Source organism: Ovis aries, chromosome 2, assembly GCF_016772045.2.
Source record: "Ovis aries strain OAR_USU_Benz2616 breed Rambouillet chromosome 2, ARS-UI_Ramb_v3.0, whole genome shotgun sequence".
Lineage (NCBI taxonomy): Eukaryota > Metazoa > Chordata > Mammalia > Artiodactyla > Bovidae > Ovis > Ovis aries.
Genome location: NC_056055.1, coordinates 196854145 through 196998323, shown reverse-complemented (window position 1 = coordinate 196998323; position 144179 = coordinate 196854145).

The following is a 144179-nucleotide window of genomic DNA, read 5'->3' as shown; positions in this document are numbered from 1 at the left end:
CCTTCCTTAATCTTTTACTGTTGCTCACATCTATTACAGTCCAGTGCATGAAATTAGCACCTCTATTCATTTATCTGAGTATTTAAAAGTATTTAAAAGAAAGTATAACTATAATAGTTAATTATATTATTCAATGTACATTGTTTCTACCATATGATGTCAATTAAGTCATACTAACTCAGATTTCAAAGTATGGTAAAAAGTACTATTAGTGGATATTTTGATCTACAAATACATAAAATGAAGGCTCATATAGAAGCTGTAACATCTGTACAGTTTAAGTAGCATTAGGAAGAGTTCATATATGAACTCCAACTGTCTTTTCTACTCTCCTTCCCACTTTTTTATCTTCTTATATACTTCCTCTTTTTTCTTTCCTTCTTTTATTTTGTGAAGAGGATTTTTAAAAGTTACTCTCTTTAGCAACTTCAAAAATGCAATACATTATTAACTATAGTCACCATACTGTATATTATATTCCCACAACTTATTTATTTTATAACTAGATATTTGTACCTTCTGATCCCCTTCACTCATTTCACTTATCCCCTACCTCCCACTTCTAGATACTGCCTATCTCTTCTTTGTATCAATAAGTCTTTTTTTGTTTGTTTTTGTTTCTAAATAACACATATGAGAGAGATCCTATGGTGTTCATCTAGCTCTACTTGACTTATTTCACTTAGCATAATGCTCTCAAGTCCCATCCATGTCACAAATGGCAAGATATCTTTTTTCATGTGTGTGGCTAAATAGTATTTGATTATGTGTGTGTGTGTATCTTTTTTATACATTCATCCATCAAAAGATACTTATCTCCTTCTTTCTAATAATCCCCAAAGACAGGGCCAACAGTATTTAAAAGTAAAAGAAAGCATATAGTAAATACTGTTGGGCCTGTCTTTGGGGATTATTAGAAAGAAGGAGATGAGTATCTTTTAAGTCATAAGTATCAATTAAGTCATACTAAGATTTCAAAGTATGGTAAAAAGTACCATTCAAAGTGAAAGTGAAGTTGCTCAGCCATGTCTGACTCTTTGCGACCCCATGGACTGTAGCCTACCAGGCTTCTCCATCCATAGGATTCTCCAGGCAAGAATACTGTAGTGGGTTAACATTCATCCTTCTCCACAGGATCTTCCTGACCCAGGGATCGAATCCTGGTCTCCTGCATTGGAGGCAGATGCCTTAACTTCTGAGCCACCAAAGTACTATTAGTGAATAGTTTTTGTGAGAGAGGGAGATTAAAACTTGTAGATTTCCTTCCTTGAAATGATAAGACGATATAAAAAGGCAAAACAAAAAACTCCCAAAACAACCTATGATAGGTTCCTGGAAACAGCCTGGAGGCAAGAACAGCCTGGGAACATGAAGGAGGGGCTGGTAGTCTGCATATACCAATTGTTTCAGTTCAGTTCAGTCGCTCAGTCATGTCCGACTCTTTGCGACCCCATGAATCACAGCACGCCAGGCCTCCCTGTCCATCACCAACACCCAGAGTTCACTCAGACTCATGTCCATCGAGTCAGTGATGCCATCCAGCCATCTCATCCTCTGTCGTCCCCTTCTCCTCCTGCCCTCAATCCCTCCCAGCATCAGAGTCTTTTCCAATGAGTCAACTCTTCGTATGAGATGGCCAAAGTACTGGAGTTTCAGCTTTAGCATCATTCCTTCCAAAGAAATCCCAGGGCTGATCTCCTTCAGAATGGACTGGTTGGGTCTCCTTGCAGTCCAAGGCACTCTCAAGAGTCTTCTCCAACACCAGAGTTCAAAAGCATCAATTCTTTGGCACTCTGCCTTCTTCACAGTCCAACTCTCACATCCATACATGACCATAGGAAAAACCATAGCCTTGACTAGATGGACCTTTCTTGGCAAAGTAATGTCTCTGCTTTTGAACATTCTATCTAGGTTGGTCATAACTTTTCTTCCAAGGAGTAAGCGTCTTTTAATTTCATGACTGCAGTCACCATCTGCAGTGATTCTGGAGCCCAAAAAAATAAAGTTTGACACTATTTCCACTGTTTCCCCATCTATTTCCCATGAAGTGATGGGACCAGATGCTATGGTCTTCCTTTTCTGAATGTTGAGCTTTAGGCCAACTTTTTCACTCTCCACTTTCACTTTCATCAAGAGGCTTTTTAGCTCCTCTTCACTTTCTGCCATAAGGGTGGTGTCATCTGCATATCTGAGGTTACTATTTATCTCAGCAATCTTGATTCCAGCTTGTGTTTCTTCCAGTCCAGCGTTTCTCATAATGTACGCTGCATATAAGTTAAATAAGCAGGGTGACAATATACAGCCTTGACGTACTCCTTTTCCTATTTGGAACCAGTCTGTTGTTCCATGTCCAGTTCTAACTGTTGCTTCCTGACCTGCATACAGATTTCTCAAGAGGCAGGTCAGGTGTTCCTGGTATTTCCATCTCTTTCAGAATTTTCCACAGTTTATTTTTTAACACAATATAAAGCAACTATTATCTGATCATCAGTTAATTGGTTTGCTTCAGGGAGGGATAAATGCATATTTCAGCTTCATTATCCCATTTCACAGTGAAATTAAATGGACAAGTCAATGTGATATATGTTATAATATATATTATTATATTACATTCTATAATATTCTATATATTATATTTGCTTGAATTTCTCTTTGCATTTTAGTTTCTGGACCTTTTTTTTCCTTTGTTTCCAGTCATTTTTATTTTAAACCTATGGATCACTGAGAGAGTTAACATTGTTCTGGAAATGATTTTGATGCATATAATAAAGCTATAAAAAGAACATCAGGAAAGTGGATACATTTGTGAGGTTTCAAGATAGCCAGTAGGATTATAAGATCATATCATAGCCAACTTTCAAAATTTTCTTACCCTAATACCTTGACATTAATTTTAGGGAGGGATACACAAAATCAGAATGCAATATAGAGAGACAAGTGAGAGGGAGGACTTTTTAAAAAATTAAATATGCTTTAGTTCTTACAGCACTTTTAGGTTTAGAGAAAAATTGAGTGGGAAGTACATAGCATTTCTGTTTATTTCCTCTCCTCACCCTGCCACTGTTACATTCACCAACCCCACTCCAGTTTCCTCTGTTACTAGCGTCTTGCTTTGGTGTGGTACATTTGTCACAGTTGATAAACCATTATTGACATGTTATAACTAAAGCCCATAGTTTACATTTCTTTGTGTTGTACATATCTAAGGGTTTTGCAAAATGTATAATGTTATGTACACACCATTATGATACTGTACAGAATAGTTTACTGTACTAAAAATAAATATTCCACTTATTCATCCCTTCCCCCCACCTCTCAGCTCCTGACAACCACTGATCTTTTTATTGTCTCAATCCTTTTACCTTGGGAGATAAAGGATTTTAATTCAAATGCCTCTTTATGTTAAATGGGTTATTTTTTCTTGAATGATGTTTCAATTTTGAAAAGAAATGACACAAAGTTTAAAAATTATATGAGGAGTACCAGCTGTGTTAAGTATTTGCTTAAGACTTAAATGTGGGAATTTGTGTGGCTAATTTATTAAAAAAATAGAAAATATGAGCTAATGATGATAATATAGACTTAATGGTAGATTTAATTGTAGCAATTAAAAAACCCATGCCTCTGGGAAATGCTTTCATTTTGTTGGTTGGTTTTGACTGATGCTTTAGTAATCTAGATACTACTTACAGTAGCAAAGTCACTTTCTAACTGAAATGTAATGATTGCTGCATTTAGTTTATGGTTGGGTCCATTTGGAAAATCAATAGTGATCAGAGCAGAGGAGATTGGGGCCAAAGATGTAAGTGGCAGATGGTCACAAAATAGTTCCTTTACAATATAAAATGCCCTAGCAAATAAAGAACAGCCAGGGGGAGCAGAAAGAGTTTTTAGATGGGAACAAGCAATGCAGTGCAGTTTCAAACTCACAACTGATTGCTTCTTCTATAAAGTAACTTCCAATAATTCTCTGAAGAATTTTAAAGCCTCTTAAATATTGTACCAGGGGAGGAAACTATTTTTGCATTGGCAGTGCTTCCAAGAGTGAAATTTTGGCAAACTCAGCTCTATTCCCTTGCTATACAGTACATGGTAATATTCATTATGACTGTATTGAAAATGATCCATTTGGTATAGCACTAAATATGCTGTAATTCAAAAATGAATTCGAACTCCACAAAACTCAACAATAAAGCTGAACACATTTTTCTTCTTTTATTGATACTGCTTTTGTCATACTTAAATTGCTTTTTTATTTTTATACTTAATTTTAAAGGTTTTATTCTAAAGATAAAAGCATTTATTATGTTAGAAAATCAATTATGTATTTTATAAAAAACTAAGAAATAGTCATGACAATCATTTCAAGACCCTAGAATTTACTTAATTTTCAGTCTGAGAAAGGGAGCAAAATTATTATATATTTGCAATATCAAGGACTGCAACTCTAAAAGGTTTTGCACATTAACTGTTTTAAGGTTTTCTGCTTAATACTACAGATGATGCATATTCATTCATTATAACATCATTAGTCTCCAATTTTGTTAAAAAATAGCACTCAATCCCTCATGATTAAAAAATCTATTTATTGAGTAGAAAATAGTAAATAAAGATCCAAAAAAGTATTTAAAACACCCAGTGAAAATTAAGATTTTTAAGTACATTTTAAAAAGATGTAAATTTCAAAAACAATGTGCGTATATCCTATTCAATTAAATGTTAGCATTTGAAAAAGTTAAACATGCCATGTTTTTCAAGGATAACTACAGTGTGAGTTCCACAATATACAACTGACTCTTGTATAATAGGAGTTCAAACTGCACAGATCCATTTATAGGAAGGCTTTTGTTTTTGTTTTTCCCCAATAGAGAATAGCCTTCCCTCTGTTTGGAAATTTCTCATGCACAGATTTAACCAATCTGTAATGTAAATGGTTGATTCTACAACTGTGCATTGTGAGGATGAGGAGGATGGACTGTACCAAGCCATTTTATATGAGGTACTTGAGTATACATGGATTTGGTTATTCCTGAGGGCTCTTGGAACCAAACCCTCAAGGATACAAATGGACAACTGTAGTATAACAGAAGAGGCACATTAAAAAGTGAATTGTAATTGGGACTGAACAGAATGGAGATCCAAAGCTAGAGTTTGAACCTCATTTGCTAAAGCCCACATTGTAAATTTCTTCCCCAAAATGCATGCTCCTTAAGACACTCAATGAAACATAAATTTGTGTCTGTATCTAGATATTTAAAAAATATGAGAAAAATATGCAGTGATTCTCCCTTGCCAATTAATATCCAATATTAGGATATTAATCACCTTAAGAATAGCATAGCTGAATGAATACTGACTAATGTCAATAGTATATGAGTTGAAAGAGCAGATGCAGACATTTGAATAAATCAAACAAGATTTATTCATCCAAGCAATGATAAGGTATGCTATTATAGCCGAGATGTAAAGAAAGAATGAACACTTTTTAAGAGTAGCAAAAGATTTCCAGCCCCCAAACCCCAGTTGTGGGAAACACAGTTCCAAATAGTAAGTTCTGAGTGAGTATCATATCAGACACTGTATAGGGTAACTATAACAGCTGTTACCTAAGTCTTGGATGCTCTTGCATGTATTAAATAGTATTGCCTGTATGTATGTCATAGGATACATTGTGTGAGTCACATCAATCTCAGAATTATTAAACTATGAAGCACAGTATTGCTAAGGTAGGGTAGATGGTATATTCAAGTATAAGCTTTTTTTTTTTTTTGCATCATGCTCAGTCTCTCCATGATCATACAAATGGATTCAAATATGTTTCTAAAATGCTTTCATGGTCATTCACTCAATTATTCACTGATTCCAACTGTTCCATTAGTCCTGGACAAATTGTTCCATTGTCTGTCTGGTGGATTTATGGCCATATAGATAGTATAAATTTAGCCATTCTGCCAAACAGTGACATGAACTTAACTCTCAATTTTTCATTTTTGCTTGATGCATGAGGGTATTATATATCACTTGTGTGTGTAATTCTGTATCTCAAGTCACTTTTTATATATCACTATATAGGCTATCTTTTTAACTACTTTGTATTGGGTTGGCCAGTACCATTAGTTTGGGATCATCCTAAAAGCCTGAGAACCTAGCCCTTATTTAGGAATTTCTAGAACTACCTCTGTGTGAAATGAGTGTTGAGCAGAACTAGCTCAGCTTTGCCAGCAAAAAAAGTGATCCAACATTTTCTGCAGCACCCTGGCAATAGCTTCAAGTGCTTTGCTTATGTTGCAAGTTGGAGCAGCACTGCTTTGGGAATGAGGCTAACAGGAAATCTTAATTTTATTTTAGGGCTTGCTGTTCACTGTGTGCAAACAACAGAAACAAATGTTTTAAAAAACCTAGTTTCGTGCTTTGTCCTAGCTCATAGGGAGCTCTTTATCTATAGGTATTTCCGCACATGTAAAATGAAGTATTAATGCATGACCCCAGAGAGGTTAAGAAAATGACTCATGAAATAGGCATGTCTACTTGCATTCCTAACATGAATCTGCTCTTGTGGTCTTTGAAAATCTACCTGAGGAGTATGATGATTGATGATGCTGACATCATTATAACTTTTTAGAACAGCTTTTTGCACATGCCGGTTGCTCCCAGTCATTGTGCTTGAATGTTAAATAGCCACCAATGATAAAATGTAATTCCAGAAAAGAAACTTTGTGAACCTTTGACACCTTAGCTAGATATAAGCAAGCTAAAGCCATTATGACATTTGATAGTTATACTAACATTGACAGGTAGGAGCTATTATTGTCTATTCCAAAATAAGAGAGTGCGACTTTGGTGAGTTAAAGGATATTTAAATTTGTATGCCAGTAAGTGTTAGCATTGATACTTGAACTTATATTGTCTGATTCTAAAATTCCTTGCTCACATCCAAGAAGCACTGCACTAGAGCCATAAGCCAAAAATTAATGGTATTTTAGGGAAAGAGGAACAATATTGGAGTTGTTTAAGAAAAATATAATTTTCAAAGTTAAAATATCAAGTTAATGTTTGCTGAGAGAAAAATTAGCATAGGATTTCAAAACATAACTTTAAGAATGCCAAATGAAAAGGATTCTTGCTTCTATTTCATTTAAAATATTATGTAATATTTGAATAGTCTTTCTCCATTTCTTATAATGTTTCATTCTTTTTTATATCATAGAGTTTAAATGTCCCCTTTTAAAACTTATGTCAATGGTTAAGACATCCTTTGTGGCCTGTAAATCTCTGGCTTTAGTGACTTTAGTCTTTTTCCATACCAGGGGTTTGAACAGCCTGCATTTCATCATTTAATAAAAATGCCCCTATATACCTGTCATCTCTATCTATCTATCATCTATGTAACTATCTATACATCATTTCATCTTTCTATCACATATTAATTATAGCAGTTATTCATTAGAAAGACTATTTGGTCTTTGGGGTCTGGCAGCCATGGTTTCAATTCTGCCAATTGTGTGAACTCTATCAGATGTATTAAATCTATTGCAACTTTAATTATCACAAACTTGATGGTTTGAAAGAGTACATGTTTATTATTGTACAGTTTTCACTGGTCATGAATTAAGGCATAAGACTACCTTGGTCCCCTGTTCAGGATCTCAAAGGGACTGCAGGATTGGGGGTTCATTCCAGGCTCAGGGTCTTCTAAACTCTCATGGTTGTTGACAAAATTCTTTTCTCACTGCTGTAGAATTCATGGGTGCCTGCTTCTTCAAGGCCAACAGGAGAATCTCTCATCTCAAGGAATGCCTCTAATGGCTTGACTCTTAAATCTGTATTTTCTGATCTGTATATAGATATAATGACATATACCTTTTAGGGTTTTTGTGAATTTCAAATGAGACAATATAGCAGTGTCTGGTACACTACAAATATTTAAAATATTACTCATTTTAAAATGAATTCAACATTTTCTTTCATCATCAAAATAATCTGTGTACCTTCCATTCTAGATTATAGTTCATTTATAATTTACTTACACTTTTCAATTTCTAGGCAAATCTTACATAATATTTGGTTTTAGAAATTTTATAAATAAAAAGGTTAAAAAATGTGGCCACATATAGAGGTAAGTATACAGATTTTATGTAGAAGAATAAGCATTTTCAATGTCATTGTTTGTATTTTCTCAGGTTAGTGATGAAGATTCTGGTGAGGTAAGATATATGAAAATACTTTTTTAACCATTGTACATAAATTTTGATACAGGCTGATGTGGACTCAATCTAGAGTAAAGATAGGAAAAATACAGGAGAGATGGATAGGAGGGAATATTGTGAAGAAAAACCAGATTTGGAATAATTCAGGACCTGTGTCATTGCATATACATTAGTTGACTATTAAATAATATTTATGAAGCAGGACATTGAGGTAATAAGCAGGACCTCAAGAGATTGACACTTAAACATTTTCTATAATTTTTCTATTAGAGGGACACAGCAAGTTATCCAGAGGACTGAACCCTTTTATTTAAAAAAGACCAAGTTTGAACGTTCCTCTTTGTTATCTAAATCTAAGCACAATTAATTCCATTATTCTAGGAATAGATCTTTTATGATTTGTGATGGTCTTTTGAATTATTTTTGTAGTGATGCAAAGAAACTTCCTTAGAAGGAAAGGAAATAGAACTTACCTGTTTATCTTTTGAGGCTCAGTGTTTTTATGATCTCTCTGATAAGCAGAGATGATCTTAATTTAGCTGGCTGTAAATATGTCCAAGTCTCCAGTAAAAAAAAATGAGAATCTGGCTGGTGCTGTCAATTTAGTATCAAGATCTGACCAGCATAACAGGAGGGCTGGTTTTGACCCAGCCTGTGACTGACACCAGAGTCTTCCTCTTGGCGAGTTCCGACATCCCCAGTGCAAGGCTATATTTAGGAGCAATGGGTGGGCATGAATACATAAACCAGAGAGCTCTCACTTTGGATGCCAATCAAGCAAAACTCCTAGCCAAATAAGGGAGTGGCATCACATTCCTCACTAACTATTTTACTCTGTGAGGAAATGGGCTGAGCAAGGGCTTTATTGAGGAATAGGTACACATCAAAAAGAGTAGCATTAGTTTTAAATGTGACATCTATGCCAGTGAAAAATGCAAGGACAGATTAAAATTAATGTTCATGTTTAGATTATTCAGGTCCTCTAAGCAAGTCTTTTCCTAGTATTTGGAAACAGAGTTAGATTGGGGCTGATTAAAATTCCAGTATTATTTAATTTTAGGCCCCCCCAAATGAGAAACTGGATGTTCTGCTAATTTGGGCAGGTTGTGGCTCAAGTTATTAATTTGAATTAAAAAGCTGATGGAGAATGAAAAAACAGATGTGCCTATAAAAGTATTTCAAAGTCTTATTTAAATCAGTAGCACCGTTTAGCCATTTAACAATTATTTAACAAACATTTTTTTATAAATCTGATATGCCTGTAACTTATTATTATGCATCAGAAGGTCAAAAAACTTTGCAACACCACCAGACCATATGACAGAATAGCAGACCTGTATTTATTTCAGAGTCACCTTGCAACTAATAATGAACAGAAAGTAGAATTTTATTCTCAGTGTATTTTCAAGGTAAATCAAGCAGTCACCCATGATTATTTTTCACATCCAACCTTTTAGGGAGTATCAACTTGCTTTGTTCCAGTTTGTGCTTTTTCAAAGCAAAAGTTCTGCATTAAAAATAAGACTGAGAGAACTGTGCATCGAAAAGAAAAAAAGGAGAAATGTCAGGTCTAGAACCTGGGGACGAGAAAGAGTATCATGGGGACTGTGAATTACAGTGTACCTTCAAAAACTGAGTGATGCTTTTAGAATTGCTTCTGGGTTCTTAATTATCTGGGCAGTTTCTAAACTAATGATAATTTTCCATCCTCTATAAAGTTGACTCATTGGAAAAGACCTTGATCCTGGAAAAGATGGAATGCAAAAGGAGAAGTGGGCAGCAGAGAATGAGGTGGATAGATAACATCACTGACTCAATAGACATCAATTTGAGCAAACTATGGGAGATAGTGGAGGACAGAGGAGCCTGGCATGCTGCAGTTCATGGGGTCACAAAGAGTCAGACATGACTTAGAGACTCAAAACCAATAAAAACAAGTAAAATTTAAAAATAATCAGTGTAAATAAGATATTTTATTCTCATGCTAACCAAAAATTTATTCTAAACATTGATTTTAAAATTTCTATGTAGAAACATTCATCATTTAACTTTTCCCACCTTCAGTTTCCTCACGTGTAATATTGAGACAATATGTCAATGTATGGTAAAAACCACTACAATATTATAAAGTAATTAGACTCCAGTTAAAATAAATTAATTAATTAAATAAAAAAGAAAAAAATATGTTTTCTAGTAACATGTCAAATAAACATATTTCTAAAAAGTATTAGAAGCATTGTAATCTAATACTTAAAGATTGGAAGATAAGGCCAGGCGCAATGGTAGAAACTAGGTTATTTAGTTGACAATAAACCTATTGGGAGAGAATCAGCAATTTTTTTTGCCTTACATTTGCTATTGCAGGAAAACCATAAAGCCTAATTTATTTTTACTCAATTTGATAAAAAGCTACTGAGAATCAACATACTGTAAAGTTCTACTTGGGATTTTACTCTCCCATTTTTAATAAATATTTTGCTTTCATTACTACAAGAGAAGTGAATCATTAGTCACTGTCTTCTTGTCTTTGAATAAAATGACTACCAGGAAATATTTTTAAGGAAACACCTTTTAAGACCTACTAAAATACAATGAATCTCATTATCAGTTGGTTCTATATTTGCAAATTGGCTTGCTCTTTGACATTCATTTGTAACCCTAAAATCAATACTCATGACTCCTTTGAGGTCATTTACAGACATGGGCAGATGTGTAGAGCAGCAAATAGGTTGAGTTGCCTAATGTACAAGCTCCCAGCTGAGGCAGATCAAGCCACAAGGCAACACTGAGTTTTTGTTTCAGCCCTCATATTATAAAGACATGTCCTTTATGCATTGGTCTTTTTTAGTGTGACCATTAATGTCTGGGGCATTTTGTGCTTTTTTGTTGATAATTCACTGTTTAAGATGGCCCCTGAGCATAGTACGGGGGTGTAAACTAGTAATGCTAAGTGTGAGAAAGCTGTGATGTCTTTTTAGAGAAAATTCATGTGTTAGGTAGGCTTCACTCATGTTTTTTAGTGTTAGGTAGGCTTCACTCATGTTTTTTAGTGTTTCTGATGGTGAGTTCAGTGTTTGTGAATCAGCAATTATATGTTAGGTCAGGTGCTGTAAACAGAAATACATATGAAATCAAGTTGTGTGTTGTTTGATTGAAAAAATATTGTAACTAGTAGCTTGCAAAACCCAACTGTGTATTTCTCCGAGGAGCAATGGTTCAAATAAGCTAATTTAGTGGTTATAGCAATTTTATAGAATATAACTATTGTGAATAATGAAAATCCACTGTAGCAGAAAAAATGAAAGTTTAATGTCTAGATTTACTGGGGTGACGAATGAATGTTTATGTTTTTGTGAAGGGACATTGGGAGAGATAATTTTTCTTTATTATAACATCTCCAGTAGCCTCTCTTAGGAACTCACAGTAACAAAACTCAGACTCACAAAGTTGTATGATTTCATTTTGCACACACATTAGAGTGGATACAGTCTGTGAAATCCTTGTGCTAATTTACATGTATTCAGACAAATCTGGTTCTCATGACATAGAGCAGTTTCTGTATTCTTACCCATAATGCATAGTGGTAGCAGTGATGCAACAACTAAATCTAAAATGCCTGAAAAGTGTTTATTCATTCACTTCTTAAACAGTTATTCTGCACTTACTATATGACACCTATTGTTCTACTCATAGTTAAAGCTGTGTTTTATCCAGTAGTCATGTATGGATGTGAGAGTTGGACCATAAATAAGGCTGAGTGCCAAGAATTGATGCTTTCAAACTGTGGTTTTGGAGAAGAATCTTGAGAGTCACTCGAACTGTAAGGAGACCAAACCAGTCAATCCTAAAGGAAATCAGCCCTGAATATTAATTGGAAGGACTGATACTGAAGCTGAGGTTCCAATACTTAGGCCAACTTATGCAAAGAGCCAACTCAAGGGAAAAGTCCTTGATTCTGGGAAAGATAGATGACAGGAGGAGAAGGGGATGACAGAGGATGAGGGGGTTAGATGGTATCACCGACTCTATGGACATGAGTATAAGCAACTCCAAGAGATGGTGAAGGACAGGGAAGCCTGGTGTGCTGCACTCCATAGGGTTACAAAGAGTCAGACGCAACTGAACAACAACAACAAAATTGCTCTACTTACACAGATAAACATCTCAGTCTGTAGAAAAGGAAATAGGAAATTAAATTCGAGTTCCTGAACTTGAGAGTCATTTGGCAGTATGAGAAAGAAAGCAATGAGGGCTGTTTATTTTTTCTTTCTTAATTGAGACATAATTGACCTTTAATTGGGGGCTTCCCAGGTGGCCTATTTGTAAAGAATCTCCTTGACAATCCAGGAGACATAAAAAACATGGATTCAATCCCTGGTTTGGGAAGATACCCTGGAGGTGGACATGGTGACCCACTGCAGTATTTTTGCCTGGAGAATCCCACAGACAGATGAGCCTAGGGGGCTACAGTCCATGGGGTCACAAAGAATCAGACACTATTGAAACTATTTAGCATCCATACAGGGCTTCCCTGGTCGGGCAGCTGGTAAAGAATCTGCCTGCAATACAGGAGATGCTTGCTTGATTCCTGGGTCAGGAAGATCTGCTGTAGGAGGGATAGGCTACCCACTTCAGCATTCTTGGCTTGCCTGGTGGCTCAGTTGGTAAAAAATCTGCCTGCAATGTGAGAGAACTGTATTCGATCCTAGGGTTGGGCAGATCCATTGGAGGAGGGAAAGGCTACCCACTCCAGTATTCTTGATGGATAATCCCCATGGGCAGAGGAACCTGGCAAACTGCAGTTCACAGTGTTGCAAAGAGTTGGACACGACTAAGTGATTAAGCACAGCACAGCACATGTGAAATTGACCTATAACATTATATTATTTTCAGATACATAACAAACTGAGTCAATATTGTACAGAGAGTGAAGCTTCTGAATAATTAGGAAGTCTCTTTCAATAATGTTTACTCTAGACAGTTAGTGTACCCCCTAAAATCAGCAAAACTTCAGTAGGCATTGGGTACAAGATATTTTTAGAGTGATATTCATAGTCTCTTTCAAGTAGAAAACTAGAAGGAGAGTCACACCTCCAGAATTTACAGTATTTCATAAATTTGTGAATTTTCACTTTGGAATAGAAATAGCTAAACCAATAAAAGTATCATTTGAGAAAGCTTCTGTAGTAAAGGGAAAATCTTGCTTTGAGATTGAATTTAGAGCATTTGAAGACATGTAGAATCATATTTTTCTTCAATCAATATATCAACTCCAGTAAAAAGTAGTTACCATCTGACATGGGCAAACTTGGAGAGGTACAGGGCAAAGAAGCACATTAGATATTTCAATTTGGGAAAAGTATTAGTGAAACTGACAAGAAGAAGGGAAATAGTTTGTAGCAAGCTTCTTACTCATAACTTACTCTTACCAGAGACACAGTAATGAAATACTGGTATTTAAAACCATATCTGCCTTTTATTTGTGAATAAATATGTTGACAATCTGTTGGTAATTTTGCTTAGATTGACCATATACAAATCTGTTTTGAATTCAGCAGGTAGAATATTTGAGTCTCCTTCAATAATAACTTTTTCCTTTATAAACTTATACTTGGTTTCAATCTTGCATCATGTCTTAATAGCATGGCCTCTTCCAGGCACTCTATCAATGACACTGATACCATTTCCTCACTTAACACTTGATATGTTGGTCCTGGCCAGATCTTTGACTTTTCTGAATTGTAAACATGTGTATCCAAAAGTTTGCCTGACATTTCCACTTGGATATTTCAAAGGTCTCTCAAAAACAAATGTGTCCAAAAAAGTTTTCTTCTAAATATGATCATTTTCCTGTGTTCACTATCTCAGTAGATGGCACACACTTCTCTCTAATTGCAGAAGGAAGAAATTCTGCTTTACCTCCCATCACATCTAAACAAACATCTGTTGATTTTAAGCCATGTGTTCTTCTCTCTCCTTTGTTAATACTATAGTTCATGCTACCTCCATAATTTACAATTTGGTGTCATATCCACTTCACTCCCTGTCCAAGTGCTCCTCTCAGCCAGTATGAGTCTCAACAACTGATGGAACAGTTTTCAAAACTCATTCCCATTTCTCTGTCCCTAATATTTTTGTTTTCCTCCTTAATACGTCATATTCTCAATTGTATACCTCTTCTTGCTATCTCAGAGTCTTTGTACTTTCTCTTACTTTTATTTATTATTTTTTAAAATTTATTTATTTGGTTGTGTCAGGTCTGGGTCTTATTTGAGGTGCACCAGCTTAGGTGCTCCCTTGTGTATGGAATCTTAGTTTCCTAACTAGGGGCTGAACCCACATCCCCAGTATTGGAAGGTGGATTCTTACCACTGGACAACCAGGGAAGTCCCTCTGTTGCCTTTAGGTGCTCTTAATCCACTCCCCATTTCTTTCTTTATCTACTTATCTTTTGCTCATCTGTCAGATTACAGCTGAAATATCAATTTATGGTAGACTAAGTTCCCAGGCAATACCTTTTTCTGACTGGATCTTCTACACTAAACTCATCATTTTTTGTTTTTCTTCACTGAATTTAGCATTGTTTGTAGCTATAAGCTTGGTCATTGATATTCTGTTTTTCTCACTATTTTGGGGAAATACTAGAATTAAGTGGTTAAAGAAAATTTTGGTATATTTTAAAAAGAATGATAAACAACATTATTTTTTTGGCAAGCATTACCAGAAATCTGGAAACAGCATGGGATCACTTGTCCACCTAGCATAGCTTTTTATAAGACAGGATGTTGACTAGACCCTCTTGAATGCCTGTTTCTGAGATAATGTGTTCTATTCTAAAGATGTGGACCTAACCTAGACAGTTCCACTTCTCTGTCATTTCATTTAAACCCAAAATATAAATATAAATTACCCATTGTGCTCTTATTAATTGTTACCCTGACCAAAAACTGAACAAAACAATATAAGAACAAGCCTGTAGCCAATAGGGCTAGCAGATCATATATATACATACATACATGAATATGTATATATGCATTTATATGTCATTTGGTCCTAGGAAACTATGTCTTTTATTAGCAGATATTTTCAGTCATCACTTCCTCCAAGAAACAAAAAACAATGAGATATATTACACCTGAAAAATAGAAATGTACATATTGTTTAAAAATGAAACAAGCCACCACAATTAGGGAAAAAATATCACAAATAGCTTCCCTGAATTCAGTTTCAAGAACCTATCTGGAGAATATTATTTTTCCCCTTTCTGTTAATTCTGAATTGTTATTTTTGCTACTCCGTGCTGCTGGCTCATAGAGTATTGCTTACTGTTCGTATGGACTTGTTAGGTAGTCTTCAAATGAAGTGCACATCATAATTACCTGAGAAGCATTTTTAGAACCAAATATCCATCTTCTGAATGGGAATTTCTAGTTGTGAGCTCACACATATACAATAAATACAAAAGCAAAATCTTTAACCATCATTTGGATACAGAGTTATGCAGATGTTGCACATATTGGAAAATTTCAGATATTAAATGTTTCAAACCTAAGACATTTTTGTAATTTCAAATATACTTAATAAATCATTTTTAGGCTGAATTACTTTCTTTTCTTCCTAGAATATATAAATTTATGTAGTCATTAACAAATAGGATTTATTTTAGATCTTTTGTTATATTAGGTCTATAATAACTAATGTATGTGGGATTAAAGAGTAGCCATCCACATTAAGATTAAAAGAAAAATTATGCAATGTTATAGCATGTAAGTAAAGAGAAACATCTGAATTTAAAGATGATTCTGCATTGTTATGAGATACTCAAGAAAATGCTAGCTTTAGAGCATTTATTTCTATTTGGAAATGCATTAAAATGTCTTTAAATGTGGACAATTCCTTAGTATTTTAATATTCTGTTAGGCAAATTCTAGTAGAGGTACTGTTATGAAACACAAAGAAAATTCAGAGGTATTTAGTTCAAACTGTCAACATTCCATGTTAGCAAGTGTATGAATTACTAGACAGAATTTCCAGGGCATACATCCACTAAAATTAAGAATGAATGCACAACAAACGGGTGCTTGTATAAATCAGAGTGTTGTCGGCTGCATGAAACTAAAACAGATGAAATATGCTTTAAATGTAAAGGAAAAGGTATTAGCTAACAAAATCATAAATAACAGGTTTTTCCCCAACTTTATGCTCTGTTATGCTCAGCACGTTTGCTTTGGTTACCTAGAATAAAAAGATGTATTTAATAGCTTCAAGAATTACCCAGTCATACAATAATTAGCAAAATAAGTTAAAAAGGAAGCAGCCTAAAAATCTTCTGTGTGTGTGTCACTGACCACAGCTATCCTGTATATGTGAACTTGAGGGAAGAGTTCCAACTATGTTTAGGTTGTGTGTGTGTGTGTGTGTGTGTGTGTGTGTGTGTATGTGAGAGCTCAGTTTCTCAGTCATGCCCAACTCTTTGCAACCTCATGGACTGTAGCCTGCCATGCTCCTCTGTCTGTGGAGTTTTCCAGGCAAGAATATTGGAGTCGGTTGCCATTTCCTTCTCCAGGGGATCTTTCCCAACCCAGGGATGGAGCCTACAACTCCTACATCTCCTGCATTGACAGGCAGATCCTTTACCACTGAGCCACCAGGGAAGCCCCATGTTTAGCTTAAACTACTCATATTTTATTCTCTAGGAATATTTTATTCATCCCTGAGGTGCATGGCAATATAGAGGAGAATGAACAATCAAGGGGTCTATTAGCAAAGATGAGGAATGATGACTATTAGGTAGATGAAAGAGGATTATCTGACATCTGATGGAGAATGGATCATCTTAGGTAACAAGACATTTGGGCAAAACATTTCATTCAAGAAAGCTGACGGTGTTCAAGTGAAGAGACACCGATAGTTTTGATTTGAGTAAAGCTCTGAAGCCATTGGGCTTCCCTGATAGCCCAGTTTGTAAAGAATCTGCCCGCAGTGAGGGAGACCTGGGTTCAATCCCTGGTTTGGGAAGATCCCCTGGAGAAGGGAAAGGCTACCCACTCCAGTATTCTGGCCTGGAGAATTCCATGGATAATCCATGGGGTTGCAAAAAGTAGGACACAACTAAGTGACTTTCACTTCATTTCACTTCACTTCTGATGCCATGGGATTTTTAATACAGTCCAACAAAAAAGTATTTTTCTCATGCTGAGAACAGCCTCAAACATAGGCCAGGCTCAGAAACTGAATGTAAAGAGTAAGGTGATGAGGTATAGTGACTTTTTCTGGTCCTGCTTAAATCCTTATTAGGATTATAATATTGCACACACTGTGGATGATGAATAAATTATCTCAACTAATTGAGTTCCACATATATTTGTCCTTACCACAAAGAGTAAGAGCATACATATTTTTTTCTTACAACAATAGCAAATAAACTCATTATAGGTATCACAAATAAAATTCATTATATTGTTTTCTTATATGAAAGAGAAAAAATGTATTTAATTATTTAGTCTTTCCTGTGGACATTATATTTAAAAATTAACAGCTCAAATTTTATATATTGAGAAAAGCAATTTAACCAAGAATTAGCCTTGTAAAGGAAGTTAGGGAACTCAACAGGGGATGAAACATGACTTAAGGACCTCAGTTTATTATTGAATATATTAAAGACATTGCCTTTAGAAGAGCTTTCTGCCATAATATTAAACCTTAACATTTATGCACTCTATTAATTGTATATCAAAATTGCAAAATAACTGATATCCAAAAAGCACAGAAACATTGTTGAGTTTACAGAGGAACTCAAAAATTTTCACACACACACAAATACAAAGAAAGTAAAAGGAGAATGTGGAATTAAAGTCCAATAAGCTCAGGTTTGTTTAATGAAATGTTAACAATTCTTCTCATACTGAAAAGGTATATTGAGAGGAAGCTATGATCCTTTTACAGTGGAAGTTGGGATTATGGCAAAGCACAGGAGGATAAGAAAGGTGAGCCAGTTTAAATGACCTTTATTCAAGCTCTACTGAAACAAATGAATAAGAGGATTTATCTAACAGACTATGAAACAGAATTAGAAAAAAGATCCAAATACACAAATGAATATACTTTCATCACAAGAAATTTATAAATGTGTAATTATATAGTAAAGCATTTACTCTGGATTTTTAAAGTTAAAAAAAACATATTTGTTGACACACTTATGTTTCTGATATGCACAAATTAAAACACTAGCGCTCTCTCTCTATATATATATAATATATATATATATATCTTGTTTAAACAATTGTTACACAATTTAGAACATGCCTAATTGCTCAAATATAGTCATATGTTTTTGTTTCAGAAAATTTTTTAAAAAATTCTAAACCATTAGATCAAGTGTCAAAGAATTGGGTTTCCCTGGTGGCTCAGACAGTAATGAAACTGCCTATGATACAGGAAACCCAACTTCTATCCCTGGGTCAGAAAGATCCCCTGGAGAAGGGAATGGCCACCCACTCCAGTATTCTTTCCTGGATAATTCAATGTACAGAGCTCTGAGCCTGGTGGGCTACAGTCCATGGGGTGGCAGAGTCGTACACAACTCTTACCGTTAAGTTATTCTATGTGATCTTCTCTGGTATCTCAAAAAGATTATACAGTCTCAAGTGTTCAGATGTAATAATACTAGCAAGAGAACAATCACTTTCTTCTGTTAGCATTTATGATATAATTCAGAGCTTCTTCCTTGTAATAATTTTGTTACTACACTAGTGTGTACAACCTGAGGATTGTTTTCCTCAAAATAATTTTCTTTAATGACCATAAAATGAAACAAATCTAATGGAGAAATTCTGTGCAGAAATTAACAAAGAACTCTGAGGGTCAACTGGGGATAGTGTGTACAAACATGTTGTTAGTCTCTAGGTTATGTCTCACTCTTTTGCAACCCCATGCATTATAGCCTGCCACGCTCCTCTGTCCATGCAATTTCCCGGACAAGAATACTGGAGTGGGTTACCATTCCCTTCTCCAGGGGATCTTATCAACTCAAGGATTGAATTTGCATGTCTTGCTTGGTAGGTAGATTCTTTACCACTGAGCTGCCAGGGAAGTCCATGGTCCAACATGGTAAATAAGTAATGAGCACCATTATTGAGGAAGAATCAAGTATAGGAGAATATCTCTTTCCGAAGAAGTAAAAATATTGCAGAGTTGTTCACATTTTGGGCTGGATTTTTAAGTATAAGTAACAATCTGTTCAGTAGAGAAAATGGGAGAAGTTATTTTAAACAAAGGGAACAAAGTATGAGGAAAAGCACTGAATCACAAATACTTAATACATTTGTACAGGGGCTTCCTTTGTGGCTCAGCTGGTAAAAAATCTGCCTGCAATGCGGGAGACCTGGGTTCAATCCCTGGAGTGCGAAGATCCCCTAGAGAATGGAAAGGCTACCCACTCCAGTATTCTGGCCTGGAGAATTCCATGGACTGTGTAGTCCATGGGGTCACAAAAAGTTGGACATGACTGAGTCACTTTCACTTCATTTCACTTCATGCATTTGTAAAACAATGAGAAAGATAATGTAACTGGATCATGAAGAATGGAGAATAGAATAGAGAAAGGGTCAGAGAAACTAGTTTCTATTAGCATAATTTTGTTTCATAGTGTCTAGATACCCTGATGAACAAGTGAAATTGACTTTCCATACTAACAAGTTAGAGTATACCAATGGGCCCACACATTGTGAGATAGCCTGAATCAGATTGCTTTTCACCTGTTTATATTAAAACTGCCATACAATGCTAATTGTTATGAATAAAACTGTCATTTCATTTCCAAGCTAGCCCAGAATTATAACCATATGGTATTCTCCTTTTTTTCCAGAATAGTCCACTAAAAGAATACCTGTGAATTTCTGGCTAGGTATACATTTTTAGGTGCATGATTAATCTTTCCTTAATGTTTTTTCATGTCATTGTTGTGAATGTGAAATCTGTATGATTTTATATATTTTGGGGCATTCTTGCTAACGTTATCACTGGGAGAAAGGCTTAATAAACTGTTCATTATTTCATGACATGTGAGATGGAGTGAAAACATAGGGGAAATAATGGGTCACATTTGCTGTTATCTCCAAAGCAATACTCTAAAGAGTATGTTCCTGTGGAAAAAAAATGCAAGGTGTTTGCAGCTATCTTGTTTTTCTATAAATAGTACTGCAGTTTGCTGGAAAGATCATATAAACCAAACAAAAACTAGATTAGTTCACTGTCAAGGAATTTTAAATAAAATGACAGATAAATATCTGGGAAGAAAATGTGAATTTCATTCAAGAAGAATGAAGTAAGACAGACAAAAGAATCCTACAAAGGATAATTTTAATAATAACAACATTGCAAAGTCAGTGAAAGGAAATAAACAGAATCAGGTGGAAAAGATTTAGGAATTTAAGTGATTTGTTCCCACAAAGAATGCTCTGCAAATGAGAAAAGGGAAAGGAATTTTCATAAACAGAAATATATGAAAATAACCTGGGTTATCTAATATGTTTACTTTTTCTAAATAAAAGAATCTTAAAAAAAATTAATCTTACCAAGGAAGAATACAATTGAATAATTTGACACATATCTTACACAAACACAATAAATCTGGAAATATTTCTGAGTGTATTCCTGTTGTTGAAGAGTTCTCAGAGAGGAGACATCTAATTAGGGTTTGCATAAATTTTACAAGTTGCATTGATTTTTTTGCACTAAATCTTTCTTTAGTAGTTATTTGCTATTGGAAATCTGGGGAATTGTTCTTCTGTCAGGAATATAAAGCAGCCTTTTTGGTTTTCTCATTTGGAATTCTTTTTAGTTTAACATATATCAAATGAATGACAGAAATGCTGATTTACGATAAGAAAATGATTTATAGATGTTTGGTCCATTGCATGGGTATAAATATGTTTTCCCAAGAAAACATCAAAGGGGCAATTTACAATTTGAATCTTTGTTTAATAGAGGGTAAATGATTAGTATGACAGTTAATGATCCATAATGTCTTATCAAGCATATACTAAGCACTTAGCATTGTTCAAATAGTCATGAGGAATATAGATGAGGTACAGTGAGTTTAAATTTTATTTGAGAACAAGACTAACATGTTATTGCAGGGAAAAAATTTCAAATTGCCCTCTGTAGAACATAGCACCTTTGGAATTCAGGAGAGTCTCTTGGAACAATTAAAACATAATCTGAGCCTTAAAAGATGGTTTGGATTACATAAAAGGAAACAAAAAGCAAATTTGCAGAAAGGACCCTAACCTAAAGCAAGGCAAATGATATAATTCATGCTTCAAAAAAAAAATAAATAAAGAAAAGAAAAAAATAAAGAAAGAAAAGAAAACTGGTTTTTACCTTTTACTCCTTTTTAGGAGAGTATGTTAAAAGCAGACCAGAGGGATATACTTAATAAATTTGCACAAAAGAGGCATACTTACCAAATTTGTGGAAAAGAGATGTAGCTACTAAATTTTAACCAACTTTAGTATCAAGCCATCAGACTTGATTTTAAAAAGGCATCACATAGAAAAAATTTGCCATATTGTGTTTTGCTTTCAGTCATCATTTAACATGATTAAATGATTGTTCTTAAAGCATGTGCCTGAGCAGAGGCAGATTAACTATTCAGTTAAGAATTTTTTTTTTCCCTTTTAAATCCAGTTAAGTGACATTTTGGAGCTAGATTAAGAGTAAGATGAGAAATCATATAAAATGAAAAAATAGGGAATTGAATGAAAAGACTCAATGAGTAAGATGAATGAGCTTGTTTGTTCTCGGGCCCAGGAATGATATGGTCACCCAGAGGATGTTTCCTGGGAGCCACAAGTTAATAAATGTGATCTTGAACTCAGGTAGCTAGAGGATTTCAGAGTAACCATTTTCTCTCCATTCTCACTTGATTGACACTGTGATTTAGTTAAATAAGAATAGAGTAGACAAAGTTTATTTGAAGGATGAATTTTGAGTTGCCGTATTTTAGATTTTTTAGAGTCACTTATAAAATTGTACTTGTACAAATCAGATACGGAAGGATGTAATTAAACTCCCCTTCAAAGCAGCACTAACCTGTCCTGTGTCCTCAGCAGAGGTAACATCTAATCAGTCGGAGGGTTTCCTTATAGAACTATGCATATTTTTGCATATACTTATTCATTTGTATATATTTCTATATAGTTCTGAATGGAAATATATACATACATTATCTAAATGTATTCATGCGTTTCTCAACCTTGTTTCTTTCTCTTCACTAGCCTTGGGATCTTTCTGTGACAGCATATTTAAATACACTTTATACTTTTAAAAACTTTATTGTAGTCTTTGCTGAACTGAATTATTATTCTTAACTCTCCTCTAGTAGTATTTTAGGTCCACACAACTTGCTCTAGCCTCCTGGTGAATGAGATGTGCTTTCTTGTCACATGACCATGTGATTTGCTGTGGCCATTGGGATTTTCATGCATAAGAGCAGAGTCTTGACAAGTTATTTGTGGTAGGGCTTACTCCAGTAAATTATCGCCAAAGTGATGACAAGAGCAAAGTCTAGGGAGCCACCGTCACTCTGCCTCATGCCAGTGTGACACAGATCCACAGCTGAAGTGAATCTTAACAACCCACAGATCCTCAGACTAAAACAGATCTCCTCATTCAGGCAAATTCTTACCTGTGAAGGAGACAGAAATGCCTGTTTCTGCATCTCACATAGACTTTATGTTTGCTCTAATGTATTAACAGATAGCTAATGTATATTCTTTAATATATTTGTACTGTATTTATTTAATCTGGCATCTCATGCATTAGCAGGCAGATTCTTTACCACTAGCGCAGTTGCCTGTAAATCATGAAACCCTTTACCATTTCTGATGTTTCTATTTTTATTCTACATATGTTAGCTTTTAAGCACCAGTATTTGGCCTATTCTACTCCTAAAACCTATTACCCCTTTGAAAGAAATGAAAGGCTCCACAGAAAGTTATTCTACCTGGTCTATGGAGGAAAGTCCTATTGAATAGATTTTCAAAACTTCTGACTCCTTACTAGTGGATATGATATCATTTTAGTAATAAAAGATGTCTTCTGGGCCATCTGGAAACATTGTGACCCAATTGATTCCCTGGTCTTATATAATTAATTCCCTGTAGTATTTCTACTTCTCAAGCTCCCCGACCTCATTCTTAGTACTCTGCCAAAGCAGTTCCAATTCTCATTCTTTACAGTATGCCATTATCTGTAAACTTAAAGAAAGCATTGCACCATCATAATAAAACCAGCTTCAGGTATCCTGCCAAGATGTTAAATTCAAACTCAAAGAGTGATTCCTTATTAATAAACTCTCTGCTCACCAGTCTTGAATTTTACCTTCCTTGCTTCAAGCCTGTGTATGTTCTCTTGGTTCCTGCAGGTAGGTATATGCCAGGCTCAGCAGCTCTTTTCAGTTAAGGATCCATTTCTCTTTGAACCAGGATCCCTACTTAGGCTGTGCTAAACACTGACAGTAGTTGTTGCTCTGGAAGCAACGAAAGGAAGAAAGGACACTTGATGCAGCTAAGCATTATCTTTGGAGGCCTTCATATCAAATGAGGCATTTTCTTTATCTCCAGCCAGTGGTGGCGGCAGCAGGCAGTCTCCATCGACAATGGGAGGGATGCTGTTGCCTGCCAGTCTGGAGGTTTAAATAAACGTGAGAAGTTTAAGCTGCTCAAGTGAATCTATCCTAGTCCTCAGGACAGCAGTTGTTCACTTCCTCACTATTGAGACCCTCAATTTAACATAAGCAATCATTAGATTGTGTATACTACTATGTAATTTCATCACTTTTACAACTAACCTTTCAGTTTTATTGCCAGTACAATCTGTGCTCTAGCTGCAAGAAACAAGATATGTTTAAATGCCATGGAGGTTTCCTAGCTTCATAGTGTGTCTTGAGTTAATTGCTTGCTGAAGCTGAACATTGAACAGTATTTTTTTTAGGCAGTTAAAAAAGAGAACAGAATCTACAATCATTTTAATTACCCTGTCTTTCAAGTGGTGGAGCTAGTATATGCCAGTGCTTTTCCTTTCTCTTGTATCTTGTCACAAAGCACCACTCATGAGAGCGTTAGGATGAGAGATAATGATAAGTACAAGGAATGTATTCTGGAGATTATGTCAAGGAGGTGAATAGGTGAATTGGAAATGGAGAGTTGAGTCAAGGAAGGGAGGAAAGATGATGGGGGTTTGAATCCCAGATCAGGATGTGCAACTCGAAGAGTCTGTGTGTAGAAAACACCTGAAAATTGTTCTACTGAGGGGCAAAGAAGCTGAGATACTGACTCATCAACTCGTCTTTATTTTCTGAGAGTTATTCCTGAGGACATAAACTCCCTATTTTGGCCTGTTCTGAGCTCCACTTGAGGTAGCTTCTATGGCCAGAGAAACATAGGTATATGATAGAAAATTGTAAGTTTATGATTTCTCACGCTGCAGGTGCCATCTAAGAAAGAATAAAGAGATATAGTTGTCACCAAAATATAAAACCATGATGTCACCATAAACAAACCTATGATGCAAATTAAGCTTAATTCAGTGTTATTTGAGGGACCAAGATCATGTTAAAATCTATAGCTTTTATGAGTCAATTCACTTTTAATTTTTGTTTTATGTTTTATGTGTGAATATCAGAGAATGTTGACATACACGGCTAAAGCAGTTTTTTGTTTACTATCCATCCAACAGTTTTCTCAAATATATATATTTTATAAGTCTTAGGATTTTAGTGAAAATTTCAAATACTTGGCAACCTTAATTAAAGTTAGAACATAAACACAGTTAACCAAGACCACCTAAAATTCACAAACATTTACATTTTTGCTTTTATTAAATAAATTGTTTGAATAATTTATTTTCTTTGATGTTGCCTGTGTATTTACAACAGCAATATAATTCTGAACCCTAGAGTCTCTTATTTGAAGAGATTTGTTATTATTCTTCAAATTATAAGTAAATTGTTTAGATTGATACCCTGAAATAACTTGTGTGTTCCAAAATTGCTTTGTTTTCCATTATTTTTATACAGTCTGCTTAAACTTTAATTTTTGGTGAATATTTTGTTTGGTTTTTCAGGAGCACACAAATTATTACAAAATATCATGAAGATTCTAGAAGATTGTTTTCCTTATTTGTTATTAAGCATTAAAATTGATGTTAAACTGAAGATAGAAAAGAAATATATTATGCAAAAGGACAATTTGATCAGAGGATTTGAAATAAATAAGAAAAAACAGCTCATTTTGAATATAACAAGTGGGGAAAAGTTCATATATATATTTCCATATGAATTCTATTATTTAGATAACAAATCATTCTGAGAGCATACAATAATTCCAAAATTATTTGAATATCCAAAAGTGATGTGCTTACAGATTGAGAAATATGATCACAAGAAGTAAAATATGTGACTTGTTTCAACCTTAGAAAATGAATGCTATATTAATATAATGATTTCATGCTGTCTAGCAAATTGATGGATCTTGCTCATAAACTTGTGATTGGTACATTATTACATATATGGGCTATTTTAAGGATGGGATTGAATTATATCCACATTTCTCTAATTGTGTTTCAAAATGAAGGTCTACTGGGCAAATGAGTATGAAATTCACCACCTGCAATAGATTGTAAATTGCTATTAAGCAAGTAAGAAAGTTACTCTTTAGAAATCTGATCCTAAATCCACTTTAGAAATCTGGAGCCAGATATTTTCTGAGCATTCCCTGTTCTTTATACTCTTTGAACTTTTATTTGTATGTTAATTTTATTTGTAGTTGTATAAAAAGTAACATTCCTTTGCCCAAAAAGAACAGGCTCTTTAAAGAGGTTCCGTGAAGATGACAGTGTGTCCATATTACTTCATTTCACAACTCCCATTCAACCACCAAATATCTTTCTGGGGTAAAAATTTGCTGTGTCTGGCAGATCAGTGGGACCTGGGGAGTTAGTCAGTCCATGGTCTAGAGATCTGGATAGAGTTCTGGGCCACAATATTTTCCTCTTCAGTCAGAAGACAGCCTGCCTAAGGTACCTTAGGTCAAAATTTAACATGCTGGATTCTCCAGAAAGCTTGAATGAAGAAACTCATGGATTTTGTACAGGTGTGAGTTTGTTTTTTTTAGATTAATTAATTTTTTAATTGAAGGATGTTTTCTGTCAAACCTCAACATGAATCAGCCACAGTTACACATATATTCCCTCACTTTTGAACTTCCCTCCCATCTCCCTCCCCATTCCACACTTCTAAGTTGATACAGATCCCCTGTTTGAGTTTCCTTAACCATACAACAAATTCCTATTGGCTATTTTACATATGGTAATTTAATCATGATGGTATGATCACTCACCTAGAACCAGATATCCTGGAATGTGAAGTCAAGTGGGCCTTAGAAAGCATCACTACAAACAAAGCTAGTGGGGATGATGGAATTCCAGTTGAGCTATTTCAAATCCTGAAAGTTAACGCTGTGAAAGTGCTGCACTCAATATGCCAGCAAATTTGGAACACTCAGCAGTGGCCACAGAACAGGAAAAGGTCAGTTTTCATTTCAATCCCAAAGAAAGGCAATGCCAAAGAATGCTCAAATTACCACACATTACAAGCATCTCACACACTAGTAAAGTAATGCTCAAAATTCTCCAGGCCAGGCTTTAGCAATACGTGAACCATGAACTTCCAGATGTTCAAACTTGTTTTAGAAAAGGCAGAGGAACCAGAGATCAAATTGCCAACATCCGCTGGATCATGGAAAAAGCAAGAGAGTTCCAAAAAAATAGCTATTTCTGCTTTATTGACTATGCCAAAGCCTTTTACTATGTGGATCATAATAAACTGTGGAAAATTCTGAAAGAGATGGAAATACCAGAACACCTGACCTGCCTGTTGAAAAATCTGTATGCAGACCAGGAAGCAACAGTTAGAACTGGACATGGAACAACAGACTGGTTTCAAATAGGAAAAGGAGTACGCCAAGGCTGTATATTGTCACCCTGCTTATTTAACTTACATGCAGAGTACATCATGAGAAACGCTGGACTGGAAGAAGCACAAGCTGGAATCAAGATTGCTGGGAGAAATATCAATAACCTCAGATATGCAGATGACACCACCCTTATGCAGAAAGTGAAGAGGAACTCAAAAGCCTCTTGATGAAAGTGGAGAGTGGGTTAAACTTTAGATTAAAGCTCAACTTTCAGAAAACTAAGATCATGGCATCTGGTCCCATCACTTCATGGGAAATGAATGGAGAAACAGTGGAAACAGTGTCAGACTTTATTTTTGGGGCTCCAAAATCACTGCAGATGGTGATTGCAGCCATGAAATTAAAAGACGCTTACTCCTTGAAAGGAAAGTTATGACCAACCTATATAGCATATTGAAAAGCAGAGACATTACTTTGCCAACAAAGGTCCATCTAGTCAAGGCTATGGGTTTTTCCTGTGGTCATGTATGGATGTGAGAGTTGGACTGTGAAGAAAGCTGAGCATTGAAGAATTGATGGTTTTGAACTATGGTGTTTGAGAAGACTCTTGAGAGTTCCTTTGACTACAAGGAGATCCAGCCAGTCCATCCTAAAGGAGATCAGTCCTGGGTGTTCTGGAAGGACTGATCCTAAAGCTGAAACTCCAGTACTTTGGCCAACTCATGCAAAGAGTTGACTCATTGGAAAAGACTCTGATGCTGGGAGGGATTGGGGGCAGGAGGAGAAGGGAACGACAGAGGATGAGATTGTTGGATGGTATCACCAACTCAATGGACATGGGTTTGAGTAAACTCCAGGAGTTGGTGATGGACAGGGAGGCCTGGTGTGCTGCGATTCATGGGGTTGCAAAGTGTCGGACACGACTGAGCGACTGAACTGACTGAACTGAATGTAAGTTTCCATGTTACTCTTTCCATACATCTCACCCTCTCCTCCCCTCTCCTCATGTCCACAAGTCTATTCCCTATGTCTGTTTCTCTGCTGCTGCCCTGTAATTAAATTCTTCAGTATCATTTTTCTAGATTTTTTATATATGCATTAGAATATGATATTTATCTTTCTGACTTACTTACTCTGTGTAATAGGTCCTAGGTTCATCCACCTCACTAAAACCAACTCAAAGATATTTCTTTCCATGGCTGAGTAATATTTCATTGTGTATATGTAGCTTTGGAGGGAATGATGCTGAAGCTGAAACTCCAGTACTTTGGCCAACTCATGCAAAGAGTTGACTCATTGGAAAACACTCTGATGCTGGGAGGGATTGGGGGCAGGAAGAGAAGGGGATGACAGAGGATGAGATGGCTGAATGGCATGACTGACTCGATGGACGTGAGTCTGAGTGAACCCTGGAAGTTGGTGATGGACAGGGAGGCCTGGCATGCTGCAATTCATGGGGTCACAAAGAGTCGGACACGACTGAGCGACTGAACTGAACTGAACTGAACCACAACTTATTTATCCATTCATCTGTCGATGGACATCTAGGTTGTTTCCTTGTCCTCCTATTGCAAATAGTTCTGCAATGAACAATGAGATAAATGTGTTTTTTTCAATTTTGGTTTCCTCAGGGTACATTCCTAGGAGTGGGATTGCTGGGTCATATGCTGGTTTTATTCCTAGTTTTTTAAGGAATCTCCATACTGTCTTCCATAGTGGCTGTATCAATTTTCATTCCCACCAATGGTGCAAGAGTGTTCCGTTTTCTCCACACCCTCTCCAGCATTTATTGTTTGTAGACGTTTTGATGATGGCCATTCTGACCAGTTTGAGGTGATAGCTCATGGTAGTTTTGGTTTGTATTTTTCTAATAATGAGCGATGTTGAGCATCTTTTCATGTGTTTATTAGCCATCTGTATGTCTTCTTTTGAGAAATGTCTGTTTAAGTGTTTTCCCACTTTTTGATTGGGTTGTTTGTTTTTCTGGTATTGAGTTGTGGGAGCTGCTTGTATGTCTTGGAAATTAATCCTTTGTCAGTTGTTTCACTTGCTATTATATTCTCCCATTCTGAGGGTTGTCTTTTCACCTTGCTTCTAGTTTCCTTTTCTGTGCAAAAGCTTTTAAGTTTAATCAGGCCCCACTTGTTTACTTTTGTTTTTATTTCTATTACTCTAGGAGGGTGGGTCATAGAAGATCTTGCTTTGATTTATGTCATCAAATGTTCTGCCTGTTTTTTCTCTGAGAGTTTTATTGTTTGTGGTCTTACATTTAGGTTTTTAATTCATTTTGAGTTTATCTTTGTGTATGGTATTAAGAAGTGTTCTAATTTCATTCTTTTACTTGTAGCTGTCCAGTTTTCCCAGCACCATTTATTGAAGAGACTGTCTTTTCCTCATCGTATGTTCTTGCCTCCTTTGTAAAAAATAAGGCACTCATAAGTGCATGGGATTATTTCTTGGCTTTCTATCTTATTCCATTGGTCTAGCTCTTTGTTTTTGTGCCAGTGCCATGCTGTCTTGATGACTGTAGCTTTGTAGTATAATCTGAAGTCAGTAAAGTTGATTCCTCCAGCTCCATTCTTCTTTCTCAAGATGCTTTGGCTATTTGGGGTCTTTTGTGTCTTATTGTGAATAGTGAAATTCTCTGTTCTAGTTCTGTGAGAAAATGTCATTGGTAATTTGATAGGGATCACATTGAATCTGTAGATTTCATTTGGTAGTATAGTCATTTTCATAATATTGATTATTCGTACCCTAAAACATGGAATATCTTTCCATCTCCTTATGTCATCTTTGATTTCTTTCATTAGTGCCTTATAATTTTCTGTGTACAGTTCTTTTGTCTCCTTAGGTAGGTTTATTCCTAGATATTTAATTCTTTTTGCTCTTTTGGTGAATGGGATGATTCCTTCATCTTTCTTTCTGATTTTTCATTATCAGTATATAGAAATGCATGTGATTTATGTGTATTGATTTTCTATCCTGTAACTTTGCCAAATTCACTGATTCAGTTCAGTTCAGTTCAGTCGCTCAGTTGTGTCCCACTCTTTGTGACCACATGAATTGCACCACGCCAGGCCTTCCTGTCCATAACCAACTCCCAGAGTTCACTCAGACTCACGTCCATTGAGTCAGTGATGCCATCCAGCCATCTCATCCTCCTTCGTCCCCTTCCGTCCTGCCCCCAGTCCCTCCCAGCATCAAAGTCTTCTCCAATGAGTCATCTCTTCACATGAGGTGGCCAAAGTACTGGAGTTTCAGCTTTAGCATCATTCCTTCCAAAGAAATCCCAGGGTTGATCTCCTTCAGAATGGACTGGTGGGATCTCCTTGCAGTTCAAGGGACTCTCAAGAGTCTTCTCCAATACCACAGTTCAAAAACATCAATTCTTCGGCTCTCACCTTTCTTCACAGTCCAACTCTCACATCCATACATGACCACTGGAAAAACCATAGCCTTGACTAGATGGACGTTAGTCGGCAAAGTAATGTCTCTGCTTTTGAATATGCTATTGAGATTGGTCATAACTTTTCTTCCAAGGAGTAAGCGTCTTTTAATTTCATGGCTGCAGTCACCATCTGCAGTGATTTTGGAGCCCCAAAAAATAAAGTCTGACACTGTTTCCACTGTTTCCCAATCTATTTTCCATGAAGTGATGGGACCAGATGCCATGATCTTCGGTTTCTGAATGTTGAGCTTTAAGCCAACTTTTTCACTCTCCTCTTTTACTTTCATCAAGAGGCTTTTGAGTTCCTCTTCACTTTCTGCCATAAGGGTGGTGTCATCTGCATATGTGAGGTTATTGATAATTCTCCCGGCAATCTTGATTTCAGCTTGTTCACTATGACTATCCTAGATAGCATATTCAAAAGCAGAGACATTACTTTTCCAACAAAGGTCCGTCTAGTCAAGGCTATGGTTTTTCCAGTGGTCATGTATGGATGTGAGAGTTGGACTGTGAAGAAAGCTGAGCACTGAAGAATTGATACTTTTGAACTGTGGTGTTGGAGAAGACTCTTGAGAGTCTCTTGGACTGCAAGGAGATCCAACCAGTTCATCCTAAAGGAGATCAGTCCTGAGTGTTCTTTGGAAAGACTGATGCTAAAGCTGAAACTCCAATACTTTGGCCAACTCATGCAGAGTTGACTCATTGGAAAAGACTCTGATGCTGGGAGGGATTGGGGGCAGGAGGAGAAGGGGACGACTGAGGATGAGGTGGCTGGATGGCATCACTGACTCGATGGACGAGAGTCTGACTGAACTCTGGAAGTTGGTGGTGGACAGGGAGGCCTGGTGTGCTGCAATTCATGTGGTCACAAGGAGTCGGACACGACTGAGCGACTGAACAGAACTGAACTGAATTATCTCTTTCATTTCTTTTTCAATTATTTTTTCTCCAATCTTTATGACTTATTTCCTTCTACTAATTTTAGGGTTTTTTGTTCTTCTTTTCCAGTTGTTTTAGGTGTAAAGTTAGGTTGTCTATTCGAGGTAGGATTGTAGTGCTGTAAACTTCCCCCTTAGAATTGCTTTTGCTGCGTCCAATTATTTTTGAGTTGTCATGTTTTCATTGTCATTTGTTTCTAGAAATTTTTTTATTTCTTCAGTAACCTGTTTGTTATTTAGAAATGTGTTGTTTAATCTCCATGTGTTTGTGTTTCTTATATTTTTTCTTATAATTGATATCTAGGCACATAGCATTGTGGTCAGAAAAATGCTTGATATGATTTCAATTTTGTTAAATTTACTGAAGTTTGACTTGTGACCCAAGATGTAATCTAGCCTGGAGAATGTTCCATGTGCACTTGAGAAGAAGGTGTATTCTTCCGCATTTGGATGGAATGTTCTGAAGATATCAATGAGATCCATTTCATCTAATGTATTATTTAACACGTGTTTTCTTATTAATTTTCTGTTTTGATGATCTGTCCATTGTGAATGGGGTGTTAAAGTCTCCTACTATTATTGTGTTATTGTCAATTTCTCCTTTTATATTTGTTAGTGTTTGTCTTATGTATTGAGGTGCACCTATGTTGGGTGCATAGATATTTATAATTGATATCTTTTCCTCTTGGATTGATCCCTCAATCACTATGTAGTGTCCTTCCTTATCTCTTGTAATCTTTACTTTAACGTCTATTTTGTCTGATATATGAATGCTGCTTCACCTTTCTTTTGCTTCCCATTTGCATGGAATATATTTTTCCATCCTCTCACTTTCAGTCTATATGTGTCTTGAGATCTGTAGTGGGTTTCTTGTAGACAGCATATATGTGTCTTGTTTTTGTATCCATTCAGCCAGTCTGTGTCTTTTGGTTGGAGCATTGAATCCATTTAATTTAAAGTAATTATATATATATATATATATGTTCCTATCGCCATTTTCTTAATTGTTTGGGGTTGATTTTCTAGATCTTTTTTATATTTTCTAGATCTTCTCTTGTATTTCTTGACTATATAAGTCCCTTTAACATTTGATGTAAAGCTGGTTTGGCAGTACTGACGTCTCTTTAACTTTTGCTTGTCTGAAAGCTTTTTATTTCTCCATCAGTTTTGAATGAGTTCCTTGGCAGATACAATAATCTGGTTGTAGAATTTTCCCTTTCAGTACTTTAAATATATCCTTTCATTCCCTTCTGGCCTGCAGAGTTTTTGGTGAAAGATCAGCTGTTAAATGTATGGAGTTTCTCTTGTATGTTACTTGTTGCTTTTCCCTGGCTGCTTTTACTATTGTATTTAGTCTTTGTCAGTTTGATTAGTATGTATCTCCATGGGTCTATCCTGTATGGGACTCTTTGTGCCTCTTGGACTTGACTGACTATTTCCTTTACCATGTTGGGGAAATTTTCAACTATAACCTCTTCAAAAATTTTCTCAAACCTTTCTTTATCTCTTTTTCTTCTGGGACTCCTATACTTCGAATGTTAGTGCATTTGATATTGATGCAGAGGTCTCTCAGACTGTCCTCAGTTCTTTTCATTCTTTTTACATTATTCTGCTCTTCAGAAGTTATTTCCACCATTTTATCATCCAGCTCACTGATTCATTCTTCTACTTCTGATATTCTGCTATTGATTCCTTCAGTTCAGTTCAGTCGCTCAGTCATATCTGATTCTTTGCGACCTCATGAACCAAAGCACACCAGGCCTACGTGTCCATCACCAACTCCCAGAGCCCACCCAAATTCATGTCCATCGAGTCAGTGATGCCATCCAACCATCTCATCCTCTATCATCCCCTTCTCCTCCTGCCCTCAATCTTTCGCAGCATCAGGGTATTTTCAAATGAGTCAGCTCTTTGCATCAGGTGGCGAAAGTATTGGAATTTCAGCTTCAACATCTGTCCTTCCAGTGAACACCCAGGGCTGATCTCCTTTAGGATGGACTGGTTGGATCTCCTTTCAGTCCAAGAGACTCTCAAGAGTCTTCTCCAACACCACAGTTCAAAAGCATCAATTCTTTGGCGCTCAGCTTTCTTTATAGTCCAACTCTCATATCCGTACATGACTACTGGAGAAACCATAGCCTTGACTAGAGGGACCTTTGTTGGCAAAGTAATGTCTCTGCTTTTCAATATGCTATCTAGGATGCTCATAACTTTCCTTCCAAGGAGAAAGTGTCTTTTAATTTCATGGCTGCATTCACCATCTGCAATGATTTTGGAGACCAAAAACATAAAGTCTGACACTGTTTCCACTGTTTCCCCATCTATTTCCCATGAAATGATGGGATCAGATGCCATGATCTTAGACTTCTGAATGTTGAGCTTTAAACCAACTTTTTCACTCTCCTCTTTCACTTTCTTCAAGAGGCTCTTTAGTTCTTCTTCACTTTCTGCCATATGGGTGGTGTCATCTGCATGTCTGAGGTTATTGATATTTCTCTTGGCAGTTTTGATTCCAGCTTATGCTTCTTCCAGCCCAGCGTTTCTCACGATGTACTCTGCATAAAGTTAAATAAGCAGGGTGACAATATACAGCCTTGATGTACTCCTTTTCCTATTTGGGACTAGTCTTTAGTTCCATGTCCAGTTCTAACTGTTTCTTCCTGACCTGCATGTAGGTTTCTCAAGAGGCAGGTCAGGTGGTCTGGTATTCACATCTCTTTCAGAATTTTCCACAGTTCATTGTGATCCACACAGTCAAAGGCTTTGGCATAGTCAATAAAGCAGAAATAGATATTTTCCTGGAACTCTCTTGCTTTTTCCATGATCCAGCGGATGTTGGAAACTTGACCTCTGATTCTTCTGCCTTTTCTAAAACCAGCTTGAACATCTGGAAGTTCATAGTTCACGTATTGCTGAAGCCTGGCTTGGAGAATTTTGAGCATTACTTTACTAGTGTGTGAGATGAGTGCAATTGTGTGGTAGCTTGAGCATTCTTTGGTATTGCCTTTCTTTGGGATTGGAATGAAAACTGAGTTTTCCCAGTCCTGTGGCCACTGCTGAGTGTTCCAAATTTGCTGGCATATTGAGTGCAGCACTTTCACAGCGTTAACTTTCAGGATTTGAAATAGCTCAACTGGAATTCCATCTCCTCCAGTAGCTTTGTTTGTAGTGATGCTTTCTAAGGCCCACTTGACTTCACATTCCAGGATATCTGGCTCTAGGTGAGTGATCACACCATCATGATTATCTGGGTCGTGAAAATCTTTTTTGTACAGCTCTTCTGTGTATTCTCACCACCTCTTCTTAATATCTTCTGCTTCTGCTAGGTCCCTACCATTTTTATCCTTTATTGAGCCCATCTTTGCATGAAATGTTCCCTTGGTATCTCTAATTTTCTTGAAGAGATCTCTAGTCTTTCTCATTCTATTTTTTCCCTCTATTTCTTTGCATTGATCCCTGAGGAAGGCTTTCTTATCTCTCCTTGATATTCTTCAAAACTCTGCATTCAAATGGGTATATCTTTCCTTTTCTCCCTTGCTTTTGGCTTCCCTTCTTTTCACAGCTATTTGTATGGCTCTTTCAACAAGCCATTTTGCTTTTTTGCATTTCTTTTTTTTTTTTTTCCACATAATGCTCTTTATTTTTTTATTTTTTATTTTATTTTTTAGTTTTTTATTTTTTAAATTTTAAAATCTTTAATTCTTACATGCATTCCCAAACATGAACCCCCCTCCCACCTCCCTCCCCATAACATCTCTCTGGGTCATCCCCATGCACCAGCCCCAAGCATGCTGTATCCTGCGTCAGACATAGACTGGCATTTCTTTTTCTTGGGGATGGTCTTGATTCCTGTCTCCTGTACAATGGCAGGAACCTTCATCCATATCAGGCACTCTGTCTATCAGCTCTAATCCCTTCAATCTTTTCTCACTTCTACTGTATAGTTATAAGGGATTTGATTTAGATCATACCTGAGTGGTCTACTGGCTTTCTCCACTTTCTTCAATTTCAGTCTGTATTTGGCAATAAGGAGTTCATGATCTGAGCCACAGTCAGCTCCCAGTCTTGTTTTTGCTGACTGTATAGAGCTTCTTCATCTTTGGCTGCAAAGAATATAATCAATCTGATTTCAGTGTCAACCATCTGGTGATGTCCATGTGTAGAGTCTTCTTTTGTATTGTTGGAAGAGGGTGTTTGCTATGACCAGTGCATTCTCTTGGCAGAACTCTATTAACCTTTGTCCTGCTTCATTCTGTACTCCAAGGCCAAATTTGCCTGTTACTCCAGGTGTTTCTTGACTTCCTACTTTTGCATTCCAGTCCCCTATGAAAAGGACATCTTTTTGGGGTGTTAGTTCTAGATGGTCTTTTAGGTCTTCATAAAACTGTTCAACTTCAGCTTTTCAGTGTTACTGATTCCTTCTATAGTATTTTTAATTTCAGTAATTGTGTTGTTTTTCTCTGTCTTTTATTCTTTAATTCTTGTAGGTCTGTTAATTTTTTCTTGCGTTTTCTCCATTTTGTTTTCCAGGTTTTTCATCATCTTTACTATCATTATTCTGAATTCTTTTTCAGGTAGTTTGCCTATTTCCTCTTCATTAATTTGGACTTTGTTTCTAGTTTGTTCATTTGTGTAGTGTTTCTCTGCTTTTTCATTTTTTAAAACTTATTGTGTTAGAGTTCCCCTTTTTCCAGTCTTCAAGGTTGAATTCTTTCTTCCTTTTGGTTTCTGCCCTCCTTCGGTTGGTCCAGTGGTTTGTGTAAGCTTCCTATAGGGTGAGATTTGTGCTGAGTTTTGTTTGTTTGTCTGTTTTTCCTCTGATGAGCAAGTGTGAGTGAGGTGGTAGTCCTGTCTGCTGATGATTGGGTTTGTATTTTTGTTTTGTTTGTTGTTTAGATGATGAGTCCTTAATAGGGTGTTACTGATGGTTGGGTGATGCTGAGACTTGTGTTCAAGTGGTTTCCTTTGTGTGTTATCATTATTTGATACTCCCTAGGGTTAGTTCTCTGGTAGTCTAGGATCTTGGAGTCAGTGCTCACACTCCAAAAGCTCAGGGCTTGATCTCTCCCTAGAATGCCCTCCAACATTGTGCTGATCTCTGAACCTGTTGTGGGGGCAGCTCAGATTCTAATCTGGTCCTGCTCCTGTGTGTTCTCCAATATCCACAGCTATCAGAACTAATGCATTTTCTTTTGTGGGCACTCTCAACGTCCTTTTATATGTTCATCAACACAGAGTCTGTCCAGTTGATCTTGTGGATTTAATCTGAAGCTTGTACAGCTGGTGAAAGGTTTTGGGTCTTCTTCCTTAGCCACACTGCCCCTGCCTTTCAATTATGGTCTTATTCCCACCTCTCCATGCGGGTTGTCCACTGGGGTTTGCTCCTTAGGCTGCCCTGGAGTACTTGGTTTTGCCCCTATGAGGGCCAGGTGTGGCAGTGGTGCAACTGTTTGGGTCGCAAGGGTTCTGGCAGCACCGGGTACTCAGGGGAGTTGGCGTCTAGTGCAGCAGGAAATATAGTGCTCTAGAAGGGTACGACAACCAGTATTGGCCAGTACGCTCCAGAATTCTAGACTGGAGAATTCCCCTGACAGAGATGCCTGGCAGGCCACAGTCTACAGGGTCACAAAGAGGTGGACATGACCAAAGTGAATATGCACGCATACATGCAAGATTTTGGGGGGCCTGTGGCAGCTCTGCCCTAGTGAGAGTTGAGTGTGAAAGTAGCACAGCTGCTTGGCTTGTAGGGGCCCTGGTGGCACAAAGTGTACAGGGACATGGACTGCCACTACCCCAGGAGTTATGGCCCTAGCAGGGTCTTTTTTGAGCTTCTTGTAGCTGGTGATCAGAAGACTTCTTTGGCCAGTCTTTCTCCATAGCTCTGACCGTTCAGGCACTTACAGGATTCCCTTGCCTGTGGTCTTTCTCTGTTGTTTGGCACATTAGGCACATAGACGGCCCCCCTTGACTGGGGTCTTACTCTGTAGATTGGTGCATCAGGCACTTAAACGGGCACCCTGGGTGGGGTCCTACTCTGCAGTTCAGCATGTCAGGTGTTTGATGGGCCAGCCTCTCTATTGTTCAGCTGCTGATGCTGGCATGCAGGGGGAGAGAGAGGCTATGGTTATGGCTCCACCCCCTATGTGTGACTCAGCAATATCACCTTGCTTCCATGGTTGCCTGGCTTTCCTCTACAGGCATTTCCCACCACAATCTCTTCTCTCACATCCCCTTGATCCATCTCTCCATAGTCAACAGCAGCCTTTGCTCTGGGATTGCTCCACAGTCCCTAAACTCCAACTCCCTCCTGCTGTGCTTACCAGGGGACCTGCATCCCTGTCTGGGATATGTATGGTACGCAGAAAGGACTGTCTGATTCTCATTCCATTTAGGCTGCCACAGATCAGCTGTTTCACTCTCAGTCTTAAATGTTTCTCCTCTGACCCAGACAGTTGCCCCAATGTGGGGAGTGGACCCCTGCTTCAGTTCCCCCACTCCACCAAGGGCAGGTCCAGTCCTACTAATACTTCTGTTTTTTCCCCTAGTTTCTTCATCCTACAGAGTTTTGTGTGGTTCTATATATTCTTTTCCACTTGTCAGGTATTCCTGTCAGCTCTCAGCTGGTGTATTGCATGCACTTCTGTGTCTGAAAGTGTATTCCTGATGTATCTGTGGAGAGAGATGTACTCCATGCCCACCTACTCCTCCGTCATCTTGTTCTCTCTGAGTTGTTTTTAGATTACTATTGCTATCATGCTTCTTACCATTCATCACATTCAGGTCTGCTGTACTGGTCTTGCATCTCATATATAAATAGATTTATGACTGCAAAATGGATGATAACAACTCCCTAGAAATTGTGAACTTCCAGAATGAAGTTGTGAGGAGTGCAAGGGACTTAGTGGACTGTCTCATCAGTGAAACAAACCATTTAAATGGTGAAAATTATTTTTGAAAAAGTTAAAGTCTGAAAACTGCCTTAAGGGCATATGGTAAATGGATAAAATTTATTCAAAAAATTCAACTTTCATTAAGAACAGGGTACATCTCTGGCATTTGAACAATAACTCCCCCATTCCTCCCTTCTCTACTCCAGCTAAATGTGATGGAATCTCTGTTTTGGGTTAATGTGGTCAAAAAAAAAAACAAGAATTCCACTTCCTCCAGCTCCCAGGTATGATTATGATTTCATCCCCAGAGGGATCAGCCTTAGATATTTGTCATATCTTCCAGCTTTCTGTTGCAGTAGCTCTATTCCATGCAGGCATGGATAAAAAAGAGGAAATGAGCTCTCTTCTGCCATCTAACTCTCATTCATGGAGCACAATGTCTCCTTTAGTTGTAACTAGTTGAAAATACTTGGCTCCAACTGTTTCCACCCTAGCTTGTTCATACAGATTTTACACAAGAAAGGCAAAGCTGACAAAAACAGTGATACCATCCCCATCCTGTAGATTGTTCATAGAGAAATAATGGGAAATTGTTCACAGAATGAAGCAGGCTTTTGTCCCTCTTTTAGTTCCAGTGCAGTGGCTCAGAAGCTCTGCTTAGAGGGAAAAGCAGACCGTAAAAGCTGAGAATTTCATAGCTTGCTCAAAAGCGGGGGATGACTTTATTTTAGAAAAGAGCACAAAGTTTATTCTTAAGGGTTATGTTGAAAACAAGGAACATTTTGTTGTTGGGTAATTAAGAAGGGATTGTAGCTCCATGATACTATTAATATTAACAATAAGAATAGTGGTAAATCAGCTAGAAGTTTAATTGAGAGAACCAGGGAAAGAGGTAAGATAAATCCTCCTTTGGTCACTGCAAACTTCAGAGACTAGAAGCAAGCTGCCCTGCAAAAAGGGTTGAATTTTAATTGGATTAGACTCTGGAGCAATTGATAAATACCCCAAGTGTGGCTAGGGGTAAAGAACCCACCTGCAAATGCAGGAGACCTAAGAGACACAGGTTTGATCTCTGGGTCAGGAAGATCCCCTGGAGGAGGGCATGGAAACCCACTCCAGTATTCTAGCCTGGAGAATTCCATGGACAGAGGAACCTGACAGGCTATAGTTCATAGGATCACAAAGAGTTGGACACGACTGAAACGACTTTGCATGCATGCACCAGGACATTTTCAAACTCAATAAAATAATCATATACTGACTAGCAGAAGCTATCAGATTGGCTTGATAAATAGAAGACCAGTCAGAAGTTTAGTGGATAAAATAAAGAGTTTTTCTACAGTCTAAGAGAGCCTGGCTAAAGTGACAGCCAACTGTGGTGGTCTAAGGCATCGTTCACATACCCAAGACTGTTCTTTCCAAGAACACCATCAGAAGTTGCACAATGTGGAGGCAATAATATTTTCTTAACTCTTGCAGTGAAGTCACTAAATAAATATGCAAGCAAATAATATAAACAATAAGCCCTAGAGTGGCAGGATTTATATCCAGAGATACTACAATATATTATCTAAAATATCTGTGTGTGTGTGTGTGTGTGTGTGTGTGTGTGTGTGTGTGTGTGTGCTCAGTCATGTCTAACTCTTTCACAACCCATAGACTGTAGTCCCCAGTTTCCTCTGTCCATGGAATCTTCCAGGCAAGAGTACTGGAGTGGATTGCCATTTCCTACTCCACATGATCTTCCTGACCTAGGAATCAAATCCACATCTGCACTGTCAGGTGAATTCTTTACTACTGTGCCACCTAATCAAGAAAACAGATTATCAGACATATAAAGAAACATGAAAGTATGATGTGCATACAGTAAGTAAATAAAGAAGAGGAAAAAAGAAACAGCAGAAAATAGAAAGTTTGCTTGAGGGAGTTTGTGCATTGAACTGACAAGAAAAGGACTTTAAATAGTTATTTAACTAAGTACTTCAGATGGTACCAGGACAGTTTGGTTTTGAGGATTACTCATTCAGCAAAAGAGTGCTCCAGTTCCAACATTCTAAAAGTTGCGAGGTGAATTAACATTTAGCAGAGATCTGCAAGTTGGCATGGTTAATCTCACAAAATTACAGAAAAATACATAAAACAGTAGGATAGAGTCAGAGTCAGACCCCAAACAGACATCTACGGTTGTTAAAAGACTGAAAATCTGTAGCAGCAGATGTATTTGTATATTTGTCCTGTATTTTATTTTACCACTGAACATGTTTGTTCCATATTACCACTGAACATGATTATTGTAGTTCTGCTCATCTTGTTAGAGTTAAGGCAATAATGCCATTTATAAACATTTTTTTTCACCTAGGTGTTCCATTTATATTAAACTTTATACAATTTCCTATGACTTTAACTTGTCATAATATTAGGCCGTTGAAAGCATAAAATATCACAGTAGAAGATTTTCATTTTATTTCTTCTGATAGATTCAGCTTCAGAGTTTATGAAATTATGTGTATCTCCATTTTCCATCAGTTTCATTGAAAAGTTTTTAGGGCAGGTAGAATCTTACGTACAGACACACAGGTGGCTACATCCCCTAGAAATGTTGATATCTCCAAGCTCTGATTTCAGATTTTTTTCTCCCTCACCTCCCACCCCACCCCCCACCCCCCACCCCTTGCCCTTGGACTCCATCTGTAGCTTTCAGAGAAAAAGATACTTTGAAAACATAAGACTAACAGTTGCCAACCAGTGGATCTGGCTTCAGGAAGCAATAGTTTTCACATTCAGAGGCTGTACAACCTTCTTTCCACTTGAGCAGAATAGGTAGTAAGGGGTTGAAAAAGCAATGTATTGATTGTTTATTTTTTTACATTTTTATTGATTTTTATTCCTGTATGATGAAAAGGATAGGACTCAAAAAGGCTTTGGATTCTGGAAGTATTCTATCTTACTTGATAGATTTTAGCTGAGAAACTTCTTTAGAGAGGCTATTTATTTTAGCCATATCCCTTTGGTCTGTTATAACTCAAAACATCACTGTATTCATTTGTAATGTATTAGAGTCATTGAAGACATCAACCTTGGATATGAACTTTCTGTGTGCCTCGTCTTCCATCAGTAAATTAATAGATTTGTGCAGAACTGGAACAGATAAAACAATATTTTTAGCTTTTTTCTACATCCTCATAGTTAAGTAAAACTACCCAAAACTTTGTAAATTTTGTCTTATGTGAATCATGCTAGGCATTTTAACGAAGTGATTTCATCTTGTTGAAGATAAGAGATTGAGTCTTATCCTCTCATTCTCTAAACTCGTGTGAATTGCTGATATCTCAGTAAATAGTTCACATCTTCATTCTTTATACTGTTTCTTCTCTCTTACCCTGTCCATTATCTTTGTGATTGAAAAGCCCATGCTAATAAAATCCACTTGAAATCAAACAATTCTTTCACATTTCTTTACACAGATATATATTTTAACTACCTTCAATGATGTTTAGTCACTAAGTCATATTTGATTCTTTTGTGAACCCATGAACCATAGCCTGCCAGGCCCTTATGTCCATGGGATTTCCCAGTGAAGAATACTAGATTGGGTTGCCATTTCCTTTTCCAGGGGCTACCTTCAATAAGTAGCTATAATTAGAGTTATAAGGTATCTTAGCTATTATTCTGCTTCATACACTGTTTCACAAATGGGGAATGAGTTGCAATACCATTATATAAAATATATCCATGTAAGCTGAAAATAAATATTTTCATTACAATGTAAACATATATCTCCAGCACCTGAAGATTTTAGATAAATAAATGTGAATTATAAGCAGATGCCACTGTAACTATTTAGTGTTTCACAGAAGTCATATCTGATTCAGATTATCTTTAAGAATTATAGTTTTTATATGTGATTATATTTTTGTTTGGGGCTTCCCTGCTGGCTTAGCAGTGAAAAATCTGCCTGCAATTAAGGTATATCCCTGGGTTGGGAAGATCCCTTGGAGGAGGGCATGGCAACCCACTAGTATTCTTGCCTTGAGAATCCCATGGACAGAGGAACCTGATGGGCTACAGTCCATAGAATCACAAAGAATCGGACACGACTAAAGCAACTTAGCACACACACAAGCATACTTATGTTAGATGAGCCAGTTATAATATTAAGTTCACCAGAATTAATAATGGAAGATAGCTGGCTATAATTTCTACAGTTTATTTAAATGTTTCTATCAAAAATGTATTTAGTATTGTGTCCTTATTTTTAAAACTGAACATACTGCATTGTGTTGAACACTTAATTATGGCATGAAAATGTCATTATTTACTATTTTATGTTGATAAATCCTCAAAACAAGAAGTAAAACAATAAAATTGCATACTATTAATTATTTAAGTAAAAACTTGATATTTAGAAACAGAAATAATGATCGTGGACTATCCTGATACAATTGTTTTATAAGTTAAACATATAAATTTTATAAATAAAAAGAAGCAAATATTAAGAAACATACTATAGAAAGTCTGTAAAATATTTAAAATTTATTTCTTAAGAAATTACAATAAAATAAACAGTTTTATGAGAAATGCAAGGAAGGGGAAAAATGAGAGAGTAAAAGAAAGAGGAACAGATTTAAAAAAATTAGAAATAAGCGGAAAATACCGTGGCCATGAATATAGAGAATTTTTGTAATTCTAAGAAAATATTTTGTATGAACTATTAATGCTATTTCTAGTTATAACTAGTGCATTAAATACCTTTTGAACAGATGTTATGATAGTGACCACCCTTCCCTTGCTTTTTACCTTAAGGGAATTGGTTTAATACCTTATGATTAAGGAGAAATTTAATGGACAATCTTCATCACAGTTACCAACGTTCTCTGAATTCCTCATCAGCCAGGATTGTTGGGTATAGTTTGTGTTCAGGTTGTTACAGATTTACCTCTGCATGACTCTCATTTTCCTTGAGCCAATGCATGTAAGCCATGACAGAAGTGTGGGAGAGATCAGCAGAAACATATGACTTCTCCCAGACATAGAATTGAAATGGGCACTTCTGCTCATATCCCATTGGCTAGAGTAAGTGACATGGTCAAACCCAGAATTAACAAGGACAGGGAAAACATTCTGCCTGTAGTTGGAGGAACTGTATACAGTAATGACAGAGCAGAAGGTTGGGCTACAGAGAAGGGTAAGGGATAGGGATAGTAAAATCTGCTATACTATTCTTACTGAATATTGTTAGATTTTAAAACCTATTAGAACTTAAAACTTGTTTTTGTTTGAGAAAAAAAAAAGTGTTTAGTGCAATGCTATGAATACTTACTTTAAATGTAAACTCCAATAGTTATGAACTAAGTAGCATTTATCTTTCTAAAAAACAGGATAAGACAATCTGACAACTTTGAAATGTCAAAAGCACTTTTAGTCTCTGTTTGTAAATGACAAATAGTGAAGTTTAAAAAGTTAATTTCACATTTAAAATCATTTATTTTAAAAAACATATACTTAGTCAATCATGTATTAGTGTAAACTTTTTAGAATTTCAACAGCAAGGGAGGTTTTACCTAAAATTAAATGATACATTTTAAATATAAAAGTATATAATTCTCTGAGTAGAAATTATCTTTTTAAAAATTTCTGAAGAGTAAATGAATACTTTAAAGTGTACTGATAAGATGACAGTATATACTTATGTCCAAGGTCCTAATGAACAGAAAGATACGATTAGAGAAAATTAATTGTAGTAATATTCTCACTTTATATGCAATCATGACATTTCTCTATTTTTACTTTTTCTTTACTTCATCAATGTCTCTCCCTTTTTATACCTCCATTAATCGACCCTCCTCTCAGTTGGTCCCCATATTTTATTTATCTTCCCAGCACCTGTGCATTTCTGTACCTTTCTTCTCCCAACACTTCTTCCTTCATCAGTCTCAATTCTTCCTTCACTTTCTCTCTCCTTGTTATCTTTCCTTGATCACTAGTGAGCACCTTCAGTTCAATTCAATTCAGTCACTCAGTAGTGTCCGACTCTTTGCGACCCCATGAATTGCAGCATGCCAGGCCTCCCTGTCCAACACCAACTCTCGGAATTCACTCAGACTCATGTCCATCAAGTTGGTGATGCCATCCAGCCATCTCATCCTCTGTCACCCCCTTCTCCGCCTGCCCCCAAACCCTTCCAGCATCAAAGATTTTTCCAATGAGTCAACTCTTCACATGAGGTGGCCAAAGTACTGGAATTTCAGCCTTAGCATCATTCCTTCCAAAAGAAATCCCAGGGCTGATATCTTTTAGAATGGACTGGTTGGATCTCCTTGCAGTCCAAGGGACTCTCAAGAGCCTTCTCCAAAACCACAGTTCAAAAGCATCAATTCTTTGGCGCTCAGCCTTCTTCACAGTCCAACTCTCACATCCATACACGACCACAGGAAAAACCATAGCCTTGACTAGATGGACCTTTGTTGGCAAAGTAATGTCTCTGCTTTTCAATATGCTATCTAGGATGGTCATAACTTTCCTACCAAGGAGTAAGCGTCTTTTAATTTCATGGCTGCAATCACCATCTGCAGTGATTTTGGAGCCCCCCCAAATAAAGTCTGACACTGTTTGCACTGTTTCCCCATCTATTTGCCATGAAGTGATGGGATCAGATGCCATGATCTTCGTTTTCAGAATGTTGAGCTCTAATCCAACTTTTTCACTCTCCTCTTTTCACTTTCATCAAGAGGCTTTTGAGTTCCTCTTCACTTTCTGCCATAAGGGTGATGTCATCTGCATATCTGTGGTTACTGATACTTCTCCCAGCAATCTTGATTCCAGCTTGTGCTTCTTCCAGGCCAGAGTTTCTCATGATGTACTCTGCATATAAGTTAAATAAGCAGGGTGACAATATACAGCCTTAGATCTGTGTTATTTTTTTCCTTTGAGGATGTATTCCTCTAATGGAATCAACTCAATTGACTGGTAACAGGTATTGCATATTGGGACAAAGCCCAGGGCCTGACAGATGCTGTCACTGTAGGGAGAGAGCCCAGAGCACTATAACCCTGCTTAATCACCCTTCTTTGTTACCCTGTAAGCAACAATTCTGCCCTTTAGGGACTTTCTGTTTCACTTCCTTCTACATACTCTCTTTGAGATCTTTCCTCCCTTGTTTTTTATTTGCCTTACATTCAAGGTATGAAGGAACAAAGAGAGAATGGGGTGGGATGGTTACACTGGACCTGTTGTAATCCAGTTTATTCCAGTACTGGCTCTAGTGAATTACTGAAATTAAACATCAATCACAACATGCTGGGATGGCTTTGCTGTCACACTGTCATGCAAAGGCAATTGAAGAGACAATGATCCAGTCTGGACAAACAGGAAGAGAGCAAAGATCTCCAGTCCTCTGTCTGACTATGGTGTCAGGCATTCCTCATGCACAAGATGTTGTTTCCTCCTCATTCCTAGTAGCTTGTAGCCATTCTCTGTCCTTAAGCAGTCTGTTTTTCACCTTGACACAAATAACATGGTGTAAACTATGGACACTAATTTGTTTATACATACATATTTAAATATAGATAACTTCATTTCTAATTAGATGAGGAAAATCAGAAAAGAAAGCAAAATAAATAATCATGCCTAAGGAGTCCATTGCCACAGGAGTCTTCCAAAAATCCCTTTGACAAAATAGCAGCATATATAGTATTACTAAAAATAGAGAAGAAGAGAAGATTAGGAATAAAGTATGTGTGTAAGAATCATTTGCAGAGTAAGTTTCTATAAAATGTAAAGTATTGATTTTGTTTGTTATAGTATCTCTATAAGTATGATTTGGCCCTAGAAATAGGGTCCATCCATGTGTTATGAACAGCTTACCTCCTACTGTTTTCCAACTAATAAGCATAGTAGTGATATCAGAGGGCCACAGTTTGCTGGAGGAAAAGCCCATTAAAATATTAGCCAATAACATAAATGTATATGATATTAATAATATCTTATCAATAATATGTTATAGTAATGATAGATATTTACTGATTTTGCTATAAAATTGCATATTTCTAGTGGCTAATTGTTCAAGCTAGTTTTAGAAAAGGCAGAGGAACCAGAGATCAAATTGTCAACATCTGCTGCATCATCAAAAAAGCAAGAGAGTTCCAGAAAAACATCTATTTCTGCTTTGTTGACTATGCCAAGGCCTTTGACTGTGTGGATCACAATAAACTGGAAAATTCTGAAAGTGATGGGAATACCAGAGCACCTGACCTGCCTCTGAGAAATCTGTATGCAGGTCAGGAAGCAACAGTTAGAACTGGACATGGAACAACAGACTGGTTTCAAATAGGAAAAGGAGTACGTCAAGGCTGTATATTGTCACCCTGCTTATTTAACTTATATGCAGAGTACATCATGAGAAACGCTGGGCTGGAAGAAGCACAAGCTGGAATCAAGATTGCCGGGAGGATTATCAATAACCCCAGATATGCAGATGACACCACCCCTCTGGCAGAAAGCGAAGAAGAATAAAAGAGCCTATTGATGAACGTGAAAGAGGAAAGTGAAAAAGTTGGCTTAAAGCTCAACATTCAGAAAACGAAGATCATGGCATCTTGATCCCATCACTTCATGGCAAATAGATGGGAAAACAGTGGAAACAGTGTCAGACTTTATTTTGGGGGGCTCCGAAATCACTGCAGGTGGTGATTGCAGCCATGAAATTAAAAGATGCTTTCTCCTTGGAAGGAAAGTTATGACCATCCTAGATAGCATATTCAAAAGCAGAGACATTACTTTTCCAACAAAGGTCCGTCTAGTCAAGGGTATGGTTTTTCCAGTGGTCATGTATAGATATAAGAGTTGGACTGTGAAGAAAGCTGAGTGCTGAAGAATTGTTGCTTTTGAACTGTGGTGTTGGAGAAGACTCTTTAGAGTCCCTTGGACTGCAAGGAGATCCAACCACTCCATTCTGAAGGAGATCAGCCCTGGGATTTCTTTGGAAGGAATGATGCTAAGGCTGAAACTCCAGTACTTTGGCCACCTCATGCAGAGTTGACTCATTGGAAAAGACTCTGATGCTGGGAGGAACTGGGGGCAGGAGGAGAAGGGGGTGACAGAGGATGAGATGGCTGGATGGCATCACTGACTCGATGGATATGAGTCTGAGTGAACTCCCGGAGTTGGATTGGACAGGGAGGCCTGGTGTGCTGTTATTCATGGGGTGGCAAAGAGTCGGACACGACTGAGTGAATGAACTGAACTCAATGGTTAATTAAACTATTAATGTATTTATATATTGCAAACCCTAAACATACAGACTAAGACAATAAAAAACAATTAAGTTTTTTGTATTGGCACAAAAATAAGTGAAACTCCTTTAAGTTCCAACTATTTCAACTGTTTTGGTGTCATTTGCTTGAAAATGGAATGACATTAAATATTGCCCATAATATGTAAGGATTGTGCAGTTTAGTTATACAAATTGAGTTGTTTCTCATTCCTGCCTATGTATTACCCTTACATCAGCAATAGCCTTTTCTTAAGCACATGCACTTTAAATCTAATTCTTTATTTTATGTAGATACTTGTCAAATCAAATTTTCCAAAGTTTTATTGTTTACATATCACTTAGGACTTTGAGGAGAACTTAAAATTTTACGGGCACCTTAAATTTTATTTTTTTATTTTGGTAATGAAGATAAGAAGCATTACTTACTCCAAAGAGGGTGAGGTGGAATCAACATACACTATGTTAAAAGATTTAAATTTGAGCAACTCGTTAACATGGAGTTGCAAAGAGTTGGACAAGACTGAGCAAGTGAACTGAACTGAACTGATTAACAAATAGTTGAAAAAAAAAAAAAGGAATTTGCTGGTCTAATTATTCCTAGAAGTTTTGTTGTTATTGTTGTGTGTGTGTTTTAGTAGCTAATGTCAAAATTTTTGATAAGCATTTCAATATCTTTGGAAATATGGCAACTGGGTAATATGTGACAGTTTCTTTCTTTCTTTTTTTTTTAATTTTAGTTTTTTATTTTTTAAATTTTAAAATCTTTAATTCTTACATGCATTCCCAAACATGAACCCCCTCCCACCTCCCTCCCCATAACATCTTTCTGGGTCATCCCCATGCACTAATAAATCTTAAATCTGCACTCATAACAGTATATTGATATGGGTATTTTCCAAATCATTGGTTGAAGTATTCTACACAATGCATGCTTCATAAATCATATATATATGTTTTTTATCCCTTTGTACTTTTTCTTCATTGGGAATGAGGTATACTTCAAATGCTATTCACATTGAAATCATTGAGAATATATCATTTGCTACCAAGCCTATTTGTACAGTTTGATGCTAATATACTTTGTGGCAGCAATCACAGATAAGCAAAATAGAAGGAATCTTCTTTAACTAAGTTAGAAATTTAATTTATAATTTAAATGGTAAACCAAATTGGCAATGAAAAATAATTTGTGGAAAATGAAAAGCATTTTAAAGTAAGAAATATATGATGTTATGTAACACTGTTCTCTTAAAGTAAATATATGGGATAAATTATTTGAAAAAAATAAAATTATTATAAGAGTTATGGTGACCTCAAGCTAATCGTACTTCTATAGACTCTGACTTTTTTTTGCAATATAAAGGAAACGATTTTATGGGTAGTAATTTTTTCTATGTTAAAATTCTGTAACTTTTAAAAGTCAATAGAAGCATTTTTAATATGTTTCCTCAAATTCCACTTAAACACACTTTATTATTAACCTATTACAATAAAATAGCATCTGATTTTAATTTTAATTCTACTCATGGATAAGATGGAGAAGGCAATGGCACCCCACTCCAGTACTCTTGCCTGGAAAATCCCATGGACGGGGCAGCCTTGTAGGCTGCAGTTCATGGGGTTGCGAACAGTTGGACACGACTGAGCGACTTCACTTTCACTTTTCACTTTCATGCATTGAGAAGGAAATGACAACCCACTCCAGTGTTCTTGCCTGGAGAATCCCCGGGACGGGGGAGCCTGGAGGGCTGCCATCTATGGGGTCACACAGAGTTGGACATGACTGAAATGACTTAGCAGCAGCAGCAGTAGCATGGATCAGAATTAAATTACTAATATGTTTTTTCTCTAATGATTTTGAAGTTGTATATTATTTTCTTCTCCGTTTTGTTGTTATGTAAGTAAGTCTTGTCCAACACTTTGCAAATCCATGGACTGTAGCACGCCAGGCTCTTCTGTCCTGGAATTTGTTCAGACTCATGTCCATTGAGTCAGTGATGCTATCTAATCATCTCATCCTCTGCCATCCCCCTTCTCCTTTTGCTTTCAATCTTTCCTAGCATCAGGATCTTTTCCAGTGAGTTGGCTGTGTGCATCAGGTGGCAAAAATATTGGAGCTTCAGCTTCAGCATCAGTCCTTCCAATGAATATTTAGAATTGATTTCCTTAAGATTGACTGGTTTGATATCCCTTGCTGTCCAAGGGACTCTCAAGGGTCTACTCTAGCACCACAGCTCAAAACCATCAATTCTTCAGTGCTTTTCATGTTCTTCATGTTCCCACTCTCACATTCATACATGACTACTGGAAAAAACCATAGCTTTGACTAGACGGACCTTTGTCTGCAAAGTGGTATCTCCACTTTTGAATGTGCTGTCTAGGTTTGTCTTAGCTTTCTTTCCAAGGAGCAAGATTTTGGAGCCCAAGAAAATAAAATCTGTCAGATTCCACTTTCTCTCCTTTGATTTGCCATGAAATGATGGGACAAGATATCGTGATCTTAGGTTTTTGAATGTTGAGTTTTAATCCAGCTTTTTCACTCTTCTCTTTCACTCTCATCAAGAGGCTCTTTAGTTCTGCTTCACTTTTGCCATTAGAGAGTATAATCTGAATATCTGAGGTTGTTATTTCTCCCAGCAATCTAACTCCAGTTTGTCATTCATCCAGCTCAGCATTTTGTATGATGTACTTTGCATATGTTAAATAACCAGGGTAACAAAATGCAACCTTGTCATACTTCTTTCTCAATTTTGAACTTGACAGTTGTTCCATGTTCGATTCTGTTTCTTCTTGACCCACATACAGGTTTCTCAGGAGACAGGTAAGGTGGTCTAGTATTCCCATCTCTTGAAGAATTTTTCCAGTTTGTTGTTATTCACACAGTCAAAACTTTAGTGTAGTCAGTTAAGCAGAAGTCAATGATTTTCTGGAATTCCCTTGATTTCTCCATGATCCAGCCATTGTTATCAATTTGATCTCTGATTCCTCTTCCTTTTCTTAACCCAGCTTGTACATCTGAAAGTTTTCAGCTCACATACTGCTAAAGCCTAGCTTGAAAGATTTTGAGCATAACCTTGTTTAGCATGTAAAATGAATACAAGTGTACAGTAGTTTGAACATTTTTTGGCATGGCCCTTCTTTGGGTTTGGAATGAAAACTGACATTTTCCTGTTCTGTGGCCATTACTGAGTTTTCCAAATTTGCTAACATATTGAGTGCAGCACTTTAATAGCTTCATCTTTTAGGATTTTGAATAGCTCAGCTGGAATTGTTACTTCCACTAGCTTTGTTCATAGTAATGCTTCCTAAAGCCCACTTGACTTCACACTCCAGGTTGTTTGGCTCTAGGTGAATGACCACACCATGGTGGTTAAGACCTTTTTTTCTTTATATACATATAATTTTTCTGTGTATTTTTGCCACCTCTTCTTAAACTCTTCTTTTTCTGTTGGGTCCTTATTCTTTCTATCCTTTATCATGCTCATCTTTGTATGAAATATTCCCTTGATATCTTTAATTTTCTTGCAGAGAACTCTAATCTTTCCCATTCCTCCCCCCTCCCTCTGTTTTTTTGCATTGTTTATTTAAGAAAGCCTTCTTATATCTCCTTGCTATTCTCTGGAGTTCTGCATTCCGTTGAGTATAATTTCCCTTTCTCCCTTGCCTTTCAGTTTTCTTCTTTACTCCACTATTTTTTGTTATACTTACATAAATCAGCATATCCTTTTACTCCTGAAAAAATATGGGAATCTTTACATGTTAGTGCTCTGTTATCTCCTTTTAATCATTCATAATCTAATCATTTGCATATATCATGGATCATTATATACCATTTTTAATATTGTGTTATTTTTTGTACTTCAGCTGCCCAAATTATTCAATGTTTATTTAGTTATATCAATGTGTTTATAGTATCTTTACTCTCCTCATTGCAAACAGACACTAAGGTGGTCCACTGATCCTTCTCTTCAGGTATTCAAATATTCTCTGCAGGAGTGTCATACATCTATCTCTTGGGAAATGTGAAAGATGATGAGATGTATGTGACTCTAATTGGTTATGTTATATAAAACTATAATGCCCATATTTTAATGTGATACACATCATTGCTGGTTTAGAAGAAGCAAGCAACCTTTTAGAAAGCTCCTACAGCCACTGATGGAGGGTCGTTTTGGAGCAACACCAGCAAGAATGTAAGGCCCTCAATTTGACAACATCCACATGAGTTTGGAAAAGAATGTCATATTAGGTGAGCTTACGGATGAGGAACCAGTCCTGGTCAGCACCTTGATTACCTTTTTGAGACTGTGAAACAGAGGACTCAGTTAATCTATGCACAGACTCTTGACTCACAGAAGCTGTGAGATAAAATTATATTGTTTTGGGCTTCTAAATTTGTGATAACTTCATCATGCAGCAATAGATAATGCACTCTTATCCGTGTATTTTTTATCAGAAATTATGTCATATCAATTTGTAATATTTCTCTTTATTTAAATTTACTTCACAGTTCTACTCAGTATGATATTAATATCATTTCTTCCTTTCTGTATCACTTTCTGTGTTTTGCTTATGCATCTCTTGCAAAAGACTCCTTTCTCTTCTTTTTAATTTTCTTCTCACTGAGACACATTCCTTATTAGTTATTTGATTGCGATTTTGTTTGTAATCTTTTATATTTATCTAGTGGGGTTTCTTGCATGGCTCAGCAGTAAAGAATATGCCTACCACGCAGGAGGCACAGGAGATGTGGTTTTGATCTCTAGGTCCGGAAGATACCCTGGAGAAGGAAACAGCAACCCACGCCAATATTCTTGCCTGAAAATCCCATAGAGGAGCCTGGCGAACAGTAGTACAGAGGCTTGCAAAGAGTAAGACATGACTCAGTAACTGAACATGAATATTTATCTAATAGTGTTCACGTTTTATCCCTATTCTTAAATAATAGCTTAAGTGGTTATTAAAATGATACATTCATAGGTATTTCCCGTCAGTACTTGAAGATATTATTTTATTGCTTCTAGCCTATCATTACTTATAATAAGATTTCTGTAAATTATTGTTTTTTATAGATAGAATAAATCTTCTATATGCTTTCTTTTTTAAAGACAAGTATTGAGATTGAGTGATAATTTTCATACAGTAAATTATTATAATTAAATTTTAGGGCATAAATCAATGATCTTTGAAACATATATAGTTATGGAAACACCATCACAATCAACATGGAGAATATGTCTATTAATCCAAAAATGTTTTCATGTCCATTGAAGTCGTTTCCCTTTCCTTCACCCAGCTCAAGGATTATTTGACTTTTTGTTCCTTTGTTTTGGCTTTTCTCGTATGACATATAAACAGAATCACTATACAGCTTATTTGTGTGCTTCTTTCACTTAGCAGAAAATTTTTGAAATTCATTTACACTGGTGCAAGTATCAATAGATCATTTATTTTTACTTACCAGTAGTATTTCAGTTGCATGGAAAAATCACTGTATGTTTATTTATCCCCTGGATAATGGACATTTGAATTGTTTTAGCCTCTGACAAACATAAATAAACTTGCTGTAAACATTATTTACCTAAGAGTCTTTGTGTAGATATATTTTTATATTTCATGGGTAAAATATATTTATATCTATTTAATATATATTTTAGTGGGTCTTTTGATAACTGTGTGTTTGACTAGATAACTATCAATGCTTCAAAATATTTTTCAAGGGGCTTTATCATTTTGCATCCTCTCTAATATACAATAACTCTTCTCTGAATTCTTTCTAGCACTTGATTAACAGATTATGAGTGTGTGTGTGTGTGTGTTTGTGTGTATGTATTATTGCCCTTCAGTAGGGATAGAGTGCAAACCTATTGTGGTTTCAGTTTGCATTTCCTTAAGAATTAATGATTTTGAGCACATTTCATGAACTTATTTGCCAACAGTGTAGTTTCTGTTATAACGTGTCCTTTTAGATCTTTCATCCTTTATTTAATTGTGCTGTTTGTCTTTTATTGTTGAGTTGTAAAAGTGCTTTATATATTTTAAATACAACCTTTTTATCACATAAGTGTTTTGCAAATATTGCTTCCAGTCTATGGTTTATCTTTTCATTTTCTTAGAAGTGTTTTATAAAGAGAATATTTTAGTTTTAATGAAGTTCAATTTATCATTTTTTTCTTTTATGGTTTGTGCATTTGTGTTCTATCTAGGAAACCTTTGCTTAATAGGCCACAAAATTTTATCCTATACTTTCTTCTAGTTAGTTTTATAGTTGCAACTCATGAATTTAGGTTTATGTTCCATTTCAAGTTAATTTCTGTTTGTGATGTGAAGTAAAGGATAAAGTGTTTTTGTTTTTTCACTGTATAAATGCCCATTTGTTTAAACACCACTTAGACTATCTTCTTCACTGAATTACTTTGGCATTTTCATAAAAAATAAATTTGGATATATATAAATGTATGCATATGTGTGCTAATTTCTAGATTTATTCTATTGATTTATTATACATCTATCCTTATTTTACTTGTAAGCTATGTTGCTTGTTGTGAATTTATAGTCATATTTGTAATTAGGTAGTACAAATTTTCTAGCTTTGTTCTTCTTTGTCAAAATTAATTGTCTACTTTGGAAATCTGCAAAAGAATCGAATTTGAATTCTAATCACAAGCTTCCCAAATCCCTAACTGACTGTCTGTGTATGCTTGTTTTCCTTGAATCACAAATTCGAAGATTTTATTAAAATATATAAAGAATTTGTGTAGTGAGCAAAGCTAGAAGTAGAATTGTGTACCTCTCCATTCTCTGCTTCCATCAAGTAAAGAGTACCTCAGCCAACTTTGATGAAATAAATGAGTATCAACACAAAACCATTTAACTATCCTCATGGGAAGTTTTATAGAAAAACTAAATATAATCTTAGAATTCAAAGTGGCCTGAACTCATCTACTCCAGTTTTTACTCAATGTAAAAGTTCCCTCTTTGATATTTTAATAGATGATTTGGGAGTTTCCTTAGAACATTTAATCTTTTGTAACATTTGTTGTTCTATCACTAAGTCCTGTCCAACTTTCTGTGACCCATGGACTGCAGCACACCAAGCTTCCCTGTCCTTCAGTATCTCCTGGAGTTTGCTCAAACTCGCATCCATTGAGTCAGTGATGCCATCTCACTATCTCATCCTTTGTAGCCCACTTCTCCTCCTGCCCTCAATCTTTCCCAGCATCAAAGACTTTTCCAATGAGCAGCTTTTTGCATCAGGTGGCCAAAGTATTTTGTAACAATGATTCCTCCATTTAAGTCAGCTCTAATTGTAGTAAAGCTCTACCTCTCATTTCCCTGGTGGCTCAGAGGGTGAAGTGTCTGCTTGCAATGTGGGAGACCTGGGTTCAGTCCTTGGGTTGGGAAGATCCCCTGGAGAAGGAAATGGCAACCCACTCCAGTACTCTTGCCTGGAAAATCCCATGGACAGAGAAGCCTGGTGGGCTACAGTCCATGAGGTTGCAGAGTCACACACAACTGAGCAACTTCACTTTAATCCTTTTATTTTAGTCAGAAAACTGCTTTCTGAAATTTTCAACTTGTATCACTGCATGGAACAACTGTAATAATCCTTTTCCTGAATGACAGCTCTTAAAATATTTGAAAGCAGCTATTACATCTCCAGTAAGCTCCTTTTCAACCTCCTACAACTTTATTATATTTCTTTGTTTGCTAACTTTTCCTATCCCTACTCCATCTTTTCTGCATGTGCTCCAATTTGCTCAAATGAAACACTCAGAAGTGAACTCCAGCTGGAGTCAGATCAATGCAAAGTGCTTCTAACAGTGGTGAAAAAACCTCATTTCTTCATTGGAATTGGATAGATTATTCAGAAAATGAGACTAACAAAATAAAAGCACCCTTAAGAGAAAGCATTTCTCAGAGCAACTCTGCAACTTCTCTGTGTTGTAAACTTGGACTACTGTTTGCAACATTTTGAGGTATTTGGATTTGATCAGTTTATTAATCATATTATTTTACTGATTCTCTGTAGCAATATATCTTATAAAGTACATACACTCCAGTGCTCATGGCAGCATTGTTTACAATAGCCAAGCTATGAAAGCAACCTAAGTGTCTATCAATAGACACATAAATAAAGAAGATGTGGTGTGTATATATATATGTGTGCTCTCACTCAGCTGTGTCTGACTGTAGCCCACCAGGCTCCTCTGTCCATGGAATTTTCCAGGCAAGAATACTGGAGTAGGTTGCCATTTCCTCCTCCAGGGGATTTTCCCTATCCAGGGATTGAGCTTATGTCTCTTGCATTGGCAGGTGAATTCTTTACCACTGTGCCACCTGGGAAGCCTCATTTATGTGTGTATATATATATAAATTAAATATAAATATACAAATATATAATAAAATATATAAAATAAATTATAAATGCATAAATAATGAATATATAGATATATATAAAATCATATGCACAATGGAATATTAGTCACCCATATTCCATAAAAATCCATATTCCATACAAAGGATACATTACCATTTGGGACAACTTGGATGGACCTTGAGGGCATTATGCTAAGTAAAATAACCCATATGGGAAAAGAAAAATACCATATGATTTCACTCATATGTAGGTTATAAAAAAAACAGAAAAAATAAGTGAGCAAACCAAACAAAAGGAAGCATGTAAATCCAGAGTACAAAGTAGCAGTTACCAGAAAGGAAGAGGTGGGTATGGAAGGAAGAATGGGTAAAGCAGAACTGTATGGTGAAAGATGGAAACTAACTTTTTGCTGGTGAGCATATTGTATACAAAAGTAGAAATTAATGTTGTACACATGAAACATATAATGTTATAAACCAAAATACCTCAATAAAAAAATAACTTAAAAAACAAGCAAATACTGGAACACAAATTCTCAGGATGGAGAATACACTAATGGGCAGGAGGATCTGAGAAGAGAGGGAACATAGGATCTCTGGGGCTCTGGAAGGTCGAAAACTCCCAGAATGTTGAAGAAAGTAGTATAGTAATAGGTGGCTGCACGGAGGTCCTAAGGAGATGGTCCTGAGATCAATTCAAAGCATCTCCTTTGATCTGTCTGATTGAACCCAGGTTGCAAACGTGAAAGATGCCTCAGATCTTAGTATATGTCATACAGCCAAAGATTAGTATATGTCATACAGCCAAAGATGAGTCACCTCTCCCTCATGCTTATAAGAGCCTGAAATGTATATATACTCATGGAGCAGGAATGAAATACATATTGCAGTCTTCATTAATACATTTTAAATTTGAATCTAAGTGAATAGCTTGGATTTGGTTAAGTTTTAACTATCTGGCAATATTGGGGTTCATGAAATAAATGTATCCTGTTAGAGGAAAATGAAGTTAGAAAACTTGAGTTAATACCTTCTGAAATTTGTCACAGCAAATAATAAGCTAGATTTTAAAAGAATTACAGCATGAACATACTGTCCTTGACAAGACTTTGCTAAATCCTTTTCACTACTCGGAAATGGGAAGTCTCTCTATGTTCTTAGAAAAACACTTAGGAAAACATCAAATAAATAGCCCTTCACAAGAAGATATGCTCTTTCTTTATTAAACCCACAGTCATAAGCAGAAACTGAGAAATTCATTTAAAAATATTCTGAACTGCTTAAAATACAATCCTGTATTTCTTCATATTGACATTTCAAATTGTTAAGCTTAGACTTTTCCAGAGTTAAAGTAATCAGCTGCTTGTTTCTTTTGTTTATAACCATGTACACACTTGCACTAACTAATAACCTTTGTGTTGGAATGAAAGATTAAACACTCATTTAGTTTAACTTAGGTTCCATTTGTTTTCAATTAAGAAGAGAAAATCCTTTCAAGAACAATAGGTTATTTATATTTATGGTGCTTCATTTATAAAACCAAATAAGGTTTTGGTGTTTATAGTCATGAATGTTATTGAAATTAAATTGTATTAAATGAATGAGTTCAGTAAAAAATGAAAATAATTTAAGAGGTAAAAAATTAATTTAGATAATGTTATGGCAATCCACTCAAGTATTCTTGCCTGGAAAATCCCATGGATAGGGGAGGCTGGCAGGCTACATTCCATGGGGTCGCAAGAGTCAGACACGACCTAGAGACTAAACCACCACCACCATTATCCTATAGTTATAATCTAAAGTTGGAAGCAGTAAGAGTAAGAGTTTAAAAATATTGTAGGGAATTAGCTTCCTTTATTTAATTCATATTAGGCAAGTATCTTTGTTAAATTCTATGTCATCCTCTATAGCACACACACACACATACACACACACACACACACACACACACACACACTCACTCACTCACACAATTAATAGCTGTAAATCTACCAAAACTTTATTTTTCTGCCAGAGATTGCCACTGGCAAATAATATTTCAAACTATGCATCTCACAAACACACACACACACACACATACACACACACACACACACACACACACACACACACACATAACTCCCAACCCTGACCCTCCCCATCAGGATGTGGATATTCCAATCCCTGAAACCAGAAATTGACTGCATTACTTTAAATGATAAAAGAGACTTTGCACATGCAATAAAGGTTAAGCACCTTGAGATAAAAAGATTATCCTGGAGTATCTGGGTGGACTCACTCTAATTATGAGTCCTTTAAAGCAAGGAACTTTCTTGGGTGTAGTCAGAAAAAGATGGGACCAAAGAAAGAAAAGTTAGAGATTCAACTTTATCAGCCTTAAAGATGGAGGAAGGGAGCTACAAGCCAAGAAATGCATGCTGCTGCTGCTGCTGCTGCTGCTGCTGCTGCTGCTATGTCGCTTCAGTCGTGTCCAACTCTGTGCAACCCCATAGAAGGCTGCCCACCAGGCTCCCTGATCCCTGGGATTCTCCAGGGAAGACCACTGGAATGGGTTGCCATTTCTTTCTCCAATGCATGAAAGTGAAAAGAGTCGTGTCCAACTCTTAGCGACCATGGACTGCCGTCTACCAGGCTCCTCTGTCCACAGGACCAGGCAAGAGTACTGCAGTGGGTTTCCATTGCCTTCTCCACAAGAAATGCATACAGCCTCTAGAAACTGAAAAAGACAAGGAAATGGATTCTTCCCCAGAGCCTAGTAACACTTCAGTTTTAGTCCAGTGAGACCTTTATCAGACTTATGACATATAGAACTGTAACATATAATTGTGTTGTTTTAAGGCACTAAATTCATGGTTATTTGTTATAGCAGCAATAGAAAACTAATACAAGATACCATATTTCCAGTAGAAATCTCATTTTTAAAATTGGGACAAACTTTATAGGATCTTTAATCATTTGCATGCTCCTTGGAAGAAAAGCTATGACCAACCCAGACAGAATATTAAAAGGCAGAGACATTAATTTTCCAAAAAAAGTCTGTCTAGTCAAAGCTATGGTTTTTCCAGGAGTCATGTATGGATGTGAGAGTTGGACTATAAAGAAAGCTGAATGCCAAAGAAATGATGCTTTTGCACTGTGATGTTGGAAAAGACTCTTGAGACTCCCTTGGGATGCCTGGAGATCCAACCAGTCCATCCTAAAGGAAATCAGTCCTGAATATCCATTGGAAGGACTGATGCTGAAGCTGAAGCTCCAATACTTTGGCCACCTGATATGAAGAACTGACTCATTGGAAAACACCCTGATGCTGGGAAAGATTGAAGGTGGGAGGAGAAGGGGATGACAGAGGATGAGATGGTTGGATGACATCACTAACATTATAGACATGAGTTTGAGTAAACTCTAGGAGTTGGTGATGGACAGGGAAGCATGACATGCTGCAGTGCATGGGGTTCCAAAGAGTCAGACACCACTGAGTGACTGAACTGAACTGAATCATTTGTACTATTCTGATGGAACTTTTTTAAGTGAGAGAAGAAAGCTATACTAGTTTTCACAAACTAGTACGTTTTTCTTGTTGTATTTTAGAAAATCAAATATTTATGTATTCAGCACAAATATTCATTAACATTGATAATCAAAACTCCTCAAATTACCGTATTTAGCATGCCATGGACACTATTATATTTCCCTGTGAGAAGATTCCACATATACAGTCCTAATCTAAACCAAAAGCCCCTAGGAGACTGATCTCTTTTAAACAGAAAATTTCTCAGAAGATTGAAAAATGCATATTTTAATTATACACTCTTAATTTTCACTCAAAATATGGCTATTTCAGGCTCATGGATTCCAACTTTGGCAATTAACAAATGCATAGAAAAGGGAAAAGGGGTTACTAATGTTCTTTCTTTTGTATAAAAAGACTTCAATAGCATCTAAAATATCACTTTTGTTTAAGTCTTTACTCTCTTTACATTTTGAATTTGGGATTGTGAATAAACTCATATTCCTGAAAAATCAGTGCAAAAATGATGTTATTTAAAGGAGTCTTTCATAAACTTCACTCAAATTTTAGTTGCATAAGTTAAGTCAATGAATAAAACACTGTCAAGGCAGAGATGAATTGAAGATTACAATTGGGTCTGCTATTTTAAAATCAGTAACTTAAATGCATATGGATAAAAATCTTATACATGATCCAAAAGTAACTGCCACTGATGCAATTAATCTGATATAGGCATGTGGAAAGTACAATATTTGTAAAAATACAAATTGTTTAACATCACTAAGGACAGTTTTTCACAACATTGAAGTACCAAAATTTTTTTAAAAACCTACTTTAGTATTAGGCAAACATTATAAAAATTACACTTGAAGTCATTTTCATGAAGTGTTCAAACCATGGAAATTTATGATTCAAAGTCATGTAACTAACTGAGATTTAAAGAAAATGTGAAAAACATATGTCTGTCAATGTATATCTATATTCATACATTGATAGATATAAGTACGTAAATAAACAGTTTCAGATATGTTGATATAGCTTATAATCACAAAATGCTGGAATTGATACATGTGCTGTCTTTCTTAAATAACATCCATCTTCTTTAATTTTGTTTTCCATTTTTATATAGAAAACAATTTTATTACATGCTCTTTAATTAATATTAAGATATTTGTGAATAACTTGTTAAAAATACTCTCCTACATTTTTCATCAATTGATAATTTTGATGAGAGTGCATAATAAGTACTTGTATCTCTAAAATATATAAAATGACTTTTTAAATAACATATTTATCTTTTTAAAATCAGGCTCTCCCCCATTTTGCTCTGTTTCTGTGCATTTTACCCATGACATATATAATTATAAAGGAGAGTGTTCAGTCACTAAGTCATGTCCAACTCTTTGTGATCCCATGGACTGTAGCATGCCAGGCTCCTCTGTCCTCCACTATCTCCTGGAGTTTGCTCAAATTCGTATCGATTGAGTTGGTGATGCCATCCAACCATCTCACCCTCTGTTGCCCCCTTCTCCTCCTTCCCTCAATCTTTCCCAGCATCAGGGCCTTTTCCATTGAGTTGGCTCTTCACATCAGGTGGCCAAAGTATTGGAGCTTCATCTTCAGCATGAGCCCTCCCAAAGAATATTCAGGATTGATTTCCTTTAAGATGGACTGGTTTGATCCCCTTGGTGTTTAAGGAACTCTCAAGAGTCTTCAACAGTCTACAATTTGAAAGCATCAGTTCTTTATCACTCAGCCTTCTTTATGGTCCAGTCTCTCATCTGTACATGACTAATGAAAAAACCATAGCTTTGACTATATGGGCCTTTGTCGGAAAACTGATGTCTCTGCTTTTAATATGCTGTCTAGGTTTGTCATAGCTTTCCTTGCAAGGAACAAGCTTCTTTTAATTTCATGGCTATAGTCACCATGCACAGTGATTTTGGAGTCCAAGAAAATAAAATCTGTCATGCCATAATCTTAGTTTTTTTTAATGTTGTGTTTTTAGCCAGCTTTTTCACTCTCCTCTTTCACCCTCACCAAAGAGTCTTTAATTTTCTTCATTTTCTGCCCTTAGAGTGGAATCATCTGCATATTTGAGGTTGCTGACATTTCTTCTGGCAATCTTGAACCTAGGTTGTGATAAGCAAGTAACAATATACAGCCTTGTTGTACTTCATGCTCTTTTCACAGTTTTGTCCAGTCAGGTGTTCTGGGTTTGGTTCTGACTGCTGCTTCTTGACCTGTATACAGGTTTCTCAGGAGACAGGTAAGGTAATCTGGTACTTCAATCTCTAAGAATTTTCTGTGGTTTGTTGTGATCCATACAAAGCTTTTAGTGTAGTCAGTGAAGCAGAAGTGGATGTTTTTCTGGAACTCTCTTGCTTTCTCCATGAGCTAACAAATGTTGGCTGTTTGATCTCTGGTTCCTTTGCCTGTTCTAAACTCAGCTTGTACATCTGGAAGTTCTTGGTTTACATGCTGCTGAAGCATAGCTTGAAGGATGTTGAGCATAACCTTGCTGGTATGTGAAATGAGTACAATTGTATGGTAGTTTGAAAATTCTGTGTCACTGCTTTTCTTTGGGACTGAAATGAAAACTGATCTTTTCCAATGTGGCCACTGTCTGTTTTTTCAAATTCGCTGACTTATTTAATGCAGTACATTAACAGCATCATCTTTTAGGATTTTAAATAGCTCATCTGGAATTCTGTCACTTCCACCATCTTTGTTTGCAGTAATGTTTCCTAAAACCCACTTAACTTCACACTCCAGGATATCCGGCTCTAGGAGAGTGACCACACCATCATGATTATCTTGGTCATTAAGACTTTTTTGTATAGTTCAGACTTCCCTTGTGGCTCAGACGGTAAAGCGTCTGTCTACAATGCGAGAGACTTGGGTTTAATCCCTGAGTCGGGAAGATCCCCTGGAGAAAGAAATGACAATCCACTCCAGTACTCTTGCCTGGAAAATCCCATGGACAGAGGAGCCTGATAGGCTACAGTCCATGGGATCATAAAGAGTCGGACACAACTGAGCGACTTCACTTTCACTTTCTGTGTATTCTTGCCATCTCTTCTTAATCTCTTCTTCTGTTAGGTCCTTACTGTTTTCTGTCCTTTATTGTTCCCATCTTTGCATGAAATATTCTCTTGATAGCTCCAGTTTTCTTGTAGAAATCTCTAGTCTTTCTCATTCTATTGTTTTTCTTTTCTTTTTTTTTTTTGACTTATTTATTGTTCATTTAAGAAGGCCTTCTTTTCTCTTCTTTATATTCTCTGGAACTCTGCATTCAGTTAGGTATATCTGCCGGGGTCCAGCCCCAGTGGATCCAGGGTGATTCGAAGGTGGGGGGACGGCGTCGGTGTCTTTGGAAAAATACATATTTAATTACAGATATACAGAGAGATTAGAAATGGATAGCGTAGTAGGGGATAGTGTAGTGGAGAAAAGGAGGCTGAATCCAGATGGAAATTCAGCCAGAGAAATGGGAGCAAGAAAGAAGCAACATGGGGGAATCAGTCTTTCTGGAAACTGATCCGATTTCTTTATTTTGGGGTTTGCTTATATACCTTTTGTTACATATAGGGATGAATACAGAGTCACGCAGGGGTCAGCAGTCCTGACCCTTATCAAAATCAGGTGCTCCACATAAATGTATAAAAAAAGGTCTTAGAGATATTACATCATCTGGCCATGAGTGAGACCTGCTGACATTTTATGATCCTCTCTTTCTGATAACCAAAAAACTTATTTCTTCCAAGGGTGTTTTTTTCTTAAACCAGGCACCACCCTCCAAATAAAGTTACATTCCTATAGGGTGAGGGTGTAGTGAGTTACAATCAAGAAAGGAATTTATTTAACCCAAGGTTAACATGATTAATCTTAAAGGTTAATACTTATTTCTCCTATATGTTAGTTATATTCATTATAAGGTCAGGGAACATGGAGATTTAGCAGCAAACATCAGCCCAACAAATGAAAATCCTTTCCCCAATGTTCCCCTTAAGATCTATTTAGTCTTAAGGTAGTGATACAGTTACATTTTTACATAGCAAGGACACAGTGATTTATAACAAAGTCCAGTGATCTATTACAAAAGAGAAAATTCATTAACTCAAAAAAGTCTAGTATTGCTATCATCAAAAACTACTATATTTACTTTTCTATATTCCAAATACATTGATTAATATATTCCCAGGTGCCTAAGGATATGGAGGCCTGGCGTCAATCATTGACTCAACAAGAAAAAGCCCTATGCTAATTAAGACTCTCAAAATACTCCAAAACTCTCTGTGCTGTTTATGGCTGAGAGGTAGTAAACAATCATGTGCGTAGTGGCAGCAGTATGGATAATCCTGTCACACAAGCTATTCTGTCAGCAGAGAGGTTTGACCTGAGACATCCTTGTCCCACCCAGAGTAGGGAATTAGCAGCAATTATTGACACAACAAATGAAAAAACCCTTCACCAATATAATTCCTAACCAACCCACTATTCTAATAATTTCCAACTCCCCAAAAGAATTTGCCTTTAGTAAGTCTAAAACATCTCGTGCCTCTCAGGTTGGGAGGCTGTAAACAATCACATGTGGCCGGACGAACCTATACCAGCGGGCTAGATAACCTTCAGAGGAGTCCGTAAGCTGAAACACTCTTGTCCCACCCAGGAATTTTTATTGTCTTGGAGCTGCACGTTTACTCCTTCTCCGAGAGAAATGGTTATGGGGGAGAGCCCCCCGTAAAGTCAGAGGTGTAGGTGAGAGCATAAAACAGACTCTGGTTTTGGGGTTAGATGCTCGGGAACAGGGGGTTTCCTGAGGCTTGATCACGCCTTTGCATATGCCAAGCCTCCTTCCTCATGACCTTTGCCATGGGCGGAGTTCCTCACGCTGGCCCCCGGCATATATCTTTCTTTTTGCCCCTTGCTTTTTGCTTCTCTTCTTTCCTAAGTTATTTATAAAGCCTCTTCAGGCAATCACTTGGCCTTTTTGCATTTCTTTTTCTTTGGGAAGGTTTTGGTCAGCTCCTCCCGTACAATGTTATGAATCTCTTTCCATAGCTCTTCAGGTACTCTGTCTACCAGATCCAATCCTTTGAATCTCTTTGTCTTCTTTACTATATGATCATAAGGAATTTGGATTAGGTTATACTTGAATCAGTTCAGTTCAGTCGTTCAGTCGTGTCCAACTCTTTGCGATCCCATGAATTGCAGCACGCCAGGCCTCCAGGTCCATCACCAACCCCCGGAGTTCACTCAGACTCATGTCCATCGAATAGGTGATGCCATCCAGCCATCTCATTCTCTGTCGTCCCCTTCTCCTCCTGCCCCCAATCCCTCCCAGCATCAGAGTCTTTTCCAATGAGTCAACTCTTTGCATGAGGTGGCCAAAGTACTAGGGTTTCAGCTTTAGCATCATTCCTTCCAAAGAAATTCCAGGGCTGATCTCCTTCAGAATGGACTGGTTAGATCTCCTTGCAGTCCAAGGGACTCTCAAGAGTTTTCTCCAACACCACAGTTCAAAAGCATCAATTCTTTGGTGCTCAGCCTTCTTCACAGTCCAACTCTCACATCCATACATGACCACAGGAAAAACCATAGCCTTGACTAGAAAGACCTTTGTTGGCAAAGTAAAATCTCTGCTTTTGAATATGCTATCTAGGTTAGTCTAGTGGTTTTCCCTACTCTTTTTTTCTTTGTTTTTTTTTTTTTTTTTTCTTTTCCTTTTTAATAGTTTTATTTTTTGTGTTTTTTTTTTTTGGTTCTTTCATTTTTTTTTTACTTTTTTTAAATTAATTTTTTATAAATTTTACTTTACAATACTGTATTGGTTTTGCCATACATTGACATGAATCCACCACGGGTGTACATGAGTTCCCAATCCTGAATCTCCCTCTTACCTCCCTCCCCATATCATCTCTCTGGGTCATCCCAGTGCACCAGCCCCAAGCATCCAGTATCATGCATCAAACCTGGACTGGCGATTCGTTTCTTACATGATAGTATACATATTTCAATGCCATTCTCCCAAATCATCCCACCCTCTCCCTCTGAATTTGGCAATAAGGAGTTCATGATCCGAGCCACAGTCAGCTCCTGGTCTTGTTTTTGCTGACTGTATAAAGTGTCTCCATCTTTGGCTGCAATGGATATAATCAGTCTGATTTCAATATTGACCATCTGGTGATGTCCAGGTGTACAGTCTTCTCTTGTGTTGCTGGAAGAGGGTGTTTGCTATGACCAGTGCATTCTCTTGGCAAAACTCTATTAGACTTTGTCCTGTTTCATTCTGTACTCCAAAGCCAAACTTGCTGGTTACTCCAGGTATCTCCTGGCTTCCCACTTTTGTATTCCATTCCCCGGTGAGGAATAAGATTTTTTTTTTTTTTTTTGATGTTAGTTCTAGAAACTGTTGTAAGTCTTCATAGAGCTGTTCAATTTCAGCTTCTTCAGAGTCAGTATTTGGGGCATAGAGTTGGATAACTAGATGTTGAATGGTTTGCTTTGGAAAGGAGACCAGATCATTCTGTTATTTTGGGGGTTACATCCAAGTACTGCCTTTTGGACTCTTTTGTTGACTATGAGGGCTAATTCATTTATTTTAAGAGATCCTTCACAGTAGTAGATATAATGGTCATCTGAATTAAATATGCCCATTCTCATCCATTTTAGTTCACTGATTACTAAGATGTCACAGAGAAGGCAATGGCAACCCACTTCCAGTACTCTTGCCTGACAAATCCCATGGACAGAGGAGCCTGGTAGGCTGCAGTCCATGGGGTCGCTAGGAGTTGGACATGACTAAGCGACTTCACTTTCACTTTTCACTTTCATGCATTGGAGAAGGAAATGGCAACCCACTCCAGTGTTCTTGCCTGGAGAATCCCAGGGACAGGGGAGCCTGGTGGGCTGCTGTCTATGGGGACACACAGTCGGACACAACTGAAGCAACTTAGCAGCAGCAGCCGCAGCAGCAGCAAGATGTCAATATTCAATCTTGCCATCTCCTGCTTGACCATATCCAATTTACCTTGATTCATGGACCTAATATTCCAGATTCCTATGCAATAATGTTCTTTATAGCATCAGACTTTACTTTTACTACCATATACATCCTCAACTAAGGATTGTTTCTGGTTCAGTTCAGCTGCTTCATTTTTTCTGAAGCTATTAGTAACTTTCCTCCATCCTTTCACAATAGTTGTATTGACATCTTCCAACCTGGGGGACCCATCTTCCGGTGTCATATCTTTTAGCCTTTTCGTACTGTTCATGGGGTTTCCCAGGCAAGAATACTGGAGTATGTTTGCCTTTTTCTCCTCCAGTGGGCCGTGCTTTGTCAGAAATCTTCACTATTTTGTCCTATCCATCTTGACTGGCTCTGCATGGCATGGCTCATGGCTTCACTGAGTTATGCGATCCCCTTCGGTATGACAAGGCTGTAATCCATGAAGGGGATTAAGAGGAATAAATGACATTTAAAGTAGAGATCAAATGGCCCAAAGATGAGAAGCAGATATATCACATGACATGTCAATCACAGTTTTGCCTACCCATACATCCTTCCTACCCTTACTGAGTCCCTCCCATGATAGTCACCTAAATCATGAAGCCAGTCAGTCTATGTATTTATGTATTCTACTCCTAATTAAACCTATACCCTTAAAAAAGTTGAGAAAGCTTAACACATTGATTACAAATTTTTTATCCTAGCTCAATGCCTTCCAGAATGATATGTGGGAAGGGCAACCCAAGAGACACTGATAAAGTGAGATTAAATATTAGATTTTACTTATGTTTGCATTCTTTTTTATTATTTTAAAATTTCAATTTATTTGCATGTGTTATATATGTGTGTACATATATATATGTCTTATATGTAATTTAAATATTATAAGAATAAATAAATATATATTTTCCTTAAAACTTTGGCTGATAGAAGTCTGCAATCAATAAATTTGGAGGAAATTGCCCTGATGGAGTGTCATGGGGAGAGTGTCTGGCTCTATTAATTAATTGCTGACACAGTGTTCTCAGAAGTGGATTCTGTCTTCTTTTCTCCTTATCTAAATTCACCTTATACCTACAGCTGCTCTAAACTTAACCCAAAATACCCAGTTCTATCCTGATTCTTAGAGATTCCTTGAACTAGGGTTGGTATTTTTTTTTTAAATCAAAAGAGCCAAGTAATGTCTTACTGGCCATATGTTTACTATCATAACTGCTCAACTTTGTAAACTCTGGTACTGCAATGTTAAAACAGCTATCAACAACGTATCAGTGAATGGACATGGCTGTGACCCAGTAATACTTTATTTACACAAACAGGTGTCAAGATAGATTTGCCTGACAGGCTGTAGCTTTTTGATCCTTGCTTTAGACACTAACATCCACTTGAGTTTTCCACATTTTTGATTGAAGTTGTTTTAAGAATGCTCACATTTCTTTCTATTGTTAGAATTTTCTCAATTGTTGCCTGGATATTAATAGTTCTGATAAATGCACATTTACCATATTATAAATTGTTTAAAAAAATATCATCCTGTCCAGATGGGAATGTGGGAACACTATATCTGGTGAAGATGATGATAACCAAGGGAAAATATTTTTTTTATATCCTTATTGTTTCCTTATCTATACACAGAAGACTTCAAAACTTGACTAGAGGTCTGGGGGGAGTAGGGTGCAGTGTGCTTTGAGAGTATCTAATTGTATAAAGAAAGGATGGAAAGAATGGAAGGAAATAGTAGGAAAGGGGAAAAAATGGAGGGAATGGCAGGAACGGGGGAAAACAAAGATCTCTCAAAAGTCAAAGACCAAATCCCTTACATATAACTTTGTCCTTCTACTATGACGTTTTGAAGAAATTATAACTAGTGTAAAAGCTTAGACTTTGGATAAATGATTGCCTGTATTTTTTATCTTTCTATTTAAAATCTGTCCTGTAACTAACCTCCTTAAAACTCCTTCTGAGAATGCTAAGAACACATATATTAGTTGTCTCAATATTAAATGAAGCTTTCCAAGCATTATTTTGAGTTCTTAAGGGCTATGCATGTGTCCATGCCAAGTCACTTCAGTTGTGTCTGGCTCTTTGCAACCCTAGGATCATAGCCTGCCAGGCTCCTCTGTCCGTGGGATTCTCCAGGCAAGAATATTGGAGTGAGTTGCCATGCCCTCCTCTGGTGGATCTTCCTGACCCAGGGATTAAGCCCACTGGTCTTACATCTCCTGCACTGGCAAGCAAGTTCTTTATTACTATACCACCTGAAAGCCCCTTAAAGGCTACACCCTAAAAATAATAGCCAAAGTTTCTGTTCTGTCACTATTTGATAAATCTGCCTTTCAAAATGTTGGTAGTCAGAATTAAGTGATAAATAATGTTCACATTAAAATGCTTAAAGTAAATAATTATTTGTTTTCTGCTAGCAGAGTTTTAACTTTCCTTTCTTTAAAAAAATAACCTCTAGATAAGTTCAAGTTATTTTGGGGCTATAAGAGCAAGACACAGGCTAAGCAATTTAATAAAAGCAACACAAAAGAAAACAAAAAGAGAGTGAGTCAACTGTCTTTATGAAAAAATAAAAATAAAAAGCAAAAACCTCTGCAATCTTGCCTAGTGAAAAAAGACTTAAATTCTTGAAAACAGTCAGGGGATAAACCTCTCTCTTCTCTGGTTGAAAACTTAGTATCAAATATCATTGCTTTTTTCCCCTCCAAAACTTTATTCCAATATTAAGGCTTAAAAAAGTGCATGCTAAAATTTCAAGAGATAATTCAAAAACATCAAAACTTATTATGTAGTTGAACAAGTAGGCAGAGCACCAAAGTAATGTAACTTTCCTTGAAGATGGTATTTAAACTCAGTAAATTGGAGAGTTCATTGTTTTAGCTTTAATTTATTTTACAGATGATTATACTGTTATTTGAAGTGCTGAGAAATGTTCTCAGGCCTACAAAATTATTATAAGCTGCAACTATTTTTTTGTATTAAGCCTATTTAATTGCAGAACTTATATAATCACAATTTCATACTGTCATTCTGAATGTGATTCTAAAGCATGAATATGAAGCTGTGATTGTAATAGAACTGCAGCAGCAGGCATAGAAAAGAAGAAATGAATGAGTGCAAATGGCATAAAAATGGACTAGTTAACATCTATTATTAATTGGGTTGGAGGGAGCATTAGATGATATGTCCATGAAAATTGCAAAATTTTCCAAATTAAGTAAATAGAAGAAAAGTAGTGACTAATGACAGAAGTAGTGAAATCTGAAAGAAAATTTGTGAAAAAATAATTATGATTTTGTTTTTACTTATATTGAGTTTAGAATGACAGTGGGTCTCCAGGTCACAAGACATGTGACTGTATCTTCAACTGAAGATACAGTCCAGCTTATTTGTATATTTTCTCTATAAATTAAAGCCATGATATTTAATGAGCTATCTGATAATATGCTGTGTTTTCACAGAGAGTATCTACAGTTAGAGGAGGATAGCAGAAGTGAATAAAACTTTCAGTCATTCCATATCTGTCCACACCTGCTAACACAGCTAGTTTTTCCCTTTGGTTGGCACTTTGTCCTCTTTACCTCTTTATCATGAAACTTCAGTACCTTTTCTGAAAAGAAAACTTTCTTCAAAACCAGTAACTTCATCTCTGACTTCTACTTCAATGTAGTTATATAAATCATCATCTGTTTCTCCCTAAATCACTGGATAACTCTTATCTTCACCCTTTGTGTTATAAAGAACTGCCATGCATCTGCTACCCCTACACTAAAACAGCTCTTGGGTTAAATTTTCTCATCCCATCTTTTATGTCTTTGTTAGTTCAAATTTTTCTGTAATGTAGATTTGGTGCATGTTTCATCAGAGAGTATCCAATTTTAGCAAATTCATTTAGTGTGAAAAGGTTACTATTTTATACTCAGTCATCTATGAAATGTAATTATTCTGGCTATGTACCCCACCAAAAGCAAAATTGTGAGTTAGTGTGATAAAACATGGTATGATCTTAGAACAGAGAAGATAAAATCAAATGAAGCCTATTTTCACAGAAACATCTCAAGGACAACTTTTGATGTCTCAACGCATACAACCTCAGTCATCTGTGTTGATTTCCTCCTTTAACTGATTTATTCAAGTATTTTGAAATAGGATCTGATGTATACCATCCTGTAAATAATTATTTTCTGGTTAAAAAAATAACAACATGATGCTCATGAATTTCTCTGTGGTGTAAGCATAGGGAATATGAAGATGCAGTACATTGCAACTCTGTAAAGTGGATTTGCGACTTCTCTATGAAATGATGTGTTTTGTGAAGCACTTTTCTGGAGAGATGTTATGGATGGAGACACACACACACAGACACATATATATATGATTGTGTGATGCTGACCTAAACCTACAATTCTGGAATCCACACATTAGTTTTATGATTATATTCATCACTTGGAGTATAACTAGAGGAAACTAATATATAGCATGTTTATTCTTCCTGAGCATCAGTTGTCAGAATTTGCTTTTGATTCTGACAAGGACTCCTAAGGAAAGATCTCCTAGAGGAAGCCCACAAACATATCTTGGTTAACTTATGATCACAGTCCCATCTGAGGAAAATAGAAAATCTTATGTCAAAATCTATATTGAAATACTGAATCCTAAAATAGGTTCTCACAGAGGGAAAAAGAAATGAATTTTATCAGCCAATTCTTTTTATCTCCTGTAACATTATTCAAAGTTCATCCTCTGGATGCTAACACCCATACAGTTTCAAGCCACATCATTCAGCCATTTTTGGTAGCTTCTAGGAGAGCTAGAATGCATTTGACATCAGTAATGTCTTCTAAAACACAAGTCATGAGCACAGAGAAGTCAGCGAGAAGGGGAAAACCAGTAGCACCCTGCCTATCTTGAGCTCACTGTTCTGTAACCTGCTCAGTCTAGCAGTGCATTCGTGTACATACCAAGCATATCTTTTAAAATTTCATGTTTCACAAGTGACCAGGAAGTTTGTGGAATTTTATTAAGAGGTGGGTGGTATAAAGCATGAGATCAGACACTATTGAATTATTCCATAATTATGGAAGTAGCTGCCGTACTGTGTTCTACAAACAAGGCAAGCACTGCAGCAAGGCTGGCACTTGATGAAAGTGATGTTGAAACTGTTTCTCCAAAGAAATAGAAATCTGCTCATTGCCAACTATAAGAGTGTAGTTAATATCATGTTCCTGTGCTCATTTGCTTCAGTTGTGTTAGACTCTTTGTGACCCCATGGACCGTAGCCCTACAGACCCCTCTGACCATGAAATTTTCCTGGTAAGAATATTGGAGTGGGTTACCATGCCCTCCTCCAGGGGATCTTCCTGAACCAAGGATTGAAACTGCATCCCCTGCATTGCAGGTGGATTCTTTAACGCTGAACCAGAGATATCAGCAAAAAAATTAGAACTCTTTGGCCAAATGATGCATTCAGTTGCTCAGTCATGTCCAGCTCTTTCAGACGTCATGGACTGTAGCCCACCAGGCTCCTCTGTCCATGGGGATTTTCCAAGGAAGAATACTGGAGTGGATTGCCATGCTCGTCTCCAGGGGATCTTCCCAACTCAGGGATGGAACCCAGGTCTCCCACATTGCAGGTGGATTCTTTACCATCTGAGCCACCAGGGGAGTCCAAGTGAATCTAAAGAAATGTACACATTGAGTTCAACTTTGGTAATATGAAGGGTGAACGGGAAGACTTGCACAAAACTTGTGCGAAAGGAGAGTCAAAATTTAGGAAATCACATCACACATATCTATTTTGTAGGTAGATTCCACTTAATGTGGACAGGTGACTGGAAAGGGAAAGAAAATTTGCTGTGATTTCTTTGCTTGAACAACTACATAACATGAATCACTGAGACCAAGATGTTGGGAAATATGAATACCTCCTTTTGAACAAAATGTATTTGAAATTCTTGTGGTATTTATAGTGGAAAACAAGGACAAAAGTGGAGTGATATTTTGAAGTGAAATTTAACAAAGAAGTGTTTTATATTGTATTATATTTGTTTTGCTAAAGGCCAGGGAGTTGCAATATAAATAGTCTGAATGCTGTTGGGAAGTTGAGTAATGAGCTCTGAGGAGAGAGGCAGTAAGCATAGCTCCAGGCTCACTTCCAAAGAAAGGTTGAGTCTGAAAGCCAGATTCAGGCTTTATTGGTCATGTGCACAGTACTCTTGCTTGGAAAATCCCATGGATAGAGGAGCCTGGTAGGCTGCAGTCCATGGGGTCACGAAGGTTGGACACGACTGAGTGACTTCACTTTCACTTTTCACTTTCATGCATTGGAGAAGGAAATGGCAACCTACTCCAGTATTCTTGCCTGGAAAATCCCATGGACAAAGGAGCCTGGTAGGCTGCAGTCCATGGGGTTGCGAAGGTAGGACACGACTAGGCGACCTCACTTTCACTTTTCACTTTCATGCATTGGAGAAGGAAATGGCAACCCACTCCATTATTCTTGCCTGGAGAATCCCAGGGACTGAGGAGCCTGGTGGGCTGCCATCTATGGGGTCGCACAGAGTTGGACACGACTGAAGTGAGCAGCAGCAGCAGCAGCAGCACATAAAAAAGTAGTTTAAGTTGTCTAAGCTCCAAGGGAAAGCCAGATTTAAGACAGAACAAAAGCAGTGTATTCCGTTAAGAGACTGAAGATATAAATGATTTTACTGATGACAGAGGGTGGGCGTACTTTAGGAGCAGATAAGGGTGTAAATGAAGATCAAAAGAGATGAATATGAGCCATTTTGGATTTTAAGAGATGAAAAACAATCTAGGAAACCTGCCTATGGGTATAAACAAATACAGGGCCTGTCGTTTAAAGTAAATAGGATAAACATCATTGTGAGATTAACGTTGAATGGCTTCAAAGCATAGTGTCAATGAGGTTGTGTGTGTCCTGGTAATAAAGGGGATTGATGAGGCTATTGCCTTGAGCTTTCCAAAATCAGCAGCATTCCCTGTTTCCATCTCTTTGACTTAAAATTCATAATTTGGATCCACTATGTAATACTTCTATATTTTTTCAGTGGTAGTTTTGATCTGTTAGGGACTTGGGGTAAGTCTTTGCTGTTTTTCTTACTCCTCCTGCATGACTTTTTTTTGGGGGGGTGGTGGGGTATGAAAGTTTATTACTATTGTGCTGTCATCATCAAAACTTATGATCTTGGTCTTTCACTTCCTACTTTTATATAAGCCTGAAAGAGAGCCTTTGGCTACTTTGACAATCTTAAAGGGGACTCTAGGAATGTTACCAAGAGCATGGCCATTGTGATCATTGTGATCATTGTGATCAAATCCAACAACCAAAGCTTCATCATTTTCCTCAATAAAATTCAAAAAACCATCATTGGGTATAAAGACTGTGATTTTTTTTTTTTTTTTTTTTGCCATTCTTAACTGAAGCCTTATACAGTTTTTGGTGGCAGAATTTGGCTCTTTGAATTCAACCCCTACATTTTCAAGCACAATTTCTTTGGTATGAGAAGTGCCTCCAAAATGTTGTCTTTCAGGTCTGTGCCAAAATGGGCTTTCTAGAGCTGTTTATCATGCCACCTGTGGTCTCCCTGGTAGCTATGGACCTCCCTGGCAGTATGATTGGCAGTATGACAGTATGATATTTGTGCATCCTGCTGGCGCCATGGGCCTGAGTGAAAGAGAGGAACAACACAGGAAGAACCACAATCCACCACCCCCTCTTGATTTTTTAAGATGATTTTACTACGGGATATATATATATATATATATATATATTAGATGGTATAATGATAAATACAGTGTTGCTTTATTAACATCTTGGCCAGCTCCTGGTGACTTTTCAAGTTGGAGTTTTATACTGAACTGTGTGGTTTGGGCCCAACTGAATGTCTTAGTCAACAGCAGAAACATGAAGAACAAAATAGAACATCTCTGTATTCTAATCTGAAAGCACTGTGACCCCACATAACACTAAACATAAACTAATGGAGGTTTCCATTCAGTTCAGTCACTCAATCGTGTCTGACTCTGTGACCCCATGAATCGCAGCACGTCAGGCCTCCAGGTCCATCACCAACTCCCAGAGTTCACTCAAACTCACGTCCACTGAGTCGGTGATGCCATCCAGCCATCTCATCCTCTGCTGTCCTCTTTTCCTCCTGCCTCCAATCCCTCCCAGCATCAGGATCTTTTCCAATGAGTCAACTCTTCGCATGAGGTGGCCAAAGTACTGGAGCTTCAGCTTTAGCATCATTCCTTCTGAAGAAATCCCAGGGTTGATCTCCTTCAGAATGGACTGGTTGGATCTCCTTGCAGTCCCAGAGACTCTCAAGAGTCTTCTCCAACACCACAGTTCAAAAGCATCAATTCTTCTGTGCTCAGCTTTCTTCACAGTCCAACTCTCACATCCATACATGACCACTGGAAAAACCATAGCCTTGACTAGACGGACCTTAGTCGGCAAAGTAATGTCTCTGCTTTTGAATATGCTATCTAGGTTGCTCATAACTTTCCTTCCAAGGAATAAGCATCTTTTAATTTCATGGCTGCAATCACAATCTGCAGTGATTTTGGAGCCCCCAAAAATAAAGTCTGACACTTTTTTTCACTGTTTCCCCATCTATTTGCCATGAAGTGATGGGACCAGATACCATGATCTTCGTTTTCTGAATGTTGTGCTTTAAGCCAACTGTTTAATTCTCCTCTTTATCTTTCATCAAGAGGCTTTTTAGCTCCTCTTCACTTTCTGCCATAAGGGTGGTGTCATCTGCATATCTGAGATTATTGATATTTCTCCCGGCAATCTTGATTCCAGCTTGTCCTTCTTCCAGCCCAGCGTTTCTCATGATGTACTCTGCATATAAGTTAAATAAGCAGGGTGACAATATACAGCCTGGATGTACTCCTTTTCCTATTTGGAACAGAAAACTAGTCAATGGAGGTTTAGGGTTCCAAAAAATGAGGAGCTAGGGAGGGGCATGAGCTGACAGATTGAGTTGTAGGCAGGAGTGTTCCCTATGAATGGGAAGAAACAAATGTTGAGAGAATGGAATGAAAGTTGCAATACCCGTGCATCATCCATTCTTGTGGTTTCAACAAGCATTGATATATTAACATCATAAAATCTAAATATCCATTGCTGCATTTCTCCTGAGATTAAGATCACTATATGCAAGTATCCGCAAGGACACGCTCATGTAGATGTATGAAAGGGCTTTCATACTGTGTCCAAAATGTAATATACCATCTTTCTACCAAGCTGGTATTCCTCCAATCATAACCATTTCATCAAATGACAGCACTAATCAACTACTTCTTCAAGCCACAAGCCAACCATCTACCTCTCCCTCCAAATCACCACATATGAACAATTATAAAAGCTTCAGGTTACATTTCATGGGTATATTGTGATTCTTTGTTTTTGCACTAATTTCCAATTTTACTTCTACTATTAATCCATTCTTCACAGAATTCTAATTGATATCTCCCTTATTTTTTATTACTTATATTCATTTTATTTAACTGCTGATTCCATTTTTCATCTAGTTGTGAAGGTAATATTCTTAAAATACCCAATCTAAGTTCACCATTTCTGTTTTTCAATTCCCTCATTGACTTTTGATTGTTTTTATAATCAATTACAAAAGTGTTATTATTGTTTAGATAACATTTCATTGTTTGACTTCTGCTTACATTACCTCAATCATAAATTATTTATTCAGTTAACTAAGAATTTTGTACCCATTATATGTCAGAGACTATTTTGAGTCTTTTGGAGACATAGTGAAAAATACAGACAAAAGATTTCTGCTGTTTTATCAGTTCAGTTCAGTTTAGTTCAGTCACTCAGTCGTATCTGACTCTTTGTGACCCCATGGACTGCAGCATGCCAGGCTTCCCTGTCCATCACCAACCCCTGGAGCTTGCTCAAACTCATGTCCATTGAGTTGATGATGCCATCCAACCATCTCATCTTGTGTCATCCCCTTCTCCTCCTGCCTTCAATATTTCCTAACATAAGGGTCTTTTCCAATGCATCAATTTTTCACATTAGGTGGCCAAAGTATTGGAGTTTCAGCTTCAGCATCAGTCCTTCCAATGAATATTCAGGGCTGATTTCTTTTAGGATTGATGGGTTTGATGTCCTTGCAGTCCAAGGGACTCTCAAGAGTTCTTCCCCAACACCATAGTTCAAAAGCATCGATTCTTTGGTGCTCAGCTTTCTCTATAGTCCAGCTCTCACATCCATACCATAGCTTTGACTAAAGAGATGAACTTTTGTTGACAAAGTAATGTCTCTGCTTTTTGATATGCTGTCTAGGTTCATCATAGTTTTTCTTCCAAGGAGCAAGCATCTTTTAATTTCATGGGTGCAGTCACCATCTGCAGTGATTTTGGAGCCCAATAAAATAAAGTCTGTCACTGTTTCCATTGTTTCCCCATCTATTTGCCATGAAGTGATGGGATTGCGGGCCATCATCTTCGCTTTTTGAATGTTGAATTTTAAGCGAACTGTTTCACTCTCCTCTTTCACTTTCATCAAGAGGCTCTTTAGTTATCCTTCTCTTTCTGCCATAAGGGTGGTGTCATCTGCATGTTTGAGGCTATTGCTATTTCTCCCAGCAATCTTGCTTCTAGCTTGTGCTTCATCCAGTCCAGCATTTTGCATGATGTACTCTGCATATAAGTTAAATAAGTTGTTTTATGTTATATGGCTAATATACAAATAGAGTATCTTCTCACCTTCAGAACTTTAAACAAAATGTTTTCTACTTGAAATTATTTTTCTTTATTTTCTAAGGTAATGTATTTTCTCATTCATACCATAATGCTAGGTATAATCTGTTTCAGGAAATGTTTCCTTGTATCCTCCTCAAAGTCTTTCCCATCTTCACAGTTTCAGATGGGTATCCATTCTATGTGCTAACTTATAGCACTTATCAGGTTGGTTGCTTTTTATTTTATTGTATTATTTTTATTTTATTATGTATGTATGCAATATTTCACCATCCTTATGAAAGTAAGACTTGAAGTAATTGATGTTTTTTGTTTGTTTGTTTGCTTGTTTCTATCTCTATTCTTGCAACAGTATTTGACACAGAATAATTTTTTCAGGAGTTGGTGATGGACAGGGAAGACTGGTGTGCTGTAGTCCATGGGGTCACAAAGAATCGGAAATGACTGAGGGACTGAACTAAACTGAACTGAATTTTTACATATATTGGAATGGAAATGTATCCGTTTTATCATCTATTTTTAATAACTAGTAATGTGTTTGCAGTTAAGCCATGTTGTTCCTCTAAGCCACCATTTATTAAAAATGATAAGAGCTTTCCTGGTAGCTCAATCTGGAAAGAATCTGCCTGCAGTTTAGGAGAGTATTATGATTTAAATACACACAAAAAATGGAGTCACCATTTTCTGAAACTATAGATTAATTTGAGCTTTGCAGCAATGATTTTTTGCCAAAGTATTCATTATAGCTCTGATGAAAATGAATATCCTACTTTGGAGACATCCTACAAGGCTTCAAAATACTTTTATATCTTTCTACAATTAAGTTGATAGTGTAAAACATAATTTATGGCATGAAATGAATGTAAAGCAGAATAGTAGTAGGTTCTACAATTCTTCTGCTGGTCATACTCATCTGATTTTAGTACTGCCTTATACATCACTGCTTGATTTTGAAAAACTGAGTGAATTAAAATATTCTCATTAATAATTAGTATTTTGAGTTAAATATTTAATTTTATATGAGACAGGATTATATTGGTTATCTCTTTATCTTGTGCTGTATCCTTGTATCCTTCTACTTTACATTTTTAGGAGATCAGTAAACAAGCTCTTAAATCCCTTAACAACTTCAGGTTATGATATACAATTTAAATTTATTTAAGTTTATTTCTCACTGGTCAAAAATAGAATTAAATGTGTGTCTGAGTCTCCTTTTGATATTAAATTGTATATTCCATTTTCAGTTAACTACATATTTTTATGTCAAGTTAACGATATGACTTTTAGAATAAAATTAGATTATAGCACTTGTGGTCAAGCACCCAAAATATGCTAGATTAATTATTTTTTATTATTTCTTTTAAACTCTGCTTCAAAATCATGTAATTGATACAAAGATATCAATAATAGGTACTATTTTTAATTGCATTATGTTGGGTAATAGATGAAAGTCAAGAGGTGAGGAAGCTAAAATATTCCTGAAGTTTGGTAGAAATTACTCTGTACTTTTAGGTTGGTGCAAATGTAATTGTGGTTTTGGACTGTGAATTTTAAAACATTGTAACTAGACTCAAACAGATTTTTATTAATCAAAATAGGAACTATTACAGTCAACACATTTTTGCCAGTAAGAAATAAATTTGTTTACTCCTGTAGCATAAAAAGTTAAGCTTCAGGATTTAATGAACTCTTGGAAAGCACTTTCTGCATCCTGCTTTCCAGGATTGCAGAAGCATTTTTCCTGCAAAAAAGTTGTCGAGATGCTTGAAGAATTGGTAGTCAGTTGGCAAGAGGTCAGGTGAGTATGACTGGTGAGGCAAAACTTCATAGCTCAATTCGTTCAGCTTTTGAAGTGCCTCTTTTGGGATATTTGGTCTGGCGTAGCATGGAGAAGAATTGGGCCCTTTCTGTTGACAAACTCCAACTGCAGGCATTGTAATTTTTGGTGCATCTGATCGATTTACTGAGTATGCTTCTCAGAGGTAATGGTTTCACAGGGATTCACAAAGCTGTAGCAGATTGGACTGGCAACAGATCACCAATCAGTGATTTTGGTGCAAGTTTGGTGTTGGGAAGTGCTTTGGAGATTCTTCTCAGTCCAACCACTGAGTTGGTCATGGTTTGTTGTATAAAATCCACTTTTCATCACAAGTCACAATCCGATTGAGATACGGTTCATTGTTGTTGAGTAGAATGAGAAGACTACATTTCAAAATGATGTTTGGTTTTTTTTTTTTTTAGTCGGCTCATGAGGCATCCACTTGTTGAGGTTTTACACTTTTCCAATTTGCTTCAAATGCTGAACACCCATAGAATGGTCTAGATTCAGTTCTCCAGCAATTTCTCACGTAGCTGTAAGAGGATCAGCTTCAATGATGGCTCTCAGTTGGTTGTTGTCAAATTTCTATGGCCAGTCACTGTGCTTCTCATTTTCAAGGCTCTTGTCTCTTTTGCAAAACTTCTTGACCCACCACTGCATTGTTCATTAGCAATTCCTGAGCCAAATGCCTTGTTGATGTAAGCTGTCTCTGGTACTTTATGACTCATTTTGAACTCAAATAAGAAAATTGCTGAATTCCTTCTTTGTCTAACATCATTTCCATAGTCTAAAAAAATATAAAATAAACAGCAAGTAATAAGACACTAGCAAAAAAAAAAAAGAGAAAAAAACGAAGCGAGAACTGCACATTAAAATGATGTATAACATAACCATACTTCTTAAGAATGTATTCAAATTGTAAATTTCAACAATATAAAAAGTGCAATTACTTTCGCACCAATCTAATAACTACCCTGTATTAGTAAATAACAAAATAAACCTAACATGTCATTTATAGTAAGTGACATATATAATATACATATATTTGCAAAACTAATATGATTGCTTCCATTATATACACCAAGAAAATGGCAATTTTACCTGAACATTTTTTTGCAATATAAAAGTATGAACTTCTGATTGTTAATGTTGTTAGCCTTTAAAACATAATTATGAAACTTACAAAACAATGATCATTGTTTACCATTTTTTCTGTGTTGCATTTCATTTATGATTTTGGCAAAAAGTTCATGGTTTCTGCCTCTCTTTTTGATTGCTAAGTTTCTCAAGTTATGTGTGCTATTCCATTTCTATCCAGTTATTCTTTTTGCTTGAGTTGTCCAGAATCATTTTTGTTTCTCTGTAAGCCAAGATCTATAACTAAAATGAAAACGTAAATATACTTTTTCTTATGCATTATAATTAAAAGCACACATATGGACACAACTCTAAAGCCCAGATTACAAGCTCAGAAGTTTTATTTCATGTAAGATCTATAAGAATGCTATGTGTGCATTCATGCATACATGCTCAGTTGCTTCAGTCTTGTCAGAATCTGTGCGACCCTATGGACTGTAGCCCACCAGGCTCCTCTGTCCATGTTATTCTCGGGGCAGTTTTACTGGAGTGAGTTGTTATGCCCTCTTCCAGGGAATCTTCTGATCCAGGGATTGAGCCAGTGTTTCTTGTGTCGCATGCACTGCAGGCAAATTCATTACCGCTGAGCCACCGGGGAAGCCCCAAGAATGCTATACTGGATACTGGTTCTAAAACAGGGCTGCAACAGATTCTGTGAGGCTTCTGCTTTGGATATTTCATGATTGCCTTTCAGCTCCAAACTCAACAAACCATACTCTGCCTTGTGATGCTTGGGCTGGGAATCTAGAAAACCCATTTCTGCTTTACCAGTGGTCTCCCTATCAGTCTTTGCCAAAAGGCCATTAGGGAGAGACTGTTAACTGAGGGAAGAAAAAGGGACTGCTGATTTGCTTCTTGTGGGTTGCTGTGTGTGTTACCTCATTAGTGCTTCTTCAGTCCAGCAGAGGGAGTTTCCTCCTAGAGAAGCAGCTGACATTCAGTTCAGTTCAGTTCAGTCGCTCAGTCGTGTCCGACTCTTTGCAACCCCATGAATCGCAGCACGCCAGGCCTCCCTTTCCATCACCAACTCCCGGAGTTCACTCAGATTCATGTCCATCAAGTCAGTGATGCCATCCAGCCATCTCATCCTCTGTCGTCCACTTCTCCTCCTGCCCACAATCCCTCCCAGCATCAGAGTCTTCTCCAATGAGTCAACTCTTTGCATGAGGTGGTCAAAGTACTGGAGTTTCAGCTTTAGCATCATTCCTTCCAAAGAAATCCCAGGGCTGACCTCCATCAGAATGGACTGGATGGATCTCCTTGCAGTCCAAGGGACTCTCAAGAGTCTTCTCCAACACCACACTTCAAAAGCATCAATTCTTCAGCACTCAGCCTTCTTCACAGTCCAACTCTCACATCCATACATGACCACAGGAAAAACCATAGCCTTGACTAGTCGGACGTTAGTTGGCAAAGTAATGTTTCTGCTTTTGAATATGCTATCTAGGTTGGTCATAACTTTTCTTCCAAGGAGTAAGCTGACTTTAGTTTTCAGTTATTCCGTCACTTTCAGATTATCTCTCTGCAATACTTGTCCCCTTCTAAGATTCCAGAACCAACTGGCCATCACTCTCCACCTCAATTTAAATTGGCTGCACCAATTTACATTTCTACCAACAGGGAATGAGGGTTTCCTTTCCTCCACATTCTTATCTTCCACATCCATTTCCTCGTGAGAAATCTGTATGCAGGTCAGGAAGCAAAAGTTAGAACTGGACATTGAAAAACAGACTGGTTCCAAATCAGGAAAGGAGTATGTCAAGGCTGTATATTGTCACCCTGATTATTTAACTTATATGCAGAGTACATCATGAGAAACGCTGGGCTGGAAGAAGCACAAGCTGGAATCAAGATTGCCGGGAGGATTATCAATAACCCCAGATATGCAGATGACACCACCCCTATGGCAGAAAGCGAGGAAGAATAAAAGAGCCTATTGATGAACATGAAAGAGGAAAGTGAAAAAGTTGGCTTAAAACTCAACATTCAGAAAACTAAGATCATGGCATCTGGTCCCATCACTTCACTGGAAATAGGTGGGGACGCAACGAAAACAGTGACAAACTTTATTTTGGGTGGCTCCAAAATTGCTGCAGATGGTGACTGCAGCCATAAAATTAAAAAAAAAAAAAAGAAAAACTTGCTCCTTGGAGGGAAAGCTATGACCAAACTAGACAGCATATTAAAAAGCAGATACATTACTTTGTGGACAAAGTCTGTCTAGTCAAAGCTATGGTTTTTCCAGTAGTCATGTATGTATGTGAGAGTTGGACTATAAAGAAAGCTGGGTGCCGAAGAATTGATCCTTTTGAAGTGTGGTATTGGAGAAGACTCTTGAGAGTCCCTTGGACTGCAAGGAGATCCCACCAGTCCATCCTAAAGGAAATCAATCCTGAATATTCATTGGGAGGACTGATGCTGAAGATGAAGCTCCAATACATTGGCCACCTGATGCAAAGAACTGACTCATTGGAAAAGACCTTGATGCTGGGAAAGATTGAAGGTTGGAGGCATCACAGACTCAATGGACATGAGTTTGAGTAAACTGCAGGAGTTAGTGATAGACAGGGATGTCTGGCGCGCTGCAGTCCATCGGATTGCAAAGAGTCAGACATGACTGAGTGACTGAATGGAACTGAATATCCCTGGTGACATGTTATTTTTTATCCTTTTGGTGACAGCCAGTCTGATAGAGGGCTTCCCAGGTGGTTCTAGCGGTAAAGATCATGCCTGCCAATGAAGGAAACTTAAGAGATGTGGCTTCAATCACTTGGTAGGGAAGATCCTCTGGAGAAGGAAATGGCAACCCACTCTGGTATTCTTACCAGGAGAATTCCATGGGCAGTGGAGCCTGGTGGGCTGCATTCCATGGGGTTGCAAGCAGTCAGACATGAATGACTGAGCAACTAACACTTCTATTCTGACAGATGTAAAGTGGTATCTCATTGTGGTTTTTGATTTGCATTTTCCTGATGATTGGTGTTGTTGAGCATTTTTTCACATGCCTGTTGGTCATCTGTGTCTTCTTTGGAAAAATGTCTATGCAGGTCCTTTGCAGAGTTTTATTCAGATTGTTTGGGTTTTTCATATTGAATTGTGTGGGGTTTTTACATAATTCAGATTTTGTTGCCGCTTTGTTGGTTAGTTGCTAAGATGTGTCTGACTCTTTGTGACCCCATGGGAATGTAGCCTGCCAGGCTTTTCTGCCCATGGATTTTCCCAGGCAAGAATCCCGGAGTGGGTTGCCATTTCCTTCTCCAGTGACTTTTTCAACCCAGGAAACAAACCAGTGTCCTCTCGCAGAAGACAGATTCTTTACCACTGAGCCACCAGGAAAGCCATAATTCATATATTAACCCTTTACTGGATAAATCATTTGTAAACAGCTTCTACCACTCAGTAAACTGCCTTTTGGTTTATTGATAGATTTCCTCACTGTGCAAAAGCCTTTTAGTTTGATGTTTCCCTACTTGTTAATTTGTGTGGCCCTTGCCTTAAGAAAGTGGCTTAGAAGACACATCCAACAAAAGAAAAATATTGCTAAAAAGGATGTCAAAGAGCATACTGCCCATGTTTTCTTCCAGGAGTTTTATAGTTTCAGGTCTTACATTTAAGGCTTTCATCCATTTTGAGTTTGCTTTTGCATATGAGAAATTGGTCCAGTTACCCTTTATTAAGATTTCCCCCTTATCTAAGCTTCTGACTCTGAACCAAACTGCACTGAAACAAATTTTCTTGTTTTAAAATTATTTGGTAAGGAATAATTAAAATGGAAGAATTGACATTATTATTTAACATGTCAATTTTTTAACATTTTAATATTATTAACACATAACATGCCACTTAGACCTTGAGAAAAGAGTTTTGTTATTTTGTATCTATTTATTTCTCTCAGACACTCTTTACAGACAGTGAACATGCCCAAATGCACATAAGAAGATGTTTCTAACATGTAAAACGTAAAAGTGTATTGACTATAATTCTGTAAAAATGACAGGTAATACATTCAAAAGTACATGATTTTTGATACAGGACAGCCCATAAGTTCAATACATTTATTGAATGGGCAATTACTGGAGCCCTTCAAGAAATAAGGAAATCCTATTATCAGTCAGTTCAGGAGACAGAATTAACATTTAACTGAAGAGAAAATTTCATATAGGGAATAGCTAACTAAGTGTAGAGTTGTTAACAAGACAGCAAAAAAAACAAGGACACAGTAAAATACTGCAAAGGTAGCAACTGATGAACATTGTAACCATGAATGCAAGACCAAAGCTAGGAAAATGTATTTGTTTTCCATCACCATATATCAAACTATGACAAATGTAGTGGCTTAAACCACACACTTTAATTATTTCACAATTTCTGTCAGTCAAGATTTAAGACAGGCTTGACTGAGTCTTCTGCTCAGGTCTCACAAGGCTGCAATCAGGTGCTGGGAGGATGGCCTTCACATTTGGAAGTCTTCAGGCACACTGAGATTGGACTGGGTTAGTTTCTTATAGCTGTTGGATTGAGGGTCTCAGGTCGTAGAGGCCAGACCTTCTCTATTAGACTTTGGCTACATGGTTGTTTGCTTCTTCCAGGCCAGGAGGCAAGCATCTTTTAAGCACGTTCACCTAAGTCAGAGACACCCAGGAGATTTTCCTTTGGAGTAACTCAAAATAAGCTGATTTTAGACCTTAGAAACTTAGAAGCTTGGAGGAGTGGCTCCATGGAGATGAAACTAAAGAGGGAATACCAGCTGCCTGGTGCTGGTATCTCAGAGAAAAACATCATGAGTCTTTACTGTAAGCTTTGGAAAATCTATAAACAAAATTCAGCTGTCAACAAAATATATTAAGGGAAAATGGAAAAAAGAAGAAAGAAAACTAATACACACAAATGCATACCTACACACACACACACACACACACACACACACACACACACACACATACATATACACATATGCATGCACATCAACCAAAAAATAAATTATATGTAGCTATGCATGTGTGCTAAGTTGCTTCAGTTGTGTCTGACTTTGTGTAACCCTATGGACTTTAGCCCTCCAGGCTCCTCTGTCCGTGGGATTCCCCAGGCAAGAATACTGGAGTGGGTTGCCATGCCCTCCTCCAGGGGAATCTTCTTGATCCAGGGATCAAACCCACATCTCTTATGTCTCCTGCATTGGAAGATGGGTTCTTTACCATAAGGGCCACTTTAGAAGCCCAAATGTAGCTATAGCAGTCCTCAATTCTGTAGCTGGTTGTGCAGCCTTAGTTAACAACTTCCTTTTCCATTGTCCATTTCATATTTTCTTTGCCTTCAGGCAGGACCTCAGCTCTTCAAAATTCTTTACTTGATGAATCGGCAGTAATTAATGTATTATCTCTCAGATTATCCATTCATCCATCTTTGCCATGCTCTGTTATAGTAGGGCTGGACCCTGTAAACCTTTCTTCCTTGTCAGCAGGCACAATGTTAAGTTCATAAGCTTAGTTAGTAGTGGGGGGAAAGGGAATGCTACAGAGTGAAAGGCTTTCTCTTCCTGGTTCCAGTGAGCTCTCTCCTCCTTGCTCTGGTGACACATGACATCCAGGGTCTTCTGAATCATCCTATGATTCTCACCTCCAAGCAGCTATCTGTAGAGACTCAGAAAGTGGTTCCTTAGTGAGTTCTGCTAGTTTCTCAATGGCTTCTTGCTGAGTTTTACAGACACAATAAAGGGGAAATTTTCTCTGGAGTTTTAACAGGACCTCTCTGGTAGCTTCCCAACAAAGTCTCAGGAAAATTCTAGGGGCCAGTGTCTAGTAAATTCTCTTCCCCAACAGGAAGTTTCCTCTTTGTTGAACTCAGAGTACATGATCTCAATGAATTTATCCATCATCTACAGTATCATAGCTACTCTTTCAATAATGAGGTCTAAATTTTAAACTTAGTGGGTTCTCTTGAAAATTTGTTCCTCCCTTTAGTTCTCTGCCTCAGTCTCTGAGGCAGTGACTGCTCTGTATATCTGCAATTTCTGCATTCTTTGGAATTCTCTGAGTCCCTTAGCAGTTAATCTCTATTAGGGATTAATAGTTAATGTATTCTTTAAGGTGTCTGTGCTAAGTCACTTCAGTGGTGTCCGACTATGTGCAACCCTATGGACTGTAGCCTGCCAGGCTTCACAGTCCATGGGATTCTCCAGGCAAGAATACTAGAGTAGGTTGCCATGCCCTCCTCCAGTGGATCTTCCTGACCCAAGGATCAAACCCACGTCTCTTACGTCTCCTGAATTGGTAGGTGTTTCCTTACCACTAGTGCCACCTCAGAAGCCCGTATTCTTTACATTAGTCTTATTTTTTTTTTTCCTATTGAAATTCCTGTGTTATTCTTGTTTACTGACTGAAAGTGAAACCCTTTGTGACCCCATGGATTGTGGCCTGCTAGGCTCCTCTGACCATGGAATTCTCCAGGCAAGAAGACTGAAGTGGATTGCCATTCCCTTCTCCAGGGGCTCTTTCCTATCCAAGGATTGATCCCAGGTCACCTGCATTGGCAAGTGGATTCTTTACTGTCTGAGCCACCAGCTGCTGCTGCTGCTAAGTTGCTTCAGTCATGTCTGACTCTGCAACCCCAGAGACCTTGACTAATACAGGATTGGTATCAGGAATGGTCCAAGAAAATGTGTACAAAGATGAGATTCTGAAGTTGGTTTAGTTGTGTCTTTAGCCTTCAGTGAAATGCTGAGCTCTTTGTAAATGGGAAATAAGATGATAATAATCCTTGGCATGCAGTGGCATCACAATTAATCAATCTATTACCTATGTTTGATTTTGATGAATTACCTACTGAAGCAACTACCTTGGGATACAAAGCAACAGCTGCCCTTGACTGTTATGTCAGAATAGTGACAACAGGTCCTCTGGTGTGAATGGAATCTCCTCTAGTGAACGGGGCTCTTAGGAAAAAAAAAATGACATACTCAGTTAATTTAATGCTCAGCTCAAGATAAGATCTGAGAACCAGGGAGCTTCTGTGACTGCCTTAAAAGAATCTATTTCTGCAGTCACAGGGCTGATGTTAAAATGAAATACAAAACTAAATTGAAGGGATTGAAGTCAGAGTTTCTTCATGGTTCTATGTGAAAGTTAGAGCAATAGTGAAAAATAATGAGATTCAAAAATTTTAAATGGGGACATCTGTTTGAGTCCATATTAAACTAAAATATGGAACCCAAAGTCACTGTGGGCTTTCATTGCTAAAGGAAATAGGCTGACCTGCAATGTCTACAAATATTAACTTACCTATCTTGAAATCCTTATGATATATAATTTAGGGCAGATGCCCTGCAGAAGTAAGCCATTCCCCTCAAAACCCAAAACAACTACCTTTTTTTTCCGGTAGACCTTTAACTAGGATAAAATCTCGGGTTGTTTCTGGAGGTCAGGCTCACACCATTACCTGGAAGGAAATAGCTTACACATTAAATAATGGTAAAATATGTACACATACATGTGTCTATATGTATGTACTTATATACATTTATATATGTTTGTGTTTGTATATTAATATTAATTATCCAATGGAAGAATATAGGATGTGCCTATCAGCAGAAACTTTGGAAACATGCAGGAGAGTAGATTCTGAGAGTGTTAGTGCAAAGAGGTAGGGTATATAATATTGAATGAGACTAACTGTACTAATTAGGGTGCACTTACTAAAGACTGGGGGCTTCCCTTGTGGCTCAGCTGGTAAAGAATCCGCCTGCAATGCAGGAGAACTGGGTTTGATCCCTGGGTTGGGAAGATACCCGGGAGAAGGGAACAGTTACCCACTCCAGTATTCTGGCCTAGAGAATTCCATGGACTGTATAATCCATGGGGCTGCAAAGAGTCAGACATGATTGAGTGACTTTCACTTTCACACACTTTACTAGAGACTAGTGGTCTTTATGTGTTAGTTTGGACATTTGGAATTGCCTTTAACAGGTCACTTGGTTTGATGACTGAAATGTGAACTCAGCAGAGGCCAACGTTTAATGACATTGATATGTCAGAACTTTCCCAGCACAATATGGAGGAAGGAATCCAAATGCATCAAAAGTAGGAGAGTTGAAATGGACCCATCATATACGATCTATACATCTATTCCTAAAGTACATCCTCCTAAAAGGTCGACAGACATTCCCTGCATTAAGGTGTTGAGAAATACATTGTTGAGGGTATTCCTGCATTCTTGAAACAGTCTGTGGTTTCTTTCCTTTATAGGCCAGCTGTAGGGAATGCTATCTTTGAGACAGGTTCTTTGATGTCAATGAGGAGGATGGAATACTGCAATGAACACTAAGGTGCATATATCTTTTTGAATTTGAGTTTTATCTAATATGTGCTCAGGAGTTGGATTGCAAGACCATATGGTAAGTCTATTTCTAGTTTCTTAAGGTAGCTCTATACTGTTCTCCATAGTAGTGAGAGTAGTGGCCCAATTTGCATCCACCAGCTGTGTAGGAGGGTTCCTTTTTCTCCATACCATCTCCAAAGACCTTGATGCTGGTAAAGATTGAAGGCAGGAAAAGAAGGGGAAGACAGAGGATGAGATGGTTGAATCGCATCATCGACCAGATGTACATGAGTCTGAGCAAGCTCCAGGAGTTGGTGATGGACAGGGAAGCCTGGCATGCTGCAATCCATGGGGTCACACAGAGTCAGACACAACTGAGTGACTGAAATGAACTGAACTTCAGCATTTATTATTGTAGACTTTTTAATGATGGCAGTTCTGACTTGTGTGAGGTGATACCTCACTGTACTTTAGATTTGCATTTCTTTAAAAATTTGTGATTTTGAGGATCTTTTCATGTACCTGTTGGCCACCTGATTTTTGTTGATATAAATAAGAAAAATCTTACAATTCTTTTGATGTATACATAATTTTTTTTTTTACCAGATCAGTTTCTGTAATTATTATCCCTACAGCATGGGAATTCTCACCATTGTTACTGGTCTGTTGCAAACAAAAAATGACTGGAAGTGCCTGGAAGATAATGACTTTTTTTTTTTTTTTGGTTTTCATTTTATACTGGAGTATATTTGGCTTGTAATGTTGTGTTTCCTCTTAAGTCAGCTTTCTCAGGTGATTTTGGTAAGCACAAGAACAGAAAGGCTCATCCCTTTAGGAAGAGGATGACAAACTGCTCAGATTACATGATTAATAGTGTGTCTGAGTCAGACTTCCACTCCTTCCACTCAATGCTTTCACCTTCTCACATGAGACACTTGGTAAGGCTATGAAAACTCACACTGTAATCATGTACTCTGCACAATTTAATTCTGTATTTGATTTTCAGTAGTATTGACCTTGTAGCTACAAGAAATAAACAATATTTAATGGCTGTGCTAGACATTTCGTTATTGTTTGACCATCACAGAGATGAGAATTTAAAGACATGAACTTGTCACCTTCTGTATATAAGTATTATACTGTACTCAGAAGAATCTATTCCACACAACAGTATGTGTAACTGTAATTACTGTGCTAACAGTAAACTGTAGCAGCAACTTGGTTCCCAAACACTTATTTCTGTAGACATTCTTTCAGTATTAACTCCAGGTAAAAATTTGATTAATTATGATGCCAATGAATGATTTGGATTATTGGCACCCCATTTTCCATTGTTGGAGAGATCAGCACTACATTCAGGTTCAAGGACATGGCAAAATTAATATATCAAAATCTCATCTTTGAGAATCTTTTTCCTGGAACCCCTAATATCAATTTCAGTATCAATCAATGACCAATCAGAAGACATAAAAGACTGCTCATGAATACAGCAAATTTTATATAAGAAATTGTTAACTATATATAAAATTGTTAACTAAATAACTGCAAAGTCAATTAGTGAACATCAAGGTGTCACAGAAGTAGTGATTGAAGGAAGCAGCTATCATTTCTAGGACTAGGACAAACAGGAGAGAATGGGATCACTGAAAATTAGAAACATGCAAGGAAGGCACTTCAGACCTGAAACTTAAACCTTTGAGAAGGATGTTCTAGTAAACTTCTACTGATGTGTCTTGGATCACAGAGCCAGGGCATTATGGCACTGGCACTCAGACCACTCTCTGTGGTGTGTGTTTCAAAACTTTTGGCTGAGTATCAAATATTATTCAGTCAAAAAAGAATCAAATTTCACCATCTGCAACAACATGGACAGACCTTGAGGGCATTATGCTTTGTGAAATAAATCACAGATAGACAAATACTATTTGACTTCACTAGTATATGGAATCTAAAACACAAAACATAATGGAAATAAACTCATGTATATAGAGAGAACAAACTGATGGTTCCTGGGGGAGGTAGGTGAGTAAAAAAGGTGAAATAAATGAATAAGATTAAGAAGTACAAACTTTAAGCTATAAAATGTGTCACGGGGTGTAATGTATGGCATGGAAAATATAGTCAATAACACTGTAATAACTTTGTATGGTGATGGATGGTAACTAGATTTATTGTGATGATCATTTCATACTGTATACAAATATCAAATCATTGTGTTATACATCTGAAAATAATATTGTAAATCAATTATATTTTAATTTAAAAAAAAGAGTAAGTAAAGGGAACAGTAGAACGAAACACTGAAATGTTTGTATTTTCCAAAATAAGGAGTAATAATTCTCCATTGTTTTAGAAATATTTCTCCACAAATGCTTCATTGTATTCTCTATATTTTAGCATCATTTTAGCATATATAACACAGACAGATATGGAACTCAGTTAAGGCACCATGCTGTGCAGAGTGCTCCAAATTTATCTTCTCTCCATTCTGACCACTAATACCTTATTTGTGGAAGTCAAATTGTATTCAACCCACTTTATTATCTATTTGTAATAGTATCTCAGTTTGCTTCTTCAAATTTGGAGTTTACAAGATTATAAAAATAATTAATGGAGAGATGGTTGGTCACTATCGAGTTTGGAATAGAGAGATGAAAGAATCCTCCTATGAAGGTGCAGCTCTCCTTGACCTTTCTTTAACCTGGTAGCTCTCTCAGTGATCGCCTTCTTCTGTATTCTGCCTTTATGTTCACTCTGAGGCTGCTGCATATGGTACTCTACAAATATAACATCTTTTAATATTAACTGTCTACTGCTGCAATTTGAAATGGAGTATATACTATAAAATCAATCATTAGGACATAATGTGGCTGAAACGTAAGATATTTTCTCCACCTAAGATGATTAATCTATCTTTCCCACCAGGGTTGGTTCAAGAAGGTCCAGAAAGGCCATTTTTTTTTTTAATTCAGTTCAGTTCAGTCGCTCAGTTGTGTCGGACTCTTTACGACCCAATAAATCGCAGCACGCCAGGCCTCCCTGTCCATCACCATCTCTCAGAGTTCACTCAGACTCACGTCCATCAAGTCTGTGAGGCCATCCAGCCATCTCATCCTCTGTCGTCCCCTCTCCTCCTGCTCCCAATCCCTCCCAGCATCAGAGTCTTTTCCAATGAGTCAACTCTTTGCATGAGGTGGCCAAAGTACTGGATTTTCAGCTTTAGCATCATTCCTTCCAAAGAAATCCCAGGGTTGATCTCCTTCAGAATAGATTGGTTGGATCTCCTTGCAGTCCAAGGGACTCTCAAGAGTCTTCTCCAACACCACAGTTCAAATGCATCAATTCTTCAGTGCTCAGCCTTCTTCACAGTCCAACTCTCACATCCATACACGACAACTGGAAAAACCATAGCCTTGACTAGACGGACGTTAGTCGGCAAAGTAATGTCTCTGCTTTCCAATATGCTATCTAGGTTGGTCATAACTTTTCTTCCAAGGAGTAAGCGTCTTTTAGTTTCATGGCTGCAGTCACCATCTGCAGTGATTTTGGAGCCCCCCAAAATAAACTCAGACGCTGTTTCCACTGTTTCCCCATCTATTTCCCATGAAGTGATGGGACAAGATGCCATGATCTTCGTTCTCTGAATGTTGAGCTTTAAGCCAACTTTTTCACTCTCCTCTTTCATTTTCATCAAGAGGCTTTTTAGCTCCTCTTCACTTTCTGCCATAAGGGTGGTGTCATCTGCATATCTGAGTTTATTGATATTTCTCCCAACAATCTTGATTCCAGCTTGTGTTTCTTCCAGTCCAGCGTTTCTCATGATGTACTCTGCATATAAGTTAAATAAGCAAGGTGACAATATACAGCCTTGGCGTACTCCTTTTCCTATTTGGAACCAGTCTGTTGTTCTGTGTCCAGTTCCAACTGTTGCTTCCTGACCTGCATATAGATTTCTCAAGATGCAGGTTAGGTGGTCTGGTATTCCCATCTCTTTCAGAATTTTCCACGCTTTCAAAGTAGTGTTAATTCTTAACTGATTTTATTTTTGCATTCCATTTCTTTCTTGAATGAGGTCTAGTTGATTTGGGGATCCATGAAGGCAGCAGGAGAGAATAGTACAGATGAGGGAATGTGGAGCTACATTGCCCATGTTTAAATCCTAAATATCTCACTTGCTTTATGTTTGACCTGGACAATTTATTTACATTCAATGCTTACTGATTTTCTCATCTGTAGATTCCACTATAGCTATATTATAGAGTTGAGTGATGAATTTAAATTATTGCTTCACACGTAGAGTGAGCTACTACTATCATACTGTGCTTTTGTTATCCCAATATCTATCTTAACTCATCCTCAAGGTTATTTAAAGATAACAGGTTTCTTTCATTTCACTGGACCCATAAAGAAGCACATGGTACTTTTTATTGTCATGAAGTAATTATAGGGAATATTATGTTTTCTTATCTAATTTTGTACTATCGCACAAAACCCTCTTCTTATAATTAATGTTTTTTTTCTAATTTTTTTTAGATAAGTTGTCTTAAATAAGTCTAGTTACAAAAATTTCTGTGAGGTCATGTTGTTGTTAATCAGTGCTCAGCCCTGTCTTACTCTTTGCTACCCCATGGTCTGCAGCACACCAGACTTCCTTGCCCTTCACTGTCTCCTGGAGTTTGCTCAAACTCAAGTCCATTGAGTCAGTGATGCCATTCAACCATCTCATCCTGTCATCCCCTTCTCCTCCTGTCCTCAATCTTTAGCAACCTTTATTGCTTTTTTTATACAGTGTTTCATAAAACATTATTACAATATTCACAGTGCCTTTTGGGCTGGAGGTGTGTCTTTTTTCACTGGTCGATTTTCTCCTCTTATATATGAGCACTAGGTCTGTCCAATGAGTACTAATATTCAATGTGTAGTGAAATATTTTTGTGGTTGTTTGGTGATTATATTTTCATTTCTCTTATTTTGCCTTGCATTTCTCCAGGATGATTGTTGCCAAACAGCATATTTATAAGGATTTTTATTCAGTTGATCTACTGATCTTCAATATAAAGATGGTCTTAGGGATACTCAGAATGTCTCTTTCTTATTTACCCAAAGAATATCTTTAAAATAAGGGCATGATGGTTTTCCTTATTTGGGAGATATCTGTGTATTTTGGGTCAATAACATAGGTCTATCTATCTATCTAATGTATCTATCTGTGCATCCTTCCTTCCTGGATTCAGGCCAAATATCATGATGTATGATGACTAAAATTTGTCACTTGTGATTTGAATTGTGATAGTGTCTTTTCCTTTCTTCTCTCTTCCTTCTTCTTTCTCTTTATCTTTCTGTTTGTCTCTTTTTATTTCCTGTTGTTAGAATGGGTGGATATTATGGGTTGAATTGTGTATTCCACTCAAAATCACTAGGTAAGATGAATTTGTAGGTGCGATGGGGTGCAGCAGGACATTGATATGACTACTGCTTTTCTAAACAGAGTGCTATGTGAAGACAGACAAGCAGAAGAGCAAACCTTGGGAAAAGACTGAATTGGAGTGATGCTTCAATAATCCAAGAAATGCTGAAGACTGCATAAACCACCAGAAGCTAGAAGGAAGCACAGCAGGATTTTCCCGTAGGTTTCAGAGAGAACACAGTCTTGCTGACATCTTTTATTTAGTCATTTATTTATTTTTTGTTTTTTTGGCCATTCCCTGCTGCATGCAGGATCTTAGTTCCTTGACCAGGGATTGAACCAGGGCCCCCTGCAGGGAAAGCATGCAGATTTGACCGCTGGACTCCCAGAGAAGTCCCAGTCTTGCTGACATATTGATTTCAGACTGCTAGTCTCCAGAACTGAAACACAGTTCTATTGTTTCAGACTCCCAATTTGTGGTACTTTTGTTATGGTGGCCCTAAAAAACTAATATAGAGAGCAAGCTAGAAATGCTTTCTGTAAGTCATCTCCAACTATTGGTTGCTAGGTTCTTAAAATATAAAAGTCTGAAAGTGCATTTTTATGATTTTAATAGCATCAATGTTTTTACTTATTTTTAAATTAATGAAACCATTAGAATTGCTTCATTTAAGGAGGAGATAATTATAAATGATTTTTTAAATCATGCAGCTTTTTTATCTAATACCATCCACAGTAATAAATAATTTTATTCAAAAGTTTTCTCTAAGTATTATGCCTTCAAACTCACATTAGGAGTATGAAAATTTAACAAAGTTTTAGGCTAATACTCCAAAATATGTAAATCTTCATAAAGACAGGTCAAATTTTGTAAAACTGTTGGTAACTGCCAATATTTTTCACCTTTATTAAAGTTGGGGAAAAAACATAATTAGCACTTCATGCTTTAAGACTAAGCTGGGTCCTCAGTTGATGCTGTGCCAGAAAGTTGATAAACACAGCAACTTCGGAAATTAATTTTCATAAAAACTTGGGTATGTGTATAAATTTTTCACAGGCTGGTGTTAGCATTAATCTTTCAGTACAGCTGTGCAATGTAGTCCCAATTCAACTTCAAACCCTGACATTTGACACTTATTTTTTAAATTGTTTCAAAAAGGTTTTCAAATTACATTAAACAGATGTGATGCTACATCAACTTATTTGAAAATTCTAACATCTTATCATATGAACATAGCACGGACTCTAATCTTAAGATCTAAGGTGCCTCTTATGGTTTTATTGTCCTGAAGTGTAAGGTGGTGGTGGTGGTTTAGTTGCCAAGTCGTGTCCAACTCTTGAGACCCCACGGACTCTATCTTGCCAGGCTCCACTGTCCATGGGATTCTCCAGGCAAGAATACTGGAGTGGGTTGCCATTTCCTTCTCCAGGCTGAAGTGTAAGAATTCAGCATTATTCATCAGCACTTACATATTCATAGTTCCTCACAGGTAGATTTTCTTCTTTGCATGGATTTCACGTGGTTAAAAAAAAAAAAAAAACTACATAATTTTTACTCCTTTTGTTTTCTGCTAGAAAAAGATGGTTAGACAACAATGCCCCAAAGCCCAGAAATGTCCTAGAGCAGTGGAGCATTCTTTCACTTAAAGCTCTTAAAATATTCAAGAGGGTTCCAAGTGTCTAGTTACTTTTAATAAGATGTGCATCTTTTTACATACTGTTTTAAAAATGTTTTATTTTATTTTATATTGCAATGTAGGCAATGGCACTCCACTCCAGTACTCTTGCTTGGAAAGTCCCATGAACAGAGGAGCCTGGTAGGCTGCAGTCCATGGTGTTGCTACTAGTCGGACAAGACTGAGCGACTTCACTTTCACTTTTCACTTTCATGCATTGGAGAAGGAAATGGCAACCCACTCCAGTGTTCTTGCCTGGAGAATCCCAGGAATGGGGGAGCCTGGTGGGCTGCCGTCTATGGGGTCACACAGAGTCAGACCTGACTGAAGTGACTTAGCAGCAGCAGCAGCAGCAGCAGCAGCAGTGGATTAATGTTGTGTTAGTTTCAGGTGTACAGTAAAGTAGTTCATTTATATATCTGCATGAATTTATTCTTTTTCAAAGTCTTTTCCCAATTTAGGTTATTACAGAGTGTTGAGCAGTTTCCTGTGCTATACAGTAAGTCCTTGTTGGTTATTTATTTAAAATATAGAAATATTTAAAAGTCAGTCCCAAAGTCCCAATCTATCCCTTCTCGCCACACTTTTCCCATGGTAATGCAGTGTTCAATATATACTTTCTTTTCCTTTTCCTAGTATGATACATATATCACATCACAGACCTATAATCCATCTGCAAAAACTTTCATAAACCTTGAACTTTCATAAACCTCACTTTTTTGAAAGTTTTCCTGGTTGAAGATCCTTTATTATGATAGGTTGACCAAATCTAGACCCCCTGCACCTAGAAATGGACAATTCATTTTTAATTTTATATTTGCCAGAATGCGTCAATGTACAATGCATTTTACCTAGCACAAAAATGTTAGATTTTCTTGAACTGATCCCAGGCCATTTCATTCATAATCTGCACTGCATAAACATACCTGTTTTAAATTATTTATTACTTCATTTTATTTTTTTTCAATAGTATATATCAAGTAAGTTGTTCTATAATATTCTCAGACCAATGAGGAAATTTTACCAAGTCCCTAGTGTGTGATAAATTTAGTTTTTCCCCTTCTTTGATATATCTCTCAAGGGAACATCTAAATTTTATTTAGTTATTTCCCTTAAAATTCCTGTTATTAGTTGGATTAAAGTCTAAGTGATTTTTAAAACATTTATATTTTCCTAAAGTTTATAGATCACATGAAAATTATTTATTTCCCATCGACAAATGAGTGAGTCTACATATAATGTTCTTCAGTTGGATAACACTTGGTCATGACTAATATACCTTTGTCAGCATTCTCTGATGTGAGTAAATTGCAACACTCCAGCTAAGCAAAATATATATATCATCTAAAATTCAGATTTCCAATAATTCACCCTTCCTTTGGTGTACCATCTCCATAAGCTGTCACTCTCCAGTACATTATCCTCCAGGATCATATGGCAGCATGACTTTAGAACATAGCACAATGATTACCTTCAGTGAGAAATCTGAGACCAATTGGTATAACACACAGGACTTCAAATTCTGACTTCTTACTCAGCAATAACCAAGTATTTTCTATAAACTTTTTAAAACTTCCTTTAAACTGAACCTCAAATAGTAGGTGAAACACTTCCAATTTTTAAAGGTTTCTCTAGGCCTTCAGGGTTGACTTGCTTTCTTAGAATAAGAATAAATTTATTTAGATGATTTTGACCAATAATTTATCCATCTAGTCAAGGCTATGGTTTTCCATTAGTCATGTATGGATGTGAGAGTTGGACTGTGAAGAAAGACTGAGAATACTGCAAGGAGATTGATGCTGCATGAGATGGCTGGATGGCATCACCGACTCAGGAGCTGGTGATGGACAGGAGGCCTGGCATGTTGCAATTCGGACAAGACTGAGTGACTGAACTGAACTATTTTCAATGATCTGTAGAGATACTGGAGTACTGAGAGCTGAGAGCCAAAGAATTGATGCTTTTGAACTGTGGTGCTGGAGAAGACTCTTGAGGGTCCCTTGGACTGCAAGGAGATCCAACTAGTCCATCGTAAAGGAAATCAGTCCTGAATATTCATTGGAAGGACTGATACTGAAGCTGAAATTCCAATACTTTGGCCACCTGATGCAAAGAACTGACACTTTGAAAAGACCCTGATGCTGAGAATGATTGAAGGCAATAGGAGAAGGGGACAGCAGAGGATGAGATGGTTGGATGGCATCACAGACTCACTGGACATGAGTTTGAGTAAGCTCCGGGAGTTGGTGATGGACAGGGAAGCCTGGTATGCTACAGTCCATGGGGTCACAAACAGTTGGACATGACTGAGAACTGAACTGAACTGATGAAGTTCTGAGTGTTATGACTCAACACATATTTTGTAGGGTTGGCAACCACAATTCAACTCATAAAAACTTGTCTCTCCAGATTTTGAAGTGGTTGTTTGCCTTGTAACTTCAGTTCCCTGATGGCAAGAATAGGAATTAATCTTCAGTTTGTCTCACTTTTCTTGTAATAAAAATAGAAGTGATGACTTCTAAGTTCTTTACATGTTGGAGTATCTGATGATTTTTTAACATTTACATTATGATAATACTCAAGATAGTTCCCTTTATTTCTGAGTCATCTAACTTCTTCTGGACACCTAAACCTGATTAAAGGATTTCTAAAATGGCAAAACCAACACAGTATTGTAAAGCAAAATAAAGTAAAAAAAAAAAAAGAATTAACATGTTACAAATATATGTTGCTATTTTTCCTCAACTCATACTTATTTCTCTTCCTTAATTACTTTCCCTAAAAAATGATTTAACTATTAAGATTTCAAAACAGAAACATATTCAGCACTTTCATGCAGTTTGCCTTCTTTTCCTTAAGGAGAATGGGTACAGGAGCAGAGATATATAAAGCAAAGGAAATAACTTGGAGCAATAAAATGGAAAAAGATATGATAGATTTAGGAAATAATGGGCATTTGATTATTTCTTGTATTCATGATGCTCAGAAAGAATTGATAGGAAGTAAATCTGGTTAATATGCTGGGACAAGGTTTCAGAGGTCTAGTACTGTGGACAACAAGCTATGATCCTAGGACAAATCTTGCATGGCTTGTCTTCATAAATAAAATTGAATTTCAACACAGTCATACTCATGCTTTTATAGGTTGTCATATTACATCAGCAGAGTAGAGTGGTTGTGACATCCACTGTGTAGCTTGCAGAACCTACAATGTTCTTATGGAAAAAGTTTGCCAACTCCTGTCTACTATGTCACATTAAATTGTTAGAGTAGTTGTTTGTTAGTTTTATTTTCTTTTTGTTGGCTTAATAAGGACATTTTTATTCTCTATGAGATATAGGAGGATTCAGACACCAAGATTGTGTCTAATATAGATAAGTATGAAGCATTTAATCTCCTGGGTTTTACTTTGCTCTTCTATAAAAATAATTTGCTGGATTACATGATTTTCTTGTCTTCATTTAATCTCCTTTTCTATTTTTTTCTGGTTACCACCTTTCATTTGGCTGGTTCTACATAAGTATATCCTAGGTACAAAACATGCATTTTAAAAAATTGGATTTGTTTAATATGCTGTTGAATTAATGTTTTTAGAGGAAAGATATATCCCTTTTAACACAATCCTAGTTAGGGATTTAAAGTTAGTTCTGCTAATGTTTCATATAAGTGATTTGAAAGACTATAAATCCACATTTCATTTTCTTCTTAACCCAGGGGGATATGAGTAGATATGATCTCTGAGTTAGCTTAAATCTTAGTTTTTTCTTATGTTCAATAAAATTTGTGGTGTAAGTCATATTTCTAATTCCTTGTTGGATGAAATCAAGGAAGTGTAGAATTCACAATTCACTGAACCAAAACAATAGAATTAATCTCCCCCAAGTGATTAATTGTTTTTTCAGCAAAAGTGAACACCTGACTTGTGAGAAAGAAGATAAACTATAAAATTCTAATTTTCATTTATATTTTGTATGCATTACAGAAACAGTCTTCTACTTTTGAATTTGAAACTAAGCTAGGAGAAAAGTTTTGTGAGCCTTTTATTAACTCCCTCCCATCCCAAAGGACTACATTAATATTACTGTATGATTCACTTAGTGTTTTTATGTCATGAATTCTGGTCCTTCTCATGCTATTGACAGTTTTAGGGGGAAAAAGTCACTACTGTATATTTTTTTCTGTTTAATTACTTTGTAAGACATAAAAAGTTAATTTATTTCAAACAGTAACATATAATAAATATATGACAACTTTGTCTACAATATTGAGATGTTTACTTTTTATATGCTTGAGGAATTTTTAAATTTTCTAGTTGAATTCATGACACGAATTAATGTCATGATTTAATTAAATTTGGCATAGCACTCATTCTATAAAGCAGAAATAAAGTAGCAAGTGAAAGTGGCTCAGTCATGTCCAACTCTTTGGGACCCCATGGACTATAGAGTCCATGGAATTCTCCAGGTGAGAATACTGGAGTGAGTAGCTGTTCCCTTCTCCAAGGCACCTTTCAACCCCAGAGACTGAACCCAAGTCTCCTGCATTGTGGGCAGATTATTTACCAGCTGAGCCAACAGGGAAGCCCAAGAATTCTAGAGTGGGTAGCCTGTCCCCTTTCCAGTGGATCTTCCCAATCCAGGAATTAAACTAGGGTCTCCTGCATTGCAGGTGGATTCTTTACCAGATGAGCTATCAGTGATGTCATGATTTAATCAAATTTGCATAACAGTCATTATATAAAGCAGAAATAATGTAGAAGCTCTTGAAACTAAATTTTAATGACACTCAAATTTGTCATTTGTTATTGGCTCATTTTGTTTATTTTCCTTTTCGTTGTCTGGTTTTTGTTTGGTTTTCTTGCTTCTACAGAGATGCTGAATACACAGGTTATTATATAAGACACTATTCTTTTTACAGCCTTCTCATTAGACAAAAAAATAACAATTTAAAAGCAGCAAAAAGCTTTCTTTTGACATTTGAATTGTGCTTATAGAGAACTTTCTAATGCAATGGCATTAAACTTGCCTAAGAATTGAAGATGTATAAAAAAGGGGATTTCTTTTAAAATGTGGAAAATATTAGAATGTCAGAGGTGCTTAGTGCCTGATCTTATGAATGGCTTAAATAATTAACCATCTCTCATCCATGATTTAGAGAGCATCAGTAAAATCTCACCTTCCCAAATTCTTTTATTAATTTAGTCACATCAGAACTATTGAAAATTTCCACTTGAGGTAAGCTTTGTACTTCCAGGAATACTCAATTAAAACACATACACACACACACACACAAAATCCACTCTTAGTTATTATTTTCTCATTGGAGAAATTATTACCTTGAGAAGATACAAGTACTAAGGACTTTTGAAAAAAAGAAAAGAACAATAAGTTAACTACAATACCGTTAATTTTAAAAAAAATCTGTAACCTAATTTAGTAAAAAGTTGAATTTTCACTGCAAAATATAAATTTTAACAAGGCAAGTACAGAAGTTAGTAGCAGAAGTAAAAACAAATGCGTTTGCTTTCAAAAATAACAAATTAATGTCTTCCACAAGAGGAGAGACTGGCAGGTTTCTAGCAGCCCAACTAAAGATCAGGCAGAATTCAGCAATGACACAGACTCACTCTGTTAGCAATGTACATAGGACACTTGAGAGTTGAGAGTAACTGATGCAAACATGAAACTCATGCTTGCTTCTTTGCCACAAATAATAAAATCTATCTATGATAGATTTTGTGATAGATTCTTGAGTCTCTGCCAGAATCCATGAAATCATGGCAGGCTAGCATCTTAGCTTACAGGTAAGTTAAAATTCCATACACTTCCACTGTTTTAAAGAATAGCACAAAACCAATAATGAAAAGATTGTTAGGAAGTACTAATCAAATTTGAATTATCAGCAAACTGTAAGAGGAATGACTTATAATAAAATCAATTTGAGACAGGGAGAAATGTAAATATTACAAAATCAGTGACAATTGCAGAAGCTTTTAAAATATGAAAAAAGTTTAAGTATGGTCTATTTCTTCTAGTTTTTCAAAGTATCCCCAGTGGGTTTTATGAAATAAAAAGTGAAATATGTATAGGATATTTTCAAAGGGGTACTGTAATTGTTTCATATTATTATATAACAAATCGTTACCGACCAGTGGCTTAAAACATTAAATACTTAGTATCTCACAGTTATTGTGGGTCCATAAGTGAGTCTAAGTGTATATTATCTGGGTCTTTTGTTTAGGGTATCAATTAGGGTTTAGGCTTAAAGAAGTCTTCCAAGTTCATTCAAGTTGTTAGTAGAATTCAGTTTTTTGTGGTTGTGGGATTGAAGTTTCTACTTTCTGGATGACTTCAGTTTGCTCTCTGATCGTAGAGGACCCCACAATTTCTTACCACCTGGCCTTTTGCTAGCACTCTCTCAACATTACTCTTATACCAAAACAGCCCGAAAATTTCTTTCTTTGGAAAGCCCACTTCCTCTTTTAAAGACTCACCAGATTAAGTCAAACGTACACAGAGTAATCTTCCTTTTGATTAACATGAAATCAAATGATTTGGGATATTAATTACATATTCAGAATCCCTCATCTTTGTCACAAATAACTTAATCAAGGAAAGACCTGTCATCATATTCACAGGTCCTGCCTATACTCAAGGAGAGGGAATTCTACAGGAAGTGCACATCAGGTGCAGAATCCTGAAGACCATCCTAGAATTCTGTGTCTCTGGGTATGTTCAGAAACAATTAAATGGTATTTTTTCCATAGAACGATTATCACAAGATATTATTTTAATGACAAAAATTCTTATTAAAGATTTAAGAAACAATTTTGCATAATGAAAAGAGAACTAAACTGAGACTAACAAGAACAAAATGTATCCTACTTCACATTCTGGTATCATAAATTTGCTCTCTTTAACAAAGTTTACCTTATTTCATTATTTATACATCACCTACTTCTGAAAACTATTTTAGGTGGCATATATACGATAGATCCAGGAAAGAAAAGCATGAAAAAGAAAAAAAAAATCAAATAAAGAAGACATATAAAAATGTTTGATGATCCCTGTATCAGAAAATAAAAGCTATGCAGTGACTTTCTTTTCAGCCAAAATGGGCTTGCTAGTGACACTCAGTGACACACATGAAGAGAAATCTAGAATGACTGGAGTTGAATTTTAGCACTGCAGAACTGAACTTCTGGACAGGAGGTCAGCAATCTCAATCACAAGTGTGAAGAAACAAGATTAATTTAATTTGGTATTTGTTCTAATTTAGGGGTGGGAAAGGCAGCAAGGTTCCGTGGAAATCTGAAATACTGAGTCAAGCAATGGAAATTAATACTGCCAAATGTTCCATATGTTGCTGAACAGAACATTATTTTATCAAGTTGTAATATGGAGAGTAAGTTCTAGTCCCACAGGCAGTTGGCAAAAATAGGCAAGAGTAAGAGTTTCTGTCTCAAAAAAGTAATAAAAAGTCTAATCAAGAAGTCAAGTTATTTACAAGGTGGGAAATCACTAAGAAGATGGGAAAAATGGGTGAGCCTTGATGGGCAGAATGTATCTTAGAATAAATAATTCAAAGCATGTCAGATTCTGGGCTTTGTGCCTTAAGACTAATTAAAAAAAAAAAAAAGTTCATTGGTACTTTTAGGTTTCTTCAGGAAAATAAAACTGAGCCCAAAGAGCTGTGGGTGAGATATCTATGCCACTTTATAAAAAGCAATTACTATTAACTCTTGGAGTGTATTTTTTGGGTTAAATTAAGATTAGCCTCTTTGGATTCAAGTTTCATTTCTAGGGAACAAAATTTTTGTAAGTGAAAATTAAAAATATTTGTATCACTAAAACAATAAACTACCAAGGCATAAGAGCTCTGGACTTTTGCAGAGTTTTTTGTATATTACAAAGAGGAATTATTTATCTTCTTTCAATAAAGCATCTTGCAGTTTTATTATTACAAGTAGGCCAAATCCATGGACGCAGTGTTAGGAAGAGAATTCCCAGTTGTATTTGAATGCCAGTTAAATTGTGATTTTGTTCAAAGGAATTCAGAATGGAATTGATTAATGATCACTTGATAATACTATGTTGATTTTATTAGAATCATATTGTTGGGCAATGTGTTGGATATGTAAGGGCAAAATTATGCCACAATAGCATACGATCAAAACCATAGCCTATTATTAAGAAAAATCCTGTATGTGTCTATCTGTGAATGAGAATTGGAAAAAAAAAACAAACAAACAACCCTCAGGTTACATTAACATATATTTAAAAATTGTATTCAAAGTTTTACTCATTACCCTATCTATGTCTCAGTTCAGTTCAGTTCAGTCACTCAGTCGTGTCTGACTCTTTGTGACCCCATGGACTGCAGCATGCTAGTCCTCCCTGTCCATCACCAACTCCTGGAGTTCACTCAAACTCACGTCCATTGAGCTGATGCCATCCAACAATCATCCTCTGTCATCCCCTTCTCTCCTGCCTTCAATCTTTCCCAGCATCAGGGTCTTTTCAAATGAGTTAGTTCTTTGCATCAAGTGTCCAAAGTATTGGAGTTTCAGCTTCAACATCAGTCCTTCCAATGAATATTCAGGACTCATCGCCTTTAGGATGGACTGGTTGGATTTCCTTGCTGTCCAAGGGACTCTCAAGAGTCTTCTCTAACACCACAGTTCTAAAATATCAATTCTTCAGTGCTCAGCTTTCTTTACTGTCTAACTCTCACATCCATACATGACTACCGGAAAAACCATAGCTTTGACTAGACAGACCTTTGTTGGCAAAGTAATGTCTCTGCTTTTTAATATGCTTTCTAGGTTGGTCATAACTTTTCTTCCAAGGAGCAAGTGCCTGTTAATTTCATGGCTGCAGTCACCATCTGCAGTGATTTTAGAGCCCCCCAAAATAAAGTCAGCCACTGTTTCCACTGTTTCCCCATCTATTTGCCATGAAGTGATGGGACCAGATGCCATGATCTTCGTTTTCTGAGCTTTAAGCTTTAAGCCAACTTTTTCACTCTCCTATTTCACTTCCATCAAGAGTCTGTTTAGTTCTTCTTCACTTTCTGCCATAAGGGTAGTGTCATCTGCATATCTCAGGTTATTGATATTTCTCCTGGTAATCTTGATTCCAGCTTGTGCTTCATCCAGCCCAACGTTTCTCCTGATGTACTCTGCATATAAGTTAAATAAGCAGAGTGACAATATAGGTTCTTGACGTACTCCTTTCCCTATTTGGAACCAGTCTGTTGTTCCATATCCAATTCTAACTGTTGCTTCCTGAACTGCATATAGATTTCTCAAGAAGCAGGTCGGGTGGTCTTGTATTCCCATCTCTTTAAGAATTTTCCAGAGTTTGTTGTGGTCCACACAGTCAAAGTTCTATCAATCATCTATCTATCTGTCTACTAGATGTTTTGAACAGCAAATAACAGAATACCAATGAAAAGAAGCTTAAATAAATGGGTTTGCTTTTCTTAGTTGATAAAGTTTAGAGGTGAGAATTTGCTAATATGCCAAATTGGTTCAGTGGTTTTTCAATTAGAGATGTTTCTGTCAGTGTTTGTGTCCTCTCAGAATTCATATTTTGAAACTTCTTCCCCATCTGATGACGTTTGGAAGTGGCACCTTTGGAAGATGATGAGATTAAACCCCTTATAAAAGAGACTGTAAAGAACTCCCTCACCTCTTCTGCTGCTTGAGGACACAAAGAGAAGCTGAGGTTCTATGAACAAGAAAGCAGACGTTGACCGCACCTAATCTGCTAGTACCTTGACCTTGAACTTTTCAGTTTTCAGAACTACGAGGAATAAATTTCTGTGACTTATAGGTCACCTAGTCTATGTTATCTTTGTTACAGAAGCTCAAATAATCTATGATAGATGTGATTGACATTGTATGAGTTTTCTTTCCTTTCTCATCATGTTTAGGAGATCCTTCATACCTTGCATCCAAGTGTACAAAATGACATGAATTCAAAGTAAAGAATCTTAAACGTCTGCCTGTCATCAAGAAAGGCAAAACAAACAAACAAACAAACAAACAAACAAAAAAAAAACCCAAAAAACCCCGAAAAAAAACCCCTTTCTCCAAAACAACCTCTCACTTCACTGAATTTTCTTGATATGTATTAAAGTCAGCCAGGCAACCTCATGTTAAACTCTAGGATAGAGATCAAGTCTGCATTTTCTGAAATAAAGAAATCTCTGCTCATACTTGAAGAATACCTATGTTTTGACAGGAGAGCTGGAAAAATAATAGATTTAGGATGGTGCATCTGCCACATAATTCCTCATAAAACGTATTAAAGAAAATATGTTTTTTAATCAGAATCAATTTGTCAATCTTTATTTCAAAAGGCACTGGTAGTATTCTACTGTTTGCTATGTCAGATGTGCCCTAATCTGTTTTCTTTTCAAATCAGAACTCAAACTCATTATTTTTCCTTCCGAAAATTCTTTATCATTCCTTAGAAGTATCTTTACCCTCAAAGATGTATTTCTGGAAGGTGGAGCAACAGAGAAACATTTACAGGGACCCTCTGATTATTTGGGGAAAATTCCTAGAGATTCTGTTTTCCAGTGTCTGTACACCACCTTGGTATTTGTGTGACACCATTCCTGACACATTCAGGCAATGCTTTAGAATTAAAACTTGGCCAGATGATTCCTCAGCTGATTCTCCCAATCATGTGTTTAAAATCTCTGAAATGTATTCCATCATTGGAGCTCTCTAACATTCAAGGGTGATGTAATCAGCCCCCATCTGAGACATACTCTCCTTGTTCTTTCACAGTCTTTAGAGCTCATGAAGCAATCCTTTCAACTAGTTCTCCACTGTGGAGTTCCCCTGAGATGGAAAACTGCATGAAAACTTGATGTTGACATGGCCATTTCTCTCTCTGCTCTTACTCTTAAGTGATTGTGTTGGCTTTCTGGTACCAAAGTCTCTCAGAGGAAGAAGGAAGGGTGTTGTCACTCATATGTCTAATACATAGTATTTGTTAAAGAGCCCCCATACAACTCACAGTTCTGATATTTTCTGGCATCCTCTGAGGCAACTCTTAATATCAAATTATTAGAGACTATTTTCTCTTGCTGTTACATACTGCAGAAAACATATATTGTCATACAACTGTTGTGAGTGTTCCTGCTTCACAAAGTGTTGAACTTTGCTTCAGATGCACGTCTGGGTACTGCTAACTCACCAAGAATCTGTTGACTTCCTCTCGATGAATTTTGATTTTTTGGACTTTTGATTTATATATAGGAAGGTTTCATATCCCCTTTGCAGTATTTTGAGAAAGGAATGCCAAAGTAATAAACCCTATGTCCTAGCAGTTTGGAGACTTTCCATTTCCTTTTCCTTCTTTTATATTAGTTGATTAATTAGTGTTTGTCTCATCTTATCTTCATATGTCTGGGTATTGAGAAAAAGGTATAACAGGTAAGGAGAAGAAGCCAGTGACATTGTGCTCTCGTAAGCATTTCCTATCACATATATATGATGGCTAAAAGTTCAATTTATATTTATAAATTATTTGTGTCTCTTTTCTAAATAATCTTAGACATATATTTTCTCCGTTTTTATTTTCTATTAGAGATTTCTAATACTATCTATCATCTACCTGTATTTCATTTTATTTTTATTATATATATGTTTCATAATATATTCTCCCTATTTATGGCCTTGTTTTTTTCTCTTTCTTTCATTCTTTCCCTTCCCTGACCCCCCTTTCTCTTTCCTCCTCTACCCCTGCCTTCCTTCCCTCATCTTTCAAATTTTATGGACATAAGTTTTACTTTTATGTAGTTTATTCTTTTAATACTTTTCTTTATATTTTAGGTGTTTTTTAAAAAACTCTTTACTTCACAAAAGTAACCCATAACATTTGTAATGCCAATTCTAGTTTCTTTTTCTCCTGAGACTACACAGAGTTAAAGACAAATCATAGGGGGGGAGGGGAATTTTTTTTAAATGATTATAACATGTAAATACTTTGTATCCAGAATACACAAAGCATACTAACCAGTAAATAATAAAAGAAAAATAGATATCTTGGTAAAGAATATAAAATGTGACTTCATGACAGCAACATAATAACTCCCAATGCCTAATAAAGATGAACATATGTTCACTCTTGTTGGGAATCAGGTAAGTGCTATTGATAATTCAAACACAATTAGACAACATCACACATCCAGCAATTTGAAGAAATTATAAAGTATTAACAAATATTGGGAGAATGTGGAGCAACTCGAATTCTTTGATAAGGCCAATATGTAATTGTAAGAACTACATTGTGAAAAGAATGGGTGGTATCTGTCTAGTAAAGCAAAAAAACCAACATGACATGTAACTCAATAGTCTCATACTTGGGTATATATTTCACAAGAATGGAAGCTTATTCATAAACATGCACAAGGTTTATGATAACAGTGTTTGTAACACATCAAAGCTGGAAACAACGCAAGTAACCATAGAATATATAAACAAATCATCATGCACTGATACTATGGAAAACCGTAGAATCATGACAGTGAAATGATTGCATAAATAAGCAAAAAACAAATAAGAAGCTTAAGGACATACTGTTGAAAGACACAAAAGAATATATGTAGTATGATTATACTTAAAATCCAAACTTTGTTTAGATACTAGTAAAATAAATAAGAAAAATAAGGGAGTAAATGCCACAAAGGTTAGTAGCTATTGCTGGGGGCATAGAGGAAGTTTTGGTCAAGAAGTCATATGAGAGTTCCTAAATACATTATTTTTTCAAACTTACTTGAGAATTACTGAAAAATCACCTCAGTAACTGTTTAAATTTTATGTAATTTTCTGTCATATTTCACAATAAAATTGCTGTTAAAGAGCATGGTATAAAACATTTTGGTTAGATTCAATCCAATTATCTAAATAATAAAAATGTGAGTGTACATACGTTATTTAGCATTTCTCCATTGTATTTACTATTATAGGTTATCTTGATATTTTGTTTTGGATGATATGTAGATGCATAAAATCAAGTATTAGTCATGTAATATTACCACTTAAAATTGCTTCAAAAGGAAAAAGAATACCATAGTAATTCTTCACTATGTTTAGCTCTTGAGTGTGAAATGTTTTGTTTTTGATTAAATGCATGTTGCTTGTATGGAGTTTTTGGTGTAGCTAAAATTCTAGAAAAATAATATTCTTAACCTGTCAAATTCAGTGTGTTTAAATAATTTATTACCAAAATTCACTAACTAGATTTGGCCCTATTAAAATATTCTTCATTCAACTATTGCCTCAGTTTGCTGACAACACAGAATATTTCCAGTTCTTTAAGGGCATCTCTAAATTTTGAAAAAATTGAGAGTCTCTTGGACAGCAAGGAGATCAAACCAGTCAATCTTAAAGAAAATCAACCATGAATATTCATTACAAGGACTGATGCTGAAGCTGAAGCTCCAGTGTTTTGGCCACCAGATGTGAAGAGCCAACTCACTGGAAAAGAGCCTAATGCTGGGAAAGACTGAAGGCAGGAGGAGAAGGGGACAACAGAGGATGAGATGGTTGGATGGTGCCATTGACTCAACGGACATGAGTAAACTTTGGGAGATGGTGAAAGACAGGGAAGCCTGACATGCTGCAGTCCACGGGGTCACAAAGAGTTGGACACAACTTAGTTACTGAACAACAACTGAGTGTTGACCCAGCTGAGAAGAATATAGTGTTCTATGGCTTACTGACTGCAATAGTACCACCTCCACATTCAGGTTGAAGTGTCAGTGTTGGGGGACGTGGCACAAAAATAGGCATGTAGGATTTTAGTTTAAGAGACCTATGAAGAGATGCTGAAAGACATTATAAATGCACAATCAAGATTTGTCTCCTGTGGCTCACCAGGTGTAAAAATGTGGTATGAGATTATGTGTACAAGCTCCCTCTGGGAACAACTGTCATTCTCAAGCATGACAGAAGGAGAGTGGAAAGATGGTTCCTCTTGAAAATGAGAAAAGGAAAAAGAAAAGCAATTTTAAAAAGGTGGCATCTGAAGGTTTTAGTTAGGCAGAGTGCAAGTATAAAAGATGGTGCCTGTGGCTACAGCATAAAGATAGCACCTATTGGGAAGGAAGGAGAAAAAAAATTGGTGGCATCTACCAGCTTTAGCAAGGGGGTGGGAGGGCAAGAAGATGGCATCTGCCTGCCTCTATTACTGGAGAGTATCCCAGCAGGCCCTTGCCCCTCAGACCAAGATGTTAAAATTAGCAGATGTTTCTTTTTTTTTTTTTTTTCCCCACAAAAAGTCTGGATGTTTTTCAAAGGGCTACTTCTGCACTAGATCCTTGGGCTGTGGAGACAACAAGAATAAGCCTTTTAAGAGTCATTGGTCAGTTCTCCACAGCCTTGCCGTTCTGGTAGATTGTAAGGCCCATTGGTCTTCACAGTCAGATGCTTTAGGGGCTCATCTCTCACATGTTGCTCCTAAAAGCTGGGGTATAAACCTTTTCTTAGGGAAAAGCTCTGGGTTTGTGAGTTTCCTCTCGGTTATGGGTTGTTGCACTAGAATAGGGTTTACATTGAGATTGGGTCTCAGCTATTCCTACCTGCTTCTATGTGGTTTCTCTCTCATTTGCCTGATGTAAACGGGTTAGTAATGTCACCAGATTTTACTGTTTTTCAGAGGAACTTCTCAATAGGTAGCTGTAGATTTGATGTGTCTGTGGGAAGACATTGGTTCAGTTTCACCTTATGTCATTGTCCTGAATCAGAATCCATACAGATATATTAATCATGCCTTTTTCCCCTAATTGACAAAGTGGAAAATAATCCAAACATTCATCAACATGCAAATATATAAGTAAATAAAAGTATATTCGTGTAGTTATATACAGCAATGAAACTGGATGGACTATTGTTATAAGTAATAAAATGAATAAATCTCAAACTTTCTATTGAGCACAAGGGACCACAGAGTATATACTATAAATTTCCATTTATAGAACTTTAAAATATATATACATAATCTAAGGTGGTAGAAGTTAGAATAGGGGCTATTTCATAGTAATCTTGCCTGGAAAATCGCATGAAGGGAGGAGCCTGGTAGGCTGCAGTCCATGGGGTCGATAGGAGCCAGATAGGACTGAGCGACTTCACTTTCACTTTTCACTTTCATGCCTTGGAGAAGGAAATGGCAACCCACTCCAGTGTTCTTGCCTGGAGAATCCAAGGGACGGAGGAGCCTGGTGGGCTGCCGTCTCTGGGGTTGCACAGATTCGGAAACGACTGAAGCGGCTTAGCAGCAGCAGCAGCAGCAGCATGGTTACTTTCATGGTTACTTTTCTTATGTAAGAGAAGAGAACTTCTGGTTTCTGCAAAAGATCTTTTTCTTGATCTCTGTGTTTGTTACACTGCTATGGACAGATGTAACCTTTTAGCAAGCTGTACATTTAAGATCAGTGCACTTTGCTGTATGTTATACATCAAAAAATTAAAAATAATATTTTTGCATACATTAGCAATAAATGATAAAAAACAAAGAAATTTTAAAAACATAATTTAGAAAATGAAAATTATCCAATATCATATCTAATGAAAAAATAAGACATTTACATAGAAAACTATAATGGAATATTGAAAAAAAAACCTAGAACTTAATAAAGGGATATGTGATGACCTCAGGGGAGAAGTTCAATACTCTCAGGCTAAGCTGTAAATTGTCCTAAAATTAATCTATAAATAGATTCAAGGCAATTGCAATCTCAATCCTAGCAGCTGTATTTTGGGTGTGTATACACGTGTGCATGTGTGTTTGACAGTTTACTAGCTGATTCCAAAAAATGTTATGGAAATTTAAAGGACTAAAACTAGCCAAGATAGTTTTGAAGATGAAGTCAGAATACAATAATTGCTAATAAACCCCAAAATCAAAATGAGGTTTAATAAATATTTTTATTAAATAAATACTTTTATAAATAAGTACTTTTACTTAGTAATGTGTAAGGTATCTCAATAATGACAATGCCTTCTATTTGTGGCACTGTCATCCCACAGAGCCCTCGAATACAATGATGGTGTCTCTGTCTTAACTGCTGGGAGATGGAGAAAGATAGTGACAGAATCAAACATGGTTTTTTTGCTTTAATGAGCCAGACATTTATTTGTAGGTATTATCTCATCTTACCTTATACTGGCCAAGATTCGTGACCTCATCGAATTGTAAATGAGACCACAGAAGCTAATCTATTTCAACTGTTTTAAGTAGGTGGAGAACACAAGTACTAGAAATCAAGAGCATTTGAGTTCATAGCAATTGATGCTATCATAATAAATTTTTTTTTTCTGAGAGAAATGTTGCTTTAGTTAGACTTTACATCTCTTCAGGTTTTATATCACCATCACAGTTTCTTAAGAATTTCAAAACCCTGGTGCTTCAAAGTGGAATAGACTTGATTTGCTGATTTATTTGTTATTATGTAAAATTTCTGAGAACATTACTGTAGCCTGAACATTAGTTATGAAATTCAATTTCAGTGTGAGACTAAATTCTATTCTTTTTCTGAGGGAGGGGTGGAGGTTGATTTTTGTGTCTACTGTTTAAGGCATCAAGAGAAAAAAATCTTATGCAAAATTTTATGGAATACTAATAATACAAACTATGAAAAATGAAGCAAAGTCCCAAGGACAGAAATTTCAGTGCAAGTGAGCCAAGATTTATTCCACGTCTTTGGCAATTAAAATATTTTGCATATGAAAGACTTTAGAATATTTGCTATCATTTTTGTAAGCCTCAAATACATCAGCTTTCATTTTCTAAACTGTAGAAAGGAAACAAACAAATGAAACCAGCTCCAGTGTGTTTCATACAGATGTGTAGAGATGCTTAGACTATGTATTCCATTTTCCCAAACCAGATGCTTAGGGATATGCCATGGCTGAATGATTCTTATCAAGATGTGGTTTCACAGGCAGCCTGATTCTTTATGAACTGAGCCACAAAGTAATGGATAGCCATGTGGTTATAGACAAAAAATGCCAATGAAACAAAATTTATGATAAAAAGATATCTTCTGATAGGTTTTACATTTTTAGTACTTAAAAAAACCCCACATGTACAGAAACATTATTTTACAAAGAAAAAAATGGGAAAAAAGGAAAACAAATCTTACTTAAATAAAAACTGAGCTTATGATATTTGTATACTAGTACTAACTGCACTTTGTTGTTAATTTCTTGGACCCTTTGAGTTGTGGAGTTTTCTTTTGTGTGAAAATATTAAATAATATTTAAGTTTAATTTGGGGAAGGGATAATAAAAAAAATTCAGGGGAGCCTTGCCCTCCAACAAACCAATGAAAAATATCTTTAACAAGATAGTATAAAAATGCAGATATCAGAATTATGATAGAAATTACTAGAGTTTATAAAGTTTAAATGACTCCAAAACCAACATTTTCTGTAGTTGTAGCATTACAAATTTTCCATTCTCATTAACTCATATGATGTTCTTTTTCTCAGTGATTTTTACATTTTTGTCTATTTGATAACAAATGTAGTGTTTGTATAGTGTGTTTTAGGAAGAAGCTATGTATTGAGTTACACTCTAGCTATAATTGCAAGTAGGTTTCTGCTATTACATTGTAAATGTATCTCAACCATAACCTAATAATCTTTTCTTTTATAGATTTGATAATATACATAATATTTATAAGGAAAAGGTATTCAACAAAAAATCTTTTAGTTCAAGAAATGCTTATTTTTATATGATTGCATTAAGAAAAGTTTTATTAACATGTATTTATTAAATAGTCTACTACCTGACTGTAATCATTTTCAAGCAATCATTTAATATGATGATGAAAATTACTGAAAGTAAAAGTGAAAGCCACTCAGTCGTGTCCAACTATTTGCCACCCCATGGACTATAGACTCCATCGAATTCTCTAAGCCAGAAAACTGGAGTCGGTAGCCTTTCCCTTCTCTGGGGGATCTTACCAATCCAGGGGTTGAACCCAGGTCTCCCACATTGCAGGAGGATTCTTTACCAGCTAAGCCACAAGGGAAGCCCAAATGACTGAAAATTTTATCTTAAATGAATTGAAAAATTGTAGAATTACAATTTGTAGCTTTAAATTCCCAGTGATATTTTTAACGTAAAGTGATTATAGAATTAGGAACAAAATGTCCATTAATGGTGAGTAGAATTAAATAAAATATAATGAATTCATAAATTTATAAAGCAGAAATTTTTTAGAGATAAATTAAACATATAAATTGGTCCACAATATATTGAAAAGAATAAGAGAACATATATTAATTTTTTTATATTCCCAGTAATTTTTTCTACCATCTTTTTCTAGGACTTGCATTTCCTTTTTTTTTTTTTTTTCGGTTCTAGAGGGGATGGCCAAGCATAGTTTCCTTACATTCAGCAACAAATTTGAACACTTGACAAAGACTGAGGTGATTAAATTGCTTTCTTAGTATTAAAAAGTGAGGGTTAAGGGAATAGGGTCTTTTTTTCTCTATAGATAATGTCTGTTAAATGTGAGCCATTATGTAATCCATTATATAAAATCTCCCAAGACAGGGAGACATTGACATTAAACACAGAATGATGCCGTGAGGGCACCTAAGACACGAGAATGGGGACCATGTTTGTATCCTAGTTATCACAGGAGTAAAAAGCATGTAATGATGAAGAAAAATATTTACTTGGTAGTGGGGGACAGTTCCCAAATGTAGATGGAGAACAATATGGCTATGTGATTAGATGATGAAGTTTTATACAATATCCAGAATTTAAGCACCTGTTTAAACTATGCTGTGTTTTTAGTCTGCAGTCATGCCAATTCTTTTGTGATCCCATGGACTGTAGCCCACCAGACTCCTCTGTCCATAGGATTACCAAGACAAGAATATTTGAATGGGCTGCCATTTCCTTCTTCAGGGGATCTTCCCAACCTAGGAATTGAATCCATGTCTCCTGCTTGGCAGGTAGGTTCTTTACCACTGAGCCCCTCATTTAAATTATATGCAAAAGAGAAATCCAGAGGCATTAAATACAATTTAATTAATTAGTGTTGACTCAGAGGAATTTAGAAATAAAATTTGGAAATAAAGTAAATTAATTATATGAAATGAAATTGTTTACATATACAGTAGAATCTTGATATTTTTATAAGATTTTTTTTTCTTTAGGTATTGTGACAGTGCCAAATACTTACATATCCATTTGAATAGCTTTTCAAACTGAAAGACTGTTAGTACCAGAAATTTTGTTTTTGTTTTTTGAGTTTGTCTAGGTTTTTGTTATTTAAAGTTGTGTATTAAGGCATTTTTCAAACATTTACAAAAATAAAATAGTGTGATATACCCCAGCTTTTAATCAATTACATTCAATGATTATGACTCATTTTGTTCTGCATTTATCTTCTCAAACTCTCTCTTTTCAATAGCATTGTTTTGAAACAAATAACAGAATAACCCATAATTTATCTTGAACTTATTCACTGTCTCTACCTCCTGAAATACCTATAAGCAATAATATGTCAGTAGCAATGAGCAAACCCAGAACCCACATATTGATTTCTTAAGTATTATTTTCCACTTAAAGGATCTAGAGCACCTTGAGGGAATTAGTTGAGTCCCTCAACTAATTAGTAGGACTGAGGCAAAGCTTAAAAATTAATTTTCTATAAATTGTTAAAGAAAACACAATCTAAGAGAAAAACATGTGAAAAGAGTCCCAGAGACTGCCACTGGCCAAATTCACAATATTAAAATAATAACAGCAGTAGTCTATACATCACTGAATGAAATGAGAATCCATAAGCCCTACTGATAATGTGTACATATGTAAAAAATAAAAGCTCTTCATTATAGTAGGATGGCCACTCATTCATATAAAAAGATGAGGATAGAAAAATCACTAGTTACCTGTCATAATAGTAATAATTAATTAAGGAAATAAATATTAATGGATATCAAAACTAGTAAGGAACAGAATATTTATACACAATCAAAACTTCCGCCCACAAATTACTTACTAAGTCATTTTAAGTGATCAAAACTGACATCACCAGTAGTAGTACCAATGAACATCATGTGCTTTTTCTTATGGTGCTGAGAATGACACAATATTATGTTGTATTCCTACCAAAAATGTATAAGCTGAATTTAGTCACAAGGAAACACCAGGAACACCCAAGTGGGGATGAAAATTATACAAGATAAAGAAGTTAAGCAGCAACCAAGCATTAGTATGGTGGCAGCTATTACATTGGCTTGCAACACTTCCAAAGATTTTGCTCATAAAAAACTGACTGAATGAATTTAGAAAGTTTATTTCTTACAGAAGTAGTAACATATTGGGGTTTCCCTCATAGCTCATTTGGTAAAGAATCTGCCTGCAATGCAGGAAACCCAGGTTCAATTCCTGAGTTGAGAAGACCCCCTGGAGAAGGGAGTGGCAACCCACTCCAGTAACATATTGGTGCTAGTTTCCTAAGTCCCAGTTCTTAGGAGTCCAGTGTTACCTGCTCATATAGTAGAAATATGTTACAGAAGAAGGACCCAGAAATTAGAAGACCCTTACTTACACAAAGGTTACTGGCAAATTTGGGCATCTGTCTTTCTGGAGAGAGAAAGACCCTGAGTTGTAAGCAATTCTCTCTAAGGAAGGGAGAGAGATTTTCTTCTTACTCTCAGATATAACACGTAAGGAGGATATCTTTGTCTCCATTACTTGAGACTGTAAATACATCTCCTTCAGAGGGAGTCACTTCTCCATTTTTCTGGAGATGTCTGTTTATACAAACATTCTTAAAAAGTCAGTCATAAAGCAAATGGGCTATTAATGCCTAGATTTTAGAAAGCTAGAGATTTATAGAGAATTGATTCTGATGATAAATTTGTTTGTTTGTTTAGTCACTAAGTTGTGTCTGACTCTTTGCAACTCCATGAACTGCAGCATGTCAGGCTCCTCTGTCCAAGGGATTTTCCAGGCAAGAATACTGAGTGGGTTGCTATTTCCTAATTTAGGGAATCTTCCCAAGCAAGGGGTCAAACCCTCATCTCTTACATTGGTGAGAAGATTCTGAGCCACCTGGGAAGCCTGACAATAAATTACCTCTACCATTAAAAAACAAATGTCAATGAAATTCAAGACAAAGAAGAAAACAGCATTGTAAATCAACAATACTTCAACTGAAAATAAATAAATAAGAAACTAAGGCCTAAATTTTAAGCAGGATGGAAAAGAATATTGAATATATCAGAAAAACAACATAAAAAGTCATTAAATGATCATTGAAACTTGATTAATTAGGATTAATAGAGTAATCTTGCTAATTCTTCAAAATAAATGTAATGCTTAACTTCAGAATTCTGAAAGAGGATATTATATACCTATAACAAAAAAACATGGGTGACCTATTTTTATGAATATCAACTAATTTATGATCTTGGAAATTCAGAAGACCATTATTTGAAACAAGTGAATGAGCATACAAAGAACTTCACAGATGACACCCAGATATGTGTAGGCTTAAAGTTGTTGCAAGAACTTCTCAAGTAAGTCATTATACAGATTTCAAAAGAACTTAGCACAAGGAAAAGTGTATGTAAAAGTTTGATACGGTGAAAAATTAAAGTATCAATATTAATTGAAGTGAATGCGAAGTTCCAACCTGTATATAATAAGAGTTCCATTAGGGAAGAGAAAAGAGAATGAGAGAGAGCCAAGAGAAAGGCTAGTGGAATAATCATTAACAGGAAATTCCCCCCAGCTGAAAAAATGACATGCAAAAGAATGAGCAGAAATGAGTAAAGGGTTTACATCTAGAGTTATAAAAATAAAATTCCATAATATCAATAATAAATACAAAATATTAAAACATTTAAAGATAAAGGGAGGGATATAATTTGCAAAAAGAAACAAAATTCAAATGATTGCCATCACTGGGGACTGCAAGATAGGAAGCAGTATTTTAATTTCAAGATTTGTATGGAAATACAAAAAACCTCGAATAGCCAAAGCAATCTTGAGAAAGAAGAATGGAACTGGAGGAATCAACTTGCCTGACTTCAGGCTCTACTACAAAGCCACAGTCATCAAAACAGTATGGTACTGGCACAAAGATAGACATATAGATCAATGGAACAAAATAGAAAGCCCAGAGATAAATCCACACACATATGGACACCTTATCTTCGACAAAGGAGGCAAGAATATACAATGGAGTAAAGGCAATCTCTTTAACAAGTGGTGCTGGGAAAACTGGTCAACCACTTGTAAAAGAATGAAACTAGATCACTTTCTAACACCGCACACAAAAATAAACTCAAAATGGATTAAAGATCTAAATGTAAGACAGAAACTATAAAACTCCTAGAGGAGAACGTAGGCAAAACACTCTCTGACATAAATCACAGCAGGATCCTCTATGATCCACCTCCCAGAATTCTGGAAATAAAAGCAAAAATAAACAAATGGGATCTAATTAAAATGAAAAGCTTCTGCACAACAAAGGAAAATATAAGCAAGGTGAAAAGACAGCCTTCTGAATGGGAGAAAATAATAGCAAATGAAGCAACTGACAAACAACTAATCGCAAAAATATACAAGCAACTTATGCAGCTCAATTCCAGAAAAATAAACGACCCAATCAAAAAATGGGCCAAAGAACTAAATAGACATTTCTCCAAAGAAGACATACGGATGGCTAACAAACACATGAAAAGATGCTCAACATCACTCATTATTAGAGAAATGCAAATCAAAACCACAATGAGGTCCCACTTCACACCAGTCAGAATGGCTGCGATCCAAAAATCTGCAAGCAATAAATGCTGGAGAGGGTGTGGAGAAAAGGGAACCCTCCTACACTGTTGGTGGGAATGCAAACTAGTACAGCCACTATGGAGAACAGTGTGGAGATTCCTTAAAAAATTGCAAATAGAACTACCTTATGACCCAGCAATCCCACTGCTGGGCATACACACCGAGGAAACCAGAATTGAAAGAGACACATGTACCCCAATGTTCATCGCAGCACTGTTTATAATAGTCAGGACATGGAAACAAGCTAGATGTCCATCAGCAGATGAATGGATAAGAAAGCGGTGGTACATATACACAATGGAGTATTACTCAGCCGTTAAAAAGAATTCATTTGACTCAGTTCTGATGAGATGGATGAAACTGGAGCTGATTATACAGAGTGAAGGAAGCCAGAAAGAAAAACACGAATACAGGATACTAACACATATATATGGAATTTAGAAAGATGGCAATGACGACCCTGTATGCAAGACAGGAAAAAAGACACAGATGTGTATAACGGACTTTTGGACTCAGAGGGAGAGGGAGAGGGTGGGATGATTTGAGAGAATGGCATTGTAACAGGTATACTATCACCAGCCTATGTCCGACCCAGGATACAGCATGCTTGGGGCTGGTGCATGGGGATGACCCAGAGAGATGTTATGGGGAGGGAGATGGGAGGGGGGTTCATGTTTGGGAACGCATGTACACCCGTGGTGGATTCATGTCAATGTATGGCAAAACCAATACAGTGTTGTAAAGTAAAATAAAGTAAAAATAAAAATTAAAAAAAAAAAAAACAAACTTCTTCTAAGAAACTGCATGCACACCAATATTACTTTTAATAATATAAAAGAACACTCTAAGACTAAAATATTTCATACCAAGATTTTTAAATGAAATTGCACTATAATTAGGTAATGATTAAGAGTTTGGGTCCAGAATCAGATGGTTTGAAATCCTATTTCCACTTCTTACTAAGATTAGCTTTGGTAGCTACAAATAATTTTGCCTCAGTTTTCTTCATATAACAGGGTAAATAACTATATTCAGTCTATATGACTCTTGTGAGTACTTAATGAGTGTGTAAACAACATGAAGTGAATAGAATGTTATGAACTATTATGATTCATAACAACTACCTGTAGTAAATATTTCATTTATTTTAGTATATAAATTCCCATAGATAGATCTGTCTTATAGAGGAGGATATCAGTTTTACACTTTTCTTTCAAAATATATCAGTTATATTTGAGAGATCAGAAATTGATGCAAAATGTTCCTGTTATATAATATATATAATCTGTACTTAAGCTGAATTCCCAAAACCATTCAATAGGGGAAAGAATAGTACTTAATTAAATAGGGGTAAAGTGAAGTACAAGTAATGTTTTGCAGCCACCAAAATGGTAAACTGTTGATGATTTATGATATGTTTTAAAAGGGAAATTGCATATATGGAATTCTTTGCAATGTGGCATATGTATTAAAACCTAATATAATTTATTTTTGGATCTTGTTAATGGTGATGCCGTTTTCTGCTTGTGTCATACAAATTCCAAATTCTCGGTAATTTTGTGAGCAAATACACACAAACACATACACACATACATATAGGCCAGTGACATAGGCATGCTTCTAAAGCATTTAAATTTTCCTGTACAATTTTTTAAAAGAATTTTATATGGTGTTATATTGGGAAACATCTTTATATACAAAGTGAAGCAAAACAAAGTGAAGTCGTTCAGTAATGTCCGACTCTTTGCGACCCCATGGACTGTAGCCTACCAGGCTCCTCAATCCATGGAATTCTCCAGGCAAGTATACTGGAGTGGGTTGCCATTTCCTTCTCCAGGGGATCTTCCCAACCCAGGGATTGAACCTGGGTCTCCCTCATTACAGGCAGACGCTTTACGTCTGAGCCACCAGGGAAGCCCACCAAGGGAAATATTAAAATCTTTAAAATGCTGTGAATTAATTAAGTTGATAATAAATCATAATTATAAACATACAACTAGTATATTTACAAATTAAAAATAAACAGCTAGTATATGAAAATTAGTATTAGAAGTCAAAGGGAAACTTTAATTTTGTTTTTGTACAAAATGAATGTCAGATATTTGCAATATATGTTCCAGATAAACTCCAAGCATTTTTCTCAGTCATTCACTCACATCCCCTGAAACAAACTTGACTTTTCTTTTAAGTGGATATGTTGCTTAAATGAATGGGATTATTTGTGAAACATCAATCTCTGTAAAGGATGAACTCATAAAAGATGAACCAATTTTTAAAAAATGAATGATTCACTAAAATTCAAATTATCTTTTTAAAAATAAATCCATTTCTATTACATGGCTCACTTTGCTGAGCACCTTTTTGGACATATGGGAATTAATGATGGTGGTGTTGACATTTCTGTTTTTGTGGTTAACATAAATGATTTATATATTTTTTGACTCTAAAAGAAACATGGCTTTTTTCCAATTTGCAATAAAAAAATATCTACTAGAAGAATTACAGTGGAAAAAGAAAAACCTCAGAAGAGACATGTGCTTCCCTAAGACTCACAAATAGTCTTTATGTCATTATCCATTTATTAAATTGGCCTATAAGTACATTCTCAAAGTTCAGATGAATGATCTGCTTGTAGTATTAATCCCCCCTGAATATGTTTAGACCAAAGCTTTATGACCTCTATTTATTATGGCAGACAATGCTACCAGAAAATATCCGCTTTTAAAATCTTATTACTGTCAAATTCTTTATCTAGACCAGTGACTTGACATTCTCGCATGAGTGAGCATTAAAGCTTTTGCCTTTTTAACCTCATGATCCTGAAGCATAAATCATTTATAACAGATTCAATTCTTTGTGTCTTTTCAGTGTTGTTGGAGTCTTATCTTTCTTTCTGGTCTATGTTTTCAATTTAATTTCAAGCATTTCTTTCTCCCCCTCTGTGTGTCTCTCTCTGTCTCATTGTCTCTCTTTTCCATTTCTTTTCTTTATTTTTTACACAAATAAAGATATTGGCTGTTGTGATGAAATAAATTGTGTGCAATATTTTTATTTCTTTGGTATATATTTCAATTTAAAAGGTTACATATTGAGTGAGTATTCATGTTTTTTTATGTCACAACATTCTTGTTATCATAGGAAAAATGAATGAAGGCCTTTGTTGTGTTTCTGGTGCTATAAAGAAAATTCCTGCACTTAAGGAAATAAAGATCCCTACACTTGAGAAAACAGACAACCTTACACAAACAAAACTATAAAACAGAGATGAGCCATAGAGTTTTTTCAAATGAGTGGCTAATTCTTAAGTAGAACACAGAAACAGCAAATTTGGGCTTCTTGTAAAAAAAATAGTTTTTGCCAAGAAAATGACTGTATTTGGATGACATAAATATAATCAATAGAAAGTACTCATATTCAGAGATCCTATATTTTCTTTCTTTCTATAACATAAAGATGTACTAAAATGTACTACACTAAAAGTGTAGATTAAGGGAAATAAAATAATATACACTATTATACTTCATTATTCTACATTATTATGTCTATATTATATATCATCAAGCTCTGTCCTGCTTTATCATAACATAGTAAAAATGAACTTACTCTCTATTCAACTAATATGTGATTCAGATTATTCAAAATAGTAACTATCTGACTTTTCCAGATAGAATCACTTTTTTCTCATCTCGATTGTTTTCCATTAGTCTATTGGTAGACAGAGATATATTCTTTCTTTACATTACCTTTCCATCTTGTCCAATATTATCATGTTGTTTCTTGTCCAGAGATTCCTGTTTGCAGTGCTTTTCTGGCAGACAGGCTCAGCAGCTGTACATTATTTAATAAATATAAGAGTTTTAGACAATAACTTTTCATGCGGTTATTATAGGGTATATGTTCTCCAGTTTTATTTTAAGGTTGGACTAGGGCTGTAGGGGAGAGTGTTAAAGCAACTGAAACACTTTCAAATATTTTTCAAAGGATCTGTAGAAAATTCTTTTCTTCTTATATTCAGATGTGAATAAAACTATTCAAAAGAATGTATAGTTTCAGATAATCATTTCTCTGGGTAGTTTCATGTTGGATAATCAATACTACACATTTCATCAATATTGTGGATGTTTGATCATAGCCAGTAGTGAAAAATGTGATTTTTAAGAAGCAAACAACTTCTAAGTGGTCATCTCAAATTATTTTAATCTTACAAATACAAGATAACTCACTCCAGTACTCTTGCCTAGAGAATCCCAGGGATGGGGGAGACTGGTGGGCTGCTGTCTATGGGGTCGCATAGAGTCAGACATGACTGAAGCGACTTAGCAGCAGCAGCAGCAGCAGAATTTAATACTGTTCAAAACTAGAAAGTGCAATTAGCTGTACTGATGAATTCAGAATCTGTCTTTCTAGGTCAAATGATATTCTTATGCCTATAAGTTAGATACATTTGATTTTTGTTTTATTAAATTCAACATAATGCCATTAATATATTTATTACCTCATCACATAATATTTAATGAAGATTCACTAATGAGTAACATGTTATTCAGATATTTTGGCAAGTAACAAAAAGACTACCACAACATTCAAGGCATTGTTGTTATTGTTCAGTCACTAAGTTGTGTCCAACTCTCTGTTATCACAGGGACTGTAGCACGCCAGGCCTCCCTGCCCTATGGAGGGACAAAAGCTTGCCCTGGAGCTTGCCAAGTTCATGTCCATTAAGCCGGTGATGCTATCCAGCCATGACATCCTCTGCCGTCCTCTTCTTTTCCCTTCAATTATTACTAGCATCAGGGTCTTTTCCAGTGAGGCAGCTGTTCACATCAGGAGGCCAAAGTATTGGAACTTCAGCTTCAGCATCAGTCCTTCTAATGAATATTCAGGGTTATTTCTTTTAGGATTGACTGGTTTGATCTCCATGCTGTTCAAGTGACTCTCAAAAGTCTTACCCAGCACCTCAATTTTTGTGGGCTATGGACCTATGTATAATAGAAGGAGGTATTGAGTTGGCAGTGTTGGTACAATTTCAATAGGTTGAGTTTTGACATATAACTGGTATCGAGTCACATCCAATTATTTCAGTATTCTCTTAACTTTGAGTATTAATTCTTTTTTGTGTCATTTTTGTGTTTATTCCTAATATTATCTCCCTTTTCATCCTTTCCTCCCTCCCTCTCTTTTCTTCTTTCTTACACACATACATATACACACATATGCAAATTGGTCTTGAAGGAAAACTATCATATTTGTTAATCTATGTTTTTCTGATACCAAATTTGGATTTTGTTGACTCTTAATGCTGTTTTTTCCTAATGTGCAGTTAGTGTATAGACACACAGACCCTTTACTTCTGGTTAGGATAACTCTGAGATATTTCCTATACTTTTACCCAAAACTCACTAATAGATTAGGTCCAGTTACCTTCAGTGGTAACTGGATTGATAATAAACCCTTTACAGACTTCCTTCTTTCCCTTGTCTCCCTTGCCAGAAACACTGTCTATGTTCCCTGAAGTAACTATCAAGGTGTGTTCACTTAAATTATATCTCATTCTCTGCTTCTGGGAGATCACAAACAAAAAGACACATCACTTTCCAATGTCACAATAGTGGGAACAGGTAGTTAATGATAAGTTTGCAGAGAGTAAAACCTAAGCCAAGCTCAAACAAAAAGGCTTCCATCAGAGTATCAGGGATTGCAACAGCATCACACATTAGAGCTTCCTGAAAAATCTAAAAGAAAATGGTGCCATGTCTAGAAAGTCTTTGAGGAAAATACTATCTGTTATTTAATTCAGTGTTAAACTAAAGTACCAATTAAATGGTAGGGCCATATGCAAATATTTTACCACATGCAAACTGTAAATGTGTTATTCCCTATATATTATTTTTCACAGAACTGCTGTAGAAAATTACAGGAAGTCATGAGATTCAGAAAAGAGATCTAAAAGATGAAATTGATAGACTGCCTTAATTATTAAGTAAATAATTAACAGTATTTAGTTAATGTAATCCAAAATTATAGTTTAAAATATAACTACAACATATGTTGCGATATTATGTTACTGCTTATGTGTAACAATTCAAGAAAAGTGCTTTTTTTTTTTTAAATCAATGATCTATACAGTCCATGGAATTCTCCAGGCCAGAATACTGGAGTGGATAGCCTTCCTCCTCTCCAGAATATCTTCCCAACCCAGGAATCAAACCCAGGTCTCCCACATTGCTGGTGGATTCTTTACCTGCTGAGCCACAAGGAAGCCCAGGAATACTGGAGTAGGTAGCCTATTCCTTCTTCAGCAGATATTCTCAACCCAAGAATTGAACTAGGGTCTTCTGCATTGCAAGAGGATTCTTTACCAACTGAGCTATCAGGGAAGCCTGGTCAATGATACAAAATAAATAATAATTTTATGAAGCTATATTTTGAACTTATTATTAATACACTAAGCAATTTTTGTTAGTTTATTTTGTTTTCATATTTTGTTGCATCAATTTTTAAAAATGTATACACATTTCTATTACTGCAAAACCCCTAGTATTTTAAGACATGTTGAATCCAAATTATAACTGCTTGTTTGGAAGTTGTCCTTTTCTTGTATTAAATATATACTTAATTCATCAAAAAAGCAAAACATACAAGATTGAAAACTTTAGGAATATCCACTAAGAACATTCAGTTGATCATTAAAATCTAATTAATTACATATATGGTAACTATCTATAAAAAGTCAGATCTGTATTATGCATTGGGAATACAAAATTGAGGAAGATATAGTCTTTACCCTTAAGAATTTCTGAAATTGAAGAGACAGTCACATAAACCTCTGACTAATCTAATATAATCAGTGCTAGATACCGATCTACAAGATTGTCATGCAAAGCCATAGAAGATTTCTTATTCTTTACCAACTGAGCTATCAGAGAAGCCCAGAAGGCTGCTTAACTCTCCTTTAAAGAAGAATTGATGATGATTTCAAAGAGGAGGCAATGCTTAATTTAGTATGTGGGCAAAGACTTTGCAGGCAATTAGAGAAGTTACAGGATAGCAAACCCACAGATTTCATGGTGCCACCATTCTCTTCTCAGTTTCCCCTGGTAGATGTTTCTTGGCTCTTCTCATTAGAACACAGCCTGCACATAAGTATACACTGAATTGTTTGCCTTAGACTAAATAATGGCATACCATCATGAAAGTCAATATTAGATTCAAAGTTCTTAGATTTATTCTCTAAGCCTGTAGGGAAGGTAAATGTGCACAAGTGATTATAGAGGATGCCCCATGTTACTGTACAGCTTAACTGAAAATTATGAGTCATGAACTAACAAGTCATAAATTTGAAGGTGTTATATAAGGGAGAGAAAAGAACAGAATTGCATTTTATAAACATAATTTTCACAGGAATTTGGATATCTAATTGGAGTGGGGAAAAATTGGAAGGAAGGAGATATGTTAAAAATAATCTAGTGGAAGATGTTGTGAACTGACCTGTTAGTGGTTCTGGTGGAAATACTTCACAGATACAGATTGATAGACTTGTTGATTGGCATGGAGGGCCTTAGATATGTTTCAGTAGCAGACTGGACTCCTAAAACCAAGGACCAAGGACAGAATCTTGACTTTGATATTTATCAACTCTAGAGTTTGTATAATATTTGTAATATTTTCCAACCTAAGTTTCTTCCTTCTTAAAAGTTAAATAATGTGTTTTACTTCACAAATTTATTTTATTCTAGAAATTTAATAAGTAAAATAGTGTCTGGCATTGAACAGACATTCAATAATAGGTTGGTACAGCAATAAATGAGCAGTAAGAGGGAAGGGGGCTTCTCCAGTGGTTCAGCTGGTAAAAGGACCCATCCGCCAAGGTAGGAGACACAAGAGATGCAGGTTTGACTCCTGGGTCAGGAAGATCCCCTGGAGTAGGAAATGGCAACCCACTCCATTTTTCTTGCCTGGGAACTTCCATGGACAGAGGAGCCTGGGTGAGCTACAGTTCATGAGTTTCAGAGTTAGACATGACTGAGCATGCATGCATGCATGTACAAATACACAGAGAGAAAGGGGCAACTACCTCTGAAGTTTGAAATCATTAGAGATACAGCCACTATGGAGAACAGTATGGAAATTTCTTAAGAGACTAGGGATAAATCTCCATATGGACCCAGCCATCCCACTGATGGGCATATATCTTGAGAAAATCATAATTCAAAATGACACATGAACCCCAGTGTTCATTGCAGCACTACTTATTTACACAACAGCCAGGACATGGAAGCAACTGAGACGTCCATGAATGGAAAAGAAGCTGTGATACATGTATAAAACTGAATATTACTCAACCATATAAAAGAATAAAATTGAGTCATTTTAGTGATATTGATGAATTTAGAGTCTGTCATACAGAATGAAGAAAGTCAGAAAGAGAAAAACAAATATATTAATGCATAGATAGGGAATCTAGAAAAATGGTACTAATGAATCAATTTGCAGGGCAGGAATAGAGATGCAGACATAGGGAATAGACTTGTGGACACAGCTGGGAGAGGAGAGGGTGGAATAAACTGAGATAGTAGCCTTGACATCTGTATGCCACCATGAGTAAAATAAGTAGCTAGGAGGAAGCTGCTCTATAACACAGGGATCTCAGTTCAGTGTTCTATGGTGACCCAGAAGGGTGGGTTGGAGGGGGAGCAGTGAGAGGGAGACTTAAGAGAGAGGAGATGTTTGCTTACTTATAGCTGATTCACATGTTTGTACAACAGAAACTAACATGACACTGTAAAGCAATTGTCCTCCAGTTTAAAAAAAAATTAGAGATTTATTTCTGCTTATTTGTTATTCTCTCACTTACTGTCCTAACACAAATGGCTTTTCATATACCTCTTCTTACATAAACACATATAGAATACACAGAGATCAGTTCCAGAAATACTCCCTCCAGTCTATACTACATCTACGTGTTTCTTTGTGCTTCATAATGAAAATGTCTTTTCTTTAGGACTTGGCTTCATTTTTGCCTCACTTTTTTTTTGTTTTTTTTTAGATTAAATTGTTGATTACATGGATTTTATGTTTGTGTCTCTCAGGAGCTGGACCTGATTTCTGAAATATGGATAGGAGATGATCCGTTGGAAATCTCACTTCATAAATGATCTTTTCTTCACATGTAGCCAAAACAAATGAGTTGAAAATTAAGGAGTAGCCTCAACTTTTCTCTTGTTGAGAAATTTGAATACAGAACTCTAAATTCAGTCTGCTTTTGATAAGTACTGTTAAATATCTTACAATAACATTTCTGTTTTAACTCTCATATACAATTAAGAGCAAGATGAAAGAAGAAATTAGTCAGTACTAAGGTAAAAAGTAGAGGAAAAACAGAACAGCCAAGCTTTTACTCTTGATATTAAGGTATATTCTTGAAAAAGGCAGTATTGTACAGGAACCACTGTTGTGGTGAAAACTGACCATTTCCAGTCCTGTGGCCACTGCTGTTTTCCAAATTTGCTGGTACATGGAATGCAGCACTTTAACAGCATCATCCTTTAGGATGTGAAATTGCTCAGCTGGAATTCCATCATCCCCACTAGCTTTTCTTGTAGTGATGCGTCTTAAGGCCCACTTGACTTTGCATTCCAGGATGTCTGGCTTTAGGTGGGTGATCACACCATCGTGGTTATCTGGGTCATGAAGATCTTTTTTCTATAGCTCTTCTGTGTATCCTTCTACTTCTGCTTCTGTTAGGTCCATACCGTTTCTGTCCTTTATTGTGTCCATCTTTGCATGAATCGTTCTCTTGGTATATCTACTTTTCTTGAAGAGATCTAGTCTTTCCCATTCCATTGTTTTCCTCTATTTCTTTGCACTGTTCACTTAGGAAGCCTTTCTTATCTCTTCTTGCTATTCTTTGGAAATCTGCATTCAGATGGATATATCTTTTCTTTTCTCCTTTGCCTTTCACATCTCTTCTTTTCTCAGCTCTTTGTAAGGCCTCCTCAGACAACCATTTTGTCTTTTAGCATTTCTTTTTCTTGGGGATAGTTTTGATCACTGCCTCCTATACAATGTTATGAACGTCCATCCATAGTTCTTCAAAACTTTATCAGATCTAATCCTTTGAATCTATTTGTCACTTCCACTGTATAATGGTAAGACATTTGATTTAGGTCATACCTGAATCCCCTAGTGGTTTTCCCTTCTTTCCTCAATTTTGGTCTTAATTTTGCAATAAGAGTTTCATAATCTGAGCTAGTCAGCTCCTGGTCTTGTTTTTACTGACTGTATAGAGCTTCTCCATCTTTGGCTCCAAAGAATATAATAAAGCAGTCAGAACCACTAACCAAATACAAACGTTGTTTCTGATAAAGGAAATTTCTTATTTAAAAAAAAGAGAAAAAATTTTGAACTATGACAAATATAATGGATTCCAAATGAATCGTAACACCTTATGTTAACATACACAATCAAACTACAGCATCCATATTTTCAGAAGCATTTCAAGTAAGCATAGTGGTTATACATGCTTTCTGCCCCTCTCCTATGTCATGTTTGGCAGCTTTTTCATATAAAATATCTCCTTTACTTTCAGTTTCCAGAAAATATGCTTTTAATAAATGCTTTGTCTTGACTTTTTTTTTCCAAATGATGGTTCAATATATGTTTATTTCAGATCAAATTTCTTTTAATTTAAAGTTTATATCTTCAGCATTTATTTTAATTGAAAATTCCTTCAAACCTACCAAAGCTATTCATTGATTCACTATTAAAAATGATGTAATGCTTAATGTATCCAATCATGTGGTTTTGTTCCTTTATAAATCAAACATGTAAGCACAATGAATAAACAAGCAGTCAGTTGGTAGATTCATGGCAATGAAAGGGGTGTAGAACATTTGTTCAGCTTGATAGGTACAAACATTTCTCTACTGATGATTTATATAAATGTCCAAGGAGTATTCATTTTCCTGAGAGGAAAAAAACCTGCAGAAATCATAAAGTGGAAGGGAAAGTGTGCACTATTAGAAGGTCTGATATTATATATAAGTTATAGCATGAATATTTCAGTGTGACTTTGATAGTCCTACAACTGTAGTTTCTCAAAAAGAGAGCCTGGAATGGTCTCTGTGATTATTTAAATACAAGTCCAACCCAATGTTGTAATACATTATTTTTACAGTTTTCTGGTGCTCGAAAATTTAAGTAGAAATATTTCTGAGACTATCACATTTCTAAAACAACAATATAAAGCTGACAAAGATCTATGATATGTGGAGAAAACATACAGTCAAGTCTCCTTGATCAAGTACAGTGAAGAACAAAATTATACTTTCAATACAAAAACCTCTGAAAGTAAATTAAAGAAGAGGAGAGTGAAACAAGAGAGCAAAGAAGGAAAGTGAAAGAAAATTTATTAAGTTGGATACTCTAGAGGCCACTGGTGCTGATTTCCTTTCAGCCTCCCCGGTGTCTCAGTGGTAAAGAATCTGCCTGCTCACACAGGAGACACAGCAGACATAGGTTGGATCAGGAAGTTCCCCTGGAGTAGGAAATGCAAGCCCACTCCCATATTTTTGCCTGGAAAAACCCCATGGACAAAGGAGTCTGGCAGTCCATGGGTTCTCAAATAGTCAGAAATGCCTAAGCACACACATGCATGCTGATTTCCTTTAGGTGATTATAAGGAGTCTTATAATGCATCTCAGAATATTCTGTTCTGAAGGACAAAGGTAGAGGCTAAAATCCCTTATCTTCAATTCCTTAGAAGTCAACTGTGGCCACAAGGACCTTAAATCTTGAATACTTCTGTATTGTGCATGATGTGTGTGCTAAGTTGCTTCAGTCCTGTTGGACTCTTTGCAACCCTGTGAACCATAATCTGCCAGGCTCCTCTGTCTATGGGATTCTTCAAGCAAGAATACTGGAATGGGTTTCCATTTCCTCCTCCAGGGGATCTTCCCAATCCTGGGATGGAAACTTTGTCTCCTGTGGCTCTTGCATTTCAGGCAGATTCTTTACTGATGAGCCACCAGGGAAGCCCCCAGGATAGATATGATGTGTGCTAAGTTCCAAACAGGAAAAAGAGTACGTCAAGGCTGTATATTGTCACCCTGCTTACTTAACTCATATGCAGAGTACATCATGAGAAACGCTGGGCTGGAGGAAGCACAAGCTGGAATCAAGATTGCTGGGAGAAATATCAATCACCTCAGATATGCAGATGACACCATCCTTATGGCAGAAAGTGAAGAAGAACTAAAGAGCCTCTTGATGAAAGTGAAATAGGAGAGTGAAAAAATTGGCTTAAAGCTCAACATTCAGAAAACGAAGATCATGGCATCTGGTCCCATCATTTCATGGGAAATAGATGGGGAATAGTGGAAACAGTGGCTGACTTTATTTTGGGGGGTTCCAAAATCACTGCAGACAGTGATTGCAGCCATGAAATAAAAAAGAAGCTCACTCCTTGAAAAAAAAGTTATGACCAACCTAGATAGCATATTAAAAAGCAGAGCTATGGCTTTTCCAGTATTCATGTATGTGAGAAAGTTGTATGGATCTGAGAGCTGGACCATAAAGAAAGCTGAGTGCAGAGGAATTGATGCTTTTGAACTGTGGTGTCGGAGAAGACTCTTGAGAGTCCCTTGGACTGCAAGGAGATCCAACTAGTCCATCCTAAAGGAGATCGGTCCTGAGTGTTCTTTGGAAGGACTGATGCTGAAGCTGAAACTCCAGTACTTTGGCCACCTCAAGCGAAGAGGTGACTCATTTGAAAAGACCCTGATGCTGGGAAAGATTGAAGGCGAGAGGAGAAGGGGATGACAGAGGATGGCATCATCGACTCGATGGACCTGAGTTTGAGTAAACTCTGGGATATGGTGATGGACACAAAGGCCTGGTGTGCTGTAGTCCATGGAGTCTCAAAGAGTTGGACACGACTGGGCGATGGAACTGGCCGACTTCAGTCATGTCTGACTCTTTGCAACCCTATGGACTGAGAGCAATCTATGATTTGTGTGTGGCTTTAATAGTCTGGAGTAGGGAGAATTAAGTATGATGTTTTGTTCACTCTCCCCTCTCTCCTTTCTTAACCTTCCTCTCTGGTTATGGAACAGAGAAAAGAATAAGGAAAAGGTTATGTTTATCCATTTAAATAAACAGTGTTGTGATCTCCTCTGTTGTTGACCCATGTATCCAGCTAAGTATGGACAGAAAATGACCAGTTATTGTACAACCCCCTAGAAATTGGTCTTCCTTTGTGATATCTGGCAACCACTTTTAGCTGACAACCTACACCCATCACTATGCCCACAATAGCTTTGTACAACTCCACACACTCGTACTAATTTTCTTTGTACAAGGTGCATCTCCTTGATCTCATCTACTCTCTTCAGTAAGTTCTTGAACTCTAGGAATGATCATTTTTATCACTTGGACCTTGAGAGGTGCTAGGATCAATGGTGGCAATTCTGCCACTTTTCTATGTGTAAGTTTTCCATCGTATCTCTTGTCAGGATTTAGAAGTTCAGCAAAATGAATGCTGTCATGCTTCCCAAATTACTCTCAAGAAAAGGGATTATTCCTGCAGCTCCGAGAGTGTTGCTAGAAAATGACCCCTAGTCCTCAGTTTTCTTACAATTTTTAGGTTAAATTTATAAGTTTAACCTAACGGGCTAAATTAGCCCATTTAACCTAAATGGGCTAGGTTAAATGCCTAGCCCATAGTTGTGACTTTTCCGCTGAAGAGCCATCAGCTCCAGAACTCTCTAAAGAGAAGACTGAGTCCTTCATCTTAACTTCATTGTATCATAACTCAACTTCTTCCTCAACATCCTTAGTTCCTTGCCCTCAGTTTCACAGGTGTTGGTCTCAAGGGTGCTCCCTTATATGTATCCTTCTACCTGTGAACCTTGACCTGAAGAAGATGGCAAAGACGCCTCCACTCTTAAGGGAAGGGAATAACTTCTATTTAGTGCGCTGTACTTCCCAGAAATAAATAAACCTCTCTCTGGGGTGGAGTAAGGGCTGGTGTATTCAATACCAGTTCTGTATGTCTTAAGAAGTTTTACATAGTGGAGGCTGTTTCTTATCTCTAGTATTATACTGAACATAGAAGTGGGGAGTCATGTGCTCTTTTGGCTTCAGATTGTGGTTAGCCCCAATAACTAGACAATAGAAAAACTCCTCTCAACATCTGATCACAGTTGACTTTTTTTCTCTTTTTATGAGTGCACCAACTATAAGATGCAAGTTTAAGTTTTATCTGTTTTTCTTCAAGACAACAACAACAACAACAAAAAACTAATTACAGTTAAGAAACTGCAGTAGCTAATTAAGATCTGTGTATTGATCTAATCATGGTGATTTAATTGCTAAATCCTGTCTGACTTTTGTGACCCCATGGACTGTAGCCTGCCAGGCTCCTCTGTACATAGGATTTTCCAGGCAAGAATACTGGAGTGGGTTACAATTTCCTTCTCCAGGACAGCTTTCTTACAGGGATTGAACCCAGGTCTCCTGCAATACAGATAGATTCTTTACTGACTGAGCTACCAGGTAAGCCTTATCTATTGTATGCCCATTCCACTTAAGCATTTATATGTTTAATAACACCCATTAGCAACAAAAATGAATGTCTTAACTTTCACTAAGCATAAAGACTAAATCAATTGCTTATATTTTTCTTCAATGCATAAATGAAAATATACTACTTCTAAACTTCTTTCAGATTTTTATTATAATATATTACTACTCTTTTGCTTGTGTGTTTAATATTACAATGCTTTGTCTTCATTTACCCTCCAGTCACTGAGGTGAAGATTCTGACCTAGAACATACTAATTACTTGGCTTATTAGCTTCACATTATATTAGTAATGGGGTGATAGCCAGCATAATTACTATGACTTGAAACACTATGCTTTGCTTTACTATCAAGAAATCTGAAATAGTCTGTTTTTTTACAACTCTTCTAAAATTGTTAAACAGCATTTTTATGTTTAACTCTTGAGAAAAAGATTTTAAAATACTTCCATTTTGAAATGACCTTTGACTATTAGAATAAAATCTATATAGAATAATAAAAGTAACACAACTGAACTTTTGATGACATTTTTTATTTTTTCAACTCCATAAGTGTACTTTGTGTGGATTAATGCTTTCTCATTTAATAATTTTTGTATTAAATTGAGTCATTTTTTAGGTTGTTATAGATCCAGTTTATTTTAGATGACAACTTAAAATTCTTTCATCTTAAATAGCATATACAATACCATGTGACCCTAATCTACTTAGAGGAAAAATAAATAGTCACTCAGTCATGTCCTTGTGACTGACAGGTTTCTTCAGTTGATGGAATTCTCCAAACAAGAATACTGGAGTGGGTAGCCACTCCCTTCTACGGGGGAACTTCCCAACCCAGGGATCAAACCTGAGTCTCTTACACTGCAAGTAGATTCTTTACCATCTGAGCCACCAGGGAAGGTACTATCAATTGCCTTCTAGAATTAGTTTCACCCTATGGCTAGTTTTATGTCTATCAACAAACTGCATATTCCTAATCTGTATGCTTGCTTACTTGAAGGAAATAAGATACAGAGTAGAAGTAACAATTCTCGTTTTCCTAGACACACCAATATATTCCTCTGTTTTTTGGAGATGGTGAAATCATTAATAACAGGAAGAGATTTCTTGAAAACAGCAATCAACTACCTATACTCTGTAAAGTTCTTAAGTTTATTAGTTTTTTAAAGAAGAAGTTGAAATAAACTCAGGGATTTTATTTTTCTAAATAAGTGTTATGGCTGAATCTCATTAGGAAGAGTTATCATTTTTATATATTAGAACATTCAGTTTGTTCTGTTTAATATAATGACAATGCTGGGTAGCAAAGCTGACAGGTGCAACAGAATTAGTCAAGTGAGGGCAAGGTAGATGAGGATTTTAGATGAAAGAAACAAAATGATCCATATATACAAATGAATAAAATGGGCAAGATTAATTTAAAAAACTTAATTCCATTTTCATTCTGTCCAAGGCAGTTTTAGCTATTGGAGATATAGCAGAAAACAGAATGAAATAAGATCCTTGTGCACATGGAGTTTCCATTCTTATTTGGGATTGGGAGAAACCATATAAATAAATAAAATATAGATATGTTACGTAGTTAGAATAAGAAAAGGAGTACAGAATGATACTGGCTAAAAGACAAAGAAGGGTAAAGTATGCAAAAAAAGAATGAAGGAAGGTCAAACGTCCTGAGTGAAAAAGAACCTCAGGTGAAGCAAACAGCTCTCCTTGGCTAGCCCAATTTACAAAAGGCAGGCTCAGGGGGAGGAGAAAAAACATATAAAAAGAAGAGCCAAATCTGAGCGTTCTCTTCTCTTCACTTCTTTTGGGTCAGCCTAGCTCGAGGATGTATTTTCCTTTGCTTACCAAATAAAACTGAACTGTAACAGAGCTGTAACACTGGTCTATCCATCACTTCAAATTTTTTGCTGTGGCAAGACAGGACTGAGGAAATTACATACTCCCCAGACAGATATATAAATGTATATTGCCTTTGCTTACCAAATAAAACTGAACTGTAACAGAGCTGTAACACTGGTCTATCCATCACTTCAAATTTTTGCTGCAGTGAGACAGAACTGAGGAAATTACACATTCCCCAGACAGATATATAAATGTATATTGCTGAAGAAGCGCATGGAAATATGGGGAAAGGACAGGGAATGCTGGAGTAAAACTTGGGAAGAGAAATTGCTATTTTAAAATAAGGTCATTTAGTAAAGTCTTAAGAAATAGAGGAAAACAACAGAATGGGAAAGACTAGAGATCTCTTTAAGAAAATTAGAGACACCAAGCGAACATTTCATGCAAAGATGGACTCGATAAAGGACAGAAATGGCATGGACCTAACAGAAACAGAAGATCTTAAGAAGAGGTGGCAAGAATACACAGAAGAACTATACAAAAAAGATCTTCATGACCAAGATAATCACGATGGTGTGCTCACTCACCTAGAGCCAGACATCCTGGAATGTGAAGTCAAGTGGGCCTTAGAAAGCATCACTAGGAACAAAGCTAGTGGAGGTGATGGAATTCCAGTTGAGCTATTTCAAATCCTGAAAGATGATGCTGCAAAAGTGTGGCACTCAATACGCCAGCAAATTTGGAAAACTCGGCAGTGGCCACAGGACTGGAAAAGGTCAGTTTTCATTCCAGTCCCAAAGAAAGACAATGCCAAAGAATGCTCAAACTATTGAATAATTACACTCATCTCACACACTAGTAAAGTAATGCTAAAAATTCTCCAAGCCAGACTTCAGCAATACGTGAACCATGAACTTCCTGATGTTCAAGCTGGTTTTAGAAAAGGCAGAGGAACCAGAGATCAAATTGCCAACATCCACTGGATCATCAAAAAAGCAAGAGAGTTCCAGAAAAAAACATCTATTTCTGCTTTATTGACTATGCCAAAGCTTTTGACTGTGTGGATCACAATAAACTTTGGAAAATTCTGAAAGAGATGGGAATACCAGACCACCTGACCTGCCTCTTGAGAAACCTGTATGCAGGTCAGGAAGCAACACTTAGAACTGGACATGGAACAACAGACTGGTTCCAAGTAGGAAAAGGAAAACGTCAAGGCTTTATATTGTCACCCTGCTTATTTAACTTCTATGCAGAGTACATCATGAGAAACGCTGGGCTGGAAGAAACACAAGCTGGAATTAAGTTTGCTGGGAAAAATATCAATAACTTCAGATATGCAGATGACACCATACTTATGGCCAGAAAGTGAAGAGGAAATAACTAAAAAGCCTCTTGATAAAAGTGAAAGAGGAGAGTGAAAAAGTTGGCTTAAAGCTCAACATTCAGAAACTGAAGATCATGGCATCTGGTCCCATCACTTCATGGGAAATAGATGGGGAAACAGTAGAAACAGTGTCAGACTTTATTTTTTGGGGTTCCAAAATCACTGCAGATGGTGACTGCAGCCATGAAATTAAAAGACACTTACTCCTTGGAAGAAAAGTTATGACCAACCTAGATAGTGTATTCGAAAGCAGAGACATCACTTTGCCAACTAATGTCCGTCTAGTCAAGGCTATTGTTTTTCCAGTGGTCATGTATGGATGTGAGAGTTGGACTGTGAAGAAAGCTGAGCACTGAAGAATTGATGCTTTTGAACTGTGGTGTTGGAGAAGACTCTTGAGAGTCCCTTGGACTGCAAGGAGATCCAACCAGTTCATTCTGAAGGAGATCATCCCTGGGATTTCTTTGGAGGTAATAATGTTGAAACTGAAACTCCAGTACTTTGACCACCTCATGCGAAGAGTTGACTCATTGGAAAAGACTCTGATGCTGGGAAGGATTGGGGGAAGGAGGAGAAGGGGAAGACAGAGGATGAGATGGCTGGATGGCATCACTGACTCGATGGACGTAAGTCTGAGTGAACTCCGGGAGCTGGTGATGGACAGGGAGGCCTGGTGTGCTGCGATTCATGGGGTCTTAGAGAACCGAACACAACTGAGTGACTGAACTGAACTGAACTGAACTAGTAATAAACAATTACTTAACAAACCACTTCAAAGGTTAGTAGCTTAAAATGAGAGTTGGGTAAAGCCTGGTTGTTTTACAGGTAAAGACCTCATTCAGCTGATATTGGCTAGATCCAGTCATGCATCTACACTCACATGGTGGTTTGGCTTGACTGCTTGATTGAGGATGGACTCTCTCATGTATCTGGAATTTTTCAGGCTATTGACTGGGGTTACATAAGTGGCTGGACCTTGGGTATATTACTTGGAAACCTAACTCAGGATTGTTTACTTGCCAGATTGGCAGAGTTTCAAAGGTATGGGAAAATGTATGTGAAGCCTCTTGAAATTCAGGCTTGGAGCTGACACATAATTCTCACTGAATTTTGTTGGTTTAAGCAAGTCACAAGTCCAGCTCAGATTTATGGGGTGGAGAAATAGATTCCTCTACCTTTTGGCTTCCCTCGTGGCTCAGAGGTTAAAGCGTCTGCCTGGAATGCGGGTAGACCTGGGTTCGATCCCTGGGTCGGGAAGATCCCCTGGAGAAGGAAATGGCAACCCACTCCATTATTCTTGCCTGGAGAATCCCATGGAGGGAGGAGCCTGGTAGGCTACAGTCTATGGGGTCACAAAGAGTCAGACACGACTGAGTGACTTCACTTCACTTCACCTATTGGAAAACCTGAAAAAAAACCTATTGCTACCTGGCATGGATACAATCAGGGAAGAACTCATAGCAGTTTTTCTTTCTTTCTTTTTTTTTTTTTTTTCAGTCTATCTACCACTATGAGATTAAAGCAAACTCTAGAAGGATTAAGAGTGCAAGATGATCTAAAACTTCTGTCTAATAAATGAAAAAGGTAAGCTCAGTTTCTCATTAATTTCCAAGGGGAATTCAACATATTCTTCAAATCAGATGGAAGTGAAGTGAAGTGAACGTCACTCAGTTGTTACTGACTCTTTGCGACCTCATGAACTATACTGTCCCTGGAATTCTCCAGGACAGAATACTGGGGTGGGTAGCCATTCCTTTCTCCAGGGGATCTTCCCAATTCAGGGATCGAACCCAGGTCTCCTGCATTGCAGGCCAATTGTTTACCAGCTGAGACACAAGGGAAGCCCTTCAAATCATATATGAAAAGAATTATTATGAAAAATAGGTCTTAGGCCACATATGGAACACTTTCAAAGTGAAATGAAAGGGGATGCATATAGGGCTTTGTTGCATACTCTATACATTCAGTGCATTCCTACCATAAGTCAAGAATTCCACCATGTGACAGGAATATAGAGATAAGCAGAACAGTGTTCTCTTCTAGTAAAAAAATTTATTTACCTAATCCCCATAGTTTGTCAGGACTCATTCACATGGTCCATATGGATTTCCTTTGTCTCTCTTTCAAATCCTTGTATCAATATAATTTAAATATAATGAAAGAGACAAACCAACAAACCATAAAATATGCTAAGTGGCCTGCCATGAGAAATATAATACACATAAACAGGCAGCTACTTTAGTGAGGAGGGTTGAGAAAAATATCCAGGAGAAAGTGATAAATCCTGAGGACAAATAAATGTTGGCCATGCAGAGCTATAGAGACAGGTACTCAGTGTGTTCTAGGAACTAAAAATAACCTCTTATGATCAGAGGTCTTGGAGACACAGAGGATGTGGCAATAGTGTTAGTGGTCTCACATTTCTTTGATTTTCTTTAAATTGATGCTACCCATTTATAGGCTATTGTGGTTTTAGGCCTTAAACTTTAGTAAATACAACCGTAATGGACATTTTGGTTCAGCATGGCATTATGCCTTATATTAGCTTTAGCAGTCACTGGCTACATAAAATTTGGCAAATAATAGGCTTGGGGGAACAGGCAAATGGCTACCATGGAAACCTTGGTAAACACAGCCATAGGAGCCTCACTGTGTGGGCTACAACAGAAGACCTTAAACCATGTGCATTTTTCTAAAATTTCAAATAAGAGAAAGACAGGGGAGGGGTAACCTTAAGAGAGACTTTTGGATCCAGGAAAATCACACTGAAATGAAAGCGTTTTAATAATACTATTTCCTGTTTGCACTGTGATGCTCAGCCAGCTTAGGAAGCTACATCTTTAAAATTCAAAAACGACTGAGTTACATGTGATCTATGGCAAAATAAGGATATTCTGGCAGTAAACTCTTAGTTCAAAATATAAGTAAGTTGTACTAGATTAGGAGTAAAATTTCACTCCTATTAATGTTTCAAATTTCTTTGGAGTTGATTAGAATAGCCTTATCCATATGATGAAAAGTTGACTCTGGATTTGGGAATTTTTGAAGCCAAGATTATGAGTTTTCATATAAGAGCTTCATATACAGAATGGCAGATAATTTTTTAATAGAAATAAAAGCCTATTTTATTTTTTAAAATGTATTCCATTTTCATACATTTTGTTAGAGGAACACAATCATTAAATTCCTAGATTACTGCAAATCCAAAGGCAAAGAAGGACAATGTATAGTCCTGTGTTTTGAATACTCTGTCTGTGGGGATTATATTTATTCAGAAAATCAAAGAGGAACTAAAGTTTCTTTGGAAAAATACTTCAGTGTTAAATATCAGAAATAAACATTAGAGAAAGGAAGAATTTTCTTTTGCAGAGGATTTAAATCTTAGACAAATAGAGAGCTATGAATAAGAAAGTGAGATCTCCAGGGCATGGTAGATGAGTGTAAAAAGGAAATGGATATGCACATGGGGCTACATTCTTAGAGATGATGATAGAAAAAGTGTTTGGTTGTTACTAGATCAGAATTAGTGTCTCCATCTAGCACATAAAATGAAGCAAAATATCAGAGAGTAGAATGCAGTGACTGTTCTGGAGGCAGTCAAGATTCTAATTCTCTTAAAGTTGGACAAAGAGAATTTTTTTCTCAAAAAGCAATTCAGTAAAACTCTCTAAGTAGGCCAATAGAGCTAAATGGTTAATAATTGTGTGATCATCAGCCAATAGTTAGCAATCTCAGCCAAAGGAAGTGGGTGTTGATTCCTCAAGGAACTGTTTCTCAGTGAGAGAAATGGAGTTTACACAGTGATTCCAAAATCTCAGGGAAGTTTACTGTTTGAGGCATAGGTCTAAATGTTTCACTTTAATTCGTGATACTCATAGTAATCCTATGAGATCTACTATAATGCTGTTTTACAGAGCAATTTAGCAAGTTTCTCAAGTTCACACTGCTTATAAATGTCAGACCTGAAAGTCAAATCAAGTCGTTCTGGCACTGGAACAAATAGTCCTACTTCACATTCTAGAGCGGGACCTTGAGCAGAAGTCTGCAGAACACTAATGGAAATGATTGGAAGTGGAAAGGACATGTTGTGACTTCTGATATATGTTGAAGACGTAGCACTAAAATCTCTTGCAAATGCAAAGGGCAAGTATTTTGTGCTCAAAATATGTAGTCTTCCAGTACTCAAATTTAACAAGGAACTCTTGATTAAATTCTTAAAAAGTGTTATATAAATAGCGTGTTTCTTGGGTTAACTCCTCTACATTTTTCTCTATGTCAAATTTTTCATGAAAGTTATGAATAAAGCAATAAGTTTGCATTATGTAGAAGGAGCCAACAGAATTATAAGCCTGCTCATTAAGGCAGTCCTAAGAGTTTTAGAAACCAAAGAAAGAGTAGTTACATTGAAATGTTATTATGAAAAATACATCTCTTACTCTACATACTTATTGAAAGGATCATCTCATGTCTTCATGTAGGTGGCATGCCTGGATATTTAAAGGCCCAAATCAATGTTTTTTGTTTGTTTGTTTGTTTTTTCAAGAAAAGGACTTTTCATCTGCAAAACTAACAAAATTAAAATGGACTCTTAAATTTCACCATATAGAGATTATATTAACTCAATATTTATAAGGGTTATAGCAATGGTAACCATGATCTGTCTATTTCTAAGCAGTGTTGTCTTTTTCTTGCTTGTACCTGTATGAACTTAAACCGCATTTGTTTTAAAAGTGACCTGAAACTTAATGCCAAATAAACATGCTTTCCATTCCTCATAATATGCATTCTAAACTATCATGCCTGTCAAACTATTTGGCAGGTGCTATATAAATATTCAGATACATAGGGTCTATGAATATTTATGTGCTAAAGTTGCATTTAATTTTACATATCTTATAAATAAATAGGAAAAGACCAGCAAAAGGGAACAATTTAGTCATTTCAGGTTCTCTATAAATAAATTCATCCTCTGTGTGTGATATGGATTCCATATTAATTCATAAAAGAATGCTGAGCATTTTTATAATGGGAGATTACATAATTAAATTATTTTTAAAAATAATCTGAATCTAACAGTTAAACTTGGTTACCCGAGCAGAAATGGATACTTAAAAATTTATCTCCTTGAATTAAGAGATTATTACTTGTATCTGTGAAAATAATTAGACAAATTAAATTGTTGGCTTTTCTTTCTATTTATATGTAAAACTAAGCATTACATAAAATTAAATGGCAGTTCAAGGGATGGAATTGTGTGGGAATAAGATTTATGATAAAAAAGCTTAAATCATCATTTCTGTGCTCTCTATTCACACATAAATTGACATCAGGACACATTTCCAGCTCATCTGGGCAGATGTTGATGATGAAGCCCAGTTCACTAATGGGATCTCTGTGTGAGATAATGAACATTGCTCAAAAGCTAATAACATGCTTTCTTAATAAGAAAATTTGACTTCATTTTTGTCAGGGTTTTGGCGCAGTATTTAAGGACTTTAGGTTTCTAACTTAAAAGATTAATCTGATTTCAATAACCAGGGAGCCACTATTTTTCTTATTATGTCAAAATATCAAATGGAAAACCCTCAAAGTAACTCTTCAGTCCTTACACAAGGGTGTCTATTTCTAATAAAGACTCATATAGGCCATAAGGAATTACCTTCCTCTATGCCCTACAATTCAGTCTTCAGTCAGATTTCAGTCTCATCTGAATTCAAACTACCTACATTATGTGCCCTGGATGGAGCTTCTGGAAAAGGAATAATAGAAAAAGACAGGGCAAATCTTTTGTTAAGTCACAAGATTTAAACATGTATCACTTTTACAGTGAAGTTTCTTACTATAACATCCCTGATATCCTTTGTGTCTTATAGCAACTAATCTATAAATAAGTCTATCAGATTTTATTATATATCCAAGCAAGTGTTTAATCTCTCTGCATTAAGCATTAACAGATTTTCAAATATACCAAATTTTATGTGTGTGTATGTGTGTGTGTGTGTGCTGTTTGATTGTTACATGGAAACATCACTTCAGTTCAGTTCAGTCGCTCAGTTGTGTCCGACTCTTTGTGACCCCATGAATTGCAGCATGCCAGGCCTCCCTGTCCATCACCATCTCCCAGAGTTTACCCAAACTCATGTCCATAGAGTCGGTGATGCCATCCAGCCATCTCATCCTCTGTCGTCCCCTTCTCCTCCAACCCCCAATCCCTCCCAGCATCAGAATCTTTTCCAACGAGTCAACTCTTGGCATGAAGTGGCAAAAGTACTGGAGTTTCACCGTTAGCATCATTCCTTCCAAAGAACACCCAGGACTGATCTCCTTTAGAATGGACTCGTTGGATCTCCTTGCAGTCCAAGGGACTCTTGAGTCTTCTCCAATACCACAGTTCAAAAGCATCAATTCTTCGGTGCTCAGATTTCCTCACAGTCCAACTCTCACATCCATACACGACCACTGGAAAAACCATAGCCTTGACTAGATGGACCTTTGTTGACAAAGTAATGTCTCTGCTTTTATTTTTTTTATTTTTTTGTAATAATTTTTTTTTCCTTTATTTTAATTTACAATACTGTATTGGTTTTGCCATACATTGACATGAATCAACCACAGGTGTACATGCGTTCCCGAACATGAACCCCCCACCCACCTCGCTCCCCATAATGTCTCTCTGGGTCATCACCGTGCACCAGCCCCAAGCATGCTGTATCCTGCGTCAGACATAGACTGGCGATTCGATTCTTACATGATAGCATACATGTTACAATACCATTCTCTATCTAGATCAGTGATAACTTTCCTTCCAAGGAGTAAACGTCTCTTAATTTCATGGCTGCAATCACCATCTGTAGTGATTTTGGAGCCTAGGCAAATAAAGTGAGCCACTGTTTCCACTGTTTCCCATCTATTTCCCATGAAGTGATGGGACCAGATGCAATGATCTTTGTTTTCTGAATGTTGAGCTTTAAGCCAACTTTTTCACTCTCCTCTTTCACTTTATCAAGAGGCTCTTTAAGTCCTCTTCACTTTCTGCCATAAGGGTGGTTTCATCTGCATATCTGAGGTGATTGATATTTGTCCTGGCAATCTTGATTCCATTTTGTGCTTCTTCCAGCCCAGGGTTTCTCATGATGTACTCTGCACAGAAGTTAAATAAGCAGGGTGAAAATATACAGCCTTGACGTTCTCCTTTTCCTACTTGGAACCAGACTGTTGTTCCATGTCCAGTTCTAACTGTTGCTTCCTGACCTGCATACAGGTTTCTCAAGAGGCATGTCAGGTGGTCTGGTATTCCCATCTCTTTTAGAATTTTCCAGTTTATTGTGATCCACACAGTCAGAAGCTTTGATATAGTCAATAAAGCAGAAATAGATGTTTTTCTGGAACTCTCTTGCTTTTTCCATGATCCAGTGGATGTTGGCAATTTGATCTCTTGTTCCTCTGCCTTTTCTAAAACATGGAAACATAGTTGTAGTTATAACCATATGTTAGAAAGTGATATTAACACTCACTTGTGTCCAACTCTTTGTGACCCCATGGACTGTAAAGTTCATGGAATTCTCCAGGCCAGAATACTGGAGCAGGTAGCCTTTCCCTTTGCCAGATCTTCCCAACCCAAGGATTGAACCCAGGTCTCCCATAGTAGGTCTCTGACATTGCAGTTGGATTCTTTACTAGTTAAGCTACAAGGGAAGTGCAAGAATACTGGAATGGGTAGCGTATCCCTTCTCCAGTAGATCTTCCCAACCCAGAAATCAAACCAGGGTCTCCTGTATTGCAGTTGGATTC